Here is a 137,604-nt window from a genome sequence, read left to right as displayed (position 1 = left end):
GTGTGAGAGAGCCAGTCAGTCAGTGAGAGAAATTGAGAGAGTCAGTCAGTGAGAGAGAGAGAGTCAGTTAGTTATTCAGTTAATGAGTCAGTTAGTGAGACAGAGTGAGAGAGTCAGTCAGTAAGAGAGAGTTAGTCAGTTAGAGAGAGAGAGTCAGTGGGAAAGTCAGTCAGTGAGAGAGAGAAAGTCGGTCAGTCAGTGAGAGAGTCAGTCAGTCAGAGAGAGAGTGAGAGTCAGTGAGAGAGGTAATCAGTCAGTCAGTCGTTCATGTGTAAATGTAAATGTACAGGAATTTATATAGCGCAAATCACCAAGCGGTTTCTAAGCGCTTGCTTAGGGAACCCGTCCTGGTATGCCCCTGTGAGATAACCCCGGCAGGGTATCCGCAAGGTGAAAGCCAGGCATCCCGCCGCGAGGGGCCGTTGTGGAGATTAAGCAAGCTATTGCCCAGAGTCGCAGAGTGTGAACCCGTGAATCGAGTAGGCACCTGAGCGAGAATTGTCAAGTCCATGGACATTTTAGGACTCAAGACCACGCCAAGCCGGGAATTGAACCCTGGTCCCGGACTGACCTCTGCTTCCAGGTCTGCCTCCTCTAACCAGTGAGCCACACTTCTCCACGTTCAGTCAGTGATAGAGAGAGTGAGAGAGTCAGTCAGTCACCTAGTCAGTGAGAGAATCAGTCAGAGAGAGAGAGAATGAGAATGTCAGGTAGTCATTCAGTCACTGAGAGAGTCAGTCAGTCAGTGAGATAGTCAGTCAGTGAGTGAGAGAGTCAGTCAGTGAGAGAGAGTTAGAGCGTCAGTCAAGCAGTCAGTCAGGGAGAGAGTGAGAGAGTCAGTCAGTCAGTGAGAGAGTCAGTTAGTCAGTCAGTGAGAGAGTCAGTCAGTGAGAGAGAGTCAGTCAGTCAGCCAGGCAGTGAGAAAGAGAGAGAGAGAGTCAGTCAGTTAGTCACTCAGTCAGTCAGGGAGCGAGTCAGTCAGTCAGTCAGTGAGAGAGAGCGTCACTCAGTTAGTCAGTCAGTCAGAGAGTCAGTGAGAGTCAGTCACTCGGTGAGAGAGTGAGAGAGTTAGTCAGTCAGTCAGTGAGAGAGTCAGTCAGTCAGTCAGTCAGTGAGCGAGAGCGAAAGAGTCAATCAGTTAGTCAGCCAGTCAGAGAGTCAGAGAGAGTCAGTGAGTGAGTGAGTCAGTCCGTCAGTAAGAGAGTCAGTCAGTCAGTCAGTGAGAGAGTCAGTCAGTCAGTTAGTGAGAGAGAGAATGAGAGAGTCAGTCAGTCAGTCAGAGAGTCAGTGAGAGTCAGTCAGTCAGTTGGAGAGAGAGTGGGGGAGTCAGACTGTAGTGTAGTTCCTATTATCCCAATAGGCTCTGCGCATTGGAATAATATCTTCAATAGTATAGACGTAGGACAGAGGTTAACTAGGTCTTCTACTGTTGATATTAGACTTAAGGTTTAATGTTTGCCAGCTAGCTCAGAGTTCACTAGAAACTTTCTTGAATAGACAAGGAGGAGTTTAACCTCCCTGGATAGACAAGAAGGGATTTAGTTTCTGACAACCATAGAACATGACAACTTTGCTCTCCCCTAATCAAGAGTGTATCTCTAGAGTTGTGTGAAAACAAAAGACAACTTATTTTACTCAGTCAGTTCAGTGCATTCTTAGTTTCACCAGATTGTAGAGAAAAGGAAGAGACAGGCGTGTTCAATAAAAAGATGTTATTTATTGATCAGTCTCTTTTCTCATACAAGAGAAATGAATCGCTATTATTGCAATACTTATTGTTAAGTAAAGTGCATACAGTAATAACAGAATTATAAAATAATACTGTAAAAGCATTGATATGGTTTCTTAGCCATATGATACTTAAAATGGATAAAATAGATACATACATATATACATTGACTAATCGTACTCAACTGGTGCTTCTAACTACGCCTACCCCAATGTACCTGACCTAAGCCTAATACGTGGGCGGGAGTAGATAAGTAGCAGTTTAAGTTAAGTTTGCTTTGCCAAGGGTCTGCTTCAAGAATTCTCTGCAAGGGGTTATTCAGTTCAGTACCTGGGATTTAGAAGGCTGGAGGGCTGGTATCTCTATCTCAGGGCTTGATATCCCAGCTGCCTGCAAGGGCGGCTGGAAGCGCCGGAGCTGGATTTCTCGGCAGGAGAAAAGGCAGCGTCTCTCTCTCAGCGCGTCAGAAAGGAGGGGCAGCGTCTGTGGGCTTCGCTGTCAGCTGGGCTCCTCGGCAAGTCTCGCTGCTCCAATCTTGTCACCACCTCGTGTGTTTGCTTAAGGCAATGTCGGTATTATTTATACCTGAAAGGTGCAGAGATTGACGTAAGGATGGACATAAATACGTCAATAAGGATGTCATACGAACTGATCGTTCGCACATTCTTTACTGAAGTTCTCGGCTAAATCAAAACAATGGCTGTGGGGATTTCCCAGGTCGTGGTAGGTTTGATTTGTTTTGAGAACACCTTATGCCTATTAGGGGGCTGGAGAAATAGTGCTTGCCTAATGAGATGGCATGCGCTATGACCTAATCAGATAACGGGCTTCTGTGCCGTTGTGTGGCTAATCAGATAACGGGTTTCTGTGCAGTTGAATGGCTGCTAGTTAATTATTAACCAGACAAGGGTCAGAAATAGGGGGATCGATACAGTACCCATAGTAAATACATCACACCCACTCCACGTAATCTATGTCCATATTTACAAATCTAGGCATAGTAAACAAAACTAGTAGTGCATGTGTATACTGAACCACCCCAAAATACAATCAAATGCATTTTGAAATTTGGAAAATGCGAAATACACGAAAAGATGAATATAGTTACTATATGCACTTCAAGCAGTATAATAATGCTAAATCTAAACGCATATTTTGAAATCAGCATGAACGAAATGCGGAAATTACACATGAAATGGCTCTTAATACAGAAGAAAAAATTCGAGACCATCTCATCACAAAAATCATAAATACTTGTGAACATGCTAGAGGGTAGCTAATGTCTCTAGAGTAGCTAAAAATAGAAATTTTGTTCTCTAAGAATAGTTTTACTTTAAGCAGAAGATAAGTGTCCCAAAAAAATCGTAAATATTTTTGGGGGAAAAAAAATGTCTCGCTCTCTGTAAAAACTGGTGAGAAAATTTCTTATTGCTTTATTTTCAAAGTTGAAGGCCAAATTCAGGGTGTAGGGAACGCTGTGTGCTAGTTTGCTCAAAGTCATTCTTTCTGCTCTGGTGAAAACATCATATTGTTGAGACTTTCGAAAAAACTGTCAACTGCTTCTTGCGAAAGTACCACTAACTCGGAAAATTTTTGTAACATGCATTCATGAGCATGATTGCCTTCATTGATGTTTCGATCAGCATAGCTGACAGAAGGTCGTACCTGATCGATGCTGCTTTCATCTTGTACTTCACTACTCTTCAATCGAAGTGGTGAAGTCTCCACGAATGCCGTCATCAGGATTGGCAGCCGCTGGGGACAGTACAATGCATGAGCCGTTACCGGACCCAACAAAGTCTCTGCGTCCATTGGCACATCCGATTGTAGTGTCAGACAGGTGTCCAACACGCATTCTTCGCCGCATAGCAAGCACCTTAATACAGGCATAACACAACTTTGCCACATCGGTCTAAATGAAAGAAACCAAGTCATGTTCAGGTCTCTAAGCCGGGCTATTCCAAGGACTTTAGTTATGCGGTCCCTGTAGCGTATGGCTAGGATCGTTTCTTCCATTGTCGCTGGTGTCTTGTCTGTGACGTGGTTTGCCATAGCGAAGTAACAGGATCAAAAATAGGATGCCTGCCACTAGTGCCAAAAGGAGAGGAAGTCCGCCAAAGATGGAATGGACAAAATCAGGAAAATACCCAGGATGGCTTTGAATGGGGTTAAAGCTCCCGAAAACACTGTCTTAAATACACTCGAGATTCCACTTGTATCAGAAATATTTAAGATTTCGCTCAGTATTTCTGCGAAATGTATGGGGGAATTGGTTGATAACAGTGAATGAATCTCAGCAGTTGTCCTTGCAACTTGGAGATCATACGTTTCTTTTGATGACGTTAACCGGGTTGGCGTCTGTAGGAGCACAGTTTTCATTCTGCTTAAAGTATCAATTCGAATAGAAGAAATTTTCAAACTGGGCCATAACCTTGCCTCCCTGTCTCGAGCATCGTTTGGGAACAATACCCGTTCACAGCACATGACCTTCGTAGTCACGGTTATGAGATAAGGGTTTCCGGGCAGCAGACTGCAACATCTGCGATCTACAATTAGAATGTAACTCCCGTTCGAGAGTCTCCTAAAGAATGGTTCTATTTGTGTTGCAGGTGTGCCTAGCTGGTGACATGAAAGGTTATTTGTAGTCCCTTCACAGGCTCCATGCAAACTAATACCCTGACACAGAAGTGTACCGCTTAGTGATCTTGCACAATTATTGCCACTAAGAAACACATTATGGCCTTTATTACTAACACATGTGTGTGTATAGGGCAGGTTCCATGTTGACTTAATGTACCCTTTACCCAACCTTTCATACTGGCCTGCCTGTATATATTTTTGGCAGTATTGAAACTGGAAAGTTGTTATCGAAATATTTATTATCCCATGTATTATCCATTCAATGACAGGTCGTTCTGACATTGTCAATGGTAATCTCTCAAGTTTTTCAATGCTCAGAATTGTATAGTCAGCACCCTTCTGTGCCAAACTGATTTGTTTATCAGTAAGGTTAAAGATATTAAATAGTGACGTTGTGTTGATTAAACGCCAAGGCACATAGCCTGAACGCAGATTTTGTAACGTACAGCCAAGTTGTACAATAGAGCGCAATTGGGACTGACCGTGTTGTAACATCAATAAGTCTTGCGATATTATATCGATTGCTGAAGACACAATACTGTCCAGTGAATATATTCTGGAGGACAGAGTCATTAACCCATTGTCCACAACAGAAAGGGATTTTTCCAAATTAATACGGTCAATTTCCCGTATTTTTTCTGCTGTCTCAATTTGAGTTACTTTCCAAGCTTCATTGTAAGCTGCATATATAGAGGCCGCTATGAAACGTTTTTGACGCTGTTTGCGTGGTCCCATAATGAAATCACGCAAGTCAGCACCCTCTTGAAGTAAAGTTAGGTGTTGCTTAATTTCTGCCAGTGTGGATGTTTGTAGCCATTGAAGGCAGAGCTTGCCCACACTGTAAGTAGTTACTATCCCTGTATGTTGTCTTTGGGAATATCTAGGGTCTGGCCTGGTCAATTTGAACCCCTGTATTTTGTTCAGGAATCTGTCTTGACAGTTATTTGTGTCTGTGGGCCAGATCAACCATTGTTTCCAATCAGGATGTGTTCTGTTTTGGTTTAAAATATGGTTCACGTCTATCTCAACATCTATAGAGCTATTACTGTTCGTTGTTGGCTTTGGAATAGACGGTTTGTTTAAGTCTTTGATTTTGGCTAAGCCAAGACAGGTAGTTTGTTGAATAGTGTCATTCAAAAATATAATTTGTTCTGGGATCACGCAGGCTCTGAACAATGATTCTATACCTTGTACTTGCCAATCTTTTGTACCCCAAACAGTTTTTGCTTCAATGTTATTGTTCCAGAAATCAAAACCAAATGTATTCATTTGCTCAAAAAATGAATCTGAATATATCAATTTCGTGTTTGTAAGCATGGTTTCATACCTGTCTTATTCGACAATTTGAAATAAAATGTTTCTGCATTACTTGTGTTAAACCCTGAAAAATATGCATATTTATCATAAAATGTTTTAGAACTACCCTTTGGAGGAGTAGCACAATGTTCCCATTAGTTATAATTTAAAAAATTTCTAGGTTGTGCAGATTTATGGAGATAATGGTTACCATAGTGGTTGTAGCAGAACATTTGATCATAATTAGACGAACCCTTCAAATAATCATGTTCTGTAAATTTAGCAGACATTACTAGGTCGGACATCATATCATTAATACTTTCAAAGTCCCAATCATCAGCAAATGTGCTTGGTTTTACAAAGTCACTTAACGAGATCTTAAATTGATGTGGATACTTCAGGATTTCAACTGGGCCATAGATTTCATAATCAGTATTGTCCCATGCTACACCGCCTGGTATAGGATTGGCTGTGAAGTTCACTGAAGAAAGTTCTCTTTTCTTGACATGTGAAGATGTGTGTGGTTTAAGGACCAAGTTGATTTTCTGGCTTGCTGTGTCCATTTTAGCATATTTTCCCTCAATGAAATGTCCCAAGCATAGTACCATGATGAGCCAAAGTATGAGGACAAATGCACCTAATGTCACCCAAATTTCAATCCATGGAGAAGTCAGATAGGTTCCCTTTAGTTGATGAAAAAGTTCCTTTGCTTTGTCTTTAAAAGTTTTTGTTGATGGCTGTACTTCTGGTTCACTTGGATCTTCAGAAAAATCATCGAAGTTGATGAAGTAGCCGGATGCCGTTCTGTCAATTGTTCCAATTGCTTCTGGATTACTTTTTGCTTTTGCATTTTGCTTTGTTTCATTAGAAAAGTCTGTAGTTACATCATCGTAGGTTGTTGTTTCTTGATGAAAAGCTTTTATTTGGGTTTTAAGGGGTTCAAGTTCCATTGCTTTGTTGCATAGTCCTTGTTGTTTCACTGTAGATTTTCCAAATGTGATCAGTCTTTCAGTTTGAACCTCTGTGGATGTAGCAAACTTTGGTGTTCTGCTACTTCTTGGGAGTCCACTTGGCCTACTATTTGTTATCGGCCACATGATTGTGGTTTAACCAGGTCGATGGATATGACTCGGTTCTCCTTTTTACCAGCAAGGGGCGGTAGTACTACTGATCTTGTCCCGTTGATAGACAAGACAGGAACTGCTTTTCTGTAAGAAGGCCCAAATTCCTTCTTTACCGCGATCTTCTCTCTGACCAGATCCCCGACTTTTGGAATCCAGACAGGCCTTGCTGGGACAGGTGGTTTTTCTTCAGTGGTTGTTGGCTGCTGTTTCAACTTTATGTTGCTCAGGTCTTTTCTTGTTTCATTTAAGTCCTGTAAAATAGCCAAGCGATCTTTGATATCAAAGCATTTTTCTTTAACCACTGAAGTCTGACTATCTAAGTCCTGGATTAACATTCTAGTCCCAAACAACAGTTCGTACGGACTGAGTCCTTTCAGAGAATTTCTTGGCAGGTTATTTAGACTACGTTGGACACTTATTAAATGTTTGACCCACCCAACTCCTGAACCTAATATCTTTGCTGTTATAGATTGCTTTATGCCTTGGTTTTTTCTTTACACCATCCCGTTTCCCTCAGGAAGGAAGTGAGAAGAGTCCCGCAATGCAATGTTCATTCTGGCCAGGCACCCCCATAAGCTGTTTTAGAGCTAAAGGAAAGATTTTGGTCAGAATGTAACATGCTTCTAGCGTATATGCCATTATAGACTCGCAAATCTTTGTATAACAGTTCCGACGTCAGCCGAAAGTTGGGGTCTACATTATAAGTGAAAATAGTCTTTACATGTTAATGTGACGCATTATTCATACTGGTTTTTATTTTTTTGTTGATTTGATACATTCTGGAGTGAAACGCCATGGTATTAAACCGTTTCTCTCGCCACTGCGATCTCTATTGCAGTCTGGGCAGTTTTTTACAAAAATGTGATGATGCAGGCTCATGCCTGGCCACCAGTACACTGATTGTAATTCTTCCAGAGAATCTTTTAGCTTAAGGTGTCTGAGACCCTCACCCATATGTGCGTCTGCTATTAACAAGCCTCTCCTGTCCGTGTTTGGAATTACTCTATCCCCCACTCCAGGGATTCGAGCAAAAGGGACTGAGTTTGCATCGATTATGTATGTATAATTGAGTGGATAGTTGATCGGTAATGCTGAGCAGTCGCCTTTTGAAGACGTTTTTACTGCCAGCACAGTTTCACCGTCAATGTATTTTACTGCACGCTTCTTTGTAGCTACGGAAGCCGATTTAGTTGCTACCGCTGTGGCTGTCTCAGCCAATGAATTCCCTGCAACGTGAACGCCATCACGCTGATGACTCAGTGAATGTACCACGTGAGTTTTTGGTAGTTCTTTCTGTAAATGAACTACTTGTTCCCAAAGCACTTTTTGCTTTATTGTTGCACCTGTGTCATCTTTGTAACCGTTTTGAATCCATTTCTGTAAATCGTTATTGTATGATTTGACGCAGTAATACGAATCGCACACTATAAGTGTCGGGAATTCGCGATCGCCATTTTTAACGCTATTATTTCAGTTTGTTGTTCTGAATTATTTTCCACTGAGTGTGTTTTTGTAAGTAGAGGTCTTAATTTACCTCCGCGCCACACTTCTTTTACAATTTCGCATGTGGCGTTGTAAGCCAGCTCTCCCCAAACTGAGGGTTGAGCATGACCGTCTGTATATATTACACAGGCGTACTGTCGTAAAGGCAGAATGTCGATTGGCAGAGGGTATTCTCTCTCATATTCTAGATATTTTAATTCTTTCATTTCCGGGTCAAAATAGTATTTTACTTTGTCTGTAGCAACAGAATTTACCCATTGTATCCATTCTGGATTCAGTGCAGTTGTCGGTAAATTACATGGTGTTGTTAATGCCTCAAAAGCTGATTCTGCTGTTCTGACTGTAACCTGTCTACCGTCGGCTTGGTATTTTTCTTTTGCTACAGCTGTTGGAACCGCATGAACAATGTTTTCCTTAATGCTGAACCTTTTTTCAGCTTCTGTGTACAAATGTGATTTGTATGCTGTCGGTACCTTCTCTCCTTCATTAGAGGTCAGGTATGTGAATCCGCATCTTCCTGGGATGACTCGAATCACAAGGTTGTGTGTGTTGTCACGTGTTTGTAATTTTGTTTTAACTAACATATCTGTTTGTAAAGATCTCAAAATTTCTGTGTGTTTTTGAGTCCAATTGATTCTTTTAAAATCTGGTTTTATAAGATCATAGAGAGGTTTAACTCTCTCTGCATAATTTATAATGTAAGTTCTTCCGAAATTTAGGAAACCTAGAATTGATTGTAAGTTTTTTAGTGATCTAGGTGCTTGGATTACAGCACATTTCTCTAGGAAATTGTCAGCCAGGCTTTTGCCTTCACTTGATAGTTCATATCCTAAAAACAGGACAGTTAGATGGGCAATTCTTGACTTTTTAAAGTTGAATTTGTAACCCTCTGCTGCGAACCCAAGTATTATGGTGTTCACTCTCTTCAAGTGAGTATCCAAGTCATCATCTGTTAGATAGATGTCATCGACATAAGATAATGCCTCATCATCATATATTTGTAGTAACTCTGTTACTCTTGCTGAGAATAATCCTGGGCTGTTCTTGAACCCCTGGGGCAAACAACAGAATTTTTTTGGCGCGCCATTTATTGAGAACGCGGTCAAATATCTGCTCTCTGGTGCTATATTTTGACACAAGAATCCATTAGAGATGTCTAATGTTGTTTTGTATTTTTTGCGCACTATGTTATTCATTAGTGCAGCACTATGCGAGTTTTGTACTGCAAAGGTTTTGCAACATGAGTTAAGGTGTCTGTAGTCCAAAACAAGACGATATGAATTGTCTGGTTTGGAGACAGGAAACAAAGGATTATTCATTTGTGAGGTGCAAGTTTCAATCACCCCCTGGTATTCAAGTTGATCTAGGATCTCTTTTACCCGTTTTCTAGCTTCTTGCTTAATTGGGTACTGCCTCTGAGCAGTAGGTTGTGATTTTAACTGGATTTTGTGAGGAGGAGAGTCCTCATCCCATCCCACATGGTTTTTATATAATGCAGGAGCTTGGGCTACTGCCCACTTTCTTGCAAGTGTATATTTTTTATGAATTGGAATATGATTTGAGAAGGCAGGCATAATTATTTCTTCGCCATGAGGGCACTCCCTGACAAACTCTGGTGGCCAGTCTCTTTCAGCTAGAAGGATATCATAGCCCTTGGAGAGATTATCCCAAAAGAGACCCCTTATATTCCTAGTCTTATCCCCCTCTATACACAATGTTATTTCATATATTTTATGAGGTTTGCTAACTCTGGTATCTGCAGTTTCCACCTGAATGTATTCATTTGTGTCCACTGTCTCCAGATGATTCATAAGGATCTTGCGAGCTATGCTCACTTCTGCTGCACTGTCTAGCATTGTCTGAGCCCATTCTCCGTTTTTCAGCTGTGTCCTCAGTATTCTCGGCATGGTTGATTACTTTAATACTGGCTACCTTCTTTTTTGGAAACTGTAATTTTTTATTTTGATGAGCAGGTTCCTTGTCTTTGGACTTGACGTGCTCTTCCCTGTGTTCTGATCGTCCTCTTCTTTCCGATTTCTGCAAGGAAGTCTGAAAAGATTGAGAGGGACGTGTATCAATATCTTGATATCTATCAGGTTTTTTTTATATTATCCCTATTTCTAAGGTTGTATTTTTTCTCAGAGGGCTCCCTCTGGGGAGACTTGTGTCCTTGGTCCGGAGATCTTTCTCTCCGCCGAGGAGACCTTCCTCTGGACTAGAATCTTTTTTCTTTAGGAGTGGATTGTTTATTTCCATCCCAGCTCTTTTTTTGAGTGTTTAGATTATTTTTAATAAATACCTTTTCAGGTTTTTCAATAAGTTGGGGTTTCACCGGTTTTCCACCCAAACTATCTCTTCCTAGTTCTTCATAGGATTTTTCTATGATTCTGGCAATTTCAAATGGTTGGTCTGCTATATCTGTCTCTTTCAACCTCTGGCGGATCGCCACATTTGCCGCTTCTCCCTTTATATTGGCTAATAATATTGCCGAGACCTGCTTGAAGTCTTTTAGTAGTTTCATACCAAGAGTTAAAGCAGGTTCTGGACCGTATTCATCTTGAATTTGTTTTAGCACATCTGGTATTACTGACATGGATGGAACACCATGTGTTTTTGTGTAAATGGAAGCAAAGACTGTACCCCAAGTGTCACAGTCCTCCACATGTGGTGCGATTCCCATTGGAAGACAGATAGTCAGAATCCTGTGTTTCTCAACCGGGGTGGTATCTGGAAATACCGCCTCTATTTGAGTGATTTTTTGTGCTAACCAGAATGGAATTTGTTCCCGTTTTGAGGGTACTTTACCTAGACAGGACTGTATGTTCTGTGGTGTAATTTTATTTGTGTTCCCCTGGTGAGGGATCAGCTGTGGAATTTTAATAGCTGGTTGGACTGTTGAAGTCCGCATTACATATTGAACTAATTGTCTATGTATTTTAATTAATCGTTTTAGCTGTGCTAAAAGTTCTGGTGCAGACATTTCTTCAATGTCTGGATGTGGTGTGTATCCGGCTAGGACCGGCCACGTTGCTCCTGGTCTACCTAGTGGACCGAGCCTGGTGATGTAATTATTATGTTTTAGGGCGCCATTAAACCAGAGCAGGTGCTCTTGGTATTTGAGTGGTATTTCCACCTCCTCGAAAGGAGTGTACTCATTTGGAGGTTCCTCTATTTTGTAATAGTGGAAGTCCTTTGTTACAGCGTTTGCTGCTGGAAAGTTTATCCATGAATAGAATACCTCTGTCTGCCGATATTCGTGTGCCTCAATTACGAATATGACTGTACCACCTCTCCGTGTCAGCCCATTTTCTATAAGTTTTAAAGTTATAGATTTCCTTATGTCGACCGGGATGAGTATTGCATCCGGGTCTTGCTGTAGGAGACTATTGTCAGCCGCTAGGAGTTGAGCTGCTATTCTAGCTGTCTCCCTTTCTTCTTCAGCTTGTGACATTCTAATGTCAAGAAAGTTATTTTATTTATTTGCAGATCAGGTTTCTATGGAAACAAAGATTAGATGCACAATATTTTGGAACAGTGTATCCTTCAACGTTGAATAAACCAAGAACCATACATAGGAGTCTCCTCCTACTAAGTTTGGCGGATTTAACCTTTCACCCACTCCAGACGTCTTTGGAGTATTATGGGGAAAATGGGTCTGTGTGAAAAAGCACGACTGAGTTACTCTAATGTCTTACGTTAGATTTATCGCCTATCCAAACAGTTGGGCGCCATGTAGTGTAGTTCCTATTATCCCAATAGGCTCTGCGCATTGGAATAATATCTTCAATAGTATAGACGTAGGACAGAGGTTAACTAGGTCTTCTACTGTCGATATTAGACTTAAAGTTTAATGTTTGCCAGATAGCTCAGAGTTCACTAGAAACTTTCTCGAATAGACAAGGAGGAGTTTAACCTCCCTGGATAGACAAGAAGGGATTTAGTTTCTGACAACCATAGAACATGACAACTTTGCTCTCCCCTAATCAAGAGTGTATCTCTAGAGTCGTGTGAAAACAAAAGACAACTTATTTTACTCAGTCAGTTCAGTGCATTCTTAGTTTCACCAGATTGTAGAGAAAAGGAAGAGACGGGCGTGTTCAATAAAAAGATGTTATTTATTGATCAGTCTCTTTTCTCATACAAGAGAAATGAATCGCTATTATTGCAATACTTATTGTTAAGTAAAGTGCATACAGTAATAACAGAATTATAAAATAATACTGTAAAAGCATTGATATGGTTTCTTAGCCATATGATACTTAAAATGGATAAAATAGATACATACATATATACATTGACTAATCGTACTCAACTGGTGCTTCTAACTACGCCTACCCCAATGTACCTGACCTAAGCCTAATACGTGGGCGGGAGTAGATAAGTAGCAGTTTAAGTTAAGTTTGCTTTGCCAAGGGTCTGCTTCAAGAATTCTCTGCAAGGGGTTATTCAGTTCAGTACCTGGGATTTAGAAGGCTGGAGGGCTGGTATCTCTATCTCAGGGCTTGATATCCCAGCTGCCTGCAAGGGCGGCTGGAAGCGCCGGAGCTGGATTTCTCGGCAGGAGAAAAGGCAGCGTCTCTCTCTCAGCGCGCCAGAAAGGAGGGGCAGCGTCTGTGGGCTTCGCTGTCAGCTGGGCTCCTCGGCAAGTGTCGCTGCTCCAATCTTGTCACCACCTCGTGTGTTTGCTTAAGGCAATGTCGGTATTATTTATACCTGAAAGGTGCCGAGATTGACGTAAGGATGGACATAAATACGTCAATAAGGATGTCATACGAACTGATCGTTCGCACATTCTCTACTGAAGTTCTCGGCTAAATCAAAACAATGGCTGTGGGGATTTCCCAGGTCGTGGTAGGTTTGATTTGTTTTGAGAACACCGTATGCCTATTAGGGGGCTGGAGAAATAGTGCTTGCCTAATGAAATGGCATGCGCTATGACCTAATCAGATAACGGGCTTCTGTGCCGTTGTGTGGCTAATCAGATAACGGGTTTCTGTGCAGTTGAATGGCTGCTAGTTAATTATTAACCAGACAAGGGTCAGAAATAGGGGGATCGATACAGTACCCATAGTAAATACATCACAAGACTGTCAGTCAGTTAGTGAGAGAGAGAGTGAGAGAGTCAGTCAGTCAGTGAGAGTCAGTCAGTGAGTGAATCAGTCAGAGAGAGAATGAAAGAGTCAGTCAGTCATTCAGTCACTGAGAGAGTCAGTTAGTCAGTGAGATAGTCAGTCTGTCAGTGAGAGAGTCAGTCAGTGAGAGAGATAGTTAGAGAGAGTCAGTCAAACAGTCAGTCAGTGGGAGAGAGAGTGATAGAGTCAGTCAGTCAGTGAGAGAGTCAGTCAGTCAGTCAGTGAGAGAGTCAGTCAGTCAGTGAGAGAGAGAGAGAGTGAGAGAGAGTCAGTCAGTCAGAAGGCAGTGAGAAAGAGAGTGACAGAGTCAGTCAGTTAGTGAGAGAGAGAGTCTGTCAGTCAGTCAGTGAGTCACCCAGTCATTCAGTGAGAGAGTCAGTCAGTCAGTCAGTGAGAGAGAGAGAGAGTCACTCAGTTAGTCAGTCAGTCAGAGAGTCAGTGAGAGTCAGTCACTCAGAGAGAGAGTGAGAGAGTTAGTCAGTCAGTCATTGAGAGAGTCAGTCAGAGAGAGAGCAAGAGAGTCAATCTGTTAGTCAGTGAGTCAGAGAGTCAGTGAGTCAGTCAGTCAGTCAGTGAGAGAGTCAGTCAGTCAGTGAGAGAGTCAGTCAGTCAGTCAGTGAAAGAGAGAATGAGAGAGTCAGTCAGTCAGAGAGTCAGTGAGAGTCAGTCAGTCAGTGAGAGAGAGAGTGGGAGAGTGAGACAGTCAGTCAGTTAGTGAGAGAGAGAGAGTGAGAGAGTCAGTCAGTCAGTGAGAGTCAGTCAGTGAGTGAATCAGTCAGTCAGTCAGTGAGAGAGTCAGTCAGTCAGTGAGTCAGCCAGTCAGTGAGAGAGTCAGTCAGTAAGTGAGAAAGAGAGAGAGTCACTCAGTTAGTCAGTCAGTCAGTGAGACAGTGGGAAAGTCAGTCAGTGAGAGAGAGAAAGTCGGTCAGTCAGTCAGTGAGAGAGTCAGTCAGTCAGTCAGTGAGAGAGAGAGTGAGAGTCAGTAAGTCAGTCAGTCATTGAGAGAGAGTGAGAGAGTCATCAGTCAGTCAGTGAGAGAGTCAATCAGTCAGTCAGTCGTTCAGTCAGTGATAGAGAGAGTGAGAGAGTCAGTCAGTCACCTAGTCAGTGAGAAAATCAGTCAGAGAGAGAGAGAATGAGAGTGTCAGGTAGTCATTCAGTCACTGAGAGAGTCAGTCAGTCAGTGAGATAGTCAGTCAGTGAGTGAGAGAGTCAGTCAGTGAGAGAGAGTTAGAGATCAGTCAAGCAGTCAGTCAGTGAGAGAGTGAGAGAGTCAGTCAGTCATTGAGAGAGTCAGTTAGTCAGTCAGTGAGAGAGTCAGTCAGTGAGAGAGAGTCAGTCAGTCAGCCAGGCAGTGAGAAAGAGAGTGAGAGAGTCAGTCAGTTAGTGAGTCAGTCAGTGAGTCACTCAGTCAGTCAGGGAGCCAGTCAGTCAGTCAGTCAGTGAGAGAGAGCATCACTCAGTTAGTCAGTCAGTCAGAGAGTCAGTGAGAGTCAGTCACTCGGTGAGAGAGTGAGAGAGTTAGTCAGTCCGTCAGTAAGAGAGTCAGTCAGTCAGTCAGTGAGAGAGTCAGTCAGTCAGTTAGTGAGAGAGAGAATGAGAGAGTCAGTCAGTCAGTCAGAGAGTCAGTGAGAGTCAGTCAGTCAGTTGGAGAGAGAGTGGGGGAGTCAGACTGTCAGTCAGTTAGTGAGAGAGAGTGAGAGAGCCAGTCAGTCAGTTAGTGAGAGAAATTGAGAGTCAGTCAGTCAGTCATTGAGAGAGAGAGAGTCAGTTAGTCAGCCAGTTATTCAGTTAATGAGTCAGTCAGTTAGTCAGTCAGTGAGACAGAGTGAGAGAGTCAGTCAGTAAGAGAGGGTTAGTCAGTTAGAGAGAGAGAGAGAGTCAGTCAGTCAGTCAGTGAGACAGTGGGAAAGTCAGTCAGTGAGAGAGAGAAAGTCGGTCAGTCAGTCAGTGAGAGAGTCAGTCAGTCAGTCAGTGAGAGAGAGAGTGAGAGTCAGTAAGTCAGTCAGTCATTGAGAGAGAGTGAGAGAGTCATCAGTCAGTCAGTGAGAGAGTCAATCAGTCAGTCAGTCGTTCAGTCAGTGATAGAGAGAGTGAGAGAGTCAGTCAGTCACCTAGTCAGTGAGAGAATCAGTCAGAGAGAGAGAGACTGAGAGTGTCAGGTAGTCATTCAGTCACTGAGAGAGTCAGTCAGTCAGTGAGATAGTCAGTCAGTGAGTGAGAGAGTCAGTCAGTGAGAGAGAGTTAGAGAGTCAGTCAAGCAGTCAGTCAGTGAGAGAGTGAGAGAGTCAGTCAGTTAGTGAGTCAGTCAGTGAGTCACTCAGTCAGTCAGGGAGCGAGTCAGTCAGACAATCAGTGAGAGAGAGCGTCACTCAGTTAGTCAGTCAGTCAGAGAGTCAGTGAGAGTCAGTCACTCGGTGAGAGAGTGAGAGAGTTAGTCAGTCAGTCAGTGAGAGAGTCAGTCAGTCAGTCAGTCAGTGAGCGAGAGCGAAAGAGTCAATCAGTTAGTCAGCCAGTCAGAGAGTCCAAGAGAGTCAGTGAGTAAGTGAGTCAGTCCGTCAGTAAGAGAGTCAGTCAGTCAGTCAGTGAGAGAGTCAGTCAGTCAGTTAGTGAGAGAGAGAATGAGAGAGTCAGTCAGTCAGTCAGAGAGTCAGTGAGAGTCACTCAGTCAGTTGGAGAGAGAGTGGGGGAGTCAGTCAGTTAGTGAGAGAGAGAGTGAGAGAGTCAGTCAGTCAGTGAGAGTCAGTCAGTGAGTGAATCAGTCAGAGAGAGAATGAAAGAGTCAGTCAGTCATTCAGTCACTGAGAGAGTCAGTCAGTCAGTGAGACAGACAGTCTGTCAGTGAGAGAGTCAGTCAGTGAGAGAGATAGTTAGAGAGAGTCAGTCAAACAGTCAGTCAGTGAGAGAGAGAGTGATAGAGTCAGTCAGTCAGTGAGAGAGTCAGTCAGTCAGTCAGTGAGAGAGTCAGCCAGTCAGTGAGAGAGAGAGAGAGTGAGAGAGAGTCAGTCAGTCAGCCAGGCAGTGAGAAAGAGAGTGAGAGAGTCAGTCAGTTAGTGAGAGAGAGAGTCTGTCAGTCAGTCAGTGAGTCACCCAGTCATTCAGTGAGAGAGTCAGTCAGTCAGTCAGTGAGAGAGAGAGTCACTCAGTTAGTCAGTCAGTCAGAGAGTCAGTGAGAGTCAGTCACTCAGAGAGAGAGTGAGAGAGTTAGTCAGTCAGTCATTGAGAGAGTCAGTCAGAGAGAGAGCAAGAGAGTCAATCCGTTAGTCAGTGAGTCAGAGAGTCAGTGAGTCAGTCAGTCACTCAGTGAGAGAGTCAGTCAGTCAGTGAGAGAGTCAGTCAGTCAGTCAGTGAAAGAGAGAATGAGAGAGTCAGTCAGTCAGAGAGTCAGTGAGAGTCAGTCAGTCAGTGAGAGAGAGAGTGGGAGAGTGAGACAGTCAGTCAGTTAGTGAGAGAGAGAGAGTGAGAGAGTCAGTCAGTCAGTGAGAGTCAGTCAGTGAGTGAATCAGTTAGTCAGTCAGTGAGAGAGTCAGTCAGTCAGTGAGTCAGCCAGTCAGTGAGAGAGTCAGTCAGTAAGTGAGAAAGAGAGAGAGTCACTCACTCAGTTAGTCAGTCAGTCAGTGAGACAGTGGGAAAGTCAGTCAGTGAGAGAGAGAAAGTCGGTCAGTCAGTCAGTGAGAGAGTCAGTCAGTCAGTCAGTGAGAGAGAGAGTGAGAGTCAGTAAGTCAGTCAGTCATTGAGAGAGAGTGAGAGAGTCATCAGTCAGTCAGTGAGAGAGTCAATCAGTCAGTCAGTCGTTCAGTCAGTGATAGAGAGAGTGAGAGAGTCAGTCAGTCACCTAGTCAGTGAGAGAATCAGTCAGAGAGAGAGAGACTGAGAGTGTCAGGTAGTCATTCAGTCACTGAGAGAGTCAGTCAGTCAGTGAGATAGTCAGTCAGTGAGTGAGAGAGTCAGTCAGTGAGAGAGAGTTAGAGAGTCAGTCAAGCAGTCAGTCAGTGAGAGAGTGAGAGAGTCAGTCAGTTAGTGAGTCAGTCAGTGAGTCACTCAGTCAGTCAGGGAGCGAGTCAGTCAGTCAGTGAGAGAGAGCGTCACTCAGTTAGTCAGTCAGTCAGAGAGTCAGTGAGAGTCAGTCACTCGGTGAGAGAGTGAGAGAGTTAGTCAGTCAGTCAGTGAGAGAGTCAGTCAGTCAGTCAGTCAGTGAGCGAGAGCGAAAGAGTCAATCAGTTAGTCAGCCAGTCAGAGAGTCCAAGAGAGTCAGTGAGTAAGTGAGTCAGTCCGTCAGTAAGAGAGTCAGTCAGTCAGTCAGTGAGAGAGTCAGTCAGTCAGTTAGTGAGAGAGAGAATGAGAGAGTCAGTCAGTCAGTCAGAGAGTCAGTGAGAGTCACTCAGTCAGTTGGAGAGAGAGTGGGGGAGTCAGTCAGTTAGTGAGAGAGAGTGAGAGAGTCAGTCAGTCAGTGAGAGTCAGTCAGTGAGTGAATCAGTCAGAGAGAGAATGAAAGAGTCAGTCAGTCATTCAGTCACTGAGAGAGTCAGTCAGTCAGTGAGACAGTCAGTCTGTCAGTGAGAGAGTCAGTCAGTGAGAGAGATAGTTAGAGAGAGTCAGTCAAACAGTCAGTCAGTGAGAGAGAGAGTGATAGAGTCAGTCAGTCAGTGAGAGAGTCAGTCAGTCAGTCAGTGAGAGAGTCAGTCAGTCAGTGAGAGAGAGAGAGAGTGAGAGAGAGTCAGTCAGTCAGCCAGGCAGTGAGAAAGAGAGTGAGAGAGTCAGTCAGTTAGTGAGAGAGAGAGTCTGTCAGTCAGTCAGTGAGTCACCCAGTCATTCAGTGAGAGAGTCAGTCAGTCAGTCAGTGAGAGAGAGAGTCACTCAGTTAGTCAGTCAGTCAGAGAGTCAGTGAGAGTCAGTCACTCAGAGAGAGAGTGAGAGAGTTAGTCAGTCAGTCATTGAGAGAGTCAGTCAGAGAGAGAGCAAGAGAGTCAATCCGTTAGTCAGTGAGTCAGAGAGTCAGTGAGTCAGTCAGTCAGTCAGTCAGTCAGTGAGAGAGTCAGTCAGTCAGTGAGAGAGTCAGTCAGTCAGTCAGTGAAAGAGAGAATGATAGAGTCAGTCAGTCAGAGAGTCAGTGAGAGTCAGTCAGTCAGTGAGAGAGAGAGTGGGAGAGTGAGACAGTCAGTCAGTTAGTGTGAGAGAGAGAGTGAGAGAGTCAGTCAGTCAGTGAGAGTCAGTCAGTGAGTGAATCAGTCAGTCAGTCAGTGAGAGAGTCAGTCAGTCAGTGAGTCAGCCAGTCAGTGAGAGAGTCAGTCAGTAAGTGAGAAAGAGAGAGAGTCACTCAGTTAGTCAGTCAGTCAGAGAGTCAGTGAGAGTCAGTCACTCAGAGAGAGAGTGAGAGAGTTAGTCAGTCAGTCATTGAGAGAGTCAGTCAGAGAGAGAGCAAGAGAGTCAATCTGTTAGTCAGTGAGTCAGAGAGTCAGTGAGTCAGTCAGTCAGTCAGTCAGTGAGAGAGTCAGTCAATCAGTGAGAGAGAATGAGAGAGTCAGTCAGTCAGTCAGAGAGTCAGTGAGAGTCAGTCAGTCAGTGAGAGAGAGAGTGGGAGAGTGAGACAGTCAGTCAGTTAGTGAGAGAGAGAGAGTCAGTCAGTCAGTGAGAGTCAGTCAGTGAGTGAATCAGTCAGTCAGTCAGTGAGAGAGTCAGTCAGTCAGTGAGTCAGCCAGTCAGTGAGAGAGTCAGTCAGTAAGTGAGAAATTCAGTCAGTCATTCAGTCAGAGAGTCAGTGAGAGTCAGTCAGTAAGAGAGAGAGAGAGTGCGAGAGGCAGTCAGTCAGTTGGTTAGTGAGAGAGAGAGTGAGAGAGTCAGTAAGTCAGTCAGTGAGACAGTAAGTCAGTGAGTCAGTGAGTGAGTCAGTCAGTGAGAAAGTCAGTTAGTCAGTGAGTCAGTCAGTCAGAGAGAGAGTCAGTCAGTCAGTAAGAGATTCAGTCAGTCAGTCAGAGAGTCAGTCAATCAGTCAGAGAGAGCGAGAGTGAGAAAGTAAGTCAGTCAGTGAGAGAGTCAGTCAGTCAGTGAAAGAGAGCGAGAGAGTCAATCACTTAATCAGTGAGTCAGGGACTCAGTGAGTCAGTCAGTGAGTGAGTCAGTCAGTCAGTGAGAGAGTCAGTCAGTCAGTGAGAGAGTCAGTCAGCCAGTCAGTGAGAGAGAGAATGAGAGAGTCAGTCAGTCATTCAGAGTCAGTGAGAGTCAGTCAGTCAGTGAGAGAGAGAGTGGGAGAGTGAGACAGTCAGTCAGTTAGTGAGAGAGAGTGAGCGAGTCAGTCAGCCAGTGAGAGTCAGTCAGTGAATCAGTCAGTCAGTTAGTGAGTCAGCCAGTCAGTGAGAGTGTCAGTCAGTCAGTGAGAAATTCAGTCAGTCAGTCAGTCAGAGAGTCAGTGAGAGTCAGTCAGACAGTGAGAGAGAGAGTGAGAGAGGCAGTCAGTCAGTTGGTTAGTAAGAGAGAGAGAGTGAGAGAGTCAGTAAGTCAGTCAGTGAGAGAGTCAGTCAGTCAGTGAGAGAGTCAGTTAGTGAGTCAGTCAGTCAGTGAGAGAGTCAGTCAGTCAGTCAGTGAGAGATTCAGTCAGTCAGCCAGAGAGTCAGTCAGTCAGTCAGAGAGAGCGAGAGTGAGAAAGTCAGTCAGTCAGTGAGAGAGTCAGTCAGTCAGTGAGAGAGATTGAGAGAGTCAGTGTTTCAGTCAGTCAGTGTGTGAGAGAGTCAGTCAGTCAGTCAGTGAGAGAGTGAGGGAGTCAGTCAGTGAGAGAGAGTCAGTCAGTGAGAGTGAGAGAGTCAGTCAGTGAGAGAGTTAGTCAGAGAGAGTCAGAGAGTCAGTCAGTGAAGGAAAGTCAGAGAGTCAGTCAGTGAGAGAGAGTCAGACAGTCAGTAAGTCAGTGAGTCAGTCAGTGAGAGAGAGAGAGTGAGAGAGTCAGTCAGTCAGTCAGTGAGAGAGTCAACCAGTCAGTGAGTCAGTCAGTCAGTGAGAGTCAGTCAGTGAGTGAGAGAGTCAGTAAGTCAGTCAGTCAGTTAGAGAGTCATTAAGTCAGTCAGTCAGTGAGAGAATCAGTCAGTCAGTCAGAGAGTCAGTCAGAAAGTGAGTCAGTCAGTCAGTCAGATAGTGAGAGAGTCAGTCAGTCAGTCAGTGAGAGAAATTGAGAGAGTGAGTGAGTCAGTCAGTCAGTCACTGAGAGAGAGAGTCAGTTAGTCAGTCAGTCAGTCAGTGAGAGAAATTGAGAGAGAGAGTGAGTCAGTCAGTCAGTGAGAGAGTCAGTCAGTCAGTGAGAGAGAGCGAGAGAGTCAATCAGTTAATCAGTGAGTCAGAGACTCAGTGAGTCAGTCAGTGAGTGAGTCAGTCAGTCAGTGAGTGAGAGAGTCAGTCAGTAAGAGAGGGTTAGTCAGTTAGAGAGAGAGAGAGAGTCAGTCAGTCAGTCAGTTAGAGAGAGAATAAGAGAGTCAGTCAGTCAATCAGAGAGTCGGTGAGAGTCAGTCATTCAGTGAGAGAGAGAGTCAGTCAATAAGTCAGTTAGTGAGAGAGAGAGAGTGAGAGAGTCAGTCAGTCAGTCAGTGAGAGAGTCAGTCAGTCAGTCAGTCAGTGAGAGAGTCAGTCAGCCAGTGAGTGAGAGAATCAGTCAGTCAGTCAGTCAATCAGAGAGAGAGAGAGTCAGTCAGTCAGTGAGAGATTGAGAGAGTGAGTGTTTCAGTCAGTCAGTGTGAGAGAGAGAGTAAGAGAGTCAGTCAGTCAGTGAGAGAGTAAGTCAGTCAGTGAGATAGAGTAAGTAAGTCAGTGAGAGAGAGCCAGTCAGTGAGAGAAACTGAGAGAGCCAGTTAGTGAGAGAGAGTTAGTCAGAGAGAATCAGTCAAGTGAGAGAGAGTCAGTAAATCAGACAGTCAGTGAGAGACTCAGTCAGTCAGTCAATGAGAGGGTCAGTCAGTCAGTCAGTGAGAGAGTGAGAGAGTCAGTCAGTCATTCAGAGAGTCAGTGAAAGAGTCAGTCAGTGAGTCAGTCAGAGTGAGAGAGCCAGTCAGTCAGTTAGTGAGAGAAATTGAGAGTCAGTCAGTCAGTCATTGAGAGAGAGAGAGTCAGTTAGTCAGCCAGTTATTCAGTTAATGAGTCAGTCAGTTAGTCAGTCAGTGAGACAGAGTGAGAGAGTCAGTCAGTAAGAGAGGGTTAGTCAGTTAGAGAGAGAGAGAGTCAGTCAGTCAGTGAGACAGTGGGAAAGTCAGTCAGTGAGAGAGAGAAAGTCGGTCAGTCAGTCAGTGAGAGAGTCAGTCAGTCAGTCAGTGAGAGAGAGAGTGAGAGTCAGTAAGTCAGTCAGTCATTGAGAGAGAGTGAGAGAGTCATCAGTCAGTCAGTGAGAGAGTCAATCAGTCAGTCAGTCGTTCAGTCGGTGATAGAGAGAGTGAGAGAGTCAGTCAGTCACCTAGTCAGTGAGAGAATCAGTCAGAGAGAGAGAGACTGAGAGTGTCAGGTAGTCATTCAGTCACTGAGAGAGTCAGTCAGTCAGTGAGATAGTCAGTCAGTGAGTGAGAGAGTCAGTCAGTGAGAGAGAGTTAGAGAGTCAGTCAAGCAGTCAGTCAGTGAGAGAGTGAGAGAGTCAGTCAGTTAGTGAGTCAGTCAGTGAGTCACTCAGTCAGTCAGGGAGCGAGTCAGTCAGTCAGTCAGTGAGAGAGAGCGTCACTCAGTTAGTCAGTCAGTCAGAGAGTCAGTGAGAGTCAGTCACTCGGTGAGAGAGTGAGAGAGTTAGTCAGTCAGTCAGTGAGAGAGTCAGTCAGTCAGTCAGTCAGTGAGCGAGAGCGAAAGAGTCAATCAGTTAGTCAGCCAGTCAGAGAGTCCAAGAGAGTCAGTGAGTAAGTGAGTCAGTCCGTCAGTAAGAGAGTCAGTCAGTCAGTCAGTGAGAGAGTCAGTCAGTCAGTTAGTGAGAGAGAGAATGAGAGAGTCAGTCAGTCAGTCAGAGAGTCAGTGAGAGTCACTCAGTCAGTTGGAGAGAGAGTGGGGGAGTCAGTCAGTTAGTGAGAGAGAGAGTGAGAGAGTCAGTCAGTCAGTGAGAGTCAGTCAGTGAGTGAATCAGTCAGAGAGAGAATGAAAGAGTCAGTCAGTCATTCAGTCACTGAGAGAGTCAGTCAGTCAGTGAGATAGTCAGTCTGTCAGTGAGAGAGTCAGTCAGTGAGAGAGATAGTTAGAGAGAGTCAGTCAAACAGTCAGTCACTGAGAGAGAGAGTGATAGAGTCAGTCAGTCAGTGAGAGAGTCAGTCAGTCAATCAGTGAGAGAGTCAGTCAGTCAGTGAGAGAGAGAGAGAGTGAGAGAGAGTCAGTCAGTCAGCCAGGCAGTGAGAAAGAGAGTGAGAGAGTCAGTCAGTTAGTGAGAGAGAGAGTCTGTCAGTCAGTCAGTGAGTCACCCAGTCATTCAGTGAGAGAGTCAGTCAGTCAGTCAGTGAGAGAGAGAGAGAGAGTCACTCAGTTAGTCAGTCAGTCAGAGAATCAGTGAGAGTCAGTCACTCAGAGAGAGAGTGAGAGAGTTAGTCAGTCAGTCATTGAGAGAGTCAGTCAGAGAGAGAGCAAGAGAGTCAATCCGTTAGTCAGTGAGTCAGAGAGTCAGTGAGTCAGTTAGTCAGTCAGTCAGTGAGAGAGTCAGTCAGTCAGTGAGAGAGTCAGTCAGTCAGTCAGTGAAAGAGAGAATGAGAGAGTCAGTCAGTCAGAGAGTCAGTGAGAGTCAGTCAGTCAGTGAGAGAGAGAGTGGGAGAGTGAGACAGTCAGTCAGTTAGTGAGAGAGAGAGAGTGAGAGAGTCAGTCAGTCAGTGAGAGTCAGTCAGTGAGTGAATCAGTCAGTCAGTCAGTGAGAGAGTCAGTCAGTCAGTGAGTCAGCCAGTCAGTGAGAGAGTCAGTCAGTAAGTGAGAAATTCAGTCAGTCATTCAGTCAGAGAGTCAGTGAGAGTCAGTCAGTCAGTGAGAGAGAGAGAGAGAGTGCGAGAGGCAGTCAGTCAGTTGGTTAGTGAGAGAGAGAGTGAGAGAGTCAGTAAGTCAGTCAGTGAGACAGTAAGTCAGTGAGTCAGTGAGTGAGTCAGTCAGTGAGAAAGTCAGTTAGTCAGTGAGGCAGTCAGTCAGTCAGTGAGAGAGTCAGTCAGTCAGTAAGAGATTCAGTCAGTCAGTCAGAGAGTCAGTCAATCAGTCAGAGAGAGCGAGAGTGAGAAAGTCAGTCAGTCAGTGAGAGAGTCAGTCAGTCAGTGAGAGAGAGCGAGAGAGTCAATCAGTTAATCAGTGAGTCAGAGACTCAGTGAGTCAGTCAGTGAGTGAGTCAGTCAGTCAGTGAGTGAGAGAGTCAGTCAGCCAGTCAGTGAGAGAGAGAATGAGAGAGTCAGTCAGTCATTCAGAGTCAGTGAGAGTCAGTCAGTCAGTGAGAGAGAGAGTGGGAGAGTGAGACAGTCAGTCAGTTAGTGAGGGAGAGTGAGCGCGTCAGTCAGCCAGTGAGAGTCAGTCAGTCAGTGAATCAGTCAGTCAGTTAGTGAGTCAGCCAGTCAGTGAGAGAGTCAGTCAGACAGTGAGAAATTCAGTCAGTCAGTCAGTCAGAGAGTCAGTGAGAGTCAGTCAGGCAGTGAGAGAGAGAGTGAGAGAGGCAGTCAGTCAGTTGGTTAGTAAGAGAGAGAGAGAGTGAGAGAGTCAGTAAGTCAGTCAGTCAGTGAGAGAGTCAGTTAGTGAGTCAGTCAGTCAGTGAGAGAGTCAGTCAGTCAGTCAGTGAGTGAGAGATTCAGTCAGTCAGCCAGAGAGTCAGTCAGTCAGAGAGAGCGAGAGTGAGAAAGTCAGTCAGTCAGTGAGAGAGTCAGTCAGTCAGTGAGAGAGATTGAGAGAGTCAGTGTTTCAGTCAGTCAGTGTGTGAGAGATTCAGTCAGTCAGTGAGAGAGTGAGGGAGTCAGTCAGTGAGAGAGAGTCAGTCAGTGAGAGTGAGAGAGTCAGTCAGTGAGAGAGAGAGTTAGTCAGAGAGAGTCAGAGAGTCAGTCAGTAAAGGAAAGTCAGAGAGTCAGTCAGTGAGAGAGAGTCAGACAGTCAGTAAGTCAGTGAGTCAGTCAGTGAGAGAGAGAGAGTGAGAGAGTCAGTCAGTCAGTCAGCGAGAGAGTCAACCAGTCAGTGAGTCAGTCAGTCAGTGAGAGTCAGTCAGTGAGTGAGAGAGTCAGTAAGTCAGTCAGTCAGTTAGAGAGTCATTAAGTCAGTCAGTCAGTGAGAGAGTCAGTCAGTCAGTCAGAGAGTCAGTCAGAAAGTGAGTCAGTCAGTCAGTCAGATAGTGAGAGAGTCAGTCAGTCAGTGAGAGAAATTGAGAGAGTGAGTGAGTGAGTCAGTCAGTGAGAGAAATTGAGAGAGTGAGTGAGTCAGTCAGTCAGTCTTTGAGAGAGAGAGTCAGTCAGTCAGTCAGTTAGAGAGAGAATAAGAGAGTCAGTCAGTCAATCAGCGAGTCGGTGAGAGTCAGTCATTCAGTGAGAGAGAGTCAGTCAATAAGTCAGTTAGTGAGAGAGAGAGTGAGAGTCAGTGAGTCAGTCAGTGAGAGAGTCAGTCAGTCAGTCAGTGAGAGAGTCAGTCAGCCAGTGAGTGAGAGAATCAGTCAGCCAGTCAGTCAATCAGAGAGAGAGAGAGAGAGAGAGTCAGTCAGTCAGTGAGAGATTGAGAGAGTGAGTGTTTCAGTCAGTCAGTGTGAGAGAGAGAGTAAGAGAGTCAGTCAGTCAGTGAGAGAGTCAGTCAGTCAGTGAGATAGAGTGAGTAAGTCAGTGAGAGAGAGCCAGTCAGTGAGAGAAACTGAGAGAGCCAGTTAGTGAGAGAGAGTTCGTCAGAGAGAGTCAGTCAAGTGAGAGAGAGTCAGTAAATCAGACAGTCAGTGAGAGACTCAGTCAGTCAGTCAATGAGAGGGCCAGTCAGTCAGTCAGTGAGAGAGAGTGAGAGAGTCAGTCAGTCATTCAGAGAGTCAGTGAAAGAGTCAGTCAGTGAGTCAGTCAGAGTGAGAGAGCCAGTCAGTCAGTTAGTGAGAGAAATTGAGAGAGTCAGTCAGTCAGACATTGAGAGAGAGAGAGTCAGTTAGTCAGCCAGTTATTCAGTTAATGAGTCAGTCAGTTAGTCAGTCAGTGAGACAGAGTGAGAGAGTCAGTCAGTAAGAGAGAGTTAGTCAGATAGAGAGAGAGAGAGAGTCAGTCAGTCAGTCAGTGAGACAGTGGGAAAGTCAGTCAGTGAGAGAGAGAAAGACAGTCAGTCAGTCAGTGAGAGAGTCAGTCAGTCAGTCAGTGAGAGAGAGAGTGAGAGTCAGTAAGTCAGTCAGTCATTGAGAGAGAGTGAGAGAGTCATCAGTCAGTCAGTGAGAGAGTCAATCAGTCAGTCAGTTATTCAGTCAGTGAAAGAGAGAGTGAGAGAGTCAGTCAGTCACCTAGTCAGTGAGAGAATCAGTCAGAGAGAGAGAGAATGAGAGTGTCAGGTAGTCATTCAGTCACTGAGAGAGTCAGTCAGTCAGTGAGATAGTCAGTCAGTGAGTGAGAGAGTCAGTCAGTGAGAGAGAGTTAGAGAGTCAGTCAAGCAGTCAGTCAGTGAGAGAGTGAGAGAGTCAGTCAGTCATTGAGAGAGTCAGTTAGTCAGTCAGTGAGAGAGTAAGTCAGTGAGAGAGAGTCAGTCAGTCAGCCAGGCAGTGAGAAAGAGAGTGAGAGAGTCAGTCAGTTAGTGAGTCAGTCAGTGAGTCACTCAGTCAGTCAGGGAGCGAGTCAGTCAGTCAGTCAGTGAGAGAGAGCGTCACTCAGTTAGTCAGTCAGTCAGAGAGTCAGTGAGAGTCAGTCACTCGGTGAGAGAGTGAGAGAGTTAGTCAGTCAGTCAGTGAGAGAGTCAGTCAGTCAGTCAGTCAGTGAGCGAGAGCGAAAGAGTCAATCAGTTAGTCAGCCTGTCAGAGAGTCAGAGAGAGTCAGTGAGTGAGTGAGTCAGTCCGTCAGTAAGAGAGTCAGTCAGTCAGTCAGTGAGAGAGTCAGTCAGTCAGTTAGTGAGAGAGAGAATGAGAGAGTCAGTCAGTCAGTCAGAGAGTCAGTGAGAGTCACTCAGTCAGTTGGAGAGAGAGTGGGGGAGTCAGTCAGTTAGTGAGAGAGAGAGTGAGAGAGTCAGTCAGTCAGTGAGAGTCAGTCAGTGAGTGAATCAGTCAGAGAGAGAATGAAAGAGTCAGTCAGTCATTCAGTCACTGAGAGAGTCAGTCAGTCAGTGAGATAGTCAGTCTGTCAGTGAGAGAGTCAGTCAGTGAGAGAGATAGTTAGAGAGAGTCAGTCAAACAGTCAGTCAGTGAGAGAGAGAGTGATAGAGTCAGTCAGTCAGTGAGAGAGTCAGTCAGTCAGTCAGTGAGAGAGTCAGTCAGTCAGTGAGAGAGAGAGAGAGAGTGAGAGAGAGTCAGTCAATCAGCCAGGCACTGAGAAAGAGAGTGAGAGAGTCAGTCAGTCAGAGAGAGCGAGAGTGAGAAAGTCAGTCAGTCAGTGAGAGAGTCAGTCAGTCAGTGAGAGAGATTGAGAGAGTCAGTGTTTCAGTCAGTCAGTGTGTGAGAGATTCAGTCAGTCAGTGAGAGAGTGAGGGAGTCAGTCAGTGAGAGAGAGTCAGTCAGTGAGAGTGAGAGAGTCAGTCAGTGAGAGAGAGAGTTAGTCAGAGAGAGTCAGAGAGTCAGTCAGTAAAGGAAAGTCAGAGAGTCAGTCAGTGAGAGAGAGTCAGACAGTCAGTAAGTCAGTGAGTCAGTCAGTGAGAGAGAGAGAGTGAGAGAGTCAGTCAGTCAGTCAGCGAGAGAGTCAACCAGTCAGTGAGTCAGTCAGTCAGTGAGAGTCAGTCAGTGAGTGAGAGAGTCAGTAAGTCAGTCAGTCAGTTAGAGAGTCATTAAGTCAGTCAGTCAGTGAGAGAGTCAGTCAGTCAGTCAGAGAGTCAGTCAGAAAGTTAGTCAGTCAGTCAGTCAGATAGTGAGAGAGTCAGTCAGTCAGTGAGAGAAATTGAGAGAGTGAGTGAGTGAGTCAGTCAGTGAGAGAAATTGAGAGAGTGAGTGAGTCAGTCAGTCGGTCTTTGAGATAGAGAGTCAGTCAGTCAGTCAGTTAGAGAGAGAATAAGAGAGTCAGTCAGTCAATCAGCGAGTCGGTGAGAGTCAGTCATTCAGTGAGAGAGAGTCAGTCAATAAGTCAGTTAGTGAGAGAGAGAGTGAGAGTCAGTGAGTCAGTCAGTGAGAGAGTCAGTCAGTCAGTCAGTGAGAGAGTCAGTCAGCCAGTGAGTGAGAGAATCAGTCAGTCAGTCAGTCAATCAGAGAGAGAGAGAGAGAGAGAGAGTCAGTCAGTCAGTGAGAGATTGAGAGAGTGAGTGTTTCAGTCAGTCAGTGTGAGAGAGAGAGTAAGAGAGTCAGTCAGTCAGTGAGAGAGTCAGTCAGTCAGTGAGATAGAGTGAGTAAGTCAGTGAGAGAGAGCCAGTCAGTGAGAGAAACTGAGAGAGCCAGTTAGTGAGAGAGAGTTAGTCAGAGAGAGTCAGTCAAGTGAGAGAGAGTCAGTAAATCAGACAGTCAGTGAGAGACTCAGTCAGTCAGTCAATGAGAGGGCCAGTCAGTCAGTCAGTGAGAGAGAGTGAGAGAGTCAGTCAGTCATTCAGAGAGTCAGTGAAAGAGTCAGTCAGTGAGTCAGTCAGAGTGAGAGAGCCAGTCAGTCAGTTAGTGAGAGAAATTGAGAGAGTCAGTCAGTCAGACATTGAGAGAGAGAGAGTCAGTTAGTCAGCCAGTTATTCAGTTAATGAGTCAGTCAGTTAGTCAGTCAGTGAGACAGAGTGAGAGAGTCAGTCAGTAAGAGAGAGTTAGTCAGATAGAGAGAGAGAGAGAGTCAGTCAGTCAGTCAGTGAGACAGTGGGAAAGTCAGTCAGTGAGAGAGAGAAAGACAGTCAGTCAGTCAGTGAGAGAGTCAGTCAGTCAGTCAGTGAGAGAGAGAGTGAGAGTCAGTAAGTCAGTCAGTCATTGAGAGAGAGTGAGAGAGTCATCAGTCAGTCAGTGAGAGAGTCAATCAGTCAGTCAGTTATTCAGTCAGTGAAAGAGAGAGTGAGAGAGTCAGTCAGTCACATAGTCAGTGAGAGAATCAGTCAGAGAGAGAGAGAATGAGAGTGTCAGGTAGTCATTCAGTCACTGAGAGAGTCAGTCAGTCAGTGAGATAGTCAGTCAGTGAGTGAGAGAGTCAGTCAGTGAGAGAGAGTTAGAGAGTCAGTCAAGCAGTCAGTCAGTGAGAGAGTGAGAGAGTCAGTCAGTCATTGAGAGAGTCAGTTAGTCAGTCAGTGAGAGAGTCAGTCAGTGAGAGAGAGAGAGTCAGTCAGTCAGCCAGGCAGTGAGAAAGAGAGTGAGAGAGTCAGTCAGTTAGTGAGTCAGTCAGTGAGTCACTCAGTCAGTCAGGGAGCGAGTCAGTCAGTCAGTCAGTGAGAGAGAGCGTCACTCAGTTAGTCAGTCAGTCAGTCAGAGAGTCAGTGAGAGTCAGTCACTCGGTGAGAGAGTGAGAGAGTTAGTCAGTCAGTCAGTGAGAGAGTCAGTCAGTCAGTCAGTCAGTGAGCGAGAGCAAAAGAGTCAATCAGTTAGTCAGCCTGTCAGAGAGTCAGAGAGAGTCAGTGAGTGAGTGAGTCAGTCCGTCAGTAAGAGAGTCAGTCAGTCAGTCAGTGAGAGAGTCAGTCAGTCAGTTAGTGAGAGAGAGAATGAGAGAGTCAGTCAGTCAGTCAGAGAGTCAGTGAGAGTCACTCAGTCAGTTGGAGAGAGAGTGGGGGAGTCAGTCAGTTAGTGAGAGAGAGAGTGAGAGAGTCAGTCAGTCAGTGAGAGTCAGTCAGTGAGTGAATCAGTCAGAGAGAGAATGAAAGAGTCAGTCAGTCATTCAGTCACTGAGAGAGTCAGTCAGTCAGTGAGATAGTCAGTCTGTCAGTGAGAGAGTCAGTCAGTGAGAGAGATAGTTAGAGAGAGTCAGTCAAACAGTCAGTCAGTGAGAGAGAGAGTGATAGAGTCAGTCAGTCAGTGAGAGAGTCAGTCAGTCAGTCAGTGAGAGAGTCAGTCAGTCAGTGAGAGAGAGAGAGAGAGTGAGAGAGAGTCAGTCAATCAGCCAGGCAGTGAGAAAGAGAGTGAGAGAGTCAGTCAGTTAGTGAGAGAGAGAGTCTGTCAGTCAGTCAGTGAGTCACCCAGTCATTCAGTGAGAGAGTCAGTCAGTCAGTCAGAGAGTCAGTGAGAGTCAGTCACTCAGAGAGAGAGTGAGAGAGTCAGTCAGTCATTGAGAGAGTCAGTCAGAGAGAGAGCAAGAGAGTCAATCCGTTAGTCAGTGAGTCAGAGAGTCAGTGAGTCAGTCAGTCAGTCAGTCAGTGAGAGAGTCAGTCAGTCAGTGAGAGAGTCAGTCAGTCAGTGAGAGAGAGAATGAGAGAGTCAGTCAGTCAGTCAGAGAGTCAGTGAGAGTCAGTCAGTCAGTGAGAGAGAGAGTGGGAGAGTGAGACAGTCAGTCAGTTAGTGAGAGAGAGAGAGAGTGAGAGAGTCAGTCAGTCAGTCAGTGAGTGAATCAGTCAGTCAGTCAGTGAGAGAGTCAGTCAGTCAGTGAGTCAGCCAGTCAGTGAGAGAGTCAGTCAGTAAGTGAGAAATTCAGTCAGTCATTCAGTCAGAGAGTCAGTGAGAGTCAGTCAGTCAGTGAGAGAGAGAGAGAGAGTGCGAGAGGCAGTCAGTCAGTTGGTTAGTGAGAGAGAGAGTGAGAGAGTCAGTAAGTCAGTCAGTGAGACAGTAAGTCAGTGAGTCAGTGAGTGAGTCAGTCAGTGAGAAAGTCAGTTAGTCAGTCAGTCAGTCAGTCAGTCAGTGAGTGAGAGAGTCAGTCAGTCAGTAAGAGATTCAGTCAGTCAGTCAGAGAGTCAGTCAATCAGTCAGAGAGAGCGAGAGTGAGAAAGTCAGTCAGTCAGTGAGAGAGTCAGTCAGTCAGTGAGAGAGAGCGAGAGAGTCAATCAGTTAATCAGTGAGTCAGAGACTCAGTGAGTCAGTCAGTGAGTGAGTCAGTCAGTCAGTCAGTGAGAGAGTCAGTCAGTCAGTGAGAGAGTCAGTCAGCCAATCAGTGAGAGAGAGAGAGAATGAGAGAGTCAGTCAGTCATTCAGAGTCAGTGAGAGTCAGTCAGTCAGTGAGAGAGAGAGTGGGAGAGTGAGACAGTCAGTCAGGTAGTGAGAGAGAATGAGCGAGTCAGTCAGCCAGTGAGAGTCAGTCAGTCAGTGAATCAGTCAGTCAGTTAGTGAGTCAGCCAGTCAGTGAGAGAGTCAGTCAGTCAGTGAGAAATTCAGTCAGTCAGGCAGTCAGAGAGTCAGTGAGAGTCAGTCAGGCAGTGAGAGAGAGAGTGAGAGAGGCAGTCAGTCAGTTGGTTAGTAAGAGAGAGAGAGTGAGAGAGTCAGTAAGTCAGTCAGTGAGAGAGTCAGTCAGTCAGTGAGAGAGTCAGTTAGTGAGTCAGTCAGTCAGTGAGAGAGTCAGTCAGTCAGTCAGTGAGAGATTCAGTCAGTCAGCCAGAGAGTCAGTCAGTCAGTCAGAGAGAGCGAGAGTGAGAAAGTCAGTCAGTCAGTGAGAGAGTCAGTCAGTCAGTGAGAGAGATTGAGAGAGTCAGTGTTTTAGTCAGTCAGTGTGTGAGAGAGTCAGTCAGTCAGTGAGAGAGTCAGTCAGTCAGTGAGAGAGTGAGGGGGTCAGTCAGTGAGAGAGAGTCAGTCAGTGAGAGTGAGAGAGTCAGTCAGTGAGAGAGAGAGTTAGTCAGAGAGAGTCAGAGAGTCAGTCAGTGAAGAAAAGTCAGAGAGTCAGTCAGTGAGAGAGAGTCAGACAGTCAGTAAGTCAGTGAGTCAGTCAGTGAGAGAGAGAGAGTGAGAGAGTCAGTCAGTCAATCAGTGAGAGAGTCAACCAGTCAGTGAGTCAGTCAGTCAGTGAGTGAGAGAGTCAGTAAGTCAGTAAGTCAGTTAGAGAGTCATTAAGTCAGTCAGTCAGTGAGAGAGTCAGTCAGTCAGTCAGAGAGTCAGTCAGAAAGTGAGTCAGTCAGTCAGTCAGATAGGGAGAGCGTCAGTCAGTCAGTGAGAGAAATTGAGAGAGTGAGTGAGTGAGTCAGTCAGTCACTGAGAGAGAGAGAGTCAGTTAGTCAGTCAGTTAGTCAGTGAAAGAGTCAGTCACTTAGCCAGTCAGTAAGACAGAGTGAGAGAGTCAGTCAGTGAGAGAGTCTGTGAGAGAGAGAGAGTCATTCAGTCAGTCAGTGAGACAGAGTGAGAAAGTCAGCCAGTGAGAGAAAGTCAGTTAGTGACAGAGAGAGAGTCAGACAGTCAGTCAGTCAAGTCAGTGAGAGAGTCAGTCAGCCAGTCAGTCTGTCAGTGAGACAGAGTGAGAAAGTCAGCCAGTGAGAGAAAGTCAGTTAGTCAGTCAGTGAGAGAATGAGAGAGTCAGTCAGTCAGTTAGAGAGTCAGTCAGAGTCAGTCAGTCAGTGAGAGAGAGAGAGTGGGAGAGTCAGACAGTCAGTCAGTTAGTGAGAGTGAGAGAGTCAGTCAGTTAGTGAGAGTTAGTCAGTGAGTGAATCAGTCAGTCAGTCAGTGAGGAAGTCAGTCAGTCAGTGAGTCAGCCAGTCAGTGAGAGAGTCAGACAGTCAATGAGAAATTCAGTCAGTCAGTCAGTCAGTGAGAGAGAGATAGTGAGAGTGAGAGAGGCAGTCAGTCAGTTGGTGAGTGAGAGAGTCAGTATGTCAGTCAGTAAGATCGTCAGTCAGTGAGTCAGTGAGTGAGTCAGTCAGTCAGTGAGAGAATCAGTTAGTCAATGATTTAGTCAGTCAGTGAGAGAGTCAGTCAGTTAGTCAGTCAGTGAGAGATTCAGTCAGAGAGTCAGTCTGTCAGTCAGAGAGAGCGAGAGTGAGTCAGTCAGTCAGTGAGAGAGTCAGTCAGTCAGTGAGAGAGATTGAGAGAGTTAGTGTTTCAGTCAGTCAGTGTGTGAGAGAGTCAGTCAGTCAGTGAGAGAGTCAGTCAGTCAGTGAGAGAGTGAGGGAGTCAGTCAGTGAGAGAGAGTCAGTCAGCGAGAGAGAGAGAGTCAGTCAGTGAGAGAGAGATTGTTAGTCAGAGTCAGAGAGTCAGTCAGTGAAATAGAGTCAGAGAGTCAGACAGTGAGAGAGAGTCAGACAGTCAGTAAGTCAGTGAGTGAGTCAACAAGTCAGTGAGTCAGTCAGTCAGTGAGAGAATCAGTCAGTGAGTGAGAGAGTCAGTAAGTCAGTCAGTCAGTTAGAGATTCAGTAAGTCAGTCAGTCAGTGAGAGAGTCAGTCAGTCGGTCAAGGAGTCAGTCAGAAAGTGAGTCAGTTAGTCAGTCAGAGAGTGAGAGAGTCAGCCAGTCAGTCAGTGAGACAGAGTGAGAAAGTCAGCCAGTGAGAGAATGTCTGTTAGTGAAAGAGAGAGAGTGTGACAGTCAGTCAGTCAAGTCAGTGAGATACTCAGTAAGTCAGTCAGTCAGTGTGAGAGTGAGAGAGTCAGTCAGTCAGTGAGAGAATCAGTCAGTCTTTCAGTTAGTGATAGAGAGAGTGAGAGAGTCAGTCAGTCACTCAGTCAGTGAGTAGGTCAAAGCGATATAATGAGAGTGTCAGTCAGTCAGTCAATCAGTGAGAGAGTCAGTCAGTGAGAGAGTCAGTCAGTCAGTGAGAGAGAGAGAGAATGAGTGAGTAAGTCAGTCAGAGAGTCAGTGAGAGTTAGTCAGTCAGTGAGAGAGTCAGTCAGTCAGTGAGTCAGTCAGTCAGTGATAGAGTCAGTCAGTCAGTGAGAGAGTCAGTTAGTCAGTCAGTGAGAGAGAGAGTTAGAGAGTCAGTCAGTGAGAGAGAGAGAAAGATTCAGAGAGTCAGTCAGTCAGTGAGAGAGTGAGAGACTCAGTCAGTCAGAGAGAGACTCAGTCAGTCAGTGAGAGAGTCAGTCAGTCAGTTAGTGAGAGAGGCAGTCAGTCAGTGAGAGAAGTCAGTCAGTCAGTCAGTTAGTCAGTCAGTGAGACAGAGGGAGAGATTCAGTCAGTGAGAGAGAGTTAGTCAGTAAGAGAGAGAGTCATTCAGTCAGTCAGTCAGTGAGACCGAGAGAGAAAGTCAGTCAGTAAGAGAAAGTCAGTCAGTGAGAGAGAGAGGGGGTCGGTCAGTGAGAGAGAGTCAGTCAGTGAGAGAGAGAGAGAGTCAGTCAGTGAGAGAGAGAGAGAGAGTTAGTCAGAGAGAGTCAGAGAGTCAGTCAGTGAAAGAGAGTCAGAGGTTCAGACAGTGAGAGAGAGTCACACAGTCAGTAAGTCAGTGAGTCAGTCAGTGAGAGAGAGAGTGAGAGAGCCAGTCAGTCTGTCAGTCAGTGAGAGAGTCAACCAGTCAGTGAATCAGTCAGTCAGTGAGAGAGTCAGTCAGTGAGTGAGAGAGTCAGTAAGTCAGTCAGTCAGTTAGAGATTCAGTAAGTCATTCAGTCAGTGAGAGAGTCAGTCAGTCAGTCAAGGAGTCAGTCAGAAAGTGAGTCAGTCAGAGAGTGAGAGAGTCAGCCAGTCAGTCAGTGAGACAGAGTGAGAAAGTCAGCCAGTTAGAGAAAGTCTGTTAGTGAAAGAGAGAGAGTATGACAGTCAGTCAGTCAAGTCAGTGAGATACTCAGTAAGTCAGTCAGTCAGTGTGAGAGTGAGAGAGTCAGTCAGTCAGTGAGAGAATCAGTCAGTCATTCAGTCAGTGATGGAGAGAGTGAGAGAGTCAGTCAGTCACTCAGTCAGTGAGAGAGTAGGTCAAAGAGATAGAATGAGAGTGTCAGTCAGTCAGTCAGTCAATCAGTGAGAGAGTCAGTCAGTCAGTCAGTGAGAGAGTCAGTCAGTCAGTGAGTCAGTCATTCAGTGAAAGAGTCAGTCAGTCAGTGAGAGAGTCAGTTAGTCAGTCAGTGAGACAGAGTCAGTCAGTGAGAGAGAGAGTTAGAGAGTCCGTCAGTGAGAGAGAGAGAAAGATTCAGAGAGTCAGTCAGTCAGTGAGAGAGTGAGAGACTCAGTCAGTCAGTGAGAGACTCAGTCAGTCAGTGAGAGAGTCAGTCAGTCAGTTAGTGAGAGAGGCAGTCAGTCAGTGAGAGACTCAGTCAGTCAGTCAGTTAGTCAGTCAGTGAGACAGAGGGAGAGATTCAGTCAGTGAGAGAGAGTTAGTCAGTAAGAGAGAGAGTCATTCAGTCAGTCAGTCAGTGAGACCGAGAGAGAAAGTCAGTCAGTAGGAGAAAGTCAGTCAGTGAGAGAGAAAGAGGCAAACAGTCAGTCAGCCAAGTCAGTGAGAGAGTCAGTCAGTGAGTGAGAGAGTGAGAGAGTCAGTAAGTCAGTCAGTCTGTCAGAGAGAGTGAGAGAGTCAGGCAGTCAGTGAGAGAGTCAGTCAGTCAGTCATTCAGTCAGTGATAGAGAGAGTGAGAGAGCCAGTCAGTCTCTCAGTCAGTGAGAGAGTCAGTCAGAGAGAGAGAAAGAGTGATAGAGAGATGGAGAGAGTCAGTCAGTCAGTGTGAGTGTCAGTCAGAGAGAGAGAGCACAAGAGAGTGAGTGAGTCTGTCAGTCAGTGAGAGTGTGAGTGAGATAGTCATTCAGTCAGTCAGTGAGAGAGATTGAGAGAGTGAGTCAGTCAGTCAGTGAGAGAGTGAGAGAGTCAGTCAGTCAGTGAGAGAGTCAGTCAGCCAGGCAGTTAGTCAGTGAGACTGAGTGAGCGAGTCAGTCAGTGAGACAGAGTCAGTCAGTGAGAGAGAGTCAGTCAGTGAGAGAGAGAGTCGGAGAGTCAGTCAGTCAGTGAGAGAGAGAGTGAGAGAGTCTGTCAGTCAGTGAGAGAGAGAGTGAGAGAGTCAGTCAGTCAGTGAGTCAGTCAGTGAGAGAGTCAGTTAGTCATTGAGTCTGTTATTCAGTGAGAGAGTCAGTCTGTCAGTCAGTCAATCAGTAAGAGAGTCAGCCAGTCAGTCGGAGAGTCAGTGAGAGAGTCAGTCAGTCAGTGAGAGAGTGAAAGAATCAGTCAGTGAGAGAGAGAGTGAGTGAGTCAGTCAGTCAGTGAGAGAGTTAGTCAGTCAGTGAGTTAGTTAGTTAGTCAGTGAGAGAGTCAGCCAGTCAGTCAGTCAGTGAGAGAGTGAGTCAGAGAGCGTGAGAGTCAGTCAGTCAGCCACAGAGAGTCAATGCTAGAGTCAGTGAGTTAGTGAGAGATTCGGAGAGTCAGTCAGTCAGTGAGAGAGTCAGTCAGTCAGTGAGAGAGAGATTGAGAGAGTGAGTCAGTACGTCAGTCAGAGAGAGAGAATGAGAGAGTCAGTCAGTCAGTCAGTGAGAGAGTGAGAGAGTCAGTGAGTCAGTGAGAGAGAGATTGAGAGAGTGAGTTAGTCCGTCAGTAAGTGTGAGAGAGAGTGAGAGAGTCAGTCAGTCAGTCAGCATTGATACAGAGAGAGTCAGTCAGCGAGAGAGAGAGAGAGAGAGAGAGAGAGAGGTAGTCAGTCAGACAGTCAGTGAAAGAGTCAGTCAGTCAGTGTGAGAGAGAGAGTGAGAGAGTCAGTCAGTCAGTCAGTGAGAGAGAGAGTGAGAGAGTCAGTCTGTCAGTCAGTCAGTAGGTGAGAGAGTCAGTCAGTCAGTCAGTGAGAGAGTCAGTCAGTCAGTCAGTGAGAGAGTCAGTCAGTCAGTCAGTGTGAGAGTCAGTCAGAGAGAGAGATTGTGAGAGAGTCAGTCAGTCAGTCAGTGAGAGAGTCAGGGAGAGAGTCAGTCAGTCAGTCAGTGAGAGAGTGAGTGAGAGAGTCAGTCAGTCAGTGAGAGAGATTGAGAGAGTGAGTGAGTCAGTCAGTCAGTGAAAGAGAGAGTGAGAGAGTCAGTCAGTTAGTCAGTTGGAGAGTCAGTCAGCCAGTCAGTTAGTCAGAGTGAGAGAGTCAGTCAGTGAGAGAGAGTCAGCCAGTGAGAGAGAGAGAGTGAGAAAGTCAGTCAGTCAGTCAGTGAGAGAGAGAGAGTGAGAGTGTCAGTCAGTCAGTGAGTCAGTTAGTCAGTGAGAGAGTCAGTCTGTCACTAAGTCAGTCAGTGAGAGAGTCAGTCACTGAGAGAGAGAGACTCAGGCAATCAGTCATTCAGTGAGACAGAGTGAGAGAGCCAGTCAGTGAGAGAGAGAGAGTGAGAGAATAGGTAAGTCAGTCAGTGAGAGAGTGAGAGAGTCAGTCAGTCAGTGAGTGAGTCAGTTAGTCAGTGAGAGAGTCAGTCTGTCAGTTAGTCATTCAGTGAGAGAGCCAGTCAGAGAATGAGAGAATCAGCCAGTCAGTCGGAGAGTCAGTCAGTCAGTCAGTGAGAGAGTCAGTCAGTCAGTGAGTGAGAGAGAGAGGGAGAGATTCAGTCAGGCAGTCAGTCAGAGAGTCAGTGATAGACTCAGTCAGTGAGTGAGAGAGTTAGTCAGACAGTGAGTTAGTTAGTAAGTGAGAGAGTCAGTCAGTCAGTCAGTGAGAGAGTCAGTCATAGAGAGAGAGAGTGAAAGTCAGTCAGTCAGTCAGTCACTGAGAGTCAGTGTGAGAGTTAGTCAGTCAGTGAGAGAGTCAGTTAAAGAGTGAGAGAGTCAGTCAGTTAGTCATTGAGAGAGTCAGTCAGTCAGTTAGTCAGTCAGTGAGACAGAGTCAGTCAGTGAGAGAGAGTCAGAGAGTCAGTCAGTGAGAGAGAGAGAGATTCAGAGAGTCAGTCAGTCAGTGAGAGAGTGAGAGACTCAGTCAGTCAGTCAGTGAGAAAGTCAGTCAGTCAGTTATAGAGTCAGTCTGTCGGTCAGTCAGTGAGACAGAGTGTGAGAGTCAGTCAGTGAGAGAGAGAGTCAGTCATTGAGAGAGAGAGTGGGAGATTCAGTCAGTGAGAGAGACAGTTAGTCAGAGAGAGAGTCAGTCAGTGAGAGAGTCAGTCAGTCAGTGAGAGAGTCAGTCAGTCAGTTCGTCTGTGAGAGAGAGTGCGAGAGAGTCAGTTGTTCAGTCAGTTAGTCAGTCAGTCAGTGAGAGGGTCAGTCAGTCAGTCAGTGTGTCAGTCAGAGAGAGAGAGCACAAGAGAGTGAGTGAGTGAGTCAGTCAGTCAGTCAGAGAGTCAGGAAGAGAGTCTGTCAGTCAGTGAGAGAGTGAGTGAGATAGTCAGTAAGTCAGTCAGTGAGAAAGATTGAGAGAGTCAGTCAGTGAGAGAGTCAGTCAGTTAGTTAGTAAGTGAGAGAGTCAGTCAGCCAGTCAGTTAGTCAGTCAGTGAGACTGAGTGAGCGAGTCAGTCAGTGAGACAGAGTCTGTCAGTGAGAGAGAGACTCATACAGTCAGTCAGTCAGTGAGACAGAGTGAGAGAGTCAGTTAGAGAGAGTCAGTCAGTGAGAGAGTGAGTCGGAGAGTCAGTCAGTCAGTGAGAGAGAGAGTGTAGAGAGTCTGTCAGTCAGTGAGAGAGAGAGTGAGAGAGTCAGTCAGTCAGTGAGTCAGTCAGTGAGAGAGTCAGTCAGTCATTGAGTCAGTTAGTCAGTGTGAGAGTCAGTCTGTCAGTTAGTCAATCAGTAAGAGAGTCAGCCAGTCAGTCAGAGAGTCAGTGAGAGAGTCAGTCAGTCAGTGAGAGAGTGAAATAATCAGTCAGTGAGAGAGAGAGAGAGTGAGTCAGTCAGTCAGTCAGTGAGCGAGTTAGTCCTTTTTTAAAAACAGGTGAAGAGAATACCATCCGAGTGCACATACCTGAAGACTCCTGGGTAGCTCATTATAGCAAAATCTTTAATCCAAATGAGATACTGCTGACTGCTACCACGGGAGTAGGCGATCTTAATATGGCCTCAGCAAAATCACTTAGTGATTCTTTAACGCTGTCAGAGGTAAAGATAGCCCTGACCAAGGGGGCTGCTTTAAAGGCCCCAGGTCCTGATGCAGTACCCTTGGATCTTTTTAAACATAATTTGGAGGTTTGGTCCCCATTACTTTTGAATGTTTTTAAGGCAATAATCCTGGAGCCCATTCCGATTTCTTGGAAAGAGGCAGTGGTGGTACCCATTTATAAAAAGGGTGACAAGTCTGACCCATGTTGCTACAGGCCAATATCACTAATAGATGCGTCATGCAAGTTAATGGGTAGGGTGATATTGGCTCGCCTTGAAACATGGGCGGAGTCAGTGGGGGCTATTGTGGACTCCCAATATGGATTTAGAAGAGGGAAAGGAACCACCGAGCAGTGCCTACATTTAGCACTAATTATGGGCAAGTACATGGGTGCCAGGAATAGCTCTATTCACTTGGCATTCATGGACTTGTCCAGTGCTTTTGACACTGTATGTAGGGGAAAGCTATGGCGGATGATGGAGTCTATGGGGTTTGAGGAGCCTTTGGTTACCTTGCTTCGCAGGCTCCACACCGCCACAATGGTGAGAATCAGATATGGCCCTGGTGGGGAGAAGACTAGACCTATATTATCTACTGAAGGTGTCCGTCAGGGATGTCTTTTAGCTCCCTTTCTATTTCTGGTCTATACTAATGGATTAGAAAGTTTTCTGTTAGAAACCGGTGCTGATTTTCCACAGATTAATGGCAAAAGAATTCCAATGTTGTCATATGCAGATGATACTGTTTTAATGACCCTTACTCCCAATAGCATGCAGATTTGTTTGAATGCTTTTGATAGGTTTATGGGAAATTTAGATCTTGGGGTCAATTTCACGAAATCATTTGCTATGACTTGTGGTCCGAAAAGTGTCAAAACCCGCAGATATATAGTGAGGGATTCAATTATAGAGAACGTTAATAACTTTAATTATTTGGGTAACCTTTTTAACAAAAAATTGAACTGGGAACCCTTGATATTAGTTCGGGTCCAAAAGGTTACACAATCAATTGAAGCTCTTTTTCGTTTTGCCAGTAAATTAGGACAACGGCGAATAGCAGAAATAATATCCTTGTATAAAGCTAAGTGTGTCTCTGTTATAACTTTTGGCGCTGGAGTTTGGGGGTCACAAAATTGTGAAAAGTTGCAGATTATGGAGAATAAATTTATAAAACGTCTCCTATCTGTCCCATTGGGTACGTCAAACAGTTTTTGCCATGGGGAGGTTGGTATGGAGTTTGTGAGTGACATCATACATGTAGCTCCATTCCTACTATGGTCTAAAGTTTGGCAATCGGAGGAATTGAAATTGACAAAAGATATTGTACAAGATTGCCTTAAACTTGATCATTATAGGGAGATTCCATGGCTCCGGTATGTAAGGGATACCCTTCATAAGATTGGATTAGGTAATATGTTTGAAAACCCTCACATGATCAGTAAGGATGCTAAGTTAACTATTAAAAATGCTTATGGTTCTACATTGGGTACCTTAAGGAACAGTGAATATGCTCTTTGTGTCAGGGGCAAATTGGTCCGATCTTTTTATTTGTCATATATTATCAACACGCAATGGCGTTTCTATTTGACAAGGTTTCGCCTTAGTACACTACACTTCCTCTTTGCCTTTCCAAAACAAGGGGGGTGGTGTGAGAAACTACCTTTTTGCCCCTGTAATGATAAGGTTTCGCAAAATACTCTGCACCTTATTCTTTTTTGTGCTCTGTACAAGGTCCCAAGAAATACTTTTATTAGACCATTACTACTATCCTTTGGATCATGCTTTCATTAGATCAGCTCTTGTTATTAGAAACCGATACTGAATGTATTGAAATCTAGAAGTATGTAAATATGTACTGTGGTTTTTATTGCAACTTGTGTTTTTATATTGATGTATACTTTTATGATTCCTTTGTGGAATCGAACTAAAGTTATTTGAAAGAAAGAAAGAGTGAGAGAGTCAGTCAGCCAGTCAGTGAGAGAGATTGAGAGAGTCAGTCAGTCAGTCAGTCAGTGAAAGAGAGAGTGAGAGAGTGAGTCAGTTAATCAGTGAAAGAGTCTGTCAGCCAGTCAGTTATTCAGAGTAAGAGACAGTCAGTCAGTGAGAGAGAGTCAGTCAGTGAAAGAGAGAGACTCAGACAATCAGTCATTCAGTGAGACAGAGTGAGAGAGTCAGTCAGTGAGAGAGAGTCAGTCAGTGAGAGAGAGAGAGTGAGAAAATCAGTCAGTCAGTCAGTGAGAGAGAGAGAGAGAGAGAGAGAGTCAGTCAGACAGTGAGTCAGTTAGTCAGTGAGAGAGTCAGTCTGTCAATTAGTCAGTCAGTGAGAGTGTCAGTCAGAGAATGAGAGAGTCAGCCAGTCAGTCGGAGAGTCAGTGAGAGAGTCAGTCCGTCAGTGAGAGAGTCAGTCAGTGAGTCAGTGAGAGAGAGAGGGAGAGAGTCAGTCAGTCAGTCAGTCAGAGAGTCAGTGATAGACTCAGTCAGTCAGTCAGTGAGCAAGAGAGTTAGTCAGTCAGTGAGTTAGTTAGTCAGTGAGAGAGTCAGTCAGTCAGTCAGTGAGAGAGTCAGTCATAGAGAGAGAGAGTGAGAGTCAGTCAGTCAGTCACAGAGAGTCAGTGCGAGAGTCAGTCAGTCAGTGAGAGAGTGAGTTAAAGAGTGAAAGAGTCAGTCAGTTAGTCAGTGAGCGAGTCAGTTAGTCAGTCAGTGACACAGAGTCATTCAGTGAGAGAGAGTCAGAGAGTCAGTCACTGAGAGAGAGAGAGATTCAGAGAGTCAGTCAGTCAGTGAGAGTGTGAGAGACTCAGTCAGTCAGTCAGTCAGTGAGAGGGACAGGCAGTCAGTTAGTGAGAGAGTCAGTCAGTCAGTGAGAGAGTCAGTCAGTCCGTGAGTCAGTTAGTCAGTGAGAGAGTCAGTCTTTCAGTCAGTCAATCAGTAGAGAGAGTCAGCCAGTCAGTCAGAGAGTCAGTGAGAGAGTCAGTCAGTCAGTGAGAGTGAAAGAATCAGTCAATGAGAGAGAGAGAGAGAGAGAGAGTGAGTCAGTCATTCAGTCAGTGAGAGAGTTAGTCAGTCAGTGAGTTAGTTAGTTAGTCAGTGAGAGAGAGAGTCAGTCAGTGAGAGAGAGAGTGAGAGAGTCAGTCAGTGAGAGAGAGAGAGGGTGAGAGAGTCAGTCAGTCAGTGAGTCAGTCAGTCATTGAGTCAGTTAGTCAGTGAGAGAGTCAGTCTGTCAGTCAGTCAATCAGTCAGTCGGAGAGTCAGTGAGAGAGTCAGTCAGTCAGTGAGAGAGTGAAAGAATCAGTCAGTAAGAGAGTGAGAGAGAGTGAGTCAGTCAGTCAGTCAGTGAGAGAGTTAGTCAGTCAGTGAGTTAGTTAGTTAGTCAGTGAGGGAGTCAGTCAGTCAGTCAGTCAGTGAGAGAGTGAGTCAGAGAGGGTGAGAGTCAGTCATTCAGCCACAGAGAGTCAATGCTAGATTCAGTCAGTTAGTGAGAGATTCGGAGAGTCAGCCAGTCAGTGAGAGAGTCAGTCAGTCAGTGAGAGAGAGATTGAGAGAGTGAGTCAGTCCGTCAGTCAGAGAGAGAGAATGAGAGAGTCAGTCTGTCAGTCAGTGAGAGGGTCAGTGAGTCAGTGAGAGAGAGATTGTGAGAGTGAGTTAGTCCGTCAGTAAGTGTGAGAGAGAGTGAGAGAGTCAGTCAGTCAGTCAGCATTGATACAGAGTGAGAGAGTCAGTCAGCTAGAGAGAGGGAGAGAGGGAGAGAGAGGTAGTCAGTCAGTCAGTCAGTGAGAGAGTCAGTCAGTCAGTGTGAGAGAGAGAGTGAGAGAGTCAGTCAGTCAGTGAGAGAGATAGAGTGAGAGAGTCAGTCCGTCAGTCAGTCAGTAGGTGAGAGAGTCAGTCAGTCAGTCAGTGAGAGAGTCAGTCAGTCAGTCAGTGTGAGAGTCAGTCAGAGAGAGAGATTGTGAGAGAGTCAGTCAGTGAGAGAGTTAGGGAGAGAGTCATTCAGTCAGTCAGTGAGAGAGTGAGTGAGAGAGTCAGTCAGCCAGTCAGTGAGAGAGATTGAGAGAGTCAGTCAGTCAGTCAGTCAGTGAAAGAGAGAGTGAGAGAGTGAGTCAGTTAATCAGTGGCAGAGTCTGTCAGCCAGTCAGTTAGTCAGAGTGAGAGAGTCAGTCAGTGAGAGAGAGTCAGTCAGTGAGAGAGAGAGACTCAGACAATCAGTCATTCAGTGAGACAGAGTGAGAGAGTCAGTCAGTGAGAGAGAGTCAGTCAGTGAGAGAGAGAGTGAGAAAATCAGTCAGTCAGTCAGTGAGAGAGAGAGAGTGAGAGAGAGAGTCAGTCAGTCAGTGAGTCAGTTAGTCAGTGAGAGAGTCAGTCTAATATTAGTCAGTCAGTCAGAGAGTCAGTCAGAGAATGAGAGAGTCAGCCAGTCAGTCGGAGAGTCAGTGAGAGAGTCAGTCAGTCAGTGAGAGAGTCAGTCAGTGAGTCAGAGAGAGAGAGAGGGAGAGAGTCAGTCAGGCAGTCAGTCAGAGAGTCAGTGATAGACTTAGTCAGTCAGTCAGTGAGTAAGAGAGTTAGTCAGTCAGTGTGTTAGTTAGTCAGTGAGAGAGTCAGTCAGTCAGAGAGTCAGTCATAGAGAGAGAGAGTGAGAGTCAGTCAGTCAGTCACAGAGAGTCAGTGCGAGAGTCAGTCAGTCAGTGAGAGAGTGAGTTAAAGAGTGAGAGAGTCAGTCAGTTAGACAGTGAGCGAGTCAGTTAGTCAGTCAGTGACACAGAGTCATTCAGTGAGAGAGAGAGTCAGAGAGTCAGTCACTGAGAGAGAGAGAGATTCAGAGAGTCAGTCAGTCAGTGAGAGAGTAAAAGACTCAGTCAGTCAGTCAGTCAGTGAGAGGGACAGGCTGTCAGTTAGGAGAGAGTCAGTCAGTCAGTGAGAGAGTCAGTCAGTCAGTGAGTCAGTTAGTCAGTGAGAGAGTCAGTCTGTCAGTCAGTCAATCAGTAAAGAGAGTCAGCCAGTCAGTCAGAGAGTCAGTGAGAGGGTCAGTCAGTCAATGAGAGTGAAAGAATCAGTCAGTGAGAGAGAGAGAGAGAGAGAGAGAGTGAGTCAGTCAGTCAGTCAGTGAGAGAGTTAGTCAGTCAGTGAGTTAGTTAGTTAGTCAGTGAGAGAGAGAGTCAGAGAGTCAGTCAGTGAGAGAGAGAGTGAGAGAGTCTGTCTGTCAGTGAGAGAGAGAGTGAGAGAGTCTGTCAGTCAGTGAGAGAGTCTGTCAGTCAGTGAGTGAGAGAGTGAGAGAGTCAGTCAGTCAGTGAGAGAGAGAGTGAGAGAGTCAGTCCGTCAGTCAATCAGTAGGTGAGAGAGTCAGTCAGTCAGTCAGTGAGACAGTCAGTCAGTCAGTCAGTGTGAGAGTCAGTCAGAGAGAGAGATTGTGAGAGAGTCAGTCAGTGAGAGAGTTAGGGAGAGAGTAAGTCAGTCAGTCAGTGAGAGAGTGAGTGAGTGAGAGAGTCAGTGAGTCAGTCAGTGAGAGAGATTGAGAGAGTCAGTGAGTCAGTCAGTCAGTGAAAGAGAGAGTGAGAGAGTCAGTCAGTTAGTCAGTGGGAGAGTCAGTCAGCCAGTCAGTTAGTCAGAGTGAGAGAGTCAGTCAGTGAGAGAGAGTCAGTCAGTGAGAGAGAGAGACTCAGACAATCAGTCATTCAGTGAGACAGAGTGAGAGAGTCAGTCAGTGAGAGAGAGTCAGTCAGTGAGAGAGAAAGTCAGTCAGTCAGTCAGTGAGAGAGAGTGTGAGAGAGTCAGTCATTCAGCCAGTTAGTCAGTCAGTCAGTCAATGAGAGAGTCAATCAGTCAGTCAGTCAGTGTGAGTGTCAGTCAGAGAGAGCGAGAGCGCAAGATCATGAGTGAGTGAGTCAGAGAGTCAGGATGAGAGTCTGTCAGTCAGTGAGAGAGTGAGTAAGATAGTCAGTCAGTCAGTCAGTGAGAGAGATTGAGAGAGTGAGTCAGTCTGTCAGTGAGACTGAGTGAGCGAGTCAGTCAGTGAGACAGAGTCGGTCAGTGAGAGAGAGACTCATACAGTCAGTCAGTCAGTGAGACAGAGTGAGAGAGTCAGTTAGAGAGAGTCAGTCAGTGAGAGAGAGAGTGAGAGAGTCTGTCAGTCAGTGAGAGAGAGAGTGTGAGAGAGTCATTCAGTCAGTGAGTCAGTCAGTGAGAGAGTCAGCCAGTCATTGAGTCAGTTAGTCAGTGAGAGAGTCAGTCTGTCAGTCAGTCAATCAGTAAGAGAGTCAGCAAGTCAGTCGGAGAGTCAGTGAGAGAGTCAGTCAGTCAGTGAGAGAGAGAGAGAGTGAGTCAGTCAGTCAGTCAGTTAGAGAGTTAGTCAGTCAGTGAGTTAGTTAATTAGTCGGTGAGAGAGTCAGTCAGTCAGTGAGAGAGTGAGTCAGAGAGAGTGAGAGTCAGTCAGTCAGCCACAGAGAGTCAATGCTCGAGTCAGAGTCAGTCAGTTAGTGAGAGAGAAAGTCAGTCAGTCAGTCAGTGAGAGAGAGTGTGAGAGAGTCAGTCATTCAGCCAGTTAGTCAGTCAGTCAGTCAATGAGAGAGTCAATCAGTCAGTCAGTCAGTGTGAGTGTCAGTCAGAGAGAGCGAGAGCGCAAGATCATGAGTGAGTGAGTCAGAGAGTCAGGATGAGAGTCTGTCAGTCAGTGAGAGAGTGAGTAAGATAGTCAGTCAGTCAGTCAGTGAGAGAGATTGAGAGAGTGAGTCAGTCTGTCAGTGAGACTGAGTGAGCGAGTCAGTCAGTGAGACAGAGTCGGTCAGTGAGAGAGAGACTCATACAGTCAGTCAGTCAGTGAGACAGAGTGAGAGAGTCAGTTAGAGAGAGTCAGTCAGTGAGAGAGAGAGTGAGAGAGTCTGTCAGTCAGTGAGAGAGAGAGTGTGAGAGAGTCATTCAGTCAGTGAGTCAGTCAGTGAGAGAGTCAGCCAGTCATTGAGTCAGTTAGTCAGTGAGAGAGTCAGTCTGTCAGTCAGTCAATCAGTAAGAGAGTCAGCAAGTCAGTCGGAGAGTCAGTGAGAGAGTCAGTCAGTCAGTGAGAGAGAGAGAGAGTGAGTCAGTCAGTCAGTCAGTTAGAGAGTTAGTCAGTCAGTGAGTTAGTTAATTAGTCGGTGAGAGAGTCAGTCAGTCAGTGAGAGAGTGAGTCAGAGAGAGTGAGAGTCAGTCAGTCAGCCACAGAGAGTCAATGCTCGAGTCAGAGTCAGTCAGTTAGTGAGAGATTCGGAGAGTCAGTCTGTCAATTAGTCAGTCAGTCAGAGAGTCAGTCAGAGAATGAGAGAGTCAGCCAGTCAGTCAGAGAGTCAGTGAGAGAGTCAGTCAGTCAGTGAGAGAGTCAGTCAGTGAGTCAGTGAGAGAGAGAGGGAGAGAGTCAGTCAGGCAGTCAGTCAGAGAGTCAGTGATAGACTCAGTCAGTCAGTCAGTGAGTAAGAGAGTTAGTCAGTCAGTGTGTTAGTTAGTCAGTGAGAGAGTCAGTCAGTCAGAGAGTCAGTCATAGAGAGAGAGAGTGAGAGTCAGTCAGTCAGTCACAGAGAGTCAGTGCGAGAGTCAGTCAGTCAGTGAGAGAGTGAGTTAAAGAGTGAGAGAGTCAGTCAGTTAGACAGTGAGCGAGTCAGTTAGTCAGTCAGTGACACAGAGTCATTCAGTGAGAGAGAGAGTCAGAGAGTCAGTCACTGAGAGAGAGAGAGATTCAGAGAGTCAGTCAGTCAGTGAGAGAGTAAGAGACTCAGTCAGTCAGTCAGTCAGTGAGAGGGACAGGCTGTCAGTTAGGAGAGAGTCAGTCAGTCAGTGAGAGAGTCAGTCAGTCAGTGAGTCGGTTAGTCAGTGAGAGAGTCAGTCTGTCAGTCAGTCAATCAGTAAAGAGAGTCAGCCAGTCAGTCAGAGAGTCAGTGAGAGGGTCAGTCAGTCAATGAGAGTGAAAGAATCAGTCAGTGAGAGAGAGAGAGAGAGTGAGTCAGTCAGTCAGTCAGTGAGAGAGTTAGTCAGTCAGTGAGTTAGTTAGTTAGTCAGTGAGAGAGAGAGTCAGAGAGTCAGTCAGTGAGAGAGAGAGTGAGAGAGTCTGTCTGTCAGTGAGAGAGAGAGTGAGAGAGTCTGTCAGTCAGTGAGAGAGTCTGTCAGTCAGTGAGTGAGAGAGTGAGAGAGTCAGTCAGTCAGTCAGTGAGAGAGAGAGAGTGAGAGAGTAAGTCCGTCAGTCAATCAGTAGGTGAGAGAGTCAGTCAGTCAGTCAGTGAGACAGTCAGTCAGTGTGAGAGTCAGTCAGAGAGAGAGATTGTGAGAGAGTCAGTCATAGAGAGAGTCAGTCAGTCACAGAGAATCAGTGCGAGTCAGTCAGTCAGTGAGAGAGTGAGTTAAAGAGTGAGCGAGTCAGTCAGTTAGTCAGTGAGCGAGTCAGTTAGTCAGTCAGTGAGACAGAGTCAGTCAGTGAGAGAGAGAGTCAGAGAGTCAGTCAGTGAGAGAGAGAGATTCAGAGAGTCAGTCAGTCAGTGAGAGAGTGAGAGCCTCAGTCAGTCAGTCAGTCAGTGAGAGGGACAGTCAGTCAGTTAGTGAGAGAGTTAGTCAGTCAGTGAGAGAGTCAGTCAGTCAGTCAGAGAGAGGGAATGAGAGAGTCAGTCAGTCAGTCAGTGAGGGAGTCAGTCAGTCAGAGAGAGATTGAGAGAGTGAGTCAGTCCGTCAGTCAGTGTGAGAGAGGGTGAGAGAGGCAGTCAGTAAGTGAGAGAGTCAGTCGGTCAGTCAGTCAGTGAGACAGAGTGTGAGAGTCAGTCAGTGAGAGAGAGTCAGTCAGTGAGAGAGAGTAGGAGAGCCAGTTAGAGAGAGTCAGTCAGTGAGAGAGAGAGAGTCAGAGAGTCAGTCAGTGAGAGAGAGAGTGAGAGAGCCTGTCAGTCAGTGATAGAGAGAGTGAGAGAGTCAGTCAGTCAGTGAGAGAGTCAGTCAGTCATTGAGTCAGTTAGTCAGTGAGAGAATCAGTCTGTCAGTCAGTCAATCAGTAAGAGAGTCAGCCAGTCAGTCAGAGTGTCAGTGAGAGAGTCAGTCAGTCAGTGAGAGAGTGAAAGAATCAGTCAGTGAGAAAGAGAGAGTGAGTCAGTCAGTCAGTCAGTGAGAGAGTTAGTCAGTCAGTGAGTCAGTTAGTTAGTCAGTGAGAGAGTCAGTCAATCAGTGAGAGAGTGAGTCAGAGAGAGTGAGAGTCAGTCAGTCAGCCACAGAGAGTCAATGCTAGAGTCAGTCAGTTAGTGAGAGATTGGGAGAGTCAGTCAGTCAGTGAGAGAGTCAGTCAGTCAGTGAGAGAGAAATTGAGAGAGTGAGTCAGTCCATCAGTCAGAGAGAGAATGAGAGAGTCAGTCAGTCAGTCAGTGAGAGAGTGAGAGAGTCAGTGAGTCAGTGAGAGAGAGATTGAGAGAGTCAGTCAGCATTGAGACAGAGTGAGAGAGTCAGTCAGCGAGAGAGAGAGAGAGAGAGAGGTAGTCAGTCAGTCAGTCAGTGAGAGAGTCAGTCAGTCAGTGTGAGAGAGAGAGAGTGATGGAGTCAGTCACTCAGTCAGTGAGGGAGAGAGTGAGAGAGTCAGTCCGGCAGTCAGTCAGTAGGTGATAGAGTCAGTCAGTCAGTCAGTCAGTGAGAGAGTCAGTCAGTCAGTCAGTGTGAGAGTCAGCAGTCAGAGAGAGAGATTGTGAGAGAGTCAGTCAGTCAGTCAGTGAGAGAGTCAGGGAGAGAGTCAGTCAGTCAGTCAGTGAGAGAGTGAGTGAGAGAGTCAGTCAGTCAGTGAGAGAGATTGAGAGAGTCAGTCAGTCAGTCAGTGAAAGAGAGAGTGAGAGAGTCAGTCAGTCAGTTAGTTAGTCAGTGGGATAGTCAGTCAGCCAGTCAGTTAGTCAGTCAGTGAGACTGAGTGAGCGAGTCAGTCAGTGAGAGAGAGTCAGTCAGTGAGAGAGAGAGAGACTCAGACAATCAGTCATTCAGTGAGACAGAGTGAGAGTCAGTCAGTGAGAGAGAGAGTGAGATAGTCAGTCAGTCAGTCAGTGAGAGAGAGAGAGAGAGAGAGAGTCAGTCAATCAGTGATTCAGTTTGTCAGTGAGAGAGTCAGTTTGTCAGTTAGTCAGTCAGTGAGAGAGTCAGTCAGAGAATGAGAGAATCAGCCAGTCAGTCGGAGAGTCAATGAGAGAGTCAGTCAGTGAGTTAGTTAGTTAGTCAGTGAGAGAGTCAGTCAGTCAGTCAGTCAGTCAGTCAGTGAGAGAGTGAGTCAAAGAGAGTGAGAGTCAGTCAGCCAGCCACAGAGAGTCAATGCTAGAGTCAGTCAGTTAGTGAGAGATTGGAAGAGTCAGTCAGTCAGTGAGAGTCAGTCAGTCAGTGAGAGAGAGATTGAGAGTCAGTCAGTCAGTCAGTGAGAGAGTCAGTGAGTCAGTGAGAGAGAGATTGAGAGAGTGAGTTAGTCCGTCAGTAAGTGTGAGAGAGAGTGAGAGAGTCAGTCAGCATTGAGACAGAGTGAGAGAGTCAGTCAGCGAGAGAGAGAGAGAGAGAGAGAGAGGTAGTCAGTCAGTCAGTCAGTGAGAGAGTCAGTCAGTCAGTGAGAGAGAGAGTGAGAGAGTCAGTCTGTCAGTCAGTCAGTAGGGTAGAGAGTCAGTCAGTCAGTGAGAGAGAGGGAATGAGAGAGTCAGTCAGTCAGTCAGTGAGGGAGTCAGTCAGTCAGAGAGAGATTGAGAGAGTGAGTCAGTCCGTCAGTCAGTGTGAGAGAGGGTGAGAGAGGCAGTCAGTAAGTGAGAGAGTCAGTCGGTCAGTCAGTCAGTGAGACAGAGTGTGAGAGTCAGTCAGTGAGAGAGAGTCAGTCAGTGAGAGAGAGTAGGAGAGCCAGTTAGAGAGAGTCAGTCAGTGAGAGAGAGAGAGTCAGAGTCAGTCAGTGAGAGAGAGAGTGAGAGAGTCTGTCAGTCAGTGATAGAGAGAGTGAGAGAGTCAGTCAGTCAGTGAGAGAGTCAGTCAGTCATTGAGTCAGTTAGTCAGTGAGAGAATCAGTCTGTCAGTCAGTCAATCAGTAAGAGAGTCAGCCAGTCAGTCAGAGTGTCAGTGAGAGAGTCAGTCAGTCAGTGAGAGAGTGAAAGAATCAGTCAGTGAGAAAGAGAGAGTGAGTCAGTCAGTCAGTCAGTGAGAGAGTTAGTCAGTCAGTGAGTCAGTTAGTTAGTCAGTGAGAGAGTCAGTCAATCAGTGAGAGAGTGAGTCAGAGAGAGTGAGAGTCAGTCAGTCAGCCACAGAGAGTCAATGCTAGAGTCAGTCAGTTAGTGAGAGATTGGGAGAGTCAGTCAGTCAGTGAGAGAGTCAGTCAGTCAGTGAGAGAGAAATTGAGAGAATGAGTCAGTCCATCAGTCAGAGAGAGAATGAGAGAGTCAGTCAGTCAGTCAGTGAGAGAGTGAGAGAGTCAGTGAGTCAGTGAGAGAGAGATTGAGAGAGTCAGTCAGCATTGAGACAGAGTGAGAGAGTCAGTCAGCGAGAGAGAGAGAGAGAGGTAGTCAGTCAGTCAGTCAGTGAGAGAGTCAGTCAGTCAGTGTGAGAGAGAGAGAGTGATGGAGTCAGTCACTCAGTCAGTGAGGGAGAGAGTGAGAGAGTCAGTCCGGCAGTCAGTCAGTAGGTGATAGAGTCAGTCAGTCAGTCAGTCAGTGAGAGAGTCAGTCAGTCAGTCAGTGTGAGAGTCAGCAGTCAGAGAGAGGGATTGTGAGAGAGTCAGTCAGTCAGTCAGTGAGAGAGTCAGGGAGAGAGTCAGTCAGTCAGTCAGTGAGAGAGTGAGTGAGAGAGTCAGTCAGTCAGTGAGAGAGATTGAGAGAGTCAGTCAGTCAGTCAGTGAAAGAGAGAGTGAGAGAGTCAGTCAGTCAGTTAGTTAGTCAGTGGGATAGTCAGTCAGCCAGTCAGTTAGTCAGTCAGTGAGACTGAGTGAGCGAGTCAGTCAGTGAGAGAGAGTCAGTCAGTGAGAGAGAGAGAGACTCAGACAATCAGTCATTCAGTGAGACAGAGTGAGAGTCAGTCAGTGAGAGAGAGAGTGAGATAGTCAGTCAGTCAGTCAGTGAGAGAGAGAGAGAGTGAGAGAGTCAGTCAATCAGTGATTCAGTTTGTCAGTGAGAGAGTCAGTTTGTCAGTTAGTCAGTCAGTGAGAGAGTCAGTCAGAGAATGAGAGAATCAGCCAGTCAGTCGGAGAGTCAATGAGAGAGTCAGTCAGTGAGTTAGTTAGTTAGTCAGTGAGAGAGTCAGTCAGTCAGTCAGTCAGTCAGTCAGTGAGAGAGTGAGTCAAAGAGAGTGAGAGTCAGTCAGTCAGCCACAGAGAGTCAATGCTAGAGTCAGTCAGTTAGTGAGAGATTGGAAGAGTCAGTCAGTCAGTGAGAGTCAGTCAGTCAGTGAGAGAGAGATTGAGAGTCAGTCAGTCAGTCAGTGAGAGAGTCAGTGAGTCAGTGAGAGAGAGATTGAGAGAGTGAGTTAGTCCGTCAGTAAGTGTGAGAGAGAGTGAGAGAGTCAGTCAGCATTGAGACAGAGTGAGAGAGTCAGTCAGCGAGAGAGAGAGAGAGAGAGAGAGGTAGTCAGTCAGTCAGTCAGTGAGAGAGTCAGTCAGTCAGTGAGAGAGAGAGTGAGAGAGTCAGTCTGTCAGTCAGTCAGTAGGGTAGAGAGTCAGTCAGTCAGTGAGAGAGTCAGTCAGTCAGTCAGTGTGAGAGTCAGTCAGAGAGAGAGATTGTGAGAGAGTCACTCAGTCAGTCAGTGAGAGAGTGAGTGAGAGAGTCAGTCTGTCAGTCAGTGAGAGAGATTGAGAGAGTGAGTCAGTCAGTCAGTCAGTGAAAGTGAGAATGAGAGAGTCAGTCAGTCAGTTAGTTAGTCAGTGGAAGAGTCAGTCAGCCAGTCAGTTAGTCAGAGTGAGAGAGTCAGTCAGTGAGAGAGAGAGACTCAGACAATCAGTCATTCAGTGAGACAGAGTGAGAGAGTCAGTCAGTGAGAGAGTCAGTCAGTGAGAGAGAGAGAGAGAGAGAGAGTGAGAGAGTCAGTCAGTCGGTCAGTGAGAGAGAGAGAGTGAGAGAGTCAGTCAGTCAGTGAGTCAGTTAGTCAGTGAGAGAGTCAGTATGTCAGTTAGTCAGTCAGTGAGAGAGTCAGTCAGTCAGTCAGTGTGAGTGTCAGTCAGAGAGAGAGAGAGTGCAAGAGACTGAGTGAGTCAGTCAGTCAGTCAGAGAGTGAGGAAGAGAGTATGTCAGTCAGTGAGAGAGTGAGTGAGATAGTCAGTCAGTCAGTCAGTGAGAGAGATTCAGAGAGTGAGTCAGTCTCTGACGCATCGAGTTCTGTGGCCCGCAAAACTCATAGAGTGTTGAGGTCAGGGAAACTCCTAAACAGACCTGTATTGTCCAAAAAGGGGGGGGGGGGCGTAAAAGCTCAAAGAACAATGTTATCGTATCTAATGGGGGCTCCAACGACCTAAATCCTCCTTACAATGACGTCAATTCCCACCCATATGAAATTAGCTCTGGATCAGTTTGAGTTGCTTATTGGAATGATTGATGCCAAGTTAAATAACATCGTTGTCCCACTCTTGGATAAACTTGACGCTGTCTCTAAGGAAGTGACTTGATTGGGTGAGATGGTGCAATCCTGTTTGAACCTTAATAATAGTCCGCAACTAGCAGCAGTGGCCGGGGGCAGTACCAGTAAGCCCGTGCAATCCAACAAAGGCCCATCCGGAGCTGGTGCAGTCCGGGCTGGCTCTAGTATTCCTGCACAGCCAAGCAGTAGTCCCTTGATAGCTGTTGAGCAGCAGGGCGTAACTGGCAAACCAAATTTACCATCGGTAGAGGGTCTTACTAACGACACCGCTGTAACTCCAGTATGTTCTAAACCTGTCCCTTCGCACCCCTCTGCTATTCCTGTCCTAGGGAATCAGACTAAGAACATTGAGAGGGGGAAGTCTAATAACTGTGGCCTTTCCCGACCGAACCTTCCACCGGACTGCGCACCTTATGTAGCAGTCCTGACTAATGTTACACCAGTCAGGGAAGACGGGCATCACCGCTCTACTGAATCACATGATTCCCTTAAATGTAAAACTGTGGCATGGCTGAATGGGGAGTGTGGCTTTCCAGTGGCTCTGGCGGACCAAATTTTGACTACTACCAGAACCAGTTGGATTGGCACGTCTCCGAAGAACATTGCTGGGGATTGCGTCATTATTAATTTTAGTAATCCACATCTTGCCACAACTGCCCTGATCCGTGCCACATCCCGCCCCTATAATGAGCAGGGCATTTCACTCCGCCCCTTAGGCTTTTTTTACAGACAACACACCAGCCATCATCCTAGTAATCACGTGTGGGAGAAAATGAGTGGAGAGATCCCGTACAGTTTCCCAAGCAGTTTCCAGGTGAACACCGTTAACCGCTTCCAATGCCTAAGTGGGTTGGATCAAAACGATTGACTGGAGTTCTGTACGGTATCCCTAGAAACCCCGGAGACACAGGTCTTGTCTGGTATGGGACAAAATGTTTGTTCATCAGGAATTTTGGATGATAAACTAGGGATAACTGTAGATTGTACGCCTATGGGCAAGGTGGGTAACGCAGTAGGATGCCCAGAGGTACCACCTGATATTACTAACATCACACCTTCCCAACAGGGTAGCGGTTGTTCTTTTGTGGGGTCAGGTCTCTCCGGTTTCTCCAGCTGCCATATTGCTAGCTGGAACATTGCGGGCATTAGGTCCAAATCAGACTGCCTGGGATGGACAGAATTTTTAGCCCTCTTTGACATTATCTGTTTCCAGGAAACTTGGTGTAGGGACTTTAAAGGATATAATGGTTTTGTCTCCTACCAGTTACCTGCTACTGGTTTTTTTTCAGGTAGAGCGAAAGGGGGCCTTTTGATCTTGATCTCTGTCCAAACCCCTTTGCAAGTTAAAAAATATGTACAAGTCGGTGAGCATTCCCAGATTCTATGGTTGCACAAAACAGGAGGTAGGAATATTTTATTAATTAATTTCTATAACAGTGTTTTTGATGGCACCAGGGATCATGTGGTTAGAGCACTTTCTAGTGCATTGGACGTTATCATAAAGGATTCCAACGTAGTCTTTGATTTGTTTATGGCAGGGGACTTCAATACCACTACTTGCCCACTTTCTAATGTTAATGTATGTGGGGCGGTGGACTGCCATGGGGATGGAGCCCCCCACTTTCAACACAATAATTATGGAGAAGCCCTAAATAGTTTCCTGGATTCACATAATATGTATATTATGGTAAACGAGAAAAATGAACAGGAGGGAAACTACCCCACTTTCACAGGCCGGGGAGCTAATTCTGTTATTGATTTTATCTGTATTTCGTCGAGCCTTGAGGCCTGGATTATGGCACCAAAAGTTATAGATATCCAACTCAGTGACCACAATTGCTTGACAGTAGAGGCATTGTTATGGGAGAATAAAGGGACCCCCACTATGGGGTGTATTATCAATAACATCGAGGCTGTGCGTCCCAACGGCATTAGACTTAGGTGGAAGGGGGTAGGGCGGAAAGCATGTCCGATTCAATCATTTCTAGTTGTCTGGCTGGAATTACACGGATTTTAGAAGATGATCAAGGCTCCACTGGCTCTATCGAGCTTTTTACTGGTATTAACGCCGTCATTAACTCCAAGCTTACCATCACATCTAAGCATAAGGAAGAACGCCTGCGGGGGTGGTTTAACCCGGCTTGTACCTTGGCCCTAAAGGAATTTAAGTCAGCCTTATCAGTAAAGCCTAGGGATAAGTGCCTGGTTCTGGACCTTAGAGTTAGATATAAAGAAACCCTAAAACGTAGGAAACTGGAGCTCCAACAGGAAGCGTGGGATAATTTGACTCTGGCTGCCGAATTGAATAATTGTACCCTGTTTTGGAAAACTGTTAATTCCCCATTCCTCAAAGATGATAAGATCCCCGAATTGACTTCCAACGTTTTGAGGGATGAGTGGATCTGTCATTTTTCCCAAATTTTTGACTCGGATAGTGTATCAAGGGATTTAGAGGATACGTGGCCACATACGCCACTTGATATCACTGTCCAAGAAGTCTTAAATAGCATAAGGGCCAGTAAAGGAGGAAAAGCACAGGGACCAGACGGGGTACCAATTGATATATATACATTGGTCCCCGAAGTTTGGGGGCCTTTGTTAACCAATATTTTCAACGCAGCAGTCTGTAATGAGGTGCCCCCTACCTGGGAAGAGTCAATCTTAATTCCAATCTTTAAGAAAGGAAACAGAGGGGACGTGAAGAATTATCGTCCAATCTCCTTGTTGGACTCTTCCGTAAAAGTAATGAGTAGAGTGCTCTTAGTAAGGTTGGAAGAATGGGTGGAGGATAACGGCATTCTAGCAGAGCCAGTTTGGGTTCAGGAAGGGTCGTGGTACGATTGAGCAGTGTCCAAATTTGGACCTGCTCATCGGTAAATATACCCAGGCAAAGACTGGCACTATTTATCTCTGCTTTGCGGATCTGAGTAGTGCCTTTGACCTGGTGGACCATGGCATTCTCTGGGCAAAGCTTATTGAAATTGGGGCACCCGAGGGTATTGTGCATTTCCTGGCACGTCTTTATGCAAAATTACGTGCTTGTGTCCGTTATGATCTTATCGGGGAATGCACTACTAAGTTTAAAATCGGGCGGGGAATTAGCCAGGGATGTGTGTTGGCTCCACTGCTCTTTACACTTTTCGTCAATGAGATCGATTCTTTTCTCAAATCCTTGGCAGTGGATGCTCCTAAAATAAATGAAGACAGCGTCCCTGTGTTACTTTACGCGGACGACACGGTTCTAATCTCACGCACCCCAATCGGCCTTCAACGGCTGATGGATGGCTTCTCGCAATTCATTAAAAGTAGAAAATTAGTGCTAAATAAATCTAAAACCTATGTTATGGAATGCGGGCGAAAGAATAGAAAGAAGCACTTCTCATTCTTTATAGAGGGTCAAAAGGTCCAAGCTGTTGATAATTTTTCCTACTTGGGGGTCACCTTCTCTAGTAATAATAATTGGGCCAATGAGCATAAGAATGTCCGGGCTAAGATGGCGAGGAGTTCTCATGGAATATTCACTATGGCTACAAAACTGGGAGATAGGCGGGTCCACGACATGTTAAAAATGTTCCAGTCTCGTTGTTCCGGTGATTGCCCTGTATGGAGCGGGCATCTGGGGCCATGCCATGGCAGGGCCTCTTCAGGCCGAGGAGAATGTCTTCTTGAAGAGACTTCTGTGCCTGCCAAGCTCTGTCTCAAATGTTTTAGTGCATAACGAATTGGCTATTTATCATCTTGCCGACTTGATCCTCCTCAGACCTCTGATGCTATGGCGCTCTATTTGGACAAAAGAAGAGACCTTATTGTGTAGAGCCATTATCTCTGATTGCCTTTCTTTGGATCACTATGAAAAGATTCCATGGTTAAAGTATATTGTGGACAACTTCCGTGAGATCTTTAATATTAATATCATTGTGGACCGATGCGGGGCTAATGAGCTGTCTAAAACTGAACTTAAGGGCTGTTTTTTACAACAGCTATCTATAAGGCGAAATCAAAACAGTGCAGAACTTTCTTCCTGTGTTCTTTATCATGATTTAAATGAATTTGTGGGTTTTCAACCATATTTATAACAAGTGACCTGGAAAGCACATCGGTTTGTGTTGGCTAGACTGAGAACTGGAGTAGTCCACCACCTTGTGGCCTTCCCCTCTCTGCATTAACACCCTGTTGGTCCTTGTTTGTGTGATAATACCTCCCCTCAAAGCACTGTGCACTTTCTTTTGCTTTGCCAGTTGTACAAATATCTGCGGATTGCTTATCTGAAGCCCTTGTTTGTTAAGTTTGGTGTAAGGACAATACGAGACTCCATGAGCCTGCTTATTAATTTACATCATCCCGATGTTTGTTTTTATACGGCTACTTTCATTCTCAAATCAATCAATGCCAGGAAAAGTATGCTTTTTAAACTTTTTTTAACTGTTGTATCCTTTTCTTTTTTATGGCTGTTGTTTTATATTGTAATCTTTTATGCTGTGCTTTTATGGACCTGGTTTTTGTTCCGAATAAAGCCTTATGAAATGAAATGAGTCAGTCAGTCAGTGAGAAAGTGAGAGAGTCAGTCAGTCAGTTAGTCAGTGAGAGAGTCAGTCAGTCAGCCAGTCAGTTAGTCAGTCAGTGAGACTGAGTGAGCGAGTCAGTCAGTGAGAGAGAGACTCATACAGTCAGTCAGTCAGTGAGACAGAGTGAGAGAGTCAGTTAGAAAGAGCCAGTCAGTGAGAGAGAGAGTCAGAGAGTCAGTCAGTCAGTGAGTGAGAGAGTGAGAGAGTCTGTCAGTCAGTGAGAGAGAGAGTGAGAGAGTCAGTAAGTCAGTCAGTGAGAGAGTCAGTCAGTCATGGAGTCAGTTAGTCAGTGAGAGAGTCAGTCTGTCAGCCAGTGAATCAGTAAGAGTCAGCGAGTCAGTCAGAGAGTCAGTGAGAGAGTCAGTCAGTCAGTGAGAGAGTGAAACAATCAGTCAGTGAGAGAGAGAGTGAGTCAGTCAGTCAGTCAGTGAGAGAGTTAGTCAGTCAGTGAGTTAGTTAGTTAGTCAGTGAGAGAGTCAGTCAGTCAGTCAGTAGGTGAGAGAGTGAGTCAGAGAGAGTGAGAGTCAGTCAGTCAGCCACAGTCAGTTAGTCAGTCAGTGAGACTGAGTGAGCGAGTCAGTCAGTGAGAGAGAGTCAGTCAGTGAGAGAGAGAGAGACTCATAAAGTCACTCAGTCAGTGAGACAGTGTGGGAGAGTCAGTCATTCAGTCAGTTAGTCAGTCAGTCAGGCAGTCAGTGAGAGAGTCAGACAGTCAGTCAGTATGAGTGTCAGTCAGAGAGAGAGAATGAGAGAGTCAGTCAGTCAGTCAGTGAGGGAGTCAGTCAGTCAGAGAGAGAGAGAGATTGAGAGAGTGAGTCAATCAGTCAGTCAGTGAGAGAGTCAGTCAGTCAGTCAGTGTGAGAGTCAGTCAGAGAGAGAGATTGTGAGAGAGTCAGTCAGTCAGTCAGTGAGAGAGTCAGTGAGAGAGTCAGTCAGTCAGTCAGTGAGAGAGTGAGTGAGAGAGTCAGTCAGTCAGTCAGTGAGAGAGATTGAGAGAGTCAGTGAGTGAGTCAGTCAGTGAAAGAGAGAGTGAGAGAGTGAGTCAGTTAATCAGTGGGAGAGTCGGTCAGCCAGTCAGTTAGTCAGAGTGAGAGAGTCAGTCAGTGAGAGAGAGTCAGTCAGTGAGAGAGAGAGACTCAGACAATCAGTCATTCAGTGAGACAGAGTGAGAGAGTCAGTCAGTGAGTGAGAGTCAGTCAGTGAGAGAGAGAGAGTGAGAAAATCAGTCAGTCAGTCAGTGAGAGAGATAGAGTGAGAAAGTCAGTCAGTCAGTGAGTCAGTCAGTGAGAGAGTCAGTCTGTCAGTTAGTCAGTCAGTGAGAGAGTCAGTCAGAGAATGAGAGAGTCAGCCTGTCAGTCGGAGAGTCAGTTAGAGAGTCAGTCAGTCAGTGAGAGAGTCAGTCAGTCAGTCAGTGAGAGAGAGAGAGGGAGAGAGTCAGTCAGGCAGTCAGTGAGAGAGTCAATCATATCATAGAGAGAGAGAGTGAGTGTCAGTCAGTCAGTCACAGAGAGTCAGTGCGAGAGTCAGTCAGTCAGTGAGAGAGTGAGTTAAAGAGTGAGAGAGTCAGTCAGTTAGTCAGTGAGCGAGTCAGTTAGTCAGTCAGTGACACAGAGTCATTCAGTGAGAGAGAGAGAGTCAGAGAGTCAGTCAGTGAGAGAGAGAGAGATTCAGAGAGTCAGTCAGTCAGTGAGAGAGTGAGAGACTCAGTCAGTCAGTCAGTCAGTGAGAGGGACAGTCAGTCAGTTAGTGAGAGAGTCAGTCAGTCAGTGAGAGAGTCAGTCAGTCAGTCAGTCAGTCAGAGAGAGAGAATGAGAGAGTCAGTCAGTCAGTCAGTGAGGGAGTCAGTCAGTCAGAGAGAGAGAGATTGAGAGAGTGAGTCAATCAGTCAGTCAGTAAGAGAGTCAGTCAGTCAGTGTGAGTGTCAGTCAGAGAGAGCGAGAGAGTGCAAGAGAGTGAGTGAGCCAGTCAGTCAGTCAGAGAGTCAGGAAGAGAGTCTGTCAGTTAGTGAGAGAGTGAGTGAGATAGTCAGTCAGTCACTCAGAGAAAGAGATTGAGAGAGTGAGTCAGTCAGTCAGTGAGAGAGTGAGAGAGTCAGTCAGTCAGTTAGTCAGTGAGAGAGTCAGTCAGCCAGTCAGTTAGTCAGTCAGTGAGACTAAGTGAGCGAGTCAGTCAGTGAGAGAGAGTCAGTCAGTGAGAGAGAGAGACTCATACAGTCACTCAGTCAGTGAGACAGAGTGAGAGAGTTAGTTAGAGAGAGTCAGTCAGTAAGAGAGAGAGTCAGAGAGTCAGTCAGTCAGTGAGAGAGAGAGTGAGAGAGTCAGTCAGTCAGTGAGTCAGTCAGTCAGTCAGTGAGAGAGTGAAAGAATCAGTCAGTGAGAGAGAGAGAGTGAGTGAGTCAGTCAGTCAGTGAGAGAGTTAGTCAGTCAGTGAGTCAGTTAGTTAGTCAGTGAGAGAGTCAGTCAGTCAGTGAGAGAGTGAGTCAGAGAGAGTGAGAGTCAGTCAGTCAGCCACAGAGAGTCAATGCTAGAGTCAGTCAGTTAGTGAGAGTTTGGGAGAGTCAGTCAGTCAGTGAGCGAGAAATTGAGAGAGTGAGTCAGTCCGTCAGTCAGAGAGAGAATGAGAGAGTCAGTCAGTCAGTCAGTGAGAGAGTCAGTCAGCATTGAGACAGAGTGAGAGAGTCAGTCAGCGAGAGAGAGAGAGAGAGAGAGAGAGGTAGTCAGTCAGTCAGTCAGTGAGAGAGTCAGTCAGTCAGTGTGGGAGAGAGAGTGAGAGAGTCAGTCACTCAGTCAGTGAGAGAGAGTGAGAGAGTGAGTCCGTCAGTCAGTCAGTAGGTGAGAGAGTCAGTCAGACAGTCAGTCAGTGAGAGAGTCAGTCAGTCAGTTAGTGTGAGAGTCAGTCAGAGACAAAGATTGTGAGAGAGTGAGTCAGTCAGTTAGTGAGAGAGTCAGGGAGAGAGTCAGTCAGTCAGTCAGTGAGAAAGTGAGTGAGTGAGAAAGTCAGTCAGTCAGTCAGTGAGAGAGATTGAGAGAATGAGTCAGTCAGTCAGTCAGTGAAAGAGAGTGAGAGAGTCAGTCAGTCAGTCAGTTAGTCAGAATGAGAAAGTCTGTCAGTGAGAGAGAGAGACTCAGACAATCAGTCATTCAGTGAGACAGAGTGAGAGAGTCAGTCAGTGAGAGAGAGTCAGTCAGTGAGAGAGAGAGAGTGAGAGAGTCAGTCAGTCAGTCAGTGAGAGAGTGAGAGAGTCAGTCAGTGAGTCGGTTTGTCAGTGAGAGAGTCAGTATGTCAGTTAGTCAGTCAGTGAGAGAGTCAGTCAGAGAAGGAGAGAATCAGCCAGTCAGTCGGAGAGTCAGTGAGAGAGTCATACAGTCAGTGAGAGAGTCAGTCAGTCAGTCAGTGAGAGAGAGAGGGAGAGAGTCAGTCAGGCAGTCAGTCAGAGAGTCAGTGATAGACTCAGTTAGTCAGTCAGTGAGTGAAAGAGTTAGTCAGTCAGTGAGTTAGTTAGTCAGTGAGAGAGTCAGTCAGTTAGTCAGTGAGAGAGTCAGTCATAGAGAGAGAGAGTGAGAGTCAGTCAGTCAGTGAGAGAGTGAGTTAAAGAGTGAGAGAGTCAGTCAGTTAGTCAGTGAGACAGAGTCAGTCAGTGAGAGAGAGAGTCAGAGAGTCAGTCAGTGAGAGAGAGAGATTCAGAGAGTCAGTCAGTCAGTGAGAGAGTGAGAGACTCAGTCAGTCAGTCAGTCAGTGAGAGGGACAGTCAGTCAGTTAGTGAGAGAGTTAGTCAGTCAGTGAGAGAGTCAGTCAGTCAGTCAGAGAGAGAGAATGAGAGAGTCAGTCAGTCATTCAGTGAGGGAGTCAGTCAGTCAGAGAGAGATTGAGAGAGTGAGTCAGTCTGTCAGTCAGTGTGAGAGAGGGTGAGAGAGGCAGTCAGTAAGTGAGAGAGTCAGTCGGTCAGTCAGTCAATGAGACAGCGTGTGAGAGTCAGTCAGTGAGAGAGAGAGAGTTAGTCACAGAGAGAGTCAGTCAGTGAGAGAGTCAGTCAGTGAGAGAGTCAGTCAGTCAGTTAGTCAGTGAGAGAGAATGAGAGAGTCAGTCAGTCAGTCAGTGAGGGAGTCAGTCAGTCAGAGAGAGAGAGATTGAGAGAGTGAGTCAATCAGTCAGTCAGTAAGAGAGTCAGTCAGTCAGTGTGAGTGTCAGTCAGAGAGAGCGAGAGAGCGCAAGAGAGTGAGTGAGTCAGTCAGTCAGTCAGAGAGTCAGGAAGAGAGTCTGTCAATCAGTGAGAGAGTGAGTGAGATAGTCAGTCAGTCACTCAGTGAAAGAGATTGAGAGAGTGAGTCAGTCAGTCAGTGAGAGAGTGAGAGAGTCAGTCAGTCAGTGAGTCAGTGAGAGAGTCAGTCAGCCAGTCAGTTAGTCAGTCAGTGAGACTGAGTGAGCGAGTCAGTCAGTGAGAGAGAGTCAGTCAGTGAGAGAGAGAGACTCATACAGTCACTCAGTCAGTGAGACAGAGTGAGAGAGTTAGTTAGAGAGAGTCAGTCAGTGAGAGAGAGAGTCAGAGAGTCAGTCAGTCAGTGAGAGAGAGAGTGAGAGAGTCAGTCAGTCAGTGAGAGAGTCAGTCAGTCAGTGAGAGAGTGAAAGAATCAGTCAGTGAGAGAGAGAGAGAGTGAGTGAGTCAGTCAGTCAGTGAGAGAGTTAGTCAGTCAGTGAGTCAGTTAGTTAGTCAGTGAGAGAGTCAGTCAGTCAGTGAGAGAGTGAGTCAGAGAGAGTGAGAGTCAGTCAGTCAGCCACAGAGAGTCAATGCTAGAGTCAGTCAGTTAGTGAGAGTTTGGGAGAGTCAGTCAGTCAGTGAGCGAGAAATTGAGAGAGTGAGTCAGTCCGTCAGTCAGAGAGAGAATGAGAGAGTCAGTCAGTCAATCAGTGACAGAGTCAGTCAGCATTGAGACAGAGTGAGAGAGTCAGTCAGCGAGAGAGAGAGAGAGAGAGAGGTAGTCAGTCAGTCAGTCAGTGAGAGAGTCAGTCAGTCAGTGTGGGAGAGAGAGTGAGAGAGTCAGTCACTCAGTCAGTGAGAGAGAGTGAGAGAGTGAGTCCGTCAGTCAGTCAGTAGGTGAGAGAGTCAGTCAGTCAGTCAGTCAGTGAGAGAGTCAGTCAGTCAGTTAGTGTTAGAGTCAGTCAGAGACAAAGATTGTGAGAGAGTGAGTCAGTCAGTTAGTGAGAGAGTCAGGGAGAGAGTCAGTCAGTCAGTCAGTGAGAGAGTGAGTGAGTGAGAGAGTCAGTCAGTCAGTCAGTGAGAGAGATTGAGAGAATGAGTCAGTCAGTCAGTCAGTGAAAGAGAGTGAGAGAGTCAGTCAGTCAGTCAGTTAGTCAGAATGAGAAAGTCTGTCAGTGAGAGAGAGAGAGACTCAGACAATCAGTCATTCAGTGAGACAGAGTGAGAGAGTCAGTCAGTGAGAGAGAGTCAGTCAGTGAGAAAGAGAGAGTGAGAGAGTCAGTCAGTCAGTCAGTGAGAGAGTGAGAGAGTCAGTCAGTGAGTCGGTTTGTCATTGAGAGAGTCAGTATGTCAGTTAGTCAGTCAGTGAGAGAGTCAGTCAGAGAATGAGAGAATCAGCCAGTCAGTCAGAGAGTCAGTGAGAGAGTCAGTCAGTGAGAGAGTCAGTCAGTCAGTCAGTGAGAGAGAGAGGGAGAGAGTCAGTCAGGCAGTCAGTCAGAGAGTCAGTGATAGACTCAGTCAGTCAGTCAGTGAGTGAAAGAGTTAGTCAGTCGGTTAGTTAGTTAGTCAGTGAGAGAGTCAGTCAGTTAGTCAGTGAGAGAGTCAGTCATAGAGAGAGAGAGTGAGAGTCAGTCAGTCACAGAGAGTCAGTGCGAGTCAGTCAGTCAGTGAGAGAGTGAGTTAAAGAGTGAGAGAGTCAGTCAGTTAGTCAGTGAGACAGAGTCAGTCAGTGAGAGAGAGAGTCAGAGAGTCAGTCAGTGAGAGAGAGAGAGTCAGAGAGTCAGTCAGTCAGTGAGAGAGTGAGAGACTCAGTCAGTCAGTCAGTCAGTGAGAGGGACAGTCAGTCAGTTAGTGAGAGAGTTAGTCAGTCAGTGAGAGAGTCAGTCAGTCAGTCAGAGAGAGAGAATGAGAGAGTCAGTCAGTCATTCAGTGAGGGAGTCAGTCAGTCAGAGAGAGATTGAGAGAGTGAGTCAGTCCGTCAGTCAGTGTGAGAGAGGGTGAAAGAGGCAGTCAGTAAGTGAGAGAGTCAGTCGGTCAGTCAGTCAGTGAGACAGAGTGTGAGAGTCAGTCAGTTAGAGAGAGAGAGTTAGTCACAGAGAGAGTCAGTCAGTGAGAGAGTCAGTGAGTGAGAGAGTCAGTCAGTCAGTTAGTCAGTGAGAGAGAGTGTGAGAGAGTCAGTCATTCAGTCAGTTAGTCAGTCAGTCAGTGAGAGAGTTAGTCAGTCAGTCAGTGTGAGTGTCAGTCAGAGCGAGAGAGAGAGCGATAGAGTAAGTCAGTCAGTCAGTCAGAGGGTCAGGAAGAGAGTCAGTCAGTCAGTGAGACAGTGAGTGACATAGTCAGTCAGTCAGTCAGTGAGAGAGAGATTGAGAGAGTGAGTGAGTCAGTCAGTGAGAGAGAGATTGAGAGAGTGAGTCAGTCAGTGAGAGAGAGAGTGATAGAGTCAGTTAGTCAGTTAGTCAGTGAGAGAGTCAGTCAGCCAGTCAGTTAGTCAGTCAGTGAGACAGAGTGAGCGAGTCAGTCAGTGAGAGAGAGTCAGTCAGTGAGAGAGAGACTCATCCAGTCAGTCAGTCAGTGAAACAGAGTGAGAGAGTCAGTCAGTTAGTGAGAGTTTGGGAGAGTCAGTCAGTCAGTGAGCAAGAAATTGAGAGAGTGAGTCAGTCCGTCAGTCAGAGAGAGTCAGTGCGAGAGTCAGTCAGTCAGTGAGAGAGTGAGTTAAAGAGTGAGAGAGTCAGTCAGTTAGTCAGTGAGCGAGTCAGTTAGTCAGTCAGTGACACAGAGTCATTCAGTGAGAGAGAGAGAGTCAGAGAGTCAGTCAGTGAGAGAGAGAGAGATTCAGAGAGTCAGTCAGTCAGTGAGAGAGTGAGAGACTCAGTCAGTCAGTCAGTCAGTGAGAGGGACAGTCAGTCAGTTAGTGAGAGAGTCAGTCAGTCAGTGAGAGAGTCAGTCAGTCAGTCAGAGAGAGAGAATGAGAGAGTCAGTCAGTCAGTCAGTGAGGGAGTCAGTCAGTCAGAGAGAGAGAGATTGAGAGAGTGAGTCAATCAGTCAGTCAGTAAGAGAGTCAGTCAGTCAGTGTGAGTGTCAGTCAGAGAGAGCGAGAGAGCGCAAGAGAGTGAGTGAGTCAGTCAGTCAGTCAGAGAGTCAGGAAGAGAGTCTGTCAGTCAGTGAGAGAGTGAGTGAGATAGTCAGTCAGTCACTCAGAGAAAGAGATTGAGAGAGTGAGTCAGTCAGTCAGTGAGAGAGTGAGAGAGTCAGTCAGTCAGTTAGTCAGTGAGAGAGTCAGTCAGCCAGTCAGTTAGTCAGTCAGTGAGACTAAGTGAGTGAGTCAGTCAGTGAGAGAGAGTCAGTCAGTGAGAGAGAGAGACTCATACAGTCACTCAGTCAGTGAGACAGAGTGAGAGAGTTAGTTAGAGAGAGTCAGTCAGTAAGAGAGAGAGTCAGAGAGTCAGTCAGTCAGTGAGAGAGAGAGTGAGAGAGTCAGTCAGTCAGTGAGTCAGTCAGTGAGAGAGTCAGTCAGTCAGTGAGAGAGTGAAAGAATCAGTCAGTGAGAGAGAGAGAGTGAGTGAGTCAGTCAGTCAGTGAGAGAGTTAGTCAGTCAGTGAGTCAGTTAGTTAGTCAGTGAGAGAGTCAGTCAGTCAGTGAGAGAGTGAGTCTGAGAGAGTGAGAGTCAGTCAGTCAGCCACAGAGAGTCAATGCTAGAGTCAGTCAGTTAGTGAGAGTTTGGGAGAGTCAGTCAGTCAGTGAGCGAGAAATTGAGAGAGTGAGTCAGTCCGTCAGTCAGAGAGAGAATGAGAGAGTCAGTCAGTCAGTCAGTGAGAGAGTCAGTCAGCATTGAGACAGAGTGAGAGAGTCAGTCAGCGAGAGAGAGATAGAGAGAGGTAGTCAGTCAGTCAGTCAGTGAGAGAGTCAGTCAGTCAGTGTGGGAGAGAGAGTGAGAGAGTCAGTCACTCAGTCAGTGAGAGAGAGTGAGAGAGTGAGTCTGTCAGTCAGTCAGTAGGTGAGAGAGTCAGTCAGTCAGTCAGTCAGTGAGAGAGTCAGTCAGTCAGTTAGTGTGAGAGTCAGTCAGAGACAAAGATTGTGAGAGAGTGAGTCAGTCAGTTAGTCAGAGAGTCAGTGATAGACTCAGTCAGTCAGTCAGTGAGTGAAAGAGTTAGTCAGTCAGTGAGTTAGTTAGTCAGTGAGAGAGTCAGTCAGTTAGTCAGTGATTGAGTCAGTCATAGAGAGAGAGAGTGAGAGTCAGTCAGTCACAGAGAGTCAGTGCGAGTCAGTCAGTCAGTGAGAGAGTGAGTTAAAGAGTGAGAGAGTCAGTCAGTTAGTCAGTGAGACAGAGTCAGTCATTGAGAGAGAGAGTCAGAGAGTCAGTCAGTGAGAGAGAGAGATTCAGAGAGTCAGTCAGTCAGTGAGAGAGTGAGAGACTCAGTCAGTCAGTCAGTCAGTGAGAGGGACAGTCAGTCAGTTAGTGAGAGAGTTAGTCAGTCAGTGAGAGAGTCAGTCAGTCAGTCAGAGAGAGAGAATGAGAGAGTCAGTCAGTCATTCAGTGAGGGAGTCAGTCAGTCAGAGAGAGATTGAGACAGTGAGTCAGTCCGTCAGTCAGTGTGAGAGAGGGTGAGAGAGGCAGTCAGTAAGTGAGAGAGTCAGTCGGTCAGTCAGTCAGTGAGACAGAGTGTGAGAGTCAGTCAGTGAGAGAGAGAGAGAGTTAGTCACAGAGAGAGTCAGTCAGTGAGAGAGTCAGTCAGTGAGAGAGTCAGTCAGTCAGTTAGTCAGTGAGAGAGAGTGTGAGAGAGTCAGTCATTCAGTCAGTTAGTCAGTCAGTCAGTGAGAGAGTTAGTCAGTGAGTCAGTGTGAGTGTCAGTCAGAGCGAGAGAGAGAGCGATAGAGTAAGTCAGTCAGTCTGTCAGAGGGTCAGGAAGAGAGTCAGTCAGTCAGTGAGACAGTGAGTGACATAGTCAGTCAGTCAGTCAGTGAGAGAGAGATTGAGAGAGTGAGTGAGTCAGTCAGTGAGAGAGAGATTGAGAGAGTGAGTCAGTCAGTGAGAGAGAGAGTGATAGAGTCAGTTAGTCAGTTAGTCAGTGAGAGAGTCAGTCAGCCAGTCAGTTAGTCAGTCAGTGAGACAGAGTGAGCGAGTCAGTCAGTTAGTGAGAGTTTGGGAGAGTCAGTCAGTCAGTGAGCGAGAAATTGAGGGAGTGAGTCAGTCCGTCAGTCAGAGAGAGAATGAGAGAGTGAGTCAGTCAGTCAGTGAGAGAGTCAGTCAGCATTAAGACAGAGTGAGAGAGTCAGTCAGCGAGAGAGAGAGAGAGAGAGAGAGAGAGAGAGGTAGTCAGTCAGTCAGTCAGTCAGTCAGTGAGAGAGTCAGTCAGTCAGTGTGGGAGAGAGAGTGAGAGAGTCAGTCACTCAGTCAGTGAGAGAGAGTGAGAGAGTGAGTCCGTCAGTCAGTCAGTAGGTGAGAGAGTCAGTCAGTCAGTCAGTCAGTGAGAGAGTCAGTCAGTCAGTTAGTGTGAGAGTCAGTCAGAGACAAAGATTGTGAGAGAGTGAGTCAGTCAGTTAGTGAGAGAGTCAGGGAGAGAGTCAGTCAGTCAGTCAGTGAGAGAGTGAGTGAGTGAGAGTCAGTCAGTCAGTCAGTGAGAGAGATTGAGAGAATGAGTCAGTCAGTCAGTCAGTGAGAGAGAGAGGGAGAGAGTCAGTCAGGCAGTCAGTGAGAGAGTCAATCATATCATAGAGAGAGAGAGTGAGAGTCAGTCAGTCAGTCACAGAGAGTCAGTGCGAGAGTCAGTCAGTCAGTGAGAGAGTGAGTTAAAGAGTGAGAGAGTCAGTCAGTTAGTCAGTGAGCGAGTCAGTTAGTCAGTCAGTGACACAGAGTCATTCAGTGAGAGAGAGAGAGTCAGAGAGTCAGTCAGTGAGAGAGAGAGAGATTCAGAGAGTCAGTCAGTCAGTGAGAGAGTGAGAGACTCAGTCAGTCAGTCAGTCAGTGAGAGGGACAGTCAGTCAGTTAGTGAGAGAGTCAGTCAGTCAGTGAGAGAGTCAGTCAGTCAGTCAGTCAGAGAGAGAGAATGAGAGAGTCAGTCAGTCAGTCAGTGAGGGAGTCAGTCAGTCAGAGAGAGAGAGATTGAGAGAGTGAGTCAATCAGTCAGTCAGTAAGAGAGTCAGTCAGTCAGTGTGAGTGTCAGTCAGAGAGAGCGAGAGAGCGCAAGAGAGTGAGTCAGTCAGTCAGTCAGTCAGAGAGTCAGGAAGAGAGTCTGTCAGTCAGTGAGAGAGTGAGTGAGATAGTCAGTCAGTCACTCAGAGAAAGAGATTGAGAGAGTGAGTCAGTCAGTCAGTGAGAGAGTGAGAGAGTCAGTCAGTCAGTTAGTCAGTGAGAGAGTCAGTCAGCCAGTCAGTTAGTCAGTCAGTGAGACTAAGTGAGTGAGTCAGTCAGTGAGAGAGAGTCAGTCAGTGAGAGAGAGAGACTCATACAGTCACTCAGTCAGTGAGACAGAGTGAGAGAGTTAGTTAGAGAGAGTCAGTCAGTAAGAGAGAGAGTCAGAGAGTCAGTCAGTCAGTGAGAGAGAGAGTGAGAGAGTCAGTCAGTCAGTGAGTCAGTCAGTGAGAGAGTCAGTCAGTCAGTGAGAGAGTGAAAGAATCAGTCAGTGAGAGAGAGAGAGTGAGTGAGTCAGTCAGTCAGTGAGAGAGTTAGTCAGTCAGTGAGTCAGTTAGTTAGTCAGTGAGAGAGTCAGTCAGTCAGTGAGAGAGTGAGTCAGAGAGAGTGAGAGTCAGTCAGTCAGCCACAGAGAGTCAATGCTAGAGTCAGTCAGTTAGTGAGAGTTTGGGAGAGTCAGTCAGTCAGTGAGCGAGAAATTGAGAGAGTGAGTCAGTCCGTCAGTCAGAGAGAGAATGAGAGAGTCAGTCAGTCAGTCAGTGAGAGAGTCAGTCAGCATTGAGACAGAGTGAGAGAGTCAGTCAGCGAGAGAGAGAGAGAGAGAGAGAGAGAGAGAGGTAGTCAGTCAGTCAGTCAGTGAGAGAGTCAGTCAGTCAGTGTGGGAGAGAGAGTGAGAGAGTCAGTCACTCAGTCAGTGAGAGAGAGTGAGAGAGTGAGTCCGTCAGTCAGTCAGTAGGTGAGAGAGGCAGTCAGTCAGTCAGTCAGTGAGAGAGTCAGTCAGTCAGTTAGTGTGAGAGTCAGTCAGAGACAAAGATTGTGAGAGAGTGAGTCAGTCAGTTAGTGAGAGAGTCAGGGAGAGAGTCAGTCAGTCAGTCAGTGAGAGAGTGAGTGAGTGAGAGAGTCAGTCAGTCAGTCAGTGAGAGAGATTGAGAGAATGAGTCAGTCAGTCAGTCAGTGAAAGAGAGTGAGAGAGTCAGTCAGTCAGTCAGTTAGTCAGAATGAGAAAGTCTGTCAGTGAGAGAGAGAGACTCAGACAATCAGTCATTCAGTGAGACAGAGTGAGATAGTCAGTCAGTGAGAGAGAGTCAGTCAGTGAGAGAGAGAGAGTGAGAGAGTCAGTCAGTCAGTCAGTGAGAGAGTGAGAGAGTCAGTCAGTGAGTCGGTTTGTCAGTGAGAGAGTCAGTATGTCAGTTAGTCAGTCAGTGAGAGAGTCAGTCAGAGAATGAGAGAATCAGCCAGTCAGTCAGAGAGTCAGTGAGAGAGTCAGTCAGTCAGTGAGAGAGTCAGTCAGTGAGAGAGAGAGGGAGAGAGTCAGTCAGGCAGTCAGTCAGAGAGTCAGTGATAGACTCAGTCAGTCAGTCAGTGAGTGAAAGAGTTAGTCAGTCAGTGAGTTTGTTAGTCAGTGAGAGAGTCAGTCAGTTAGTCAGTGAGAGAGTCAGTCATAGAGAGAGAGAGTGAGAGTCAGTCAGTCACAGAGAGTCAGTGCGAGTCAGTCAGTCAGTGAGAGAGTGAGAGAGTCAGTCAGTTAGTCAGTGAGACAGAGTCAGTCAGTGAGAGAGAGAGTCAGAGAGTCAGTCAGTGAGAGAGAGAGATTCAGAGAGTCAGTCAGTCAGTGAGAGAGTGAGAGACTCAGTCAGTCAGGGAGAGGGACAGTCAGTCAGTTAGTGAGAGAGTTAGTCAGTCAGTGAGAGAGTCAGTCAGTCAGTCAGAGAGAGAGAATGAGAGAGTCAGTCAGCCATTCAGTGAGGGAGTCAGTCAGTCAGAGAGAGATTGAGAGAGTGAGTCAGTCCGTCAGTCAGTGTGAGAGAGGGTGAGAGAGGCAGTCAGTAAGTGAGAGAGTCAGTTGGTCAGTCAGTCAGTGAGACAGAGTGTGAGAGTCAGTCAGTGAGAGAGAGAGTTAGTCACAGAGAGAGTCAGTCAGTGAGAGAGTCAGTCAGTGAGAGAGTCAGTCAGTCAGTTAGTCAGTGAGAGAGAGTGTGAGAGAGTCAGTCATTCAGTCAGTTAGTCAGTCACTCAGTGAGAGAGTTAGTCAGTCAGTCAGTGTGAGTGTCAGTCAGAGCGAGAGAGAGCGCGATAGAGTAAGTCAGTCAGTCAGTCAGAGGGTCAGGAAGAGAGTCAGTCAGTCAGTGAGACAGTGAGTGACATAGTCAGTCAGTCAGTCAGTGAGAGAGAGATTGAGAGAGTGAGTGAGTCAGTCAGTGAGAGAGAGATTGAGAGAGTGAGTCAGTCAGTGAGAGAGAGTGATAGAGTCAGTCAGTCAGTTAGTCAGTGAGAGAGTCAGTCAGCCAGTCAGTTAGTCAGTCAGTGAGACAGAGTGAGCGAGTCAGTCAGTGAGAGAGAGTCAGTCAGTGAGAGAGAGACTCATCCAGTCAGTCAGTCAGTGAAACAGAGTGAGAGAGTCAGTCAGTTAGTGAGAGTTTGGGAGAGTCAGTCAGTCAGTGAGCGAGAAATTGAGAGAGTGAGTCAGTCCGTCAGTCAGAGAGAGAATGAGAGAGTCAGTCAGTCAGTCAGTGAGAGAGTCAGTCAGCATTGAGACAGAGTGAGAGAGTCAGTCAGCGAGAGAGAGAGAGAGAGAGAGGTAGTCAGTCAGTCAGTCAGTGAGAGAGTCAGTCAGTCAGTTTGGGAGAGAGAGTGAGAGAGTCAGTCACTCAGTCAGTGAGAGAGAGTGAGAGAGTCAGTCCGTCAGTCAGTCAGTAGGTGAGAGAGTCAGTCAGTCAGTCAGTCAGTGAGAGAGTCAGTCAGTCAGTTAGTGTGAGAGTCAGTCAGAGACAAAGATTGTGAGAGAGTGAGTCAGTCAGTTAGTGAGAGAGTCAGGGAGAGAGTCAGTCAGTCAGTCAGTGAGATTGTGAGTGAGTGAGAGAGTCAGTCAGTCAGTCAATGAGAGAGATTGAGAGAATGAGTCAGTCAGTCAGTCAGTGAAAGAGAGTGAGAGAGTCAGTCAGTCAGAGAGAGAGAATGAGAGAGTCAATCAGTCAGTCAGTGAGGGAGTCAGTCAGTCAGAGAGAGAGAGATTGAGAGAGTGAGTCAATCAGTCAGTCAGTAAGAGAGTCAGTCAGTCAGTGTGAGTGTCGGTCAGAGAGAGCGAGAGAGCGCAAGAGAGTGAGTGAGTCAGTCAGTCAGTCAGAGAGTCAGGAAGAGAGTCTGTCAGTCAGTGAGAGAGTGAGTGAGATAGTCAGTCAGTCACTCAGAGAAAGAGATTGAGAGAGTGAGTCAGTCAGTCAGTGAGAGAGTGAGAGAGTCAGTCAGTCAGTTAGTCAGTGAGAGAGTCAGTCAGCCAGTCAGTTAGTCAGTCAGTGAGACTAAGTGAGCGAGTCAGTCAGTGAGAGAGAGTCAGTCAGTGAGAGAGAGAGACTCATACAGTCACTCAGTCAGTGAGACAGAGTGAGAGAGTTAGTTAGAGAGAGTCAGTCAGTAAGAGAGAGAGTTAGAGAGTCAGTCAGTCAGTGAGAGAGAGAGTGAGAGAGTCAGTCAGTCAGTGAGTCAGTCAGTGAGAGAGTCAGTCAGTCAGTGAGAGAGTGAAAGAATCAGTCAGTGAGAGAGAGTGAGTGAGTCAGTCAGTCAGTGAGAGAGTTAGTCAGTCAGTGAGTCAGTTAGTTAGTCAGTCAGTGAGAGAGTCAGTCAGTCAGTGAGAGAGTGAGTCAGAGAGAGTGAGAGTCAGTCAGTCAGCCACAGAGAGTCAATGCTAGAGTCAGTCAGTTAGTGAGAGTTTGGGAGAGTCAGTCAGTCAGTGAGCGAGAAATTGAGAGAGTGAGTCAGTCCGTCAGTCAGAGAGAGAATGAGAGAGTCAGTCAGTCAGTCAGTGAGAGAGTCAGTCAGCATTGAGACAGAGTGAGAGAGTCAGTCAGCGAGAGAGAGAGAGAGAGAGAGAGAGAGAGAGAGAGGTAGTCAGTCAGTCAGTCAGTGAGAGAGTCAGTCAGTCTGGGAGAGAGAGTGAGAGAGTCAGTCACTCAGTCAGTGAGAGAGAGTGAGAGAGTGAGTCCGTCAGTCAGTCAGTAGGTGAGAGAGTCAGTCAGTCAGTCAGTCAGTGAGAGAGTCAGTCAGTCAGTTAGTGTGAGAGTCAGTCAGAGACAAAGATTGTGAGAGAGTGAGTCAGTCAGTTAGTGAGAGAGTCAGGGAGAGAGTCAGTCAGTCAGTCAGTGAGAGAGTGAGTGAGTGAGAGAGTCAGTCAGTCAGTCAGTGAGAGAGATTGAGAGAATGAGTCAGTCAGTCAGTCAGTGAGAGAGAGAGGGAGAGAGTCAGTCAGGCAGTCAGTGAGAGAGTCAATCATATCATAGAGAGAGAGAGTGAGTGTCAGTCAGTCAGTCACAGAGAGTCAGTGCGAGAGTCAGTCAGTCAGTGAGAGAGTGAGTTAAAGAGTGAGAGAGTCAGTCAGTTAGTCAGTGAGCGAGTCAGTTAGTCAGTCAGTGACACAGAGTCATTCAGTGAGAGAGAGAGAGTCAGAGAGTCAGTCAGTGAGAGAGAGAGAGATTCAGAGAGTCAGTCAGTCAGTGAGAGAGTGAGAGACTCAGTCAGTCAGTCAGTCAGTGAGAGGGACAGTCAGTCAGTTAGTGAGAGAGTCAGTCAGTCAGTGAGAGAGTCAGTCAGTCAGTCAGTCAGTCAGAGAGAGAGAATGAGAGAGTCAGTCAGTCAGTCAGTGAGGGAGTCAGTCAGTCAGAGAGAGAGAGATTGAGAGAGTGAGTCAATCAGTCAGTCAGTAAGAGAGTCAGTCAGTCAGTGTGAGTGTCAGTCAGAGAGAGCGAGAGAGTGCAAGAGAGTGAGTGAGCCAGTCAGTCAGTCAGAGAGTCAGGAAGAGAGTCTGTCAGTTAGTGAGAGAGTGAGTGAGATAGTCAGTCAGTCACTCAGAGAAAGAGATTGAGAGAGTGAGTGAGTCAGTCAGTGAGAGAGTGAGAGAGTCAGTCAGTCAGTTAGTCAGTGAGAGAGTCAGTCAGCCAGTCAGTTAGTCAGTCAGTGAGACTAAGTGAGCGAGTCAGTCAGTGAGAGAGAGTCAGTCAGTGAGAGAGAGAGACTCATACAGTCACTCAGTCAGTGAGACAGAGTGAGAGAGTTAGTTAGAGAGAGTCAGTCAGTAAGAGAGAGAGTCAGAGAGTCAGTCAGTCAGTGAGAGAGAGAGTGAGAGAGTCAGTCAGTTAGTGAGTCAGTCAGTGAGAGAGTCAGTCAGTCAGTGAGAGAGTGAAAGAATCAGTCAGTGAGAGAGAGAGAGTGAGTGAGTCAGTCAGTCAGTGAGAGAGTTAGTCAGTCAGTGAGTCAGTTAGTTAGTCAGTGAGAGAGTCAGTCAGTCAGTGAGAGAGTGAGTCAGAGAGAGTGAGAGTCAGTCAGTCAGCCACAGAGAGTCAATGCTAGAGTCAGTCAGTTAGTGAGAGTTTGGGAGAGTCAGTCAGTGAGCGAGAAATTGAGAGAGTGAGTCAGTCCGTCAGTCAGAGAGAGAATGAGAGAGTCAGTCAGTCAGTCAGTGAGAGAGTCAGTCAGCATTGAGACAGAGTGAGAGAGTCAGTCAGCGAGAGAGAGAGAGAGAGAGAGGTAGTCAGTCAGTCAGTCAGTGAGAGAGTCAGTCAGTCAGTGTGGGAGAGAGAGTGAGAGAGTCAGTCACTCAGTCAGTGAGAGAGAGTGAGAGAGTGAGTCCGTCAGTCAGTCAGTAGGTGAGAGAGTCAGTCAGACAGTCAGTCAGTGAGAGAGTCAGTCAGTCAGTTAGTGTGAGAGTCAGTCAGAGACAAAGATTGTGAGAGAGTGAGTCAGTCAGTTAGTGAGAGAGTCAGGGAGAGAGTCAGTCAGTCAGTCAGTGAGAAAGTGAGTGAGTGAGAAAGTCAGTCAGTCAGTCAGTGAGAGAGATTGAGAGAATGAGTCAGTCAGTCAGTCAGTGAAAGAGAGTGAGAGAGTCAGTCAGTCAGTCAGTTAGTCAGAATGAGAAAGTCTGTCAGTGAGAGAGAGAGACTCAGACAATCAGTCATTCAGTGAGACAGAGTGAGAGAGTCAGTCAGTGAGAGAGAGTCAGTCAGTGAGAGAGAGAGAGTGAGAGAGTCAGTCAGTCAGTCAGTGAGAGAGTGAGAGAGTCAGTCAGTGAGTCGGTTTGTCAGTGAGAGAGTCAGTATGTCAGTTAGTCAGTCAGTGAGAGAGTCAGTCAGAGAATGAGAGAATCAGCCAGTCAGTCGGAGAGTCAGTGAGAGAGTCAGACAGTCAGTGAGAGAGTCAGTCAGTCAGTCAGTGAGAGAGAGAGGGAGAGAGTCAGTCAGGCAGTCAGTCAGAGAGTCAGTGATAGACTCAGTTAGTCAGTCAGTGAGTGAAAGAGTTAGTCAGTCAGTGAGTTAGTTAGTCAGTGAGAGAGTCAGTCAGTTAGTCAGTGAGAGAGTCAGTCATAGAGAGAGAGAGTGAGAGTCAGTCAGTCACAGAGAGTCAGTGCGAGTCAGTCAGTCAGTGAGAGAGTGAGTTAAAGAGTGAGAGAGTCAGTCAGTTAGTCAGTGAGACAGAGTCAGTCAGTGAGAGAGAGAGTCAGAGAGTCAGTCAGTGAGAGAGAGAGATTCAGAGAGTCAGTCAGTCAGTGAGAGAGTGAGAGACTCAGTCAGTCAGTCAGTCAGTGAGAGGGACAGTCAGTCAGTTAGTGAGAGAGTTAGTCAGTCAGTGAGAGAGTCAGTCAGTCAGTCAGAGAGAGAGAATGAGAGAGTCAGTCAGTCATTCAGTGAGGGAGTCAGTCAGTCAGAGAGAGATTGAGAGAGTGAGTCAGTCCGTCAGTCAGTGTGAGAGAGGGTGAGAGAGGCAGTCAGTAAGTGAGAGAGTCAGTCGGTCAGTCAGTCAATGAGACAGCGTGTGAGAGTCAGTCAGTGAGAGAGAGAGAGTTAGTCACAGAGAGAGTCAGTCAGTGAGAGAGTCAGTCAGTGAGAGAGTCAGTCAGTCAGTTAGTCAGTGAGAGAGAATGAGAGAGTCAGTCAGTCAGTCAGTGAGGGAGTCAGTCAGTCAGAGAGAGAGAGATTGAGAGAGTGAGTCAATCAGTCAGTCAGTAAGAGAGTCAGTCAGTCAGTGTGAGTGTCAGTCAGAGAGAGCGAGAGAGCGCAAGAGAGTGAGTGAGTCAGTCAGTCAGTCAGAGAGTCAGGAAGAGAGTCTGTCAGTCAGTGAGAGAGTGAGTGAGATAGTCAGTCAGTCACTCAGTGAAAGAGATTGAGAGAGTGAGTCAGTCAGTCAGTGAGAGAGTGAGAGAGTCAGTCAGTCAGTGAGTCAGTGAGAGAGTCAGTCAGCCAGTCAGTTAGTCAGTCAGTGAGACTGAGTGAGCGAGTCAGTCAGTGAGAGAGAGTCAGTCAGTGAGAGAGAGAGACTCATACAGTCACTCAGTCAGTGAGACAGAGTGAGAGAGTTAGTTAGAGAGAGTCAGTCAGTGAGAGAGAGAGTCAGAGAGTCAGTCAGTCAGTGAGAGAGAGAGAGTGAGAGAGTCAGTCAGTCAGTGAGAGAGTCAGTCAGTCAGTGAGAGAGTGAAAGAATCAGTCAGTGAGAGAGAGAGAGAGTGAGTGAGTCAGTCAGTCAGTCAGTGAGTCAGTTAGTTAGTCAGTGAGAGAGTCAGTCAGTCAGTGAGAGAGTGAGTCAGAGAGAGTGAGAGTCAGTCAGTCAGCCACAGAGAGTCAATGCTAGAGTCAGTCAGTTAGTGAGAGTTTGGGAGAGTCAGTCAGTCAGTGAGCGAGAAATTGAGAGAGTGAGTCAGTCCGTCAGTCAGGGAGAGAATGAGAGAGTCAGTCAGTCAATCAGTGAGAGAGTCAGTCAGCATTGAGACAGAGTGAGAGAGTCAGTCAGCGAGAGAGAGAGAGAGAGAGAGGTAGTCAGTCAGTCAGTCAGTGAGAGAGTCAGTCAGTCAGTGTGGGAGAGAGAGTGAGAGAGTCAGTCACTCAGTCAGTGAGAGAGAGTGAGAGAGTGAGTCCGTCAGTCAGTCAGTAGGTGAGAGAGTCAGTCAGTCAGTCAGTCAGTGAGAGAGTCAGTCAGTCAGTTAGTGTTAGAGTCAGTCAGAGACAAAGATTGTGAGAGAGTGAGTCAGTCAGTTAGTGAGAGAGTCAGGGAGAGAGTCAGTCAGTCAGTCAGTGAGAGAGTGAGTGAGTGAGAGAGTCAGTCAGTCAGTCAGTGAGAGAGATTGAGAGAATGAGTCAGTCAGTCAGTCAGTGAAAGAGAGTGAGAGAGTCAGTCAGTCAGTCAGTTAGTCAGAATGAGAAAGTCTGTCAGTGAGAGAGAGAGACTCAGACAATCAGTCATTCAGTGAGACAGAGTGAGAGAGTCAGTCAGTGAGAGAGAGTCAGTCAGTGAGAGAGAGAGAGTGAGAGAGTCAGTCAGTCAGTCAGTGAGAGAGTGAGAGAGTCAGTCAGTGAGTCGGTTTGTCAGTGAGAGAGTCAGTATGTCAGTTAGTCAGTCAGTGAGAGAGTCAGTCAGAGAATGAGAGAATCAGCCAGTCAGTCAGAGAGTCAGTGAGAGAGTCAGTCAGTGAGAGAGTCAGTCAGTCAGTCAGTGAGAGAGAGAGGGAGAGAGTCAGTCAGGCAGTCAGTCAGAGAGTCAGTGATAGACTCAGTCAGTCAGTCAGTGAGTGAAAGAGTTAGTCAGTCAGTGAGTTAGTTAGTCAGTGAGAGAGTCAGTCAGTTAGTCAGTGAGAGAGTCAGTCATAGAGAGAGAGAGTGAGAGTCAGTCAGTCACAGAGAGTCAGTGCGAGTCAGTCAGTCAGTGAGAGAGTGAGTTAAAGAGTGAGAGAGTCAGTCAGTTAGTCAGTGAGACAGAGTCAGTCAGTGAGAGAGAGAGTCAGAGAGTCAGTCAGTGAGAGAGAGAGAGTCAGAGAGTCAGTCAGTCAGTGAGAGAGTGAGAGACTCAGTCAGTCAGTCAGTCAGTGAGAGGGACAGTCAGTCAGTTAGTGAGAGAGTTAGTCAGTCAGTGAGAGAGTCAGTCAGTCAGTCAGAGAGAGAGAATGAGAGAGTCAGTCAGTCATTCAGTGAGGGAGTCAGTCAGTCAGAGAGAGATTGAGAGAGTGAGTCAGTCCGTCAGTCAGTGTGAGAGAGGGTGAGAGAGGCAGTCAGTAAGTGAGAGAGTCAGTCGGTCAGTCAGTCAGTGAGACAGAGTGTGAGAGTCAGTCAGTTAGAGAGAGAGAGTTAGTCACAGAGAGAGTCAGTCAGTGAGAGAGTCAGTGAGGGAGAGAGTCAGTCAGTCAGTTAGTCAGTGAGAGAGAGTGTGAGAGAGTCAGTCATTCAGTCAGTTAGTCAGTCAGTCAGTGAGAGAGTTAGTCAGTCAGTCAGTGTGAGTGTCAGTCAGAGCGAGAGAGAGAGCGATAGAGTAAGTCAGTCAGTCAGTCAGAGGGTCAGGAAGAGAGTCAGTCAGTCAGTGAGACAGTGAGTGACATAGTCAGTCAGTCAGTCAGTGAGAGAGAGATTGAGAGAGTGAGTGAGTCAGTCAGTGAGAGAGAGATTGAGAGAGTGAGTCAGTCAGTGAGAGAGAGAGTGATAGAGTCAGTTAGTCAGTGAGAGAGTCAGTCAGCCAGTCAGTTAGTCAGTCAGTGAGACAGAGTGAGCGAGTCAGTCAGTGAGAGAGAGTCAGTCAGTGAGAGAGAGACTCATCCAGTCAGTCAGTCAGTGAAACAGAGTGAGAGAGTCAGTCAGTTAGTGAGAGTTTGGGAGAGTCAGTCAGTCAGTGAGCGAGAAATTGAGAGAGTGAGTCAGTCCGTCAGTCAGAGAGAGTCAGTGCGAGAGTCAGTCAGTCAGTGAGAGAGTGAGTTAAAGAGTGAGAGAGTCAGTCAGTTAGTCAGTGAGCGAGTCAGTTAGTCAGTCAGTGACACAGAGTCATTCAGTGAGAGAGAGAGAGTCAGAGAGTCAGTCAGTGAGAGAGAGAGAGATTCAGAGAGTCAGTCAGTCAGTGAGAGAGTGAGAGACTCAGTCAGTCAGTCAGTCAGTGAGAGGGACAGTCAGTCAGTTAGTGAGAGAGTCAGTCAGTCAGTGAGAGAGTCAGTCAGTCAGTCAGAGAGAGAGAATGAGAGAGTCAGTCAGTCAGTCAGTGAGGGAGTCAGTCAGTCAGAGAGAGAGAGATTGAGAGAGTGAGTCAATCAGTCAGTCAGTAAGAGAGTCAGTCAGTCAGTGTGAGTGTCAGTCAGAGAGAGCGAGAGAGCGCAAGAGAGTGAGTGAGTCAGTCAGTCAGTCAGAGAGTCAGGAAGAGAGTCTGTCAGTCAGTGAGAGAGTGAGTGAGATAGTCAGTCAGTCACTCAGAGAAAGAGATTGAGAGAGTGAGTCAGTCAGTCAGTGAGAGAGTGAGAGAGTCAGTCAGTCAGTTAGTCAGTGAGAGAGTCAGTCAGCCAGTCAGTTAGTCAGTCAGTGAGACTAAGTGAGTGAGTCAGTCAGTGAGAGAGAGTCAGTCAGTGAGAGAGAGAGACTCATACAGTCACTCAGTCAGTGAGACAGAGTGAGAGAGTTAGTTAGAGAGAGTCAGTCAGTAAGAGAGAGAGTCAGAGAGTCAGTCAGTCAGTGAGAGAGAGAGTGAGAGAGTCAGTCAGTCAGTGAGTCAGTCAGTGAGTGAGTCAGTCAGTGAGAGAGAGTCAGTCAGTGAGAGAGAGAGACTCATACAGTCACTCAGTCAGTGAGACAGAGTGAGAGAGTTAGTTAGAGAGAGTCAGTCAGTAAGAGAGAGAGTCAGAGAGTCAGTCAGTCAGTGAGAGAGAGAGTGAGTGAGTCAGTCAGTCAGTGAGAGAGTTAGTCAGTCAGTGAGTCAGTTAGTTAGTCAGTGAGAGAGTCAGTCAGTCAGTGAGAGAGTGAGTCTGAGAGAGTGAGAGTCAGTCAGTCAGCCACAGAGAGTCAATGCTAGAGTCAGTCAGTTAGTGAGAGTTTGGGAGAGTCAGTCAGTCAGTGAGCGAGAAATTGAGAGAGTGAGTCAGTCCGTCAGTCAGAGAGAGAATGAGAGAGTCAGTCAGTCAGTCAGTGAGAGAGTCAGTCAGCATTGAGACAGAGTGAGAGAGTCAGTCAGCGAGAGAGAGATAGAGAGAGGTAGTCAGTCAGTCAGTCAGTGAGAGAGTCAGTCAGTCAGTGTGGGAGAGAGAGTGAGAGAGTCAGTCACTCAGTCAGTGAGAGAGAGTGAGAGAGTGAGTCTGTCAGTCAGTCAGTAGGTGAGAGAGTCAGTCAGTCAGTCAGTCAGTGAGAGAGTCAGTCAGTCAGTTAGTGTGAGAGTCAGTCAGAGACAAAGATTGTGAGAGAGTGAGTCAGTCAGTTAGTCAGAGAGTCAGTGATAGACTCAGTCAGTCAGTCAGTGAGTGAAAGAGTTAGTCAGTCAGTGAGTTAGTTAGTCAGTGAGAGAGTCAGTCAGTTAGTCAGTGATTGAGTCAGTCATAGAGAGAGAGAGTGAGAGTCAGTCAGTCACAGAGAGTCAGTGCGAGTCAGTCAGTCAGTGAGAGAGTGAGTTAAAGAGTGAGAGAGTCAGTCAGTTAGTCAGTGAGACAGAGTCAGTCATTGAGAGAGAGAGTCAGAGAGTCAGTCAGTGAGAGAGAGAGATTCAGAGAGTCAGTCAGTCAGTGAGAGAGTGAGAGACTCAGTCAGTCAGTCAGTCAGTGAGAGGGACAGTCAGTCAGTTAGTGAGAGAGTTAGTCAGTCAGTGAGAGAGTCAGTCAGTCAGTCAGAGAGAGAGAATGAGAGAGTCAGTCAGTCATTCAGTGAGGGAGTCAGTCAGTCAGAGAGAGATTGAGACAGTGAGTCAGTCCGTCAGTCAGTGTGAGAGAGGGTGAGAGAGGCAGTCAGTAAGTGAGAGAGTCAGTCGGTCAGTCAGTCAGTGAGACAGAGTGTGAGAGTCAGTCAGTGAGAGAGAGAGAGTTAGTCACAGAGAGAGTCAGTCAGTGAGAGAGTCAGTCAGTGAGAGAGTCAGTCAGTCAGTTAGTCAGTGAGAGAGAGTGTGAGAGAGTCAGTCATTCAGTCAGTTAGTCAGTCAGTCAGTGAGAGAGTTAGTCAGTGTGAGTGTCAGTCAGAGCGAGAGAGAGAGCGATAGAGTAAGTCAGTCAGTCTGTCAGAGGGTCAGGAAGAGAGTCAGTCAGTCAGTGAGACAGTGAGTGACATAGTCAGTCAGTCAGTCAGTGAGAGAGAGATTGAGAGAGTGAGTGAGTCAGTCAGTGAGAGAGAGATTGAGAGAGTGAGTCAGTCAGTGAGAGAGAGAGTGATAGAGTCAGTTAGTCAGTTAGTCAGTGAGAGAGTCAGTCAGCCAGTCAGTTAGTCAGTCAGTGAGACAGAGTGAGCGAGTCAGTCAGTGAGAGAGAGTCAGTCAGTGAGAGAGAGACTCATCCAGTCAGTCAGTCAGTGAAACAGAGTGAGAGAGTCAGTCAGTTAGTGAGAGTTTGGGAGAGTCAGTCAGTCAGTGAGCGAGAAATTGAGGGAGTGAGTCAGTCCGTCAGTCAGAGAGAGAATGAGAGAGTCAGTCAGTCAGTCAGTGAGAGAGTCAGTCAGCATTAAGACAGAGTGAGAGAGTCAGTCAGCAAGAGAGAGAGAGAGAGAGAGAGAGAGAGAGAGAGAGGTAGTCAGTCAGTCAGTCAGTCAGTGAGAGAGTCAGTCAGTCAGTGTGGGAGAGAGAGTGAGAGAGTCAGTCACTCAGTCAGTGAGAGAGAGTGAGAGAGTGAGTCCGTCAGTCAGTCAGTAGGTGAGAGAGTCAGTCAGTCAGTCAGTCAGTGAGAGAGTCAGTCAGTCAGTTAGTGTGAGAGTCAGTCAGAGACAAAGATTGTGAGAGAGTGAGTCAGTCAGTTAGTGAGAGAGTCAGGGAGAGAATCAGTCAGTCAGTCAGTGAGAGAGTGAGTGAGTGAGAGAGTCAGTCAGTCAGTCAGTGAGAGAGATTGAGAGAATGAGTCAGTCAGTCAGTCAGTGAGAGAGAGAGGGAGAGAGTCAGTCAGGCAGTCAGTGAGAGAGTCAATCATATCATAGAGAGAGAGAGTGAGAGTCAGTCAGTCAGTCACAGAGAGTCAGTGCGAGAGTCAGTCAGTCAGTGAGAGAGTGAGTTAAAGAGTGAGAGAGTCAGTCAGTTAGTCAGTGAGCGAGTCAGTTAGTCAGTCAGTGACACAGAGTCATTCAGTGAGAGAGAGAGAGTCAGAGAGTCAGTCAGTGAGAGAGAGAGAGATTCAGAGAGTCAGTCAGTCAGTGAGAGAGTGAGAGACTCAGTCAGTCAGTCAGTCAGTGAGAGGGACAGTCAGTCAGTTAGTGAGAGAGTCAGTCAGTCAGTGAGAGAGTCAGTCAGTCAGTCAGTCAGAGAGAGAGAATGAGAGAGTCAGTCAGTCAGTCAGTGAGGGAGTCAGTCAGTCAGAGAGAGAGAGATTGAGAGAGTGAGTCAATCAGTCAGTCAGTAAGAGAGTCAGTCAGTCAGTGTGAGTGTCAGTCAGAGAGAGCGAGAGAGCGCAAGAGAGTGAGTCAGTCAGTCAGTCAGTCAGAGAGTCAGGAAGAGAGTCTGTCAGTCAGTGAGAGAGTGAGTGAGATAGTCAGTCAGTCACTCAGAGAAAGAGATTGAGAGAGTGAGTCAGTCAGTCAGTGAGAGAGTGAGAGAGTCAGTCAGTCAGTTAGTCAGTGAGAGAGTCAGTCAGCCAGTCAGTTAGTCAGTCAGTGAGACTAAGTGAGTGAGTCAGTCAGTGAGAGAGAGTCAGTCAGTGAGAGAGAGAGACTCATACAGTCACTCAGTCAGTGAGACAGAGTGAGAGAGTTAGTTAGAGAGAGTCAGTCAGTAAGAGAGAGAGTCAGTCAGTGAGTCAGTCAGTGAGAGAGTCAGTCAGTCAGTGAGAGAGTGAAAGAATCAGTCAGTGAGAGAGAGAGAGTGAGTGAGTCAGTCAGTCAGTGAGAGAGTTAGTCAGTCAGTGAGTCAGTTAGTTAGTCAGTGAGAGAGTCAGTCAGTCAGTGAGAGAGTGAGTCAGAGAGAGTGAGAGTCAGTCAGTCAGCCACAGAGAGTCAATGCTAGAGTCAGTCAGTTAGTGAGAGTTTGGGAGAGTCAGTCAGTCAGTGAGCGAGAAATTGAGAGAGTGAGTCAGTCCGTCAGTCAGAGAGAGAATGAGAGAGTCAGTCAGTCAGTCAGTGAGAGAGTCAGTCAGCATTGAGACAGAGTGAGAGAGTCAGTCAGCGAGAGAGAGAGAGAGAGAGAGAGAGAGAGGTAGTCAGTCAGTCAGTCAGTGAGAGAGTCAGTCAGTCAGTGTGGGAGAGAGAGTGAGAGAGTCAGTCACTCAGTCAGTGAGAGAGAGTGAGAGAGTGAGTCCGTCAGTCAGTCAGTAGGTGAGAGAGTCAGTCAGTCAGTCAGTCAGTGAGAGAGTCAGTCAGTCAGTTAGTGTGAGAGTCAGTCAGAGACAAAGATTGTGAGAGAGTGAGTCAGTCAGTTAGTGAGAGAGTCAGGGAGAGAGTCAGTCAGTCAGTCAGTGAGAGAGTGAGTGAGTGAGAGAGTCAGTCAGTCAGTCAGTGAGAGAGATTGAGAGAATGAGTCAGTCAGTCAGTCAGTGAAAGAGAGTGAGAGAGTCAGTCAGTCAGTCAGTTAGTCAGAATGAGAAAGTCTGTCAGTGAGAGAGAGAGACTCAGACAATCAGTCATTCAGTGAGACAGAGTGAGATAGTCAGTCAGTGAGAGAGAGTCAGTCAGTGAGAGAGAGAGAGTGAGAGAGTCAGTCAGTCAGTCAGTGAGAGAGTGAGAGAGTCAGTCAGTGAGTCGGTTTGTCAGTAAGAGAGTCAGTATGTCAGTTAGTCAGTCAGTGAGAGAGTCAGTCAGAGAATGAGAGAATCAGCCAGTCAGTCAGAGAGTCAGTGAGAGAGTCAGTCAGTCAGTGAGAGAGTCAGTCAGTCAGTCAGTGAGAGAGAGAGGGAGAGAGTCAGTCAGGCAGTCAGTCAGAGAGTCAGTGATAGACTCAGTCAGTCAGTCAGTGAGTGAAAGAGTTAGTCAGTCAGTGAGTTTGTTAGTCAGTGAGAGAGTCAGTCAGTTAGTCAGTGAGAGAGTCAGTCATAGAGAGAGAGAGTGAGAGTCAGTCAGTCACAGAGAGTCAGTGCGAGTCAGTCAGTCAGTGAGAGAGTGAGAGAGTCAGTCAGTTAGTCAGTGAGACAGAGTCAGTCAGTGAGAGAGAGAGTCAGAGAGTCAGTCAGTGAGAGAGAGAGATTCAGAGAGTCAGTCAGTCAGTGAGAGAGTGAGAGACTCAGTCAGTCAGGGAGAGGGACAGTCAGTCAGTTAGTGAGAGAGTTAGTCAGTCAGTGAGAGAGTCAGTCAGTCAGTCAGAGAGAGAGAATGAGAGAGTCAGTCAGCCATTCAGTGAGGGAGTCAGTCAGTCAGAGAGAGATTGAGAGAGTGAGTCAGTCCGTCAGTCAGTGTGAGAGAGGGTGAGAGAGGCAGTCAGTAAGTGAGAGAGTCAGTTGGTCAGTCAGTCAGTGAGACAGAGTGTGAGAGTCAGTCAGTGAGAGAGAGAGTTAGTCACAGAGAGAGTCAGTCAGTGAGAGAGTCAGTCAGTGAGAGAGTCAGTCAGTCAGTTAGTCAGTGAGAGAGAGTGTGAGAGAGTCAGTCATTCAGTGAGTTAGTCAGTCAGTCAGTGAGAGAGTTAGTCAGTCAGTCAGTGTGAGTGTCAGTCAGAGCGAGAGAGAGCGCGATAGAGTAAGTCAGTCAGTCAGTCAGAGGGTCAGGAAGAGAGTCAGTCAGTCAGTGAGACAGTGAGTGACATAGTCAGTCAGTCAGTCAGTGAGAGAGAGATTGAGAGAGTGAGTGAGTCAGTCAGTGAGAGAGAGATTGAGAGAGTGAGTCAGTCAGTGAGAGAGAGTGATAGAGTCAGTCAGTCAGTTAGTCAGTGAGAGAGTCAGTCAGCCAGTCAGTTAGTCAGTCAGTGAGACAGAGTGAGCGAGTCAGTCAGTGAGAGAGAGTCAGTCAGTGAGAGAGAGACTCATCCAGTCAGTCAGTCAGTGAAACAGAGTGAGAGAGTCAGTCAGTTAGTGAGAGTTTGGGAGAGTCAGTCAGTCAGTGAGCGAGAAATTGAGAGAGTGAGTCAGTCCGTCAGTCAGAGAGAGAATGAGAGAGTCAGTCAGTCAGTCAGTGAGAGAGTCAGTCAGCATTGAGACAGAGTGAGAGAGTCAGTCAGCGAGAGAGAGAGAGAGAGAGAGGTAGTCAGTCAGTCAGTCAGTGAGAGAGTCAGTCAGTCAGTTTGGGAGAGAGAGTGAGAGAGTCAGTCACTCAGTCAGTGAGAGAGAGTGAGAGAGTCAGTCCGTCAGTCAGTCAGTAGGTGAGAGAGTCAGTCAGTCAGTCAGTCAGTGAGAGAGTCAGTCAGTCAGTTAGTGTGAGAGTCAGTCAGAGACAAAGATTGTGAGAGAGTGAGTCAGTCAGTTAGTGAGAGAGTCAGGGAGAGAGTCAGTCAGTCAGTCAGTGAGATTGTGAGTGAGAGAGTCAGTCAGTCAGTCAATGAGAGAGATTGAGAGAATGAGTCAGTCAGTCAGTCAGTGAAAGAGAGAGTGAGAGAGTCAGTCAGTCAGTCAGTTAGTCAGAATGAGAAAGTCAGTCAGTGAGAGAGAGAGACTCAGACAATCAGTCATTCAGTGAGACAGAGTGAGAGAGTCAGTCAGTGAGAGAGAGTCAGTCAGTGAGAGAGAGAGAGAGTGAGAGAGTCAGTCAGTCAGTCAGTGAGAGAGTGAGAGAGTCAGTCAGTGAGTCAGTTTGTCAGTAAGAGAGTCAGTATGTCAGTTAGTCAGTCAGTGAGAGAGTCAGTCAGAGAATGAGAGAATCAGCCAGTCAGTCGGAGAGTCAGTGAGAGAGTCAGTCAGTCAGTGAGAGAGTCAGTCAGTCAGTCAGTGAGAGAGAGAGGGAGAGAGTCAGTCAGGCAGTCAGTCAGAGAGTCAGTGATAGACTCAGTCAGTCAGTCAGTGAGTGAAAGAGTTAGTCAGTCAGTGAGTTAGTTAGTCAGTGAGAGAGTCAGTCAGTTAGTCAGTGAGAGAGTCAGTCATAGAGAGAGAGAGTGAGAGTCAGTCAGTCACAGAGAGACAGTGCGAGTCAGTCAGTCAGTGAGAGAGTGAGTTAAAGAGTGAGAGAGTCAGTCAGTTAGTCAGTGAGACAGAGTCAGTCAGTGAGAGAGAGAGTCAGAGAGTCAGTCAGTGAGAGAGAGAGATTCAGAGAGCCAGTCAGTCAGTGAGAGAGTGAGAGACTCAGTCAGTCAGTCAGTCAGTGAGAGGGACAGTCAGTCAGTTAGTGAGAGAGTTAGTCAGTCAGTGAGAGAGTCAGTCAGTCAGTCAGAGAGAGAGAATGAGAGAGTCAGTCAGTCATTCAGTGAGGGAGTCAGTCAGTCAGAGAGAGATTGAGTCAGAGAGAGTGAGAGTCAGTCAGTCAGCCACAGAGAGTCAATGCTAGAGTCAGTCAGTTAGTGAGAGTTTGGGAGAGTCAGTCAGTCAGTGAGCGAGAAATTGAGAGAGTGAGTCAGTCCGTCAGTCAGAGAGAGAATGAGAGAGTCAGTCAGTCAGTCAGTGAGAGAGTCAGTCAGCATTGAGACAGAGTGAGAGAGTCAGTCAGCGAGAGAGAGAGAGAGAGAGAGAGAGAGAGGTAGTCAGTCAGTCAGTCAGTGAGAGAGTCAGTCAGTCAGTGTGGGAGAGAGAGTGAGAGAGTCAGTCACTCAGTCAGTGAGAGAGAGTGAGAGAGTGAGTCCGTCAGTCAGTCAGTAGGTGAGAGAGTCAGTCAGTCAGTCAGTCAGTGAGAGAGTCAGTCAGTCAGTTAGTGTGAGAGTCAGTCAGAGACAAAGATTGTGAGAGAGTGAGTCAGTCAGTTAGTGAGAGAGTCAGGGAGAGAGTCAGTCAGTCAGTCAGTGAGAGAGTGAGTGAGTGAGAGAGTCAGTCAGTCAGTCAGTGAGAGAGATTGAGAGAATGAGTCAGTCAGTCAGTCAGTGAAAGAGAGTGAGAGAGTCAGTCAGTCAGTCAGTTAGTCAGAATGAGAAAGTCTGTCAGTGAGAGAGAGAGACTCAGACAATCAGTCATTCAGTGAGACAGAGTGAGATAGTCAGTCAGTGAGAGAGAGTCAGTCAGTGAGAGAGAGAGAGTGAGAGAGTCAGTCAGTCAGTCAGTGAGAGAGTGAGAGAGTCAGTCAGTGAGTCGGTTTGTCAGTAAGAGAGTCAGTATGTCAGTTAGTCAGTCAGTGAGAGAGTCAGTCAGAGAATGAGAGAATCAGCCAGTCAGTCAGAGAGTCAGTGAGAGAGTCAGTCAGTCAGTGAGAGAGTCAGTCAGTCAGTCAGTGAGAGAGAGAGGGAGAGAGTCAGTCAGGCAGTCAGTCAGAGAGTCAGTGATAGACTCAGTCAGTCAGTCAGTGAGTGAAAGAGTTAGTCAGTCAGTGAGTTTGTTAGTCAGTGAGAGAGTCAGTCAGTTAGTCAGTGAGAGAGTCAGTCATAGAGAGAGAGAGTGAGAGTCAGTCAGTCACAGAGAGTCAGTGCGAGTCAGTCAGTCAGTGAGAGAGTGAGAGAGTCAGTCAGTTAGTCAGTGAGACAGAGTCAGTCAGTGAGAGAGAGAGTCAGAGAGTCAGTCAGTGAGAGAGAGAGATTCAGAGAGTCAGTCAGTCAGTGAGAGAGTGAGAGACTCAGTCAGTCAGGGAGAGGGACAGTCAGTCAGTTAGTGAGAGAGTTAGTCAGTCAGTGAGAGAGTCAGTCAGTCAGTCAGAGAGAGAGAATGAGAGAGTCAGTCAGCCATTCAGTGAGGGAGTCAGTCAGTCAGAGAGAGATTGAGAGAGTGAGTCAGTCCGTCAGTCAGTGTGAGAGAGGGTGAGAGAGGCAGTCAGTAAGTGAGAGAGTCAGTTGGTCAGTCAGTCAGTGAGACAGAGTGTGAGAGTCAGTCAGTGAGAGAGAGAGTTAGTCACAGAGAGAGTCAGTCAGTGAGAGAGTCAGTCAGTGAGAGAGTCAGTCAGTCAGTTAGTCAGTGAGAGAGAGTGTGAGAGAGTCAGTCATTCAGTGAGTTAGTCAGTCAGTCAGTGAGAGAGTTAGTCAGTCAGTCAGTGTGAGTGTCAGTCAGAGCGAGAGAGAGCGCGATAGAGTAAGTCAGTCAGTCAGTCAGAGGGTCAGGAAGAGAGTCAGTCAGTCAGTGAGACAGTGAGTGACATAGTCAGTCAGTCAGTCAGTGAGAGAGAGATTGAGAGAGTGAGTGAGTCAGTCAGTGAGAGAGAGATTGAGAGAGTGAGTCAGTCAGTGAGAGAGAGTGATAGAGTCAGTCAGTCAGTTAGTCAGTGAGAGAGTCAGTCAGCCAGTCAGTTAGTCAGTCAGTGAGACAGAGTGAGCGAGTCAGTCAGTGAGAGAGAGTCAGTCAGTGAGAGAGAGACTCATCCAGTCAGTCAGTCAGTGAAACAGAGTGAGAGAGTCAGTCAGTTAGTGAGAGTTTGGGAGAGTCAGTCAGTCAGTGAGCGAGAAATTGAGAGAGTGAGTCAGTCCGTCAGTCAGAGAGAGAATGAGAGAGTCAGTCAGTCAGTCAGTGAGAGAGTCAGTCAGCATTGAGACAGAGTGAGAGAGTCAGTCAGCGAGAGAGAGAGAGAGAGAGAGGTAGTCAGTCAGTCAGTCAGTGAGAGAGTCAGTCAGTCAGTTTGGGAGAGAGAGTGAGAGAGTCAGTCACTCAGTCAGTGAGAGAGAGTGAGAGAGTCAGTCCGTCAGTCAGTCAGTAGGTGAGAGAGTCAGTCAGTCAGTCAGTCAGTGAGAGAGTCAGTCAGTCAGTTAGTGTGAGAGTCAGTCAGAGACAAAGATTGTGAGAGAGTGAGTCAGTCAGTTAGTGAGAGAGTCAGGGAGAGAGTCAGTCAGTCAGTCAGTGAGATTGTGAGTGAGTGAGAGAGTCAGTCAGTCAGTCAATGAGAGAGATTGAGAGAATGAGTCAGTCAGTCAGTCAGTGAAAGAGAGAGTGAGAGAGTCAGTCAGTCAGTCAGTTAGTCAGAATGAGAAAGTCAGTCAGTGAGAGAGAGAGACTCAGACAATCAGTCATTCAGTGAGACAGAGTGAGAGAGTCAGTCAGTGAGAGAGAGTCAGTCAGTGAGAGAGAGAGAGAGTGAGAGAGTCAGTCAGTCAGTCAGTGAGAGAGTGAGAGAGTCAGTCAGTGAGTCAGTTTGTCAGTAAGAGAGTCAGTATGTCAGTTAGTCAGTCAGTGAGAGAGTCAGTCAGAGAATGAGAGAATCAGCCAGTCAGTCGGAGAGTCAGTGAGAGAGTCAGTCAGTCAGTGAGAGAGTCAGTCAGTCAGTCAGTGAGAGAGAGAGGGAGAGAGTCAGTCAGGCAGTCAGTCAGAGAGTCAGTGATAGACTCAGTCAGTCAGTCAGTGAGTGAAAGAGTTAGTCAGTCAGTGAGTTAGTTAGTCAGTGAGAGAGTCAGTCAGTTAGTCAGTGAGAGAGTCAGTCATAGAGAGAGAGAGTGAGAGTCAGTCAGTCACAGAGAGACAGTGCGAGTCAGTCAGTCAGTGAGAGAGTGAGTTAAAGAGTGAGAGAGTCAGTCAGTTAGTCAGTGAGACAGAGTCAGTCAGTGAGAGAGAGAGTCAGAGAGTCAGTCAGTGAGAGAGAGAGATTCAGAGAGCCAGTCAGTCAGTGAGAGAGTGAGAGACTCAGTCAGTCAGTCAGTCAGTGAGAGGGACAGTCAGTCAGTTAGTGAGAGAGTTAGTCAGTCAGTGAGAGAGTCAGTCAGTCAGTCAGAGAGAGAGAATGAGAGAGTCAGTCAGTCATTCAGTGAGGGAGTCAGTCAGTCAGAGAGAGATTGAGAGAGTGAGTCAGTCTGTCAGTCAGTGTGAGAGAGGGTGAGAGAGGCAGTCAGTAAGTGAGAGAGTCAGTCGGTCAGTCAGTCAGTGAGACAGAGTGTGAGAGTCAGTCAGTGAGAGAGAGAGAGAGTTAGTCACAGAGAGAGTCAGTCAGTGAGAGAGTCAGTCAGTGAGAGAGTCAGTCAGTCAGTTAGTCAGTGAGAGAGAGTGTGAGAGAGTCAGTCATTCAGTCAGTTAGTCAGTCAGTCAGTGAGAGAGTTAGTCAGTCAGTCAGTGTGAGTGTCAGTCAGAGCGAGAGAGAGCGCGATAGAGTGAGTCAGTCAGTCAGTCAGAGGGTCAGGAAGAGAGTCAGTCAGTCAGTGAGACAGTGAGTGACATAGTCAGTCAGTCAGTCAGTGAGAGAGAGATTGAGAGAGTGAGTGAGTCAGTCAGTGAGAGAGAGATTGAGAGAGTGAGTCAGTCAGTCAGTGAGAGAGAGTGATAGAGTCAGTCAGTCAGTTAGTCAGTGAGAGAGTCAGTCAGCCAGTCAGTTAGTCAGTCAGTGAGACAGAGTGAGCGAGTCAGTCAGTGAGAGAGAGTCAGTCAGTGAGAGAGAGACTCATCCAGTCAGTCAGTCAGTGAAACAGAGTGAGAGAGTCAGTCAGTTAGAGAGAGTCAGTCAGTTGCTGAAAAAGGGTTCAGGCAGATCAGGTCGTTTACCCCTTTTCTAGGTTTGCCCGGCGTTAGCCGCTTCTCACCCAACTCACAATTACCCAAATAAAGAGGCAGGCGCTGGAGACTGGAAGGCAGGAAACAGGAGTTTATTTCCGACGGAACAGAACACGTCAAATCAGACAACAGGGTATCTTCTCGAGGTGCTCTCTCGACATCTCTGAGGCCTGGCCTCTTATACACTGGTTTATTACTTTATTACATGCAACACGTTCTTAGTAATGCTTTGAAGTCCGGAGAAAAGGCATCTTTGGAATCCCCGGTTCAGGTCCGCTCCCACACATATCTACAGTAGGAGTCCCCACCCCTAATTTCAGCATGATGGCTATCGCGCAGCTGGGTATTCCGCTGGGAACAGAAATGCGGGTAATCGATCGGGTCTAGGGGTGTGAGGTCATTGATTAATCCCCGCTCCTTTGAAGTGAGGTGAGGTCCTACTGTAGAGGCAATAAACCGCATCTGTTGGGCTAAGTGAGGGCCTGGGGTCGGGCCGAACAATCGGGCAAGGAGGAAGAGGTTATCAAAGGGGCCTATTTTATGAATGAGATGAAAGGGTGTGGGGGGGTTCAGCGCGGGATGTGGCTCGGAGGCAGGGTCACGCTGGAGGTGCGTTTAGGGCCAAGCAGGAGAGACCGGGGGCTGTCGAAAAGGGGGGGGGTGTGCTTGCGAAGCCGGGGTGTGAGGGGTGAGACGCGCTGGCTATCGGCAGTAGGCAGAGGGGTCATGGCGTTCAAAATGGCTGCTGCTTACGCGCACGCATGGATCTGAAAGGAGACAAGATGGCGCCGATAATGTTTACGCCACAATCTAGATTTTAACAGTCCTCCCTTTTCAACATATCTAGCCAGCTTGTCAATTTATGTCAATCCCCATTATATTTCTTATTTCGAGGTCATACACTGCTTTCATGTGTTCAGTTTTGTAGTCCGAAGTCTTAGGGCACATGCAGTTAGCAATGAGCGAACACAGAGGTGGCAAACATTGAATACCTAGGCAACACCCACACAATATCACGACCGGTATCAATATAAATGTGAATAACCTCCATCCCCAGTCCTTCAAGGTGCCCCAAAACCAGCTTCCAAGCGACCATCCTTCCTGTTCCTGGTGAACCTCTGAGGAAAGTCTGTGGAGGTGTTCGATTGCTTTGTAGACTGAGGGCGAGTTATCTGGTACGTAGGTGCAACAGCTGGACCCAATGATGTGGCATGCTCCTCCTCGGTCAGCTAGAACCACATCTAGAACAAGGCGGTTCTGAAGAGCCACCAGGCGGACTGCCTGAAGTTCGGCCGTATTGTTAGTGAGGATGCCAGCCGTGATGTTCATGGTTGTTTCTACTGCCTGGGTCAGGTGGCGGATGGCGCGGCTGTTTGCCATTGGGCCCCACAGAGGAACCAGTCCTTTCACTGCATCCAAGAACTGTGCTCCAGTGGAGTCGGCTTGTTCAATGTCTTTTGCGCGCTTCTGTCTGTGGTGGTTTGCTGGGGCCACGTACGTTGGAGGGAGAACGAAGGCGACGTAGCAGGTACCCCCCCAGCTTTTTGGAAGCCAAGTGTAGGCTTTGGTGCCGCAAACAAAGTACATATTCGGAGAAGCAACAAAGGAGGGGGGATCGATGGCGTCCAATGTTCTGGTGATGTGGCAGGAGCTGTGACCCACCGGCTGTGTTCCCAAGCCTTCGAGGCACACAAGGCCCGTGACATTGATAACAGACAGAGCCACCGTCAGAGTGGCAGCAGTTCGTTTCCGTAAGTAGGAGAAGGTGGGTCTGGCTGGATTATGGAACACCTGCATTTCGACTCGTTCCTTAGCAGGGATGTCCATCTGGAAGGAGGAGCCAGAGGTCAAAGGACAAAAGGGAGCAGAAGTCCTTCCGGTTTTGTTCAGCCAGAACCCGTGGTAGAAGTGCGACACTGTCTGACCAGAAGTGGCGTTGTCCCTGTAGCTCTCTTGCAAGAGGGTCAACCAGGCAAGGCAAGAACCGTGAACTGAGAAAGGGGAAGGGATGAAAGGGATGGAGTGTCCGGTGGCATGCGGGAGCAACCCGCAGATCCAGCAGTTTGTGGCGTTGGCGGCAAGGTTGTGTTGGTGCAACAGTTGCACGAAGGAATTGTTCCAGAACTCCTTACGCCTTTCTCGGAGCTGAGGCGAAAGGGAGATCAGGTGATGCTCCTTCATTGTAGTTAGCTGTGCAGTGGTCAGCAATATCTGATGAGCGGGTGCGCTCTCTTCCATGATCCAGAAAGAAGTCATGAGGAGGAGGCAAAAGAGGAGGACAATGAAAAGAACAATTGTCTTCGATTTGTGTATACTGTCAGTCTTTGGATTCCGATAACGGGTATTTCCTGTTGATTCCTTTGTCTTCTTATCTGGCGCTTCCATCATCTTCAAGGTGCTCGGTAGTGGGCAGAACCGCTGACTTCGTTTAGCCTCTCTTCGGGTAACCCTAGGTTGTGTTTAGGCTACCGTTCTGAGATTCAACTTAGTCTGTGGTCTACTTAGCCGAAGCTCCCTCCTTTTGACGCAGGAAATACCCTTCCCTGGATGGTACAGTGGGATCAGAGAATTTTGCAAGTTCGAGTGCCTCGGTATCAGGATAACAGTTCAATGATGGCCGGTCTTTGTTCAGCAGTTCTTCTTGGGTGCTGACGCTTTCTGTTGTGGTCAGGGTCGAGGAGACCTTCTTACAGTGGTGTGCGTGCAACCAGTGTCGCTTCCCCTCCACTCGAAGAGCCGTTCGGGTGGTAATCAGTACTTGCCAGGGGCCCGTCCACCGGGGTTCCAGACTCTTTGTCCGTTGGAAATTCCGGATCAGCACATAATCTCCCGGTTGGATATCGTGACCCGGACCCCTGGAAGCATCAGGGATGGCCTGCTGCACCTGCTGATGAATGATAGACAATGTTTTAGTCAATTTGCACAAGTAATCAGACAGTAGGACGTCCGGGACGTCGTGAATGGAGGTCGGTTTAGGGGCAGTCCAGAGGTTCATCGGTCACCCAAATACAACCTCGTAGGGGGTCAAATGGTGCTTAGTGGGAGTGGAGCGCATCGATAGCAACGCCAGTGGGAGGGCATCTGGCCATTTAAGTCCTGTGGTGGCCACTATCTTTGACAGCTGTGTCGCTCAACTAAGCCAGCAGATTGGGGGTGAAAAACTGCATGAAACCTCTGTTTTACACCCAACCCTTTCAAGATTAGTTGGATAACTTCAGCTATGAAGTGGGGCCGTTGTCGCTCCATAGAATTCGACAAAGACCGTAGCGAGGGAAAAACTCTTTCAGCAGTACCTTGGCAGTGGTCATGGCAGTGTTATCACGGGTTGGATAGGCTTCTACCCATTTGCTGAAAGCACACACAATGACTAATACATACTTCAGGCTTTGGCATCCTTCCAGTTGGATGTAGTCCATCTGGAGGACCTCAAAAGGATGGTCGGGGACCCCAAACTCTCCCCGGGGTACCACAGTTCCTTTCCCAGGGTTGTGTTGCAAACAGATAAGGCATTGCTGGACCAGGCGTCTGGCTGAGTCGGGAATCTTGTCGTTGTGCCAAACCCTGGAGATGAGTTCGATCATGGGGGCAGATCCTATGTGTGCGGGGGAGTGTGCCATAGTCAGTATGGGGATCAAGTATGAATTGGGTAGCAACCATTTGTTGGTGTCCTTTGTCCGCCAGCAGCCTTCCTTGTCTTTCAATCCCACCCGTGCCCATTCAATCAATTCGTGTGGTGAGCTGGCCATCTGGATGTCCCTAATCGTTTCCCTAACATCAGTCCATTTTTCTCCTTGTGACCTGGTAACATACATACGTGTCATTGTCCTATTCTCAGCTGTGGTTCGGGCAGTGATGTCGGCCAGCGCGTTTCCCTGTCCGACTAAGTCTGTCACCTTCTTGTGGGCCTGACATTTGATTACCGCTAATCGTTTGGGAAGGAGAACTGCTTCAATCAGGGCGGAGACTAAATCTCCGTGGAGGATGGGCGTGCCGTGGGACGTCAGGAATCCCCTCTCCCTCCATAAGAGTCCAAAATGGTGAACCACTCCGAAGGCGTACTGGCTGTCCGTGTAAATGTTTGCAGTAGTCCCTGTCGCTATAATACATGCGCGTGTGAGGGCAATCAGCTCTGCCGCCTGTGCGGATCGCTGTGCGATGCGGGCAGTTTCAACTACGGTTTGGGCTGTGGTAACTGCATAGGCAGCTGAGGTGGTGCCGTCGGGGAGTTTTATGCAAGAACGGTCTACCCATAGCTCTCCGTCAGGGTCTGTGAAGGCGGTGTCTCGGAGGTCAACTCTACTCCTAGTCTGTTCGTCTGTGAGGGTCACACAGTCATGTATAGGGGGGACGTTCGGGTCGTTTTCGGGCAGGGGCAACAGAGTGGCTGGGTTCAGTGTGGTGCATCTTTTCAGCGTGATGTGGGGTGCAAGCAGAGTCAGTTCATATCCAGTCAGTCGGGCGCTAGTCAGGTGTTGCGTCTTAGTCTGGTTCAAGAGGGTGTCAACAGCATGGGGCACTAATACCGTGAGGGAATTCGAGAGTACGATCCCCTCACTCTGACGGATAGAGACAGCAGCGGCAGCTACGGCTCGAAGGCAGGCAGGCAAGGCTCTCGCTACGGGGTCAAGGGTGGCAGAGAAATAGGCACATGGTCGTTGCTTGGGGCCAATGGTTTGAGTCAGGACAGACAAAGCGCACCCCTCCCTTTCGTGAGTGTAGAGAGAGAAGGGCTTTGTGTAATCGGGGGTTCCTAGTACCGGTGCAGAACAAAGGGCATCTCGAAGTTCTTTGAAGGACGATTGGCATTCGGGGGTCCAAGGGAGTGGGAAGGGGACATCTTTGGCTAGTAGGGAAAGTAGCGGCTTTACAATGAGGCTGAAATTTGGCAACCACTGCCGGCAGAAGGAGGTGAGGCCTACCAGGGAGCGGACTTGTTTCTGGGTCTTTGGGACGGGGGTTTCCAGAATGGCCTGAATCCGATCAGGTGTGAGCTTTCTCCCATCTTTGGACAAGAGGTGGCCTAGGTAGGTGACCTGGGGTTGGCAGAATTGCAACTTCATTTTTGGAGACCTTGTGCCCGTTTTCCGCGAGGAAGTGCAGGAGTTGGAGGGTGGCTGTGACTGCAAGTGGAGTGGTGTCGGCCGCCAAAAGGATGTCATCGACGTACTGTATCAACACCACTCCCTCCGGTAGCTGAACGACGTCCAGCTGTCTCTTGAGGGCCTGGCTATAGATGCTGGGACTTTCTGTGTAGCCTTGGGGAGCTCTACAAAATCTATATGAGCGGGATTTTAACGTGAAGCCGAAAAGGTAGCGGCTGTCCGGGTGGATGGGGATGGAGAAGAAAGCATTTTTTAGGTCAATTACAGTGAAGGAGGTGGCTGTGGAAGGAATCAGGGTCAGAATGGTGGCGATATCTGAGACTACAGGGTACTGGGGTACAACTACCTTGTTGACCTCTCGAAGGTCGATGATGAAGAGGTACGCTTTCTCATCTCCTTCGCCCTGCTTTTTCACAATGGGTAGGATGGGGGTGTTGCAAATATTGCTGACTACTTCCTCTACCACTCCTGCCTCTACCAGGGACTGAATAATCATTACCAATGCCTTCTCACCTTCGGGCGATATCCGATATTGTGGGAGTTTTGGGAGTATCGCATCTTGGCGGACAGTTATGCGCACGGGATCGATCATCATTCGTCCTACATCAGCGTCCGTTTTAGCCCACAGATACAGAGGTAGAGAGTCAAGTAAAGATGCGTCAGCGTCTGAGATGGAAGACATGTGTAGTGCATGATGATGTCTGAGCAGAGTCGGGTTATCGTACAGAATGACTCGAACCCCGTCCTGTGAACACCTGATAGTAGCTCGGAAATGCTTTAGTAAATCAAGTCCCATAATGGCATCGGGGGTGTTGGAGGAAAGCAGAAACGTCGTGTCAGTAGGGTTACTGTCCAAGTCGAAGGAAACCGGTGCGGATAAAGGGTTAGTGGAGGGCGTTCCATCAAAGCCTATTGATGTTATGTGTGAGCCAGACAAGGGTGCCCTTGGAATCAGTCGTTTAGATAACGCACTACGTGTCGCGCCAGTTTCTACCAGAAATGGAGACTTCGTACCTAGGACCTTAGCGGTGACGTAAGGACCTTGCTGGTCAACACAGAGCTCGACTGGATCCCTTCCTTGCCCTTGGCAGTGCTATGCAAAGTCGTGAGTGTTGTCGCAGTCAGACTGTTGGCACTGGTTCTGTCGGGGGCGGTCAAATGTGTTCGGTCTGCCAGGTCTGTCATTGTTGGTGTCGTGGGTGTGCCCTCGCCCCTGCCCTCTAGTTTTGGGGCCATTTGCCATGTCTCTTGTCTCTTTATTTTTAAGCATTTCCAGGAGGACCGGGCATTGAGACTTCCAATGACCAAATCCTTTGCAAAACGCACACTGGTTCTCATCGAGGTCTGTTCGTGGAGCGCCGGGTGTGGGTGTGCGGTCTCTAGGGGGTGCATTTGGTTGGTAGTTTCCTCTATACCGTTCCCTTCCTGTCGTCACTCCTTGTAATTGAGCAATCATCACTCGCTCTTTCAAGTCCTTTTTCTTTTTCTCAGTCGCCCTCTCGTTCTCGTTCTTTTGGTGTTCGTAATACTGAGCCATCTGAAGGATAGCTGCAGGTTTGGAGGCCCCCCAACTACTCTCGCTCGTCTGTAACTTTTGGGAGACCTCTTGCGATAGACCCTTCACGTAGTTTTGCACGAATAGGTGTTGTCCGGTTGCAGTGGTCATGTCTTGGCCACTGTAGTCGGAGAACACCGTCTCAAATCGGGAGAAGTATTCTGATACGTCTTCCTGGGGTTTCTGACGGCAAGCCGTGACTACCGACCAGTCTACCTTCTTCTCTGGGATCAATGTCTTTAGCTTCTGAACTATTTTGTCCGGGAGTTCCAGTATGTCTTTTACCGGGTTCTTTCCGTGCTCCCGTTGCCTATCTAGTTCACTGAGTTGATTCCAGGTATGTCCGAACAGATCTGTGTGGTCGGCTTTTCGGATTTGCTTCCACACATCAGCCGGCAGACATAACCCGAAAAACAAGTCAATGTCCGCTAGAGTCATTATGGTTGAGCCTGAGCCTAGTTCGGTATAAAATGCTGTTGGGTTCTTTCTTAAATCGGGTAGGGTTTGCCTAAAAGTTAAAATATCTTGCCGGTCCCATGGTTGATAAACCCAGTTGTACACAACCCTCCCCTTTGCATCTGCATGGTTGATATCGTCGTTCGTTCCCTGACCTCGTGGGGGAACCCAGTAAGGGGCGGCTTCTCTGATAGGCATCATGGTGTTGCCTACTTCTGATGAGGACCCAGTCGTTTCGGGAAATGTAATCTTAACTTCCGGTTTTTGTTCCGTGAGGTGGCGGAAAACCTCAAGCGTTTGCATGAAGAGGTCCGCCGCGTCACGCTCGGCCTCGTCCCCTATATCGACTTTTCTATATAACGCTGTCAGTTTAGTAGGACCCCGATTCTGATACCTGTCCTCATATGCGTTCAGGGTGTGGTAACTAAACCGTAAAATGAAATGCCGTCTGTGGCTGCCGGCATGCGAATTGTGCATATCCATCGTGTATTCTTCGCTCTCCTTCCGTTCTACCAGTGCCTTTGCTATCTTGTCAATTCCCTCTCGCTCATCTTTGCTCAATCTATTCAGTCTACCCGGTGGCTGTTTGCTAGTCTTGTGTTCATCTGATGTCGTTACTAATGCGGCCGGAGTGGAGGCCGTGAGGGCTGGGGCACTAGCTTCAAGGTTATTCTCATTTGCACTCGGAGCTGGCAAGTGTTGTACTAGGGGTTGGGAGGGGGCATAAGGGGGGGGCATATAGATGGTCGGAGGACTTAGCAGCAGCTCATCGTTCGCCCGTTGTTTGGAGGTCAGATCAGGGTAGAGCGTAGAGGGGGTCCTAACAGGACACTGGCCTGTCGATTCAGATTCCTGTTTTTGTCTGGCTTTCTCCCTTTCTTTTATATCTTCTTCTAGTTTCTTAGCGGCCAGGTGGGCTGCCTTTCGCAACTCTTTTCCTATTCTCGCTTCTTTTCTTTTCTTTCGTTGTTCTGCTTCTTTGCGCCACATGCCACATGCCGAAACTATCAAGCATACTGGGCGTGGTTTTATTGTTACAAAGGGTTGTTTCCAGCACGTTTATTTTTGTGTCATCGAAGGATCCTATCAGTGGCCACTGACTTTCCTGATCCTTTTTAGTATATCTATTCCATAACTTACTATAAGCTACGGCGACAAGTCCATATTTTAAAAACATATCCTTATTAGGGGTGCCCTCCAGAGGAGCCGGATGATCCACCTCTAATAAGCGGTCCGGGCTGAACCAACTACTGACCAATGGGGAGAAGATAGGCATGACGGGTTACAACGGGGAACAAAAGTCTGCACTACCTATCCTTCACTACTTCGCGAAGACTAGACAGAATATTTCTATTCTACAGTATTCGCAAATAGGGAATACCCAAAGAGAGAACCAATATCGAACAATTAATGTTCGTTCAATCAAACAATCAGTGGCGAGAAAGAAATAGGCACGACGGGTTACAACGGGGGCAAAAGCCTGCGTTACCTATTCTTCACTATCTGCAAAGGAGGACAGAATACTTTTACCCTTCCCCATTTGTAGACAGAGAATTCTCGAGAAAAAACAATCCTCGAACAAACAATGATCGGGCAAACAATCAATCAGTGGGGGAGAAAAGATAGGCACGACGGATTACAACGGGGGCAAAAGCCTGCGTTACCTACCCTTCACTGCATGCAAAGGAAGAGAGAATACTTTTATCCCTCTCAGTTTGCAGACAGAGAATCTCCAAGAGAACCAACAATTCAGAGAGCAATACTAGTATTTTCCAATCAAACAATCAAATATTTCCTAGTTTGTCGTGTTACACGACCTTACCTGGACCGTATGGACAGTTTCTCGTCCTCCGCTTCCAGCGCCCGATCGTCCTCTATTCTCTGTAATTGCTGTGGCACTCCTGATGGTTCCCAGTCAGGACCGTAGATCACTCGAGAGAGGTCTGTTCGGAACCAGTGAAGTTCGGATGATCGGCTGCCAGACGAGGGTCTATCGGGCAGGAGCTCTTCCCGATCGTTGCAGTCGTTCACTCCGTCGTCGGGACCTCTCCCACTGGATCCACGTGTCGCTGATGGGCCCCACGTTTGGGACGCCAATTGCTGAAAAAGGGTTCAGGCAGATCAGGTCATTTACCCCTTTTCTAGGTTTGCCCGGCGTTAGCCGCTTCTCACCCAACTCACGATTACCCAAATAAAGAGGCAGGCGCTGGAGACTGGAAGGCAGGAAACAGGAGTTTATTTCCGACGGAAGAGAACACGTCAAATCAGACAGGGTATCTTCTCGAGGTGCTCTCTCGACATCTCTGAGGCCTGGCCTCTTATACACTGGTTTATTACTTTATTACATGCAACACGTTCTTAGTAATGCTTTGAAGTCCGGAGAAAAGGCGTCTTTGGAATCCCCGGTTCAGGTCCGCTCCCACACATATCTACAGTAGGAGTCCCCATCCCTAATTTCAGCATGATGGCTATCGCGCAGCTGGGTATTCCGCTGGGAACAGAAATGCGGGTAATCGATCGGGTCTAGGGGTGTGAGGGCATTGATAAATCACCGCTCCTTTGAAGTGAGGTGAGGTCCTACTGTAGAGGCAATAAACCGCATCTGTTGGGCTAAGTGAGGGCCTGGGTTCGGGCCGAACAATCGGGCAAGGAGGAAGAGGTTATCAAAGGGGCCTATTTTATGAATGAGATGAAAGGGTGTGGGGGGGTTCAGCGCGGGATGTGGCTCGGAGGCAGGGTCACGCTGGAGGTGCATTTAGGGCTAAGCAGGAGAGACCGGCGGCTGTCGAAAAGGGGGGGGGGGTGCTTGCGAAGCGGGGTGTTAGGGGGTGAGACGCGCTGGCTATCGGCAGTAGGCAGAGGGGTCATGGCGTTCAAAATGGCTGCTGCTTACGCGCACGCATGGATCTGAAAGGAGACAAGATGGCGCCGATAATGTTTACGCCACAATCTAGATTTTAACACAGTGAGAGAGGGAGTCAGAGAGTTAGTCAGTCAGTGAGAGAGAGAGTGAGAGAGAGTGAGAGAGTCAGTCAGTCAGTGAGTCAGTCAGTGAGAGAGTCAGTCAGTCATTGAGTAAGTTAGTCAGTAAGAGAGTCAGTCTGTCAGTCAGTAAGAGAGTGAGCCACTCAGTCGGAGAGAGAGTTAGTCAGTCAGTGAGAGAGTCAGTCAGAGAGAGAGAGAGTGAGAGTCAGTCAGTCAGCCACAGAGTCAGTGCAAGAGTCAGTCAGTGAGAGAGAGATTGAGAGAGTGAGTCAGTCTGTCAGTCAGTGTGAGAGAGGGTGAGAGAGTCAGTCATTCAGTGAGAGGGTCAGTCGGTCAGTCAGTCTGTGAGACAGAGTGTGAGAGTTAGTCAGTGAGAGAGAGAGTCAGTCAATGAGAGAGAGTGGGAGAGTCAGTCAGTGAGAGAGAGAGTTAGTCAGAGAGAGAGTCAGTCAGTGAGAGAGTCAGTCAGTCAGTGAGAGAGTCAGGAAGTCAGTTAGTCAGTGAGAGAGAGTGTGAGAGAGTCAGTCATTCAGTCAGTTAGTCAGTCAGTGAGAGGGTCAGTCAGTCAGTCAGTGTGAGTGTCAGTCAGAGAGAGAGAGAGCACGAGAGAGTGAGTCAGTCAGTCAGAGAGTCAGGAAGAGAGTCAGTCAGTCAGTGAGAGAGTGAGTGAGATAGTCAGTCAGTCAGTGAGAGAGAGATTGAGAGAGTGAGTCAGTCAGTCAGTGTGAGAGTCAGTCAGTAAGTGAGAGAGAGTGAGAGAGAGAGTGAGAGTCAGTCAGTCACAGAGAGTAAGTGCGAGAGTCAGTCAGTGAGAGAGTGAGTTAAAGAGTGAGAGAGTCAGTCAGTTAGTCAGTGAGCGAGTCAGTTAGTCAGTCAGTGAGACAGAGTCAGTCAGTGAGAGAGAGTCAGAGAGTCAGTCAGTCAGAGAGAGAGAGATTCAGAGAGTCAGTCAGTCAGTGAGAGAGTGAGAGACTCAGTCAGTCAGTGAGAGGGACAGTCAGTCAGTTAGTGAGAGAGTCAGTCAGTCATTCAGTCAGAGAGAGAATGAGAGAGTCAGTCAGTCAGTCAGTGAGGAAGTCAGTCAGTCAGAGAGAGAGAGATTGAGAGAGTGAGTCAGTCCTTCAGTCAGTGTAAGAGAGGGTGAGAGAGTCAGTCAGTCAGTGAGAGAGTCAGTCGGTCAGTCAGTCAGTGAGACAGAGTGTGAGAGTCAGTCAGTGAGAGAGAGAGTCAGTCAGTGAGAGAGAGTGGGAGAGTCAGGCAGTGAGAGAGAGAGAGAGAGAGAGAGAGTTAGTCACAGAGAGTCAGTCAGTGAGAGAGTCAGTCAGTGAGAGTGTCAGTCAGTCAGTTAGTCAGTCAGAGAGAGTGTGGGAGAGTTAGTCATTCAGTCAGTTAGTCAGTCAATCAGTGAGAGAGTCAGTCAGTCAGTCAGTGTGAGTGTCAGTCAGAGAGAGAGAGAGCGCAATAGAGTGAGTGAGTCAGTCAGTCAGAGAGTCAGGAAGAGAGTCAGTCAGTCAGTGAGTGAGAGAGTGAGTGACATAGTCAGTCAGTCAGTCAGTGAGAGAGAGATTGAGAGAGTCAGTCAGTCAGTCAGTGAGAGAGAGAGGGATAGAGTCAGTCAGTCAGTTAGTCTTTGAGAGAGTCAGTCAGCCCTGGCAAATGTTGTCAGACCAGTACCAGTACGGTGCACACCAAATGCAGCGAGTGAGCCTGACCACTACAAAGGGGGCCTTCGGGGGGCTCTCCCCCAAGAAAATTAAGGAAAAAATGGTGCATTCTACAACACATTAGTCATTATATTTTGATTTGTATTAGCTTTTAAAGCATAATAAATGATGAGCTTAATATGCACTGAGATGCAACAATCTTTGTTCGGGCTCTTCAATGATTCCCTCACTATCACCCTCCGACAGTGCCTTTTATCCCTCTGTAGTCCCTCTGTCACATGTTCTTCATTTGTTTTATAGCACCTCTCATGCCAGCATAGGGTGTCCGTGCACTATATATCACACACATACACAGACAATGAATCATACCTGTTGTGAAGTCAGCACACTAGTAGTTGAGAGTGGGCGGAGCTAGGGGGCCAGAGGAAGAGGAGGAGCGGACACAGGAAAGGGGCAGTTAGAGTAGGGACAGGGCAGGAGTAACAAGTGAGTAATAAAGCTCCAGTTAAGACAATTGCATGTGTCTGTATTTATTGTAGCAGGATGCTACAGCTGGCGACGAGGGTGGGATACAGCAAGCCCCACTGTGTGCAGAGCCCCACGAAGACGCCCTGTCCCAAGCAGCTGTGAAAACGCTGCTGAAAAGAACCACGCTGCCGCCCGGAGGTCGAGGCCAGCAGCTGTTGAGAGTGACCCCCAAAGTCTGTGAGGGAGCAGAGGGGCCGAAGAAACGAGCGCTGAACTGCTCGAGAGAAAAGCAGTTCGTCGCGCTGAAAGAGCGCTTCACGCTGGAAGCGTGTGTCCCAGGTGCAGAGCCGGTGTGCAGGAATCGGGAGCCCACTCCGACCCTGTGGAGTGCCCAGAGAGGTAAAAGAAGTGCCCCAGAGTTGTGGACGGCGTCCACAACGTGCCGCCAGCAAGCGCTGCTGAGAGCGCTGCAATTCGAGCCCGGGCGCCATCGGACATCGGAAAACCTCACGCCTAATGCGTGAGGTTCGGCAGGTCATTGGCGCGAGAGAGAGAGCGGGAATTCAGGAATCGAGTTGGGAGCTCACCCCAACCCGATCTGGTGACTGTGGTGGCCAAGAGACGAGTAAACCCTGGGGTAGATCGCCCCACGAAGGCCTGCTGTCGCGCGCTGCTGAGCGCGCAATAATTGGAGCCTGGACTCCGATGTCGGAGAATCTCACGCTGGATGCGTGAGGATCGGCCTGCCGCCGCCGAGGACTCTGCAAAGGAAGGCGGGAGCCCACCCCAACCTCACCTGACTGCAGTGGCGACCAGAGGGAGTCGAATTGGGAAGATCCTGATCCTGGAGACGACTGCCGGTGAGTCTGGAGTGACTGAATCCAGAGAGAGAAAGCCTCGTGTGACTGCATTGACGGCGGCCATCTTAGAGTCAGGCGCTCGTCAGGACAGACCCCTGATTATCATAGAGCGGCCATCTTGGAGTCAGGCAACGTCAAGAAAACAAGCATTGGCAAAAGTGAACAAGCACTGGCAAGAACAAAGAAACAAACATTAGCAAAAGGAAGTCAACAAGCACTGATAACCGTAAGGTAGAAGCAAATCAACAAACATTGATACATGCAGATCAACAAGCATTGGACAAACGGAAACAAGTATTGGCGAAGAGTAAACAAGCATTGGCACATGCAAAGACAAGTATTGGCGAAGAGTAAACAAGCAGTGGTACATGCAAAGAAACAAGCATTGATCCATGCAAAGAGACACAAGCACTGATACATGCAGATCAACAAGCATTGGACAAATTGTGGCAAAGGAAGAAAACAGGCATTGGTGAAGGCCAAACAAGCCTTGACGAAAACCAAACAAGCATTGGCAAAGACCAAACAAGCAGTGGCGAAGGCTGAACAAGTGTTGGCGAAGGACAACCAAGCACTGGCGAAGAACCAACGAGTATTGATAGGAGCAAATAACCAAACATTGGTATATGCAAATAAACAAGCGTGGATAACGGCGCATGGAGAACAATGAACAAGTCTTGGCGACCAAACAGAACAAGCACATGCTAACACGAGAGTGAATCAACTACCAAGCAAGAGCAACCACAGGAGTGACTTAACAAACAAGCATTGACAAAACAAAGGTTAGCACGGGTGGAAACGCGAACAGTGAGAAACGCAAGCGAATGCGCAGCGGCGAATGTAATGAAGTAACACGTGTCCATAAAACAACAGAAGCGACAAGCAAACATAAACAAAGACAACACATGAATAATTACAACGGAACGAGCACAAGCCAAAGCAAGTGTGGAGTAGCCGATGAACACACACAACAAGCAAGTGAAACCCAACATTGTCACTAACCATGGATAAATTCAAGGGTGCAATGTTGACCAAACACGAGTGCACTGAAGGAAGAACTAACAATCAAGCTCAAGCTAGAACACAAGCAGAAGCAACTGAAACCCGAAGAAAAATGTACAGCACAATGCCCTGCCTCTACGACAGACCAGAACCTTTTTCTCTCATGAAGGGAGGAGACGTAGCTCAATGTTTCAATCCAGACGCTGAAGCATCGCCCCCAGCGGCACGGATTGACGATTGGATCCAGGGCCTCAAACGGCACTGGTGGCTGGAAGCATTGGACAATTTCTTGAAAGCCAACGGTGAGCAAAGAGAAAGAAAATGTCTGGTGTTACTCCTCCATCTGGTGGGTCCCGGGGGCTGATGCCCAATTAGAACATTTTCCAAAGAAGAAGCAGACATCTATGATAGACTCCAAGAGGAACTCTGTGCCCATCTCAATGCACAGGCAGAGGTGGATCATAATCGCATGGTCTTCAACACAGCCCGGCAGGAACCAGGCGAACCATTGCCGCATTTCATCACTCGGTTGCAAAGTCTGGTACAAGGCTGCCATTTCAACACATTTACAAATGAGGATGCTGTTCGGCTCCGAATAATTGAAGGCTGTGAAAACCCCGAAACAAGGCTCAAAATACTAAGAGGGCATTGGTCGCTAAAAGAAATTATCAAGAAAGCCGAAATTGGAATGCAAGTCCAAACAAGAGACAAATTGAGGGATGTGCATCTGAGTACAAAACTTCGAGATACCTGGGAAGAGAGAACCCAGAAATCCAACAAACACAAAAGGAGAGAGAGAGAAGGCAGACCAGCGAAAAGACAACGGGGGAGACACTGTGACAAGGAAAGTGACAAGGAATACTCAGATTACTCAGCGTCCGACCACTCAGAATCAACCAAAGATTACTCAGAGTCAACCATCCAAATAACAACTCCCCGGAGTCATTCAAAGTATGACACACGCTACTCTGACGAGGAGGGAGCGTTCAGTGGGACAGATTGCACTCCTGGACAAGATGGCATTCTGCATAACAAGTGGGGGAGAAAGACAAACCATAGAAGAAGGGGCTGCAGTGGTCAACACAGGAAATCGACACCGGAACATCAATCGCCAAGGAGTGAAGATGAGTCTGAGGAAACAGCTGGTAGGAGAACACACCACCAACAGATCAGAGATACTAGAGCACCAAACAAGTGGGAAGGAGAACCAGATCGCACAAGACGGACTGGTCCCTCACAACAACAAGCAAGAAAAGATCCATGCATCCATGGGCCCCGCGACAACGAACAAACAGAGCGGAGGTGGGTAACCTCAAGCGAGAAGGTCGAAGAGGCAAAAGCTTGGGATCAAGCACAAGGAACAAACACGGAATCTTCAAACAATCTCCCAAATGAGACAACATTGAAGATGTTCCAACAAAGACACACGGAGAAGCTTTTCAAAGACAATTCCGAGGTGGAAAGCAGCTCGTCACGGACTACTCGGTTCCGAAGATCACCAGGTAAGACATTCTCAAAGGAACACTCACAGAGGGAACTGACGGAGCACCCCTCTGATTCAGAAAGCACGTCGGTTCGATCCTCTGAGTCGGCAGAGTCGTGGTCCCGACAACGACCACGCGCAACATTCTTAAAGGAACATTCTCAGAGGGAAGTGACGGAAAACCCCTCTGATTCAGATAGCATGTCGGTCCGATCCTTCGAGTCGACAGAGTCGTGGTCCCGACAACGGCCATGGCGCCAAGCACCTGAACACCTCAGCGAACCAAGGGACACTCTTCCCGTCAAGAGCGACATGTCTCACACCAATGTCAATGCACACTCGATCACTCCACCTGACAACCTGTCACATCGATCACAGGTGCATCGCGACACAAATACTACACCATCACCCCGGGTAGGCGCAGCAAGGTTGACTCGAAAGTCCTGGTCCTGGTCCTATAAAATGGAAACAGACATTGTGGCCATTAGCACCCAAATAAAGACGGACCAACCAGTTGATCTGCAAAGGAAGCCGGACACGTCAGGAGAGCCAAGTCATCATCGGATAAGAACGAAACACACAAATACCCAGCCGGTTCCAAGGGTTGTCTGTTCTAGGCGCGAGCAGGAGTGGGAGAGACAACCCGAGACAGCCAATCAACCTCCAAGCCATACCAAGATGACCTCCCCAGTTCATACCTCACCGGCTGGCATCCCAGACTCGAAACAGGAAGACAGTGTTGTTCTTAACCTGACAAGGCAAAAGGAAGTAAAAATACGTGCAGACACTCGGAAGGGAACTAGAATTACATCCCCTTGGAAAAGAGGCCGAGCGTCACGTGAGCACGAGTCACAAAGGACGACAGACTGCCGATATCAAATTGAGCTCTCCATAGGCACCTCAGACACTGAAGGCTCAGACTTCAGCAGCAGAGCTTGTCTATTCAAGGACGAACCAGTGGTGATCACGAAGAGGAAAGGAACCATGTTGACGGCGGAGTCCGAGCAGCGGCGAGTCACGAGAAACATCTCACACTTTAAGGAACTGTCACGGGACACCCCCAGAATCCTGATGAGTGAAATGGACACTCCCAGTTCGGATGAACTGCATTCAGATGATCGTGAGAACACTGCTCCGATCATTGAGACACTGAGCACTAATAGTCCGAGAGTCAGGTCGCCACGACCTCATTGCGACATACGTCCACCCAAGAGACTGATCGTAGAGATGGACTGAGAAGTCAGTATGTTTTGTTTGTTTTGTTACAAAGGGGGGAGATGTTGTGAAGTCAGCACACTAGTAGTTGAGAGTGGGCGGAGCTAGGGGGCCAGAGGAAGAGGAGGAGCGGACACAGGAAAGGGGTAGTTAGAGTAGGGACAGGGCAGGAGTAACAAGTGAGTAATAAAGCTCCAGTTAAGACAATTGCATGTGTCTGTATTTATTGTAGCAGGATGCTACAATACCTGTGTAAACAATGAAAGTCTGAGGAAAAACATAACTTATTAACTTGTACCATGCAGTTTCCATGCAGCTTTTTGAAGTAGCTATTCATTGCTCACTGTGCTAGGTTATGATCGTAGGTTATGAACTACACAGTAACAACAGAATCTCTGTGACAAAAGCTGAAACTCACTACCTGTGCACATAAAATATATATATATATATTTTTATGTATGGTACGTGTACTTTGCAGCAGGCATATTAACCTTCCGCGCTACCTTAGATGAGTCAAAGCTGCCACTGGACAAAACTCCCATCTCTCTCCAGCAGGTACATGAATCACCAGAGTTATCTTGGCACTTTTATTGATGCCCAAAAACTGCTGATTATACAAGAAACTTTGCAGTTCTTTTAAAGCTGCTGCCTGCAGCCCCCCAGGGAATGTGGATCACTGAGCCCTAGGGGTATACAGACCAGTTTGGCAACCACTGAGCTGGACTTTCTCTATAACGTTTTTTCCTCTTTGCAGTTTCTCTATGGTTCTATTCGTCTGCCTTTTCAATACCATCTTCATTATTGACAATATTATGGTCAGACGCTAACAACTCCAGTTCCACTACTCTCTGTAGAAATTATTTTTAGTATTGGTTAAGAAATTCCCGATTCTGATTACACTTATCTGAAATCTCTCTCACAAAGATGACACGTTAACTTGGGTCGCGCTCAGGAAAGAGATTGTAAATACTTCTCTTTCCGTCCATTCATTCGCACAGGACAGCAAGCCCGCACACCAGTGTGTGCACCCCCCCCCCTTTTTTAACTTAATCGAGGAAAAACACCTATTGACATATCGAAAAACAACTTTGAGTGTCAGGCTTCCTTCTTATGTCAAGGTTCTTGTCTGTCTTCTTTCTCAAAGCCCACATACACGAGCAGCGACGCACAGTGGTCGATAAAATTGCACACAAAAAAATAATTTTTAAAGCTAAGGTGTTTTTGCGAGTGAGAGTCTCGCTCCAATATTGGCAGGTGAGTCCCCTAAAGTATGGGTAAAACTGTGCGATTTACTAAGGAGTAGCAGGACTTCTCGATTGTTCGGTCACATATTCACTTCTTGTTTCGCACATCCCTGTACGTTCTCCCATTGGGCTCCAAGTGCCACGTCACGCCTCTCGGTCACGTTATTGAAATTCCATGCCACCTTCTCCAGCCCACATCCTGTTCACGTTGTCTGGCCAGCCTTATAGCTTCCATGCTCATTTTTCCACTCTAGATTCCGTGGGCGGAATTAACAGGGCTCGCGTCAATGTGACGGCACTCGCGAGTGCACCGCCTACAAAAACTTTGTTTCTCAAAAGGCTGCTTTTAAGAGGCTGTATCCGGGGCACCAAAATATATTTCTGCAACGTTTTTTATTTGGAAGAGCGGAGCTGTTAGCCACGAGGCGGCATAACGAAGTATCCAGTGCAGCATTAATTTATGTATATATTTGTAGTTTTATAAAGCGCTAATTCAGCCCAAGCACATTCGATCGTCCTACATGAGCACCTGTTACATTACTTTTGAGGTAGACCCCCACCTCAGCCTGGAAAGAAAAACAGGAAGTAGAAGGATCATATCTCACCCAGCCTCTAAATGCTATGAGTGAACACTACTCTACCCACATCAATTGATGTTTTTTCTCCCTGCTTTTTAGAGCAATTAGCATATGTGGGACGAGGGGGCAGGAGTGGAATCTGACAGTGCCCCACCTGGAGGTTCTCTGACTGTGGCGGGTAAATGGTATGAGGATGCAGGACTGTAAGATTTTTTTTCTGCACTGTAAATTTGACTTGGTACTGACCCAGTATGGTGGTAGGTTAAGCACTTGTGTGCCCCTTAACATGCTGGCACCCCTTCTTGTGAGGGTCTGAGGCACATGATGGCAGTATCGGGTCCCTGGCATGATTTTGGGTCTCTACGAGTGTGTGATAGAATAGACTCAGCACATGCGTGGGAAGGTTGAACTCCGTACATGTGCAGAAAAGTTGAACTCCAAGCTTGCGCGTAATAAAGTGGCATCACACATGCGTAACACGCACATACAGGGCCAATCAGGTTTCCAGGGCTTGTGTTCTTTCCAAAAATTGTACCTTTGTATCCAGAATTGGCACATCCCTGGCCACAGGCAAGACCATTGTATTTATTTTATTTTATTTATGCGTTTTTATATAGCGCGGACTTTACCCGAAGGCGTCAGAGCGCTTCACAATAGGAACAGAAAAATTACAAATGAACAAATTACAAAAGCAGACGATAAGTTACATGAGGTAAAAGTGACAATTGTGAGCAAACAATACATGATGTAGCAAACAGTGCAATACATGAGGAAAGAGTGACAAGTGTGCAGGTTACAAGGGAAAAACAAAGTACATTTAGAGGTAATATACTGCAAAATATGCTAGACACAGAGGCACAAGAACAAACGTTACGTAGGCAATGGTGGCACTTGTGCAAGTATCAAAAGCAAACAAAATGTGAAAGGTAGCAAACAGTGTGTTACAAGAGAAAAGTGGCGTGTGCATGTTACAAAAGAGAATCAAACACAGAAACAAGGATAATACTGCAATAAATGGCATACACTCCAACCACACGAACACACTGGGAAGGCACTTCCATAGTCATGGAGAATAGAGTTTTCAATGATGGGAGGTCTTCCTTCAGATAATAGAGAGGGAATGAATTAACTTTGGAAGTGTCTTTGGAGGAGGAGAACTTTGAGGTCTGTTTTAAAGGCCTGGCAGGAGGTGGTGGTCTGGAGTTGAGGCGGAAGTGAGTTCCATATTCTCACTGCGTTGCCTGAAAAGGATTGGGCCATCGATCTTTACTTCTTGAAAGTGGGAGGTTCAAGCAGTAGATTTTCCGCATTACGTGAAGGTCTAGAGCCTCCAGAGAGTTTCAGCTTGTTCGCCAGGTAGCGTGGAGAGGAAGAGTGCAAGGCTTTGTGGGTGATACAGGCAGTCTTGTAGATAGCTCTAGCCTCGATGGGAAGTCAGCAGAGGGTGGATAACATCGGTGTGATGTGGTCGCTTCTTTTGGCCCCATAAATGAAACGAGCTGCTGAATGGAGAACAGATCTGAGGGGGGACAAGTGGGATTTGGGGAGGCCAGTAAGAAGAGAATTGTAGTAGTCCAGTCTGGAGAGGACCAGCGATTGCGCCAGGGTTTTAAGGTCCTGCTCCGGGAAAAAGCGACGAATTCCACAAAGAAGGCGCAATTGGTATCGAGCAGACTTAGCAATGGAATTGATGTGGGAGATTAGATTTAGTTTTTTGTCGAGTATGATACCAAGGGATTTTGCGCTGTCGACAATGATGGGTTTATTGTTAAGTAGATTCATCTGATCCATCCATAATTGAACCGGGGGAGGAGAGAGTGAGGAGGAGAGGAGGAGGAATTCAGTTTTGGAGGGATTCAGAATCAGTTGATGAGTTGACATCCAGTTTTGAATGGAGTCGAGAGTGGAGCTTAGGAAGGAGAGATCGTGAGTGGAGGCGACCTTGAGGTAGATGTGAGTGTCATCTGCATAGAGATGATAGTGGATGCCGGATTTACTTAGGAGATTTCCCAGTGGTTCTAAATAGAGATTGAACAAAGTGGGTGCAAGTATAGAGCCTTGAGGAACACCTTGACCTACTGCCACAGGAGATGAAAGACTGTTCTCTGAGGATTTGCGCTCCTCTGGAGGGGTAGGATGAGTGACCTGATCCACAAGTGATTTCACTTTTTCATCGAGGAATATAGCGAAATCCGTTGCTTGCTTTGTAGAATCCTCCAACTTGGAGGTTGGGGGGAGCAGTTAGGAATCTTGATGAGATCGAATAGTTTTTTGGGTCTATTTTTGGCTGAGTCAAGAAGGGTTTTGAAGTGCGATGCTTTCACAAGTAAGATGTGCTTGTGGTAGTTGGATCTTGCTGAGCGAAGCGTGGCTAAATTATCTGTGAAGGGCACTTGCCTCCAATGTTTCTCCAGGAGTCTTAGCTGCTTCCTTTCTTCATGGAGGGATTTGTTGAACCAAGGAGCTAAGGAAGTGGGCCTTATCTTTTTGCTTTTGAGTGGCGCGACGTTATTGATTTCGGCTGCAAGGACTGTGAGGCATTGGGAGGTGAGTTCGTCAACATCTCGGTTCGGGTCTAGCCTTGGAAGTGATAACAAAGCTGATTCACAGAAGGATTCGATATCAATATTTTTCGCATCATGGAACCAGGAGGTAGCCCTCTTAGGTTGAACAAGGGTTATAGAGTGTGATAGGTGAAGAGAGAATGGGATGAGGAGGTGGTCGGACCAGTCTACATGAATGGGGGTAGTGATAGAGAGCATGCCTGCTTTAGAAATAACAAGGTCCAGGATTGAGCCTCTAGAGTGTGTTGATTCCGTGCAGTGTTGATTAAGATCATTTGCAGAGAGGAAGGTGGCCAGCGAGTTCGCCGAAGAGTCATGCGGTACGCCCCAGTGGAGATTGAAGTCACCTATGAAGGTCTGATTGTCACTTCGCGAATATGGGTCGCTGATGAAGTCAGTGCGTTCCTCCATAAATGAAGGGCCACTACCAGGCGGGCGGTAAATGACATGGAATCTGAGGGGTGAGCGGTGGTGCAATTGAAGCTCAAGAGAAAGGCATTCAAAGGTGTGGAAGGAGCTAATAGGAGAAGCCTTAAGTTGAAGGGAGTTTCTAAAGATGACTGCAACACCTCCCCCAATGTTGTCAGTTCTGTCATTCCTAAGTATAGGATAGCCTGAGGGTAATAGGAGATCAAACATAGAGTGAGAGGTATTTTTGAACCAGGTCTCTGTGAGGAAGAACATGTCAATATTGTGAAAGGTGATGGTATCGGAGATTTCAAGTTTGTGCTTTACTGCAGATCTGCAGTTGTTGATCAGACAGCGCAGCTCTGTCAAGACTGTTTTGGTGACGGGGGCACTTGGGCTCTGAAGGGAGATCGGGATATTGTACTTATGCGGGGGTGCTCGGGAGGGTTTAGGGGGATGCCTGGTTCTGACAGAGGAGATTGTCGGAATAGTGTAGATAGTAGGGTTACTAGGGGATGCAGGTTGAAGAAGGGTGGCGTTCAAGGGCTTGTGTGAGTTAACGAAGTTTGCGGACGTCAGGTTGAGCTTGGCTGTATTGGGATGAGTGGACGGGGTGCATCTCGTGGGAAGTTGGGAAGGAGTAGTGGTGCATGAAAGGGTGGAAATCTTAGAGCTTAAAAGTGAAATGGCAGCTACAAGCTGGGAGATGGAGGTGATAAGGGAGCCTAGCTTATTTTCCAGAGAGAGTAAGGCAGCGCACGGAAGGTTGGGTGGCTCGATGGACACAGGAGGGGGTGGAATTGGTGGTGAAAAGCAGGGAGAGGTGGGGGGACAGGAGGAGAGTTGGGGTATGGGGTTCAAGAGTGGGGAGAGGTGGAGGTTGAGAGCGGGAGTTGGTGAATAGGAGTTGTCTTTGTTGGCGTTGCAATAGGGAGAGGAATTCAGGACATATATAGGGGGAGATGGGTGCGGAACAAGGCGGTAAGGTGGAAGGAGAGAGGAGGACTGTGTGGAGTCATGGGAATGTAGGAGGTTTGGGAGGAAAAGAGGCGAGGTGGTTGTAGAGGTCCTGTCAGCGAGGGGAGGTGGATGTGAGGGAACGGGCATCTGGTAGAGTGAAGGGGGTTGAGAGAAAGGGACGTTGAGGAAAGGAAGTGGTTCTGCTGGGTCTGAGGGAGGGAAATGGAGAGGGTTATGAAGGGGGGAAAGGGCGTGGTACAGCATTGCTGGAGGAGTGGGAGGGAGGAGAGAGATGCAGTGGGTTTGTGGAGAAATCGGAGTAAATAACGAGGTGAGGAGGGGGTAGAAAAGAGGGGGGGAGGGAGGAATAAGGGGAGCGTAGGGAAAGTTAACTGGGGGAGAAGGTTGGAGGAGAGCTGGACTAAAAAGGGGAGTGACAGGAAGGAATATGGGAGAGGAGAAGGAATTGGAATACCGGGATGGTGCAGCATGGACGAGGAGCGTATTAGCGAGAGGTAAGGCTGAAGTGATGCGGGAGTGGGCATACTGTGGTTGGGAAGGAATAGGAGAGGAGGTCATAGGGGAAGGAGAGGGAAGAGGGCCGACCTGTGCTTCTTGAGAGTGCAACCAATTGGAGTGTAGGGGGGTCAGGGGAGGAGAAAGGGAGTAATGGGTAAAGCTAGAAGGAGAGTCAGGGGAAAACCCGGTCGCAGAGGAGGGGAGTAGGGAGGGGAAGAGGTGGTCAAAGAGCGAGAGACAGGTGTCTTTGCCTTGGATCATGACAGTACCGTTGTTATAGAGTGAGATAGTGAGGTAGCCCTTAAAACACGCAGAGGGGGACATTTTTAGTTGTTTCCTGTAGGAGAGTAGGGTCTGCTATCCTATGGTCACCCCAAATTTTTGCTTTTTGCTTCACTGGTTTTCGACTACTGAGGCTGTGGGCCTGCTAATCAGACCCCCAGCCTGCTGTTCTCTTTTTAAATTATTGATACATGTGCTATAGGTACATACCACAATTGGAAATGGACTCCTTGTCAGCCCCTGTACCATGCACTATAGGTGCTCAGGGCATAGGTGCCACCAAGGCCTACCAGGGGCTGCAGCATATCTTTTGCCACCCCTGGCTGGTTCTTAAATTGACACAACTGGCTGATCACTCAGCTGGGGCAAGATGGTGTAATCACCTCTTGCTTAGATATAGTATACCTATATCTAAACCTATATCTGGACACATATAAACCTGTGAGTCACTCGTATGGAAGGCCTTATCAATTCTGGAGGCAGAGTGCGTGGTGTAATGTGAGATGGAGCTCTAGCATGAGCAGTGCTTAATTTGTGCCGGTGCTTTCCGGTGCTTAGCACCGGCACTTATTTTTCAGGGCCGGGTCTACACCTGAGAGCCACTGCCAACTCACTGCAATGAATGAACTGCATGCGTTATGTCACTGTATAAATAATTGACTCAGTCACTACACTGTAATTCACACTATCACAGACCTCTGAGTCCCCGGTGAAGAGTGCTGCTGTGCCGATAATAAATCAACATCCGTGGTTCCGTGAGAATTTGACTTCAGTATAGTTTTGCTGTGGGCGGGCGAATGATTGGGCTGGATTTGGTTAGGTGGGGTAGGGGCGGCAGCAGCGTGCGTGTGCGTAACTTTTTTTTATTCCAACGCCTGCACACACGCACGCACACACACTGCATGAGTCTCCGCCAGTTCAGCATGACGTATTGAAGAAATTCCAATCACCCTGCATGTCGAGTTGGAGTGTATGAGAAGCAAGCCTAATAAAGGAAGTGCCAACAGTAACCACGTAAGTACCCAAATTAACACTGCTTTTTTCTTGAGCGCAGTGTGACAGTCACGGCGTTTAATAAAGTTAAACAGACTTCGGATCCGAGCAATTATGCCTTCGGCACAGTGTGCAATGTTCAGGGCCTGGGGGCTGGTAGAAAGAGAGGGCATTCCCCTTTGGCATTAACCCCTTTCATTCTAATCATTGACATGGTAGAATTGACTGATGACTCACATGAAATGCTGTTTTTTTCCGTGCATATTTATCTCTTTCAGATATTGGTTTTTCAGTATTTTAATAATTCCTGTTCTCTACGGTGTGCAATGTGGCGCACCTGTTAAAGGTTTATTTCCTACGTAATCAAGCCTCATGCTTGTGGTTCAAGTTGTTTGGGCAATGCTGTGCTTTCGTCATCCGTGCATAGCTGGTCTGTTTTTAGGTTTCGACCTGGCGATCTGCGCAAGCAGTTCGCGCAGGTGAAATCTTTTGTTTACCATATTGGCTATCGGAACGTCCCCCACCTCCCATTAGCTAGCTCCATAAATGGAGGCTAGCCATTGGGAGCCGGATCTGTCCGTCAAGGCCGGACCAGATTCGGGGGCGTTCCCGCGATTTTTTCCCTCTCCGCCTCTGCGATGTCGTCATCGCGGCGGTGGGCGGAGCTTCGTTTTTTTTCCTTCTGTGTTTGTTTTGGTCATTCCATGCGAGGAAGCCCAGGTGAGTGCTTGTTTTTTAGTGGTGGAGCACGTGAATTCAGTGTACGTTAGTTAAAAATACATGATGAAGACACAGGCCACGATCTGGCTGTTCATCAAGTGCATGGGCGCTAAAACTAATTTTTGCCCCTTTATTTGTAGTGAGGACTACGCAGTGGTTTGTCTGATGTGAAATTGCTCGGCTGATCCCCTTTGTTGCAGCATGCATAACTTTTCATTCTTTCAGTTCGACTTTACAGTCCGTTTTAATAATGTCCTTAAAACTGCGGGTGTTCAGTACCCAAACGGCCTAAATAGACTCGTATGGGCTAAGCATCTCGTGCCCCTCGTGAGACACTTGTAAAACTGCTCATAAGATTTGCAACAGGGAGTTTTTTCATGGTTTGGCATTTTTCGTAATGCATTACAGTTGAATTTATATAGCGCTTCATATCCTAACCGCACTGCAAAGCGCTGAAGAGCATCATAGAGAGTGCAGAGTGAAGAGTGCATAGGGAGTGCAGAGTGCATGGAGAGTGCATAGGGAGTGGAGAGTGCATAGGGAGTGGAGAGTGCATAGGGAGTGGAGAGTGCATAGGGAGTGGAGAGTGCATAGGGAGTGCAGAGTGCATAGAGAGTGCAGAGTGGAGAGTGCATAGGGAGTGCACAGGGAGTGGAGAGTGCACAGGGAGTGGAGAGTGCACAGGGAGTGGAGAGTGCATAGGGAGTGGAGAGTGCATAGGGAGTGGAGAGTGCATAGGGAGTGCAGAGTGGAGAGTGCATAGGGAGTGCAGAGTGGATAGAGAGTGGAGAGTGCATAGGGAGTGGAGAGTGCATAGGGAGTGGAGAGCGCATAGGGAGTGGAGAGTGCATAGGGAGTGGAGAGTGCATAGGGAGTGGAGAGTGCATAGGGAGTGGAGAGTGCATAGAGAGTGCAGAGTGGAGAGTGCATAGGGAGTGGAGAGTGCATAGGGAGTGGAGAGTGCATAGGGAGTGGAGAGTGCATAGGGAATGGAGAGGGCACAGAGAGTGGAGAGTGCAGAGTGGAGAGTGCATAGGGAGTGGAGAGTGCATAGGGAGTGGAGAGTGCATAGGGAGTGGAGAGTGCATAGGGAGTGGAGAGTGCATAGGGAGTGGAGAGTGCATAGGGAGTGGAGAGTGCATAGGGAGTGCAGAGTGCATAGGGAGTGCAGAGTGGAGAGTGCATAGGGAGTGCAGAGTGGAGAGTGCATAGGGAGTGCAGAGTGGAGAGTGCATAGGGAGTGCAGAGTGGAGAGTGCATAGGGAGTGCAGAGTGGAGAGTGCATAGGGAGTGAAGAGTGGAGAGTGCATAGGGAGTGAAGAGTGCATAGTGCATAGGGAGTGCATAGGGAGTGCATAGGGAGTGCATAGGGAGTGCATAGGGAGTGCATAGGGAGTGCATAGGGAGTGCAGAGTGCATAGGGAGTGCAGAGTGGAGAGTGCATAGGGAGTGGATAGAGAGTGGAGAGTGCATAGGGAGTGGAGAGTGCATAGGGAGTGGAGAGTGCATAGGGAGTGGAGAGTGCATAGGGAGTGGAGAGTGCATAGTGCATAGGGACTGCAGAGTGCATAGGGACTGCAGAGTGGGGAGTGGAGAGTGCATAGTGCATAGGGACTGCAGAGTGCATAGGGAGTGCAGAGTGGGAAGTGCATAGGGAGTGTGTTAGACGGGGACCTGGAGGGTCGGCCGAGCACAGTGATCGCACAGACAGGTAACTTCCCCCCCACAGATGGACACCACACAAAGATCAGGGTAACACCTTTTATAGGCACTTCTGGTAGTAGAGTGGTACGATACAAGGCGATCAGGACACGATGATCCTCTCAATTCTAGTCTCTAGTAAGGGAAGGGGGTAGCGGGACAGTCTTGGTACCCACGGGTACTGAGGTGTAACGGTGATAGCTCCCAATCCTCGAGCTCGGTGTTCGGATGGGTCAGACCGCGGCAGCGCCGGCAGGTCCCGAAGAGGTCGTAGGTGGCAACGGGCCGCGGCAGCGCCAGCAGGTCCCAACGAGGATGAAGGTTACAACGGGCCGCGGCAGCGCCAGCAGGTCCCACGAGAATGCAGGTTGCAACGGGCCGCGGCAGCGCCAGCAGGTCCCACGAGGATGAAGGTTACAACGGGCCGCGGCAGCGCCAGCAGGTCCTACGAGGATGAAGGTTGCAGAGGGCCGCGGCAGCGCCAGCAGGTCCCACGAGGATGAAGGTTGCAGAGGGCCGCGGCAGCGCCAGCAGGTCCCACGAGGATGAAGGTTGCAGAGGGCCGCGGCAGCGCCAGCAGGCAGGACAATAGTTCACAAGGCAGGGCTGTGGCAGCGCCAGCAGTCCGTCAAGGATGAGTTCGTCGCGGTGTCTCTCGACTCCAGGATACAACTGCCTTCCTGTCCTGGGGCGGCCTCAGTTATAGGTCTGGCGCCCTTTGATGTCCGGACCCTCGCTCTTGGAGGTCGGGAGGTCTGGGATGAGGGAGTCCAGACACCCAGCAGGGGGGTGGAGCCAGCGCCCGAGGAGGCTGGGGGTGCTCGGCACCTGGCGGGGGAGAGCCATCGACACTTCTTACTCCCATTGACCTGCCAAGTGGTCCGTTCACCTCCTGGGTGGAGGGTGGTGCCGGGCTGTCGGGGCCTGGCCAGGCCCAGGGTTGGGGTCGGGCTGAGGCCGCGCGGCCGCGTGGTGCCGTGTCCAAGATGGCGGCTGGGCCGGGCAATGGTGCTGACGGCGGCCCGGGCCCTGTCCTGCGGGGAGGGAGCGAGCCCTTCATGTGGCCTGTCCAACATGCGTCCCCCCCAGCTGAAGGCGGGGAGAGTCACCCATCTTCTTGGGGACTTTCCTCGTCGAGGCGGAAAAAGCGGGACAGGCCATCCGCGTTGGCGTGGTCTTGGCCAGGGCGATGCTCCACAGTGAAGTCCATCCCCTGCAGGGAGATGGACCATCGCAATAGTTTGGGGTTCTCCCCCCGCATCTGCATGAGCCATTGCAGGGGCCGATGATCTGTCTGTACCCGGAAATGGGTTCCGAAGAGGTACGGCCGGAGCTTCTTGAGGGCCCATACCACTGCGAAGGCCTCTCGCTCAATGGTGCTCCAGCGCTGTTCTCGGGGCAGTAGGCGTCTGCTGATGAAGGCCACGGGTTGGTCCACTCCTTCGGGGTTCAGTTGGGAGAGGACGGCCCCAATACCATGGTCGGAGGCATCGGTCTGCACGATGAACTCGCGGCTGTAGTCGGGGGCCTGGAGCACCGGAGCGGTGCACATGGCGGCCTTCAGCGTCTCGAAGGCCGCGTGACAGTCGGGAGTCCAGTTGACTCGTTTTGGGTTGTTCTTAGACGTGAGTTCCGTGACGGGCCCCACAATGCTGCCATAGTCCCTCACAAACCGCCGGTAGTATCCGGTGAGCCCCAGGAAGGCTCGGACCTCTGTTTGTGTTTCGGGGGGTTGCCAGGACTGGATGGCAGCTACCTTGAGTTGGAGGGGGGCCACCAGACCGCTCCCCACTTGGTGTCCGAGGTAGGTCACGGACCCCTGGCCGATTTGGCACTTGCTGGCCTTTATGGTGAGGCCGGCCTGTTGGAGGGCCTGCAGGACCGCTCTGAGGTGGTGGAGGTGGTCTGCCCAGTGGCGGCTGTATACCGCGATGTCGTCCAGGTAGGCGGCGCTGAATTCTTCGAGGCCCGCCAATACCTGGTTCACCAGTCTTTGAAAGGTGGCTGGAGCGTTCTTCATGCCGAAGGGCATCACTCTGAAATGGTAGTGCCCATCCGGGGTGGAGAAAGCGGAACGTTCTTGGGCCCTGGGGGTGAGGCCGATCTGCCAGTAGCCCGCTGTCAGGTCAAAGATGCTTAGGTAGCGGGCTGCCCCCATGCGGTCGACTAGTTCATCTGCTCGGGGGATAGGGTGAGCGTCGGTTCGGGTGACCGCGTTCAGCCCCCGATAGTCGATGCAGAATCGGAGCTCCGGCGTGGTGCCCGGTGCCGCGGCCTTGGGGACCAGGACGACCGGGCTGGCCCAGGGACTGTCCGAAGGCTCGATGACCCCGAGGGCGAGCATCTTGGAGACTTCTTCTTGGATGCATGTACGTACCCGATCCGGTACTCGGTACGCCCGGTGTCGGACAGGAGGACTGTCCCCCGTGTCCACGTCGTGCAGGCACCAGGAGGTGACTCCGGGTGCGAGGGAGAACAGGTTTGCGAACGGCAGCAGGAGGGCCCGGCAATCTTGACGCTGCTCTGGGGTCAGGGCCTCGGAGAGTCGGACCCCGTCCACCGAGCCATCTCTTTCCCGAGTCCTCAGTAGGTCAGGGAGGGGCTCGGAGTCTCCTTCTGTGCCACTGTCGGTCGCCATCAGCAGGCTGAGCTCTGAGCGCATGAAGTGGGGTTTGAGCCTGTTGGCGTGGAGGACCCGGAGGGGGTTCCGGGGGGACTCCAGGTCGATGAGATAGGTGACGGGACTCCTGCGCTCAATCACCTTGAAGGGCCCCGTCCATTTGTCTTGCAAGGCACACGGTTCGATGGGGGACATCACCCATACCTGCTGACCCGGTTCAAACTCGATGGAGGAGGCATGTTGGTCGTACCACTTCTTCATGTCCTCTTGACTGGCCTCCAGATTGGCTTTAGCGATCTCCCTAAATTTCCGGGTCTGATTTCGGAGGGTCAGGAGGTATTTGTAGACGTCCGGAGGGGTCTTTAGGGGGGCCATTTCCCATTCCTCCTTCACTAGGCTGAGAGGCCCGCGAACGGGGTGTCCGTACAGGAGTTCGAAGGGGCTGAAGCCGAGGGACTTCTGGGGGACTTCTCGGTAGGCGAAGAGGAGGCACGGTAGTAGCACGTCCCACTGGTGGCGTAGGGGTTCTTCCAGCCCCATGATCATTCCCTTGAGGGTGCGGTTGAACCGCTCGACCAGTCCGTTCCCCTGGGGGTGATAGGGGGTGGTGAAGCGGTAAGTGACTCCGCACTGCTGCCAGAGGGATTTCATATACTTTGAAATAAAGTTCGTACCCCTGTCGCTGACGACTTCCCGGGGGAAGCCCACTCGAGAGAAGATCCCCATCAAGGCTCGACCCACTACTGGGGCTGTTATAGTACGAAGGGGGACCGCCTCAGGATAGCGGGTGGCGTGGTCCACCAGGACCAGGATGAAGCGATGCCCCTGTGCTGTTCGGGGGTCCAGGGGCCCCACAATGTCTATTCCCACCTTTTCGAACGGGGTGGTCACCACGGGGAATGGTTGTAGGGGTGCCTTGAGTTTGCGGCCGCTCTTCCCGCTGGCCTGGCAGGTCGGGCAGGACCGGCAATGGTTGGAGACGTCATTTCTCATTTTGGGCCAAAAAAAGTGAGTCACCAGGCGGTGGTAGGTCTTGTCTTGGCCCAGGTGCCCGGCCAGGGGGACATCATGGGCTAGGTTCAACAGGAAGTCTCTGAAGTGGAGGGGCACCACCAGCACTCGTCCGGCCCCCAGTTCTGCGATTTTCTGCTCGCTGTACAAGAGATCATTGTCCCAATAAACCCAGTGGGCCCCGGTGGTGTCTCCTTGGCTCTGGGCGAGCGCTTGCTGTCGCAATCCCTCGAGGGAGGGGCAGGTCTTTTGCTCCTGCCGGAATTGTTCCTGGGTGGGCCCCCCTTCTTGACGCCACTGAGCCAGGTCGGGAAGCTCGGGGGGCTGTGTGGACCCCTCTGTGGTGGGGTCCGGGTGGTCGGTCTGGAGGAAGTCTTCTTCTGGAGTGATCGAGGGCGGAGGTGCTGCCCATTCTGGTTCTTCTGGTCTAGGGATGGGGCGGGTGGCCATGGACCGGGTGGTTACGCACGCCCAGTCCGGGAGACCCAACATCCCCAGATGCTCTCTTCTTTCCACAGCGGCCCACGGGGAGCTCTCGAGATCGTTCCCCAGGAGGCAGTCCACGGGGGCATTGTCGCGGACAGTTACTTTCAGCATGCCGGACACTCCTCCCCATTCGAAGGGGACGCAGGCCATCCGACACAGGCTCTCCGAGTTATCTGCCGATCGGACGGGGCAAAGTACGTTTGGTAGGATTTGTTCTGGGGTCACCAGGTGACAACGGACGGCCGTCACACTGGCCCCGGTGTCACGCAGGGCCTCGGCCTTGCGCCCATTGATGCTCACCCATTGGCTGTACTTCCGAGTGTTGGCGGGCAGGGGAGTCCGCGGGACCATGTCTCTTCCTCCCAGGCATGCCAGGGTCATGGCGGCGGGTTCCCACTCGAACTGCTCCGACTCATAGGTCTCCGTGTCTTCGGAGACTTGTTCTTCTCCCAGGGCGGCGGCCGCCATCTGGCGGGGCCCGGGGACCTGGTTCTTCGGGCAGGTCGGGTCACTGGCATAGTGGCCGACTCGCTGGCATCGATGACACGTCACGTTAGCTCGGAACCCCGGGCGCATCGGGGGGTTTCCCCGGCCTGCTGGGGCCGGGGTGGCGTTAGTGGGCGCGGCCGGGACGGCGTCTCGGCCCCGGCCCGGGCCTCCTCCTCCTCCTCCTCGGGGACGATGATGACCTTGGTTGGTTCTGTTCTGCTCATTCGGCCCACTCCGGGCCACTCGGGTGCTCTCCCACGGGTCAGCCTCGGTGGCGAGCTGCCGGGGTTCAGTCAATTTACTGTCGAGGAGGTGCTGCCTGAGCTGGACGAAGCAGTTGTTGGAGAGGTGCTCCCATACAATGAGATTGAAGAGTTGTTCGTAAGTGGTTACGTTGTTACCCTTGATCCACCCCTCGAAGGCTCGGCTGAAATAGTTCACGTATTCCAACCACGTCGTACCTGGGATCCGGGTGCAGTTGCGGAACCTCTGGCGATACATTTCGGGTGTAAGCCCATATCGACTGAAGAGGGCGGCCTTCATGTGGTCATAGGACGTCATTTGATGGTCCGGAAGCTGCAGCAGGGCATCACGACCCTCGTTGACGAATCTCCCCCATAGACCGGCTCCCCAGTCACTTCGAGCGACCCGGTGGGCGGTCATGGCAATCTCATAGGCCTTGAACCACTGCTGTATGTCGTCGTTCCGGTGATATTCTCGGACCACATCCTTGGGGATGTGGACCTTCTGCTCGGTAGGACCCGGGGAGTGCGGTTGCTCGGGCACCCCTAGGTTTTTGTTCAGTTTGCGTATTTCTATCTCCGCTAGTTTGCACTCGTGCTCGTATGCCAGTCTTTTTTCTTCGAGGTCTCTCTGTCTCTGTTTTTCCTCTCGCTCTTCTCTGAGCCGTAAGTGTTCTAAGTTTATTTTTTGTTCCGCCAGTTTCAATTCTCCGTCTAATCTGAGTCGTGCCAAGTCTAACTCATGTAATCTATTTTTTTCCCGCTCTTGGATCTCTTCACGGGAAGGGCCTGTTCTCCGTTCTTCCGTCCGGGTGGTGTTGACTTCCGGGGCTGCGGGGTCCCGGGGGGTTGCGGTATTTGTCTCTGTCCAGGCCTCTAGGGCGTTTTTGAAGTCTTCTTTTGTGCTTAGCCCGGTGGTAGCAATGCCTAAGTCCATGCAAAATTGTTTGAGCTCTCGGTGGTTGTATTCTTCCAGCTTTTCCATCTGGAACTTCTCCGCCGATCCGCTCTCTTTGGTCGTCATTGTGGTTTTAGTCGTAGGGTGAGTTACTGTCTGTACGGTACGCGTTGGTTCGGATCGCGCCGCTAGCCACCAATGTTAGACGGGGACCTGGAGGGTCGGCCGAGCACAGTGATCGCACAGACAGGTAACTTCCCCCCCACAGATGGACACCACACAAAGATCAGGGTAACACCTTTTATAGGCACTTCTGGTAGTAGAGTGGTACGATACAAGGCGATCAGGACACGATGATCCTCTCAATTCTAGTCTCTAGTAAGGGAAGGGGGTAGCGGGACAGTCTTGGTACCCACGGGTACTGAGGTGTAACGGTGATAGCTCCCAATCCTCGAGCTCGGTGTTCGGATGGGTCAGACCGCGGCAGCGCCGGCAGGTCCCGAAGAGGTCGTAGGTGGCAACGGGCCGCGGCAGCGCCAGCAGGTCCCAACGAGGATGAAGGTTACAACGGGCCGCGGCAGCGCCAGCAGGTCCCACGAGAATGCAGGTTGCAACGGGCCGCGGCAGCGCCAGCAGGTCCCACGAGGATGAAGGTTACAACGGGCCGCGGCAGCGCCAGCAGGTCCCACGAGGATGAAGGTTGCAGAGGGCCGCGGCAGCGCCAGCAGGTCCCACGAGGATGAAGGTTGCAGAGGGCCGCGGCAGCGCCAGCAGGTCCCACGAGGATGAAGGTTGCCGAGGGCCGCGGCAGCGCCAGCAGGCAGGACAATAGTTCACAAGGCAGGGCTGTGGCAGCGCCAGCAGTCCGTCAAGGATGAGTTCGTCGCGGTGTCTCTCGACTCCAGGATACAACTGCCTTCCTGTCCTGGGGCGGCCTCAGTTATAGGTCTGGCGCCCTTTGATGTCCGGACCCTCGCTCTTGGAGGTCGGGAGGTCTGGGATGAGGGAGTCCAGACACCCAGCAGGGGGGTGGAGCCAGCGCCCGAGGAGGCTGGGGGTGCTCGGCACCTGGCGGGGGAGAGCCATCGACACTTCTTACTCCCATTGACCTGCCAAGTGGTCCGTTCACCTCCTGGGTGGAGGGTGGTGCCGGGCTGTCGGGGCCTGGCCAGGCCCAGGGTTGGGGTCGGGCTGAGGCCGCGCGGCCGCGTGGTGCCGTGTCCAAGATGGCGGCTGGGCCGGGCAATGGTGCTGACGGCGGCCCGGGCCCTGTCCTGCGGGGAGGGAGCGAGCCCTTCATGTGGCCTGTCCAACAGAGTGCATAGGGAGTGGAGAGTGGAGAGTGCATAGGGAGTGCATAGGGAGTGGAGAGTGGAGAGTGCATAGGGAGTGCATAGGGAGTGCAGAGTGCAGAGTGGAGAGTGCATAGGGAGTGGAGAGTGCAGAGTGGAGAGTGCATAGGGAGTGGAGAGTGCATAGGGAGTGGAGAGTGCATAGGGAGTGCAGAGTGGAGAGTGCATAGGGAGTGGAGAGTGGATAGAGAGTGGAGAGTGCATAGGGAGTGGAGAGTGGATAGGGAGTGGAGAGTGGATAGGGAGTGGAGAGTGGATAGGGAGTGGAGAGTGGATAGGGAGTGGAGAGTGGATAGGGAGTGGAGAGTGCATAGGGAGTGGAGAGTGCAGAGTGGAGAGTGCATAGGGAGTGGAGAGTGGAGAGTGCATAGGGAGTGCAGAGTGCATAGGGAGTGCAGAGTGGAGAGTGCATAGGGAGTGCAGAGTGCATAGGGAGTGCAGAGTGGAGAGTGCATAGGGAGTGCAGAGTGAGTGCATAGGGAGTGCATAGGGAGTGCATAGGGAGTGCAGAGTGCATAGGGAGTGCAGAGTGCATAGGGAGTGCAGAGTGCATAGGGAGTGCAGAGTGCATAGGGAGTGCAGAGTGCAGTGTGCATAGGGAGTGCAGAGTGCATAGGGAGTGCAGAGTGGGGAGTGGAGAGTGCATAGGGAGTGGAGAGTGCATAGGGAGTGCAGAGTGGAGAGTGCATAGGGAGTGGAGAGTGCATAGGGAGTGGAGAGTGCATAGGGAGTGAAGAGTGCATAGGGAGTGCATAGGGAGTGCATAGGGAGTGCAGAGTGCATAGGGAGTGGAGAGTGCATAGGGAGTGGAGAGGGCATAGGGAGTGCAGAGTGGAGAGTGCATAGGGAGTGCAGAGTGGAGAGTGCATAGGGAGTGGAGAGTGCATAGGGAGTGGAGAGTGGATAGAGAGTGGTGAGTGCATAGGGAGTGGAGAGTGCATAGGGAGTGGAGAGTGCATAGGGAGTGGAGAGTGCATAGGGAGTGGAGAGTGCATAGGGAGTGGAGAGTGCAGAGTGCATAGGGAGTGGAGAGTGGAGAGTGGAGAGTGCATAGGGAGTGCAGAGTGCATAGGGAGTGCAGAGTGGAGAGTGCATAGGGAGTGCAGAGTGGAGAGTGCATAGGGAGTGGAGAGTGCATAGGGAGTGGAGAGTGCATAGGGAGTGGAGAGTGCATAGGGAGTGGAGAGTGCATAGGGAGTGCAGAGTGCATAGGGAGTGCAGAGTGGAGAGTGCATAGGGAGTGCAGAGTGCATAGGGAGTGCAGAGTGGAGAGTGCATAGGGATTGCAGAGTGCATAGGGAGTGCAGAGTGCATAGGGAGTGCAGAGTGGAGAGTGCATAGGGAGTGCAGAGTGGAGAGTGCATAGGGAGTGCAGAGTGCATAGGGAGTGGAGAGTGCATAGGGAGTGCAGAGTGGAGAGTGCATAGGGACTGCAGAGTGCATAGGGAGTGCAGAGTGGGGAGTGGAGAGTGCATAGGGAGTGGAGAGTGCATAGGGAGTGGAGAGTGCATAGGGAGTGGAGAGTGGAGAGTGCATAGGGAGTGCAGAGTGCAGAGTGCATAGGGAGTGGAGAGTGCAGAGTGCATAGGGAGTGCAGAGTGCATAGGGAGTGCAGAGTGCATAGGGAGTGCAGAGTGGAGAGTGCATAGGGAGTGCAGAGTGCAGAGTGGAGAGTGCATAGGGAGTGCAGAGTGCATAGGGAGTAGAGAGTGCATAGGGAGTGGAGAGTGCAGAGTGCATAGGGAGTGCAGAGTGCATAGGGAGTGCAGAGTGCATAGGGAGTGCAGAGTGGAGAGTGCATAGGGAGTGCAGAGTGCATAGGGAGTGCAGAGTGGAGAGTGCATAGGGAGTGCAGAGTGGAGAGTGCATAGGGAGTGCAGAGTGCATAGGGAGTGCAGAGTGGAGAGTGCATAGAGAGTGCAGAGTGCATAGGGAGTGGAGAGTGCATAGGGAGTGCAGAGTGGAGAGTGCATAGGGACTGCAGAGTGCATAGGGAGTGGGGAGTGGAGAGTGTATAGGGAGTGGAGAGTGCATAGGGAGTGGAGAGTGCATAGGCAGTGGAGAGTGCATAGGGAGTGGAGAGTGCATAGGGAGTGGAGAGTGCATAGGGAGTGGAGAGTGGAGAGTGCATAGGGAGTGCATAGGGAGTGGAGAGTGCATAGGGAGTGGAGAGTGCAGAGTGCATAGGGAGTGGAGAGTGCATAGGGAGTGCAGAGTGGAGAGTGCATAGGGAGTGGAGAGTGGATAGAGAGTGGAGAGTGCATAGGGAGTGGAGAGTGCATAGGGAGTGGAGAGTGGATAGGGAGTGGAGAGTGCATAGGGAGTGGAGAGTGCATAGGGAGTGGAGAGTGCATAGGGAGTGGAGAGTGCAGAGTGGAGAGTGCATAGGGAGTGGAGAGTGCATAGGGAGTGCAGAGTGGAGAGTGCATAGGGAGTGGAGAGTGCATAGGGAGTGGAGAGTGCATAGGGAGTGCAGAGTGGAGAGTGCATAGGGAGTGGAGAGTGCATAGGGAGTGCAGAGTGCATAGGGAGTGCAGAGTGCATAGGGAGTGCAGAGTGGAGAGTGCATAGGGAGTGCAGAGTGGAGAGTGCATAGGGAGTGGAGAGTGCATAGGGAGTGGAGAGTGCATAGGGAGTGGAGAGTGCATAGGGAGTGGAGAGTGCATAGGGAGTGGAGAGTGCATAGGGAGTGGAGAGTGCATAGGGAGTGGAGAGTGCATAGGGAGTGCAGAGTGGAGAGTGCATAGGGAGTGCAGAGTGGAGAGTGCATAGGGAGTGCAGAGTGGAGAGTGCATAGGGAGTGGAGAGTGCAGAGTGCATAGGGAGTGCAGAGTGGAGAGTGCATAGGGAGTGGAGAGTGCAGAGTGCATAGGGAGTGCAGAGTGCATAGGGAGTGCAGAGTGCATAGGGAGTGCAGAGTGCATAGGGAGTGCAGAGTGGAGAGTGCATAGGGAGTGCAGAGTGCATAGGGAGTGCAGAGTGGAGAGTGCATAGGGAGTGCAGAGTGCATAGGGAGTGCAGAGTGGAGAGTGCATAGGGAGTGCAGAGTGCATAGGGAGTGGAGAGTGCATAGGGAGTGCAGAGTGGAGAGTGCATAGCGACTGCAGAGTGCATAGGGAGTGCAGAGTGGGGAGTGGAGAGTGCATAGGGAGTGGAGAGTGCATAGGGAGTGCAGAGTGGAGAGTGCATAGGGAGTGCAGAGTGGAGAGTGCATAGGGAGTGGAGAGTGCAGAGTGCATAGGGAGTGCAGAGTGCATAGGGAGTGCAGAGTGCATAGGGAGTGCATAGGGAGTGCAGAGTGGAGAGTGCATAGGGAGTGCAGAGTGCAGAGTGGAGAGTGCATAGGGAGTGGAGAGTGCATAGGGAGTGCAGAGTGCATAGGGAGTGCAGAGTGCATAGGGAGTGCAGAGTGCATAGGGAGTGCAGAGTGCAGAGTGCATAGGGAGTGCAGAGTGCATAGGGAGTGCAGAGTGGAGAGTGCATAGGGAGTGCAGAGTGCATAGGGAGTGCAGAGTGGAGAGTGCATAGGGAGTGCAGAGTGGAGAGTGCATAGGGAGTGCAGAGTGCATAGGGAGTGCAGAGTGCAGAGTGCATAGGGAGTGCAGAGTGCATAGGGAGTGCAGAGTGCATAGGGAGTGGAGAGTGCATAGGGAGTGCAGAGTGGAGAGTGCATAGGGACTGCAGAGTGCATAGGGAGTGGGGAGTGGAGACTGTATAGGGAGTGGAGAGTGTATAGGGAGTGGAGAGTGTATAGGGAGTGGAGAGTGTATAGGGAGTGGAGAGTGTATAGGGAGTGGAGAGTGCATAGGGAGTGGAGAGTGCATAGGGAGTGGAGAGTGCATAGGGAGTGGAGAGTGCATAGGGAGTGCATAGGGAGTGGAGAGTGCATAGGGAGTGGAGAGTGCAGAGTGCATAGGGAGTGCAGAGTGCATAGGGAGTGCAGAGTGGAGAGTGCATAGGGAGTGGAGAGTGCATAGGGAGTGGAGAGTGGATAGAGAGTGGAGAGTGCATAGGGAGTGGAGAGTGCATAGGGAGTGGAGAGTGCATAGGGAGTGGAGAGTGCATAGGGAGTGGAGAGTGCAGAGTGGAGAGTGCATAGAGAGTGGAGAGTGCATAGGGAGTGGAGAGTGCATAGGGAGTGCAGAGTGCATAGGGAGTGCAGAGTGCATAGGGAGTGCAGAGTGCATAGGGAGTGCAGAGTGGAGAGTGCATAGGGAGTGCAGAGTGCATAGGGAGTGCAGAGTGGAGAGTGCATAGGGAGTGCAGAGTGCATAGGGAGTGCAGAGTGGAGAGTGCATAGGGAGTGCAGAGTGGAGAGTGCATAGGGAGTGGAGAGTGCATAGGGAGTGGAGAGTGCATAGGGAGTGGAGAGTGCATAGGGAGTGGAGAGTGCATAGGGAGTGGAGAGTGCATAGGGAGTGGAGAGTGCATAGGGAGTGGAGAGTGCATAGGGAGTGCAGAGTGGAGAGTGCATAGGGAGTGGAGAGTGCATAGGGAGTGGAGAGTGCAGAGTGCATAGGGAGTGCAGAGTGGAGAGTGCATAGGGAGTGGAGAGTGCAGAGTGCATAGGGAGTGCAGAGTGCATAGGGAGTGCAGAGTGCATAGGGAGTGCAGAGTGGAGAGTGCATAGGGAGTGCAGAGTGGAGAGTGCATAGGGAGTGCAGAGTGGAGAGTGCATAGGGAGTGCAGAGTGGAGAGTGGAGAGTGGAGAGTGCATAGGGAGTGGAGAGTGCATAGGGAGTGGAGAGTGCATAGGGAGTGGAGAGTGCATAGGGAGTGGAGAGTGCATAGGGAGTGGAGAGTGCATAGTGAGTGGAGAGTGGAGAGTGCATAGGGAGTGCAGAGTGCATAGGGAGTGCAGAGTGGAGAGTGCATAGGGAGTGCAGAGTGGAGAGTGCATAGGGAGTGCAGAGTGGAGAGTGCATAGGGAGTGCAGAGTGCATGGGGAGTGGAGAGTGGAGAGTGCATAGGGAGTGCAGAGTGGAGAGTGCATAGGGAGTGCAGAGTGGAGAGTGCATAGGGAGTGCAGAGTGGATAGGGAGTGCAGAGTGGATAGGGAGTGCAGAGTGGATAGGGAGTGCAGAGTGGATAGGGAGTGCAGAGTGCATAGGGAGTGGAGAGTGCATAGGGAGTGGAGAGTGCATAGGGAGTGGAGAGTGCATAGTGAGTGGAGAGTGCATAGGGAGTGCAGAGTGGAGAGTGCATAGGGAGTGCAGAGTGGAGAGTGCATAGGGAGTGCAGAGTGGAGAGTGCATAGGGAGTGCAGAGTGGAGAGTGCATAGGGAGTGCAGAGTGGATAGGGAGTGCAGAGTGGATAGGGAGTGCAGAGTGGATAGGGAGTGCAGAGTGCATAGGGAGTGCAGAGTGCATAGGGAGTGCAGAGTGCATAGGGAGTGCAGAGTGCATAGGGAGTGCAGAGTGGAGAGTGCATAGGGAGTGCAGAGTGGATAGAGAGTGGAGAGTGCATCCCCTCTACTTCTCTTATATGGACACTTGTACTTCTTCTACTTCTCCACCAGCACAGTGTGTGTTTCCACTCGCCCGTGGCACTGGAGACTGAAGCACATCCTTCTTAGGGTGACAACCGTCTAGCTGGTCATTATGGACACTCTTTCCAGTTCTGTACTTTTATGTGATCACACTATGCATTATGGGGGGTGTAGTGTTGTTTTGATTCCATTAGAACACAGCTGAAAACAATGATTTGTAGATAAAAACTCTAGTCCCACTAAATCTTGGAAGTGCTTATTCACACACACACATGCATGCACGCACATATGCAAACACACTCTCTCTCCCTCAACAGGTGCACTACCTCCTCACAAGCACGGACAGCAAGCGTCGCCTTAATGTGCCACCCCAGCACGGTTTAACCCCCTCAGGTGTCAATTGACCGTCTGTCACGTGACACCTGCAGACCAGACTCTGAATTTCTTCAGTGAAATCCAGTAGGGTCTTACATTTGCAAGAGATTAAGCTGTTGGCAATGTAAATGACAATGCCATTTATTTATCTGTTTTCAAAACCAACACATAAATAAAAATTTTGTCATTTACAATGCCAATAGCTCTAACTTTGGCAAAGGCAAAACCGTTGCATTGTAAATGCTTGTTGAAGTATCTGTGCACAGCTGAGAAAGAAGTTCCTCTGTCTCGCACTTCCCAGAATGTGGGCGAACCCCTCGCCCAACAGGCGCGAGCCTGCTACCATAAAATAACCTCCGTCCTGCAGGGTCCTTACCCAAACACCGACCCCAAAAGAGGACACAAAGAAGAAGCGCTCACATGCGGCGCTGCCACCTCCCCACAGTCCTTTGTTTATTATAATTACCACGGTGCCCGGCGGATTTTGGAGGATGTGGCATTGGTGGGTGGCTGGAGTTGCCCTATCTAGTGACCGGAAACAAAGGGGAGGCAGGCACATGGAGGGGATCAAAGCGGTGCAGAACTCTCGTAAACGTGTGCGATTTAGAACTGCGGAGTTGTTCTGTTTTAACTCAATGCAAGGTCAAAACACGGCAGCATGTGCAATATTTATTGAAACTTAGCAAAGGGCCAGCGGGATTGAAGAAGCTGGTGGAAAGCGAGGGGAAAACTGACATTCATGGGAGTGATACTTCCCCAACCCAAGCGACCTATACAGCATTTCATTAAATATTGCGTAACACCCGCCAGTACTGGAGCAGTGCTCATGCTTTATATTCTAGTTAGCACAAACAGTATTCACTCGGTATTTTCTTTTTTTTCATGCTTGATGCAGGCCAAAATAACTGCTGTGCCAGCAGCCAATCCCGTCTGTGGAGCAAGTCCCTGTGAATGCCACTGGTCTCAGCAAAACCCTGTTCACGTGCCACCTGCTGCCGTGGGCAAGTTTTTCATTTTATTTCTGTCCTGTCGCAGTCCACACACGCAGTGCCTGCTGTAGAGGTGAATTAGGATGTGCTGGCAGTGTTGCCCCTTCTCTGTGCCACGGTGAGGTAACACTGTGACACCAGTGTTTAATTGGTCTCATGGCCAGCTCAAGGGCAGTACCACCAGAACCACCAAACCGGGTGCTGATTTCAAGGAGCGCAGTGTTTGTAAGTTTATTTTCATTTTAAAAGCTTCTGCTGCCGGGTTCCTTGTCTCCAGCAAATTTCCAGGCAACAATACAGATTTAAAGAGAACTCTGTGATTAATGTTCTTCCTGGAGAGCGATGGGAATTGCATATCATAGAGGTTTTGACTCCTCATTAGGTTGAGGGTTAATATGCCATGCAGATGAAAAGTGCACAAAGGGCACTTACTCGCTTGATAGCGGAGGCTCTTGGATTTACCCAGCGAGGCACAGCAGCACTTTTTTCCAGCGCACCAGCGCACCATCTTCACCCCTCGCCGCACCCGCTCCGCGGGTGCCGCTTCGCTCCGCGGGTGCCGCTTCGCTCCGTGGGTGACGGGGCAACTCTTCGAGGGATCATCGTCTGTGGCGGCAAGGCGGTAATGGGCGTGAGGCTACAGCGGGGCTGAGAGCGTGCGGGGACTTCAATACCCAGAAGTCCCTGCAAGACCGACGGTTAGCTTCCGGTCCGCTCTCCCTGCTGGCCCGCCCCCCCGCCCATCTGTCTCTTTAAAAACTACCCTGACTTTTAAACGCGTGGGGCACTTACTCGCTTGATAGCGGAGGCTCTTGGATTTACCCAGCGAGGCACAGCAGCACTTTTTTCCAGCGCACCAGCGCACCATCTTCACCCCTCGCCGCACCCGCTCCGCGGGTGCCGCTTCGCTCCGTGGGTGACGGGGCAACTCTTCGAGGGATCATCGTCTGTGGCGGCAAGGCGGTAACGGGCGTGAGGCTACAGCGGGGCTGCGAGCGTGCGGGGACTTCAATACCCAGAAGTCCCTGCAAGACCGACGGTTAGCTTCCGGTCCGCTCTCCCTGCTGGCCCGCCCCCCCGCCCATCTGTCTCTTTAAAAACTACCCTGACTTTTAAACGCGTGGGGCACTTACTCGCTTGATAGCGGAGGCTCTTGGATTTACCCAGCGAGGCACAGCAGCACTTTTTTCCAGCGCACCAGCGCACCATCTTCACCCCTCGCCGCACCCGCTCCGCGGGTGCCGCTTCGCTCCGTGGGTGACGGGGCAACTCTTCGAGGGATCATCGTCTGTGGCGGCAAGGCGGTAACGGGCGTGAGGCTACAGCGGGGCTGCGAGCGTGCGGGGACTTCAATACCCAGAAGTCCCTGCAAGACCGACGGTTAGCTTCCGGTCCGCTCTCCCTGCTGGCCCGCCCCCCCGCCCATCTGTCTCTTTAAAAACTACCCTGACTTTTAAACGCGTGGGGCACTTACTCGCTTGATAGCGGAGGCTCTTGGATTTACCCAGCGAGGCACAGCAGCACTTTTTTCCAGCGCACCAGCGCACCATCTTCACCCCTCGCCGCACCCGCTCCGCGGGTGCCGCTTCGCTCCGTGGGTGACGGGGCAACTCTTCGAGGGATCATCGTCTGTGGCGGCAAGGCGGTAACGGGCGTGAGGCTACAGCGGGGCTGCGAGCGTGCGGGGACCTCAATACCCAGAAGTCCCTGCAAGACCGACGGTTAGCTTCCGGTCCGCTCTCCCTGCTGGCCCGCCCCCCCGCCCATCTGTCTCTTTAAAAACTACCCTGACTTTTAAACGCGTGGGGCACTTACTCGCTTGATAGCGGAGGCTCTTGGATTTACCCAGCGAGGCACAGCAGCACTTTTTTCCAGCGCACCAGCGCACCATCTTCACCCCTCGCCGCACCCGCTCCGCGGGTGCCGCTTCGCTCCGTGGGTGACGGGGCAACTCTTCGAGGGATCATCGTCTGTGGCGGCAAGGCGGTAACGGGCGTGAGGCTACAGCGGGTCTGCGAGCGTGCGGGGACTTCAATACCCAGAAGTCCCTGCAAGACCGACGGTTAGCTTCCGGTCCGCTCTCCCTGCTGGCCCGCCCCACCGCCCTTTCCAACTGCTATAAACAGTATTGGTTCTCCCGCAGCGCGGGACGCAGCCCGGGGCAAAGACCGGGCTAAGAGCGGGCCGTTTGAGGCCGTTCGAGGTCTGAGCGGTCTGGTCTGGGCCCCTTCTCTTTCACCCTAGCCTTACCCTTTTATTTCTTTTTTTTTTTTTTTTTTCTTTTTTTTTTTCTTTAAACTGACATTGGCCATTATTATTGTCCTGGCTGGTAGTTTCTTTATGCCCTAATGTGCACTCGTGTAACTCGCAATAGGGCGGCCAAGGGGGGGCTGGTTCACAATGGTCCAATGGACGATTTTATCACACGCACAAATATCGCCATAGACCATGAAATTACCAAACTCCAAACTAGAGTGTTCCTTGACTTGGAAGCTGCTAGGAAGTTGTCACTCGAATTTGCTAATTCCAAGAAATCTTCCCTAGGGCACATAGCATCTGCCATCACCCCAAATCGCGCACATAATCCACAGTGCGTATTAACGATGGCTAATGTTCACGACACTCCTGTTTTGACTATCCCCTCGCCACCTCCGTGCCCACTACCTCTGCATGAAGGTTTGTCCATCCCTGTGGGTAGCCCTCCCCTTCCTCTCACTTCTATTTCCTATTCCTCAGATATTTCTGTTGCATCCACTTCTTATGGTAGACTTGATAGCATCCCGGCCAATCCGCACAAAAGAAAACGTTCCCCCAGCACAACTTCTTTACAGAAAAAGACCAAAAACCAGGGGGCTAACCTTTCTAATGCTGGTAACACCCCAGCCGACGGTAGTCTGGGAATGCTCTACACTCCTCCGCAGGCTCCTTGGTGTAACGTTAACGTGGAGTTAGCTCCTGCTGCTTCCAAAAGTATTCCATCAATTGAGAGAGCAGATCTTGTCACTAATGACCAGGAGGGGAGGGAAAGGGAATTTATAGGAGTGGTTTGGGATACCTTGAAAAGTCTCCTATCTCCCCTGGATTTAAGACTCTCTCGAATTGAGAACAACCTCCTAGAGATGGAGAAAAGCATCATAGCTTTGGCCACACTTGGCTTGAGAGGTCTTGAACACCAGGGATTGATAGATAATAATACGGCTCCCCAGGTTCCCACACCTTCCCCCACAGTTTTGCTTGGCCCGTCTCTTGACCCTATTGTGCCTTGTCCCACTCAGCCCATCCCTAAACCACGTACTAAGAGAGTTGTCACCACAAACCCGACACCCCAGCCTAGGGCTAACACCCCAAACGCTTCCATCTTACAACCACACACCCGTACTAAGATGGCTGCCCCGAGGACACAGAACCCTAATAGTTCTAGCCTCCGTTCCACCCAGGTCTACCAGGAAAAAACCTCTACTCGCTCTACTGGGGGTCCTTATACCAAAAGCAATTTTCGAGGAGGATATATTGATCTCCCTCCTGAAGCCAATGACTACGTGGTGGTTTTGACGGGTGTACCAGAGATAGAGAATGGCCATCACGAATATCAGCGTTCCTTACATAACAAGGTCATGCACTGGCTTAACACCTATAGACCGATTCCCAATGGCAGAAGGAGCAGAGTCACAATGGTACGCAGAGTACCGTGGGTGGGATCAACAAGGAAATCCATTCCCGGTGACTGCATAGTCGTGACGTTTGACGATCTTTTCATGGCTAATTTCATCTGCACCTGGGTAAGCCAAGATGGGGGCTCCTCCATCGCCCCGAGGCCTTTGTCATTCTTTTATCCACCACGCGTTGCATACCCACAGGGGGGCAATTGGTCTTTGGGTCCCCAACAGCCTAGCTGGGGGTACTCCTTCAGGGAGCATAATCCGACTAGAGGCTGGCTTGGGATTACAACTTCAAATAGGTTCGGCAGCCTTGAGGATGTTGACTGACTCCCAATGTCTCCTGCTCTGGCACCATCAACCCAACCAATGGCCTCTTTGTTGGAAGCTGATACCTGCCCCCTGTTGACTACCCTGGTTGTGTCTAGTACTGCCCTTCCGATGCAAACTAGGACCCAGGTTTCCCCTGTACAGGGCCCGCTGTACTTCTCCAACTCTGATGGTAATACCAGTACTTCCGCAATTGTGAGTGAGATAGCCCTTGACCCGTCGCCACCTATAGCTCCTCTCCAGTCCTCTTGGCTTGTCGGTTCCGACGCTGCTCCTCCAGTCCCTGCCCCCCGACCCGCAAAAGACCTGCAGGCAACTCCCAGCTTAAGATTTTAAGCTGGAATGTGGCAGGGCTTGCTCGAAATTTCGATAAGCCAGACTGGAACTCCTTTGTGGAGCCTTTCGGAATTTGCCTCCTCCAAGAAACCTGGTGCTTGGAGCCCTTGCACAGGGTGGGTTTCACGACGTACTCTGTACCAGCATCCAAACCCAAGGCAGGCAAAGGCCGCCCTTCCGGTGGCCTTCTTATCTGGGTCAGTATCACACTGGGGCTTTCCATAAGACACATAAACACCCAATCTCCAGATCTGATGAGACTTACTATACAGTGTCCGGGGGGCAGGTTCCTAGAAGTCTTTAATCTGTATCTTAGGGGGGCCAGGGGGGGGAACTCTCTCTTATCTTCAACCAGAGTCGAAGAGGAGCTTAGTGGTTGCAATATTGACTCCCTTATCGTCCTGGCTGGGGATTTTAATTGCTGTTTTGAACCGCTGGCCAGCGAAGACATTTTGGACACCTGGGAAGACGATGCTAAGAGAGGTATCCCTTTGCTCGTTCTTGACCCAATCAAAAAATGGACACAGAATGTCATTGACATTAATTCTCTCTGTTTAGAATATGACCTCAGGGCCACAAATGGCCGTTCTAAATCAGATACCAGGGGTGCGCACACCTTCAACAGGGTGGGCTACACCTCGAGAATAGATTATATACTGCTAAACCACAACTTATGGCAGTATTTCCAAGACATGGAAGTCCAACAAACAATGGATAGTGATCATAATCCTCTGGTCCTATCACTTGCCCTCCCGTGGGAAATAGGGAATTCATCATCGCCCAGTTCTAATTGGAAATCATCCCACGAAGTTGTCCCATCCAATTGTGGTAGGCGATTAAAATGGGCAAAAGTCGCCGCGGACGAAACGAGAATGGCCCAAGCTGGGACCATAATGACGAAAGCTAAGCGCCTTTTGGGTGCGTTGGATTCCGATAACGCCGTTCTTACGACATTTACGGAGACCATCGCATCGCTTAGTAACTTGTTTTTAGTTCCTCAGGGTAAGGCCAGGGCTATTCGGAGAGCTGTAATCAGGGGTAGAGACCAATGGTACTCCCCCGCCTGTCGTATAGCCAAAAGCGAACTTATCCGGGCAGTTGGCAAGAAAGTGCCCGCTCTGATTTCACTCGCTAGGAAAAACTATAAAAAAGCCCAAGCAGTGGCAAAGGCCACCCATGAAACAAACTTCTGGAGAGATCTAATGGATGCTTGCTCCAGTAAGGACTCAAGGGGTTTCTGGGCCTTGCTTAGAGGAAGGGACAGGCCGGTCGACTCACTGTTGACATGTAACATCACAGGGGAGGCCTGGTTGGCTCATTTTTCCAAACTTTATTCTAACCCATTAGGGGCTTTGGACCAGATTAGGGGTCCCAGATACAGCGTACCTGACGCTAGCATAGATTTAGACCCCATTTTTACACCTAAGGAGGTTGAAGCAGCGATCAGGTGCCTTGTGCCCAATAAGGCGGCAGGCCCAGATGGCGTTCCTGGCGACTTGCTCCGGACTAACTTGGAGGTGTGGAGCTTACTCATTGCCCAACTTCTGAATGAGGCCATGAAGGGCGGAGGCTTCCCAGATTCATGGAGGGGTGCGGAAGTCGTCCCTATTTTTAAAAAAGGCTGTAGGGACGACCCTGCCAACTACCGACCTATAAGTCTGCTTGATTCTACCCAGAAGGTAGCAGGGAAGGTAGTTTTAGGGAGGATTTTGCAGTGGGCCGATGAAAAGCAGGTCTTGTCTGACTTTCAGGCCGGTTTTAGAACAGGTACTGGCACGATTGAGCAGACATTTCGTTTCCTAATGCTTTATTGGAAAGTGGTAAAACTGGGCAAAGGCAGTCTGTATCTCGCCTTCATAGATTTGCGGACTGCCTTTGACCTAGTCCCACGCAACCAATTGTGGGCTGTCCTTGAGGGCTTGGGCATGCCCTCGTACCTGCTCGCATTGATCATTAGATTCCATGAAAGCAATTTTGCTCAAGTCAGATGGGGGGCGCAGGGCCAAAAAACACCTCGCATCTCTGTAGACAGGGGTGTCCGCCAGGGGTGTGTGCTAGCCCCCACTCTGTTTTCACTATATCTAAACGGAGTGGTGGAGCATCTTCTTAAACTACCAGCAGATGCACCCTCCCTGGCGGGCAGGAAGATACCAACTCTCCTGTTTGCAGATGATACCCTGTTGATCTCGAAATCCCCGCTAGGCCTCCAAACGCTGTTATCAAGGTTCAAGGGCTTTTGTGATTCCAGGGGCTTGGCTATTAACATCAGTAAAACCAAGTTCCTGGTGCTGAATCCCCCTAGGAAGTCAGTACACCCCCCAACCCTTGACTTAATTCCACTAGAAAGGGTAAGGGAATTCGATTATTTAGGCATCCGAATCTGTGACTCTATGAGTTGGAAGGCACATCACCAAAAAACTATTCTGTCTCATAGGAGGGTCACGGGTGCGTTATTAAAAGAACATCGTGCCTCTTCCCTTAAACCTATCGGGGTGATACTAGATATTTATAAGGCAAAAGCTGTAAGTGCGGCGTTGTATGGGGCAGAGCTGTGGGGTACGCAGAAATTTGACACTTTGTCTCAACTTGAGAATAAATTTCACAAAGACCTAATGAGGCTCCCTCATAGCTCTCCCACTCTTCCTCTCCTACTTGACACAGGCACCCGCTCCATAGCCGAGCAGGCTAAGCTACGCCCTCTTCTACTGTGGGCCCGCATATGGAATGTCCCTGAACTCTCAAGCTATGCTGACGCACTACGTGAACTCCTCTCAACCCCGGGTTGGTATAAGATCGGCTGGCTCCTGGAAGTAAAGCGCCTCATTTGCGTATTGGGCCTGGGAGACGCATGGGCCAATAGATCTTCACCACCTAAACAGCTGTTAAAGAAAATATTCTGGTCGTGGGTGGAAAACGAGAGAGGGAGCCACTCCAATCTATGTAGATCTGCTGCTGAGTTTTTGGTCATTAAAGATCTCCCTTTTAGAGAACCTTACCTGGATGTGATCTCCAATCCAATAGATAGGGCACTGTATTTTAAATTTAGGGTTGGAGTTTTGCCCCTTGGTACATGGACAGCGAATTGGAAACCCCCTTGGCAAACTATAGCAACCTGCCCTTTCTGTGCTAATAGGGATGAATCCATTGCCCACTTAATGTTTGAGTGTTCAGCGTATGCTGCTCCTCGCCGTAGATGGCTGAAACCGCTTTGTTTGAGGCTGGGCACCCGGTCACACGCGGAGGCCTTACAGATGTTAAGATCAGACACGCACCCCTTTATTGCTTGTGGCCTGGCAAAATTTCTGGGATGGGTTTGGAGGATAAGATCTGCAAGGAAAATGATCCTCCAGTCAAGTCACCTACCCCGATTCCTCTGGTTTTAGCCATTTATTGCTGTGTCTTTTTTTTTTTTTTTTTTTTTCTTTTAAGGATGATATATTGTCTATGTGTATAAAATGTATTTTAGATGGCTGATTTGCACAACTGTTGCACATATTATACTGTCTTCTATTGATCTGCCTGTTTGTATTGATGGTCGAATTGTATAATTGTTTATATTTTATAACTATTTTTATACTGTAATGCTTTTAAGAAATGACAAAATATTTCGAAATAAAGCTATACAACAACAACACATAATGTAAATAGGTCTGTGGGTTACTGCTTTTCTAAGAGACATAATTTTGTTACAGTTTATAAGTTAAAAATCCAAATATACAACAGTAAATTATTAACTGTCATCAAAGAACTGCAAGCACAGTTCAAAGTATAGGTTAGAGCATATATTAATGTTGCAAAAAGGGTTAATTGGGTAGGAATTAATTCTTATTATTAAAGAGAACCCCCAATTATGGTGTTCCATTTTCAATTATGAGGTTGTGCTTCTCTAGATCAAGCAGTCTTAAACTATACTGTCTACCTGTAAGGACGACATGTCGCTCCAACAACTTGTAGTCCTTTGGGCCTGGCTTATGTACAGTTCATATACAGTGATTTGCATCCGTAGGATTAATTGTGTGGGGACCCACTGGAGGAAGTGGGTGGAGCCGGAAGAAAGTGGGTGTGGCCTCCGACAAATATTTGAGCACCTGTACTTCATTTTTTACAAATTAAGCACTGAGGCATGAGCTGAGCCTGTCTACAGCCGTCGGGAACAAATCCCTAAGCTGTTTCAGGATAATGCCATACCATATACTATTAAGTGCATTATAATCCTCGCGGTTATATAGCAACTTTGGTTTGGCTTTATCAAAACATGTCTTGTAAGGTGTCATACGATTTGGAATACTATCCCCTCGCCAGTTCTGGTGACGGGGATAGCATTCCACCCCTCTAGAGGGAGAAGACATGTTACTTTACTGAAA

This window comes from Lissotriton helveticus, chromosome 3_1 (genome assembly GCF_964261635.1).
Source record: "Lissotriton helveticus chromosome 3_1, aLisHel1.1, whole genome shotgun sequence".
Taxonomy (NCBI): domain Eukaryota; kingdom Metazoa; phylum Chordata; class Amphibia; order Caudata; family Salamandridae; genus Lissotriton; species Lissotriton helveticus.
The sequence above is the reverse complement of the archived record's forward strand: the minus strand, read 5'-3'. Positions refer to the sequence as shown.